The sequence below is a fragment of the Pseudorasbora parva genome, chromosome 3 (genome assembly GCF_024679245.1).
Source record: "Pseudorasbora parva isolate DD20220531a chromosome 3, ASM2467924v1, whole genome shotgun sequence".
In the NCBI taxonomy this organism is placed as follows: Eukaryota; Metazoa; Chordata; class Actinopteri; order Cypriniformes; family Gobionidae; genus Pseudorasbora; species Pseudorasbora parva.
The window spans coordinates 21,164,336-21,308,514 of record NC_090174.1 but is presented as its reverse complement, the minus strand read 5'-3'; the positions used below and the strand labels follow the sequence as shown (position 1 = coordinate 21,308,514).

Genomic DNA, 144,179 nt, shown 5'->3' with positions numbered 1-144,179 from the left:
CCCATCATGGCGGATGGCAACACCCTCCTCGACCCAGCAGTGAGCTTTCCATCCTACTTGGGTGGTATTCAAGAAAGCAGGTTACGTGACATACCTGGGTATGTTTAAGGGTAAGTAAGCGGATAACCTCAACTTTTAGTTCCAAAAACAGAAGACATGCAAGTAGCAATAGCAACTCGCTCTCTGAACATAACCTGCTCCCAAAACTCCTCCGTGAGAACTAGAAGCCGGTGTAGTGCGCATGTTCTCATGGCTCTCGGCCTCCTCCTGCTTTCCACAATAATATTAAGAAAAGGATCTATGACGTCAGGAAACAACTCTAGAAGTAACACTGTCCTTCCAAGCAATGCAAAATACCTCTGGTTTTGTTTTCTTCCAACTGCTCACTATACCATGGCATTGGACTTTTTCCTTTATCTTCTTTAAGTGTAAAGGAGCAACCGTGTCTAAAGTGCTAGAAAAGAGATACAGTAGTTGAAGTTGATGGTGTCTGTAGCAACATTGAGTTATTCTAAGCTATCTGGTATTCTGAGGAGTGGAAACAAATGAGGAAGATTATTTATAAAGCAATCTTATAAGGGGACGAGGCCTTTTTTTTTTTTTTTTGCAGTTGATGTCAATCATTTGAATATACTCCAGGGTTTCTACTGATACAAAGCCATATGCTAATCGCTGAATGTAACCCTTTAAAACAACTATAATGACTTCCGCTCTGAGAAACCCGAAAATGTGAAAAGGGTTTATTATGTTTTACCAGCATCCCTCCTTGCTCCCACCGACACCTGTCAACAATCACTCTCATCGGCAGCGCCACATTTAAGCAAGCCATCCACACTCTCACAATGGCTGGTCGCAGTTAGGAATATCTGCATGATTCATGCAATACTTGCCTGCCTTTCATACCTCTAGTGTTTCCGTTTGTTTCTTCTGTGTGTCTAAGTTCTCTTGGGGTCCTTCTGGACCCATACGGAAATGTAATATATGTCTATATATGAAAAATCAATATATGCGATATATGTGATATATAAAGTAAAAACATATATGAAACATATTAGAAATTGGAACAATTCCATATATTGACATATAAATGTATCCCATATATTATATATGTTAATGTATGTATAATGCATATTTTGACATATAGGTCTCATTTATGAAATATCCTAATATGCTCATATAGAGTAAAAACATAAATGCACATATATGCACAGCATCAGAAATTCCATATATTGACATATATCTTTAGTCCACATATTATATATGTTTAAATTATATATGTGACAAATCATTATCACTGTCAAATGTCGTAGAGTCTTAAAATCTATACTATGTATAAAACAAATGACATTTAAAATATAAAATATTTATAATGTTACTTATTGGCAGGTGAGGCAAGAGATGAAGGACTCAAGGGTGCAGAGGTTAATGGGCTTTTTATTAGACTTCAAAAATAAACAATCAAAACAATCAAACCCCTTCATGCTTGTAACTGGCTCGCCTTAGTTTTTATACAATAAAAAATCCTCAAAAAAACGGGAATTCACTTTTGCCAATAGTTTGTGTTCAAACTAACTGTAAGATTCTCAATGAGGGAGTAAAAATAAATTGTACCTATTTAACCACTGAATGAGATAACATAGTAACAATTAGCACATGGATGGAAATCCAAGACAGCATTATGAATATCAAAGCTCAACACTATAAGTAAACAAATAAACAGTAAATCAATTCCAAACCCAAAATACCAGTGATACACAAAAACAGTACCAAACAATTCAAAATGGCGTAAAGGGAAAAGGATATACAGTCTGCAATGCAAGTCTCTTATATGAGTGTTGTAGAAGTCCCAGTCCAAGCAGGCAATGAAGATATACAATCCTAAATCCTAGATTAGGCACTGGCACAATCCAACACAGGTCAGAAGTAGGTATCAGTGCACTCAAGCCCCATAACAGAGTCCTCTGCGAGCTTCTCTGCAAACTTCCAAACACTATGAATTAACATTTTTATGGTACATAAAAATGTGCATTTGAACAAGATTGTAAAGCATTAGAATGTACAATTCACTTAACTCTCAAATACAATGTGATTCCAGGCATTTTCACCCATGCTCCATTCCCATGCCTCTCCTCTATGCTACACGTAACCTTAAAACCACTTCCTCCATTTGTTGCCCTCTAGAGGACAGGATGAAAAATGTCACCCATGTACCAGAGTAACCGTTACATGCTAGAACAAAACATGAAAGTACACGCCTTGGCTAATGATGAGCACAAGCCGCATGCTAAACAAATAACCCTAAACACATGGACAAAAGAGTGAATACTGCCCAAGCAAAACTAGATGCTCACACGAGACCAAGCGAATGCTCAAACTATACACTTACAACGGGGAGAAAAACACACATGGAGCTTTTAATGGCCGAAGCCTGAACCAAAACCAAATTATGAAATGCCAAGATTCAAACACCACTATATTAATCCATATAAAATCCTATACAAGCATACTGAATGTTTGCATATATTATGTTTAAATAAACTTACATGTATAAATTTGACATATATTGTTTACATATATGGCATTAACATACAGTACCATATAAAAAAATCATCATATAAATAATTTTAATATATGTATATATAAGAATTATTCTATGGGTATTTCATACATGGTATAAACCTATATCTTCATATATCGTGAGAATGTATATATGCGCTAATAATGTATTGCCTTATATGAAACATATGACATCACTACTCGGATATAGGGACATATATGTACATATATTACATTTCTGTATGGGGAGTCTGCGGCCAAGTAAAGTGCGTGGGCCTGTACTCACCTGTGGTAAAGGATTCTTCAACTTCATCCTGCCATGAACTGCTGTTGTTTATCATCATTATTGCATTTAACCTTTCAGTTAATTTCAGTAAAACCCTATTGTTTTCTCTTTGAGGTTGTGTACCCTGACACACTGCAGAATGGCAGCACAGCTGAAAAGTGTGTTACTTTTTCTGTTTTTTTTTTTTTGGTTACACTTTATTTTGATAGTCCACTTAAACATTATACTAACTATAAGGGTGCTTTCACATCTCTAGCTCGGTTCATTTGGTCTGAACCAAGTTGAAACAAACCAAAATGCAGGCACATAACAACCACATCACTCATTGGCCATGGCGTATTTCCTAAACTGCTTTTTGATTGGTCAAAATTTACGGGTGGGAAAATGTCAACAGAATAGGAAAATCCAGCAAACTACACGACTGAGAAACGACTGAGCTGGCTGGTTTTGTCCCTGCCTGGGGACAAAATACATTTCCATAATGAAGCGCGGATGCGGCTTGAAAACACTGTTCTAATGCACTGCAAACGGCGAGCGCGCGTCGCACATCACTTCAAGTGGAGACGTGCATTAATTATTCTTAACTCTTACATGCTCATCTTCCGAAAATATTGCCAACGATCTATCAGGTTCAGAAATTTCTTTCTGTGTCTTACCCTCTCGCTTGAGGGTGTCAATGATGGCCTTCTGGACAGGGTCGGGTCGGCAGTCTTACCCATGATTGCGGTTTTGAGTAATGAACCAGGCTGGGAGTTTTTAAAAGCCTCAGGAATCTTTTGCAGGTGTTTAGAGTTAATTAGTTGATTCAGATGATTTGGTTAATAGCTCATTTTGAGAACCTGTTCATGATATGCTAATTTTTTGAGACAGGAATTTTGGGTTTTCATGAGCTGTATGCCAAAATCATCAGTATTTAAACAATAAAAGACATGAAATATTTCAGTTGGTGTGCAATGAATCTAAAATATATGAAAGTTTAATTTGTATCACTATATTATGGAAAATAAAGAACTTTATCACAATATGCTAATTTTTGAAGAAAGAAAAGTACATGTCGTTATGGTTAGGTGTTAAGGTTTGGGTTAGTAGAATGAGTTGAATTGTAGATGCCAAGTTACTTATAGTCAGTAAAATGTCTGTTGGGGGAACAAAAAAATAAAGTTTTAGTAAATATTATTCAGACAGTCTACAAATACTCTAACAGTTAGTTGACATGTAGTTGCAAAGTTGCTTATAGTTCGTAGAATGTCTAAAGTGGTCTATCAAAATGAAGTGTTACCCATTTTCTTCCAAAATAGAACCTGGGCCTAGCCTGAGGAAAAAGATAAAATAAGTTATTATTGCACCAAATTTGCAGGACTAATGAGTTTGACACTTTTAGTTCTGTTGTGCGTTTACTTTTGGGCTATGGTCTTAAACTTTTGATCAGCTGATGGACAGCCTGTTTGAGTTTAAATGCAGTTTTCAATCAATTGCCTACTCTCTATTGTTTTTATCTCTTGCTCCTGTTTCTTCTGTTGGCATTTTGAAGCAGCACTTACAACCCGGCTATGATCCACTAGTGCGAAATACATCCCTGGTCTTAAGATTTTGTTCAGGAGTGTAGTAGTAGCTGAAGTGTTAATCTAGTGCTACTTATTCCTGCATTACTTCCTGCATAGTTATCTATTAATAACGGACCATTTTTCTAAAGTGTTAGCAAAAATGTAAATCTTTGAGAATAAATGTTTAATTCTGGAGTTCAATATTTTCTTTTGTAAATAAACCTCAGATATATTGCACTGCACTGATCCACCTTCTAGTTTCTCTTTCCCCCAAAATTTTCACAAGTATTTCTGAACTTTTAAGTCCACCCTTTCCACACTATCTCTCAACTGCAGTGTCTGCTTCCTATGGGAGCATGGAAAAGGTCTTGACTGTAGTTTTTTTTTTTTTTTTTAAACCTTCATGGCCTCCACCCAGTCATAGTTCAGTGACACACTTATTAGATTCCGAGGTTTATTACTCAATCACTGTGTCAAGCAGTCTGTCGCCTATGGATACACATCTTAAGGCCTTGGATTGGGCTGGCATCTCAACAGACATGCGGTCTGATAGTGTTTGATGACTGACGACAGCTTCTCTTAGGCTTCAAAGAAAATGTGATGGCTAAAGATGTGTGACTGCTCACACAATCTATTTAAAGAAAGAACCAATCCAAATCTTTTTCATCCACCCTCACAGGAGTGAAGCATTTTCCAAGGACTCTGTAATACAGTGCATTAGGAGATAAAGGACTTCTCCACACAGCTGCTTTATGCTGACAGCTTTTTGGAAAACTTTTCTCCCACTCATTCCGTCACTCTCTCTTGCCTTCAAGCTTAAATTGATATTTCATTAAACAATGAAAAATCATGTAATTTAATTCCAATGACTTATTTATTTCTGTTCAACACAAAAAGGTGTTCAGCAAAATACTGCCCTTTTTCATTGTGAAAGTGGAAGGAGACTGGGACGGTCAAGTCTTCAGTGACAGAATTTAATCAAAGTAATTATTTGACTGAAAATCTTCTGCAGTGAAATCGAATATTATTATTGTTTCACATGCTACTTTGTGATGTAATGAACTTGAAGGTTTTACATGAGATTTAAAATCTAGAATTGACCGAAAGGAGACGTAACACACAGTTTCTGTCAATCTCATGTTAATCTCTAGTATACCTAGAGTAGTATTCACAGACAGCATGGTAAAATTTATACAATGTTTAGTTTTGATCCAAACTATCATTTCGGTTAAGATAGACATTTCAATGTTTAAAGTATCTTGGATCAGCATTGAAACTTTGATGAAAATCAATAGCACACACGGCTGGAGACAGTGACATTGAACTAACATTGGCTGTGTCTCATTTTAGAAGGCTGCATCCTCCGGAGGTCACATTCGAAGGCTGCATACGTCATAAGGCCGTCTCATTTCAAAAAAGTGAGAAGGACACTCCAAATGCGACCTTCGAATGCGTCCTTCTTTCACAGGAATTCGGAGTGTGCATGAGGTGTAGCCTTCACGGCTGTAGATAACCCACAATTCTTTGCGTCGCCGTTAACAACCGTCATTTAAAAAAAAAAATTTATATTATATGAAAAAACGTCACCACCGCCATATACATGCAAGCGTAGGTATGGTGTTTAAATGTAAGTAGTTTAAGCTTGTTTTTGTTTTTTAAGCTCTATTACCTCCAACAGATAGTTGTTGTAAATGGGATTACAACTGTTTAGTGCTTTTTTAAACGTTTAGAACAGTACATTGCTGTCAAGACAAGAAACATTTCATAGTCATTTTCAAGTTATAAATATTTTTCATTCATATAACTGGCGTGAGAGCGCAACGAGGCTGAACGTGTTGTTGGCATAGCAACGTGATACTTCCTGCCTGTGTCTCCTACAAAGGACATCTCGTTTAATTCTGACTGAGGACACTTCGCATACTGCATCCTACACAGGACGTGTCCTCCGGAGGACGCAGCCTTCAAAATTTAACGAAATGAGACACAGCTATTGATTTGTAGTTGATGAGCACAAGATCATGCAGGTGTGTATCTCTGCAGAACACTAGTGGGTGTTTCCCAATCCGTGGGGCGTTTTCAAACCACAATGGGCATTTTAATCGCTTTCCCTGATTTGCTCTAATCCACTGGGGGCTTGGTTTAGGGATGGGCCTTCATGAATTCAGCAAGTCTGTTGAAAAATGGTTAAAAAACATCTATTGTAGTTTGAAATTGGCCACTGATTGTTAAACAGCCAATTTGGTTTAGCATGTGTACTTCTCAGTAGTTTAATTGATGCTTCTTCATTAGAGAAAACACAGGTGCATCCTAGTGTGTTGAACCCCTTGACACACATGACTTGACATGACAATGCTCCATCTACTTTATTATCTCCCTGTTCCACTGAAACACAAATGATAAAAACATCTTATGTTTATTGAGAAAGTGACTGACACAGCTATTTTGTGATACTTAAAGAGATAAGCTTACATAAGGTGAATCTGCAGCTTTAAAGGGATAGTTCACTCCAAAATGAAACTGGTCATCATTTACTCAACCTGTGTGAGTGTCTTTCTTCTGCTGAATACAAAAGAAGATATTTGATAACCAGACAGTTGGCAGCCATTGAAATCCATAGTATTTTTTTTTTCCTATTATAGAAATCAATGGTAACCAACAACTTTTGTGTTCAGCAGAAGAAAGACACTCGAACAGGTTGAGTAAATGATGACCAGTTTCATTTTGGAGTGAACTATATACTAAATACTAAATATACTAAATATACTAAATACCATCATATTTATAGTACAGCAACAGCAAAAGTCATCAAAAGCCACTGCAACATCACTCTCAAAATCACAAACAGAGAATTTCTGTCAGTCTCAGATGTTTCTCCGTCGCTCGTCTCCTTTATCGCTCTGATTGGTTTTAGGTCTATCCAATTTCGCCCAGAGGGATTTGAGCAACGTCTGTTGGGGACGCCCCTTTGGAAATGATTTGTCTATGAAGCTTTGTCAGACCATAACTCGGTTACTGCTGGACATGCTCTTGCTCTCACTCTGGTTGATGTGCACACACGCTTATCCGGGAGAAGTGTCCATACAAAGAATTCCGCCCTTTATAACATATGACTTGAATCCTGAAGGAGTGTATTTGGTATAGTTACAGTAATACGTCTAATTCGTTTTTTAAAACTTTGGCCATGTGTAGAATGAGAATTTCTTTAACAGTGTAAATATGTCAGAATGCATGAAATAGCACATGCGCTTTAAATTCCAGAACATTGTGTCAACACCAGATGCGGCACAACGACACACCAAAAGAAAAAAAACCCATTATAATCAGTGATGCTGTCTACACAGGATGTGAATCCCTGACAGTAAACTGATGCCCCATTCTATTTTATGATGTACTGTACTTCAAGTGCTCACGCTACTTCTGACACGAAGAACAAAGGATTTGCAATGTTCGCTTTGTCGCATCTGGGGTAGAAGCTATAAAGCTATTAAAAGACTTGTGCCCAATTTCCCAAGCTTAAACCTATAGTTCCTAGTCCCAAAACACATGTTTGAGCTGTTATAACTGAAAGCAACACATATCTTAAAATGATAATGCCATTGTTTTGTCTCAAGATGCACGCAGTTATATTTTTTCTAAGGCATGTTTATAAAGCTACTTAATTGACCTATTTTAACTCATTTAACTTAGTCTAGGCCATGTCTGTGAAACCAGGCCTTAGTTTATGATATTGTGTTATTTTTGGAGCTTGCCAGCTTCAGTGAGCTTCAACTTCAGAATCTACTTGCATTATATTCTACTTGTCTTGACATTCTGTTAAACCTCTCGTTTTATTTTCCGTATCAGCAGCCTGTGAATGCCAGATGGAGAAACATGTCCCAACAAGTACATTAACTTCAGATCTATTTTAGATTGCAGTGGGTGTTGCAATGTTAATCTGAGCATAGACTCACTGAATGGATATTCTTTTAAGATCATTCATTTGATAAAGCATGCAATTCTTTAAATGGTTTGGAGTCAAAGTGTATCAAAACAAATTAGCTCTAATGTCCTTTTGACTCCAAACCCTTGATTTGATACTCTCAACCTGAACTTTTCAACTATTAATGCTTTTTTTCCATCCCCAAATCACTCCAAATTACTATAAATTGTACTGCTAAACAAAGACACGACTTTATATGGTATGTTTATAAGATGATAACAGATTTTTTTCTTTTCTTTTTTTTTCTTGTATATGTGTGTGATTTTTACTGCTGATTCTTTGGAACTGGTTGATGGCTAATGTCTTTTCCATAGTGGTCCTCATAGGATGGGGACCCAGACGTCACATCTGCCATTGCTGCTCTCAAGAGGCCCCTAGGGCATGGGAACCTCAGACCTCCCTGTGAACTGGGACTCTGCGCGTTCCCTCCCACTCGCACTAATTCAGCTTGTTTACTCTCTCTCTCTCTCTCTCTCTCTCTCTCTCTCTCTCCTCTCTCTCTCTCTCTCTCTCTCTCTCTCTCTCTCTCTCTCTCTCTCTCTCTCTCTCTCTCTCTCTCTCTCTCTCTCTCTCTCTCTCTCTCTCTCTCTCTCTCTCTCTCCTCTGTCTTCCTGACTTTGTCACCACATTGCTCTATGCCATTCCTACATCGCTCACTCTTTTCTCTCTCGCCATACATAGCTCTTCGTTTTCCCTCTTCTGTACTCCCTTTTCCCACCCTCTAACCCCCACGGTTGTTATTTTATAAGCATTTATTTGAGGCTGTGAAGTGAAAAATGGGCATGAGAAAAACTAGGGTTGCTGCCGGGGAGTGATGACGCTCTCGCAGGCTCCACGGTGACTACAGGTGAAAATTCATTTGTAAATTGTTTTATTTCAGTGACTAGTCTCAACACATGGGCATAGAAAACAGACATCCTGTTGAATAGAACGACTGACTTCCACTTCATGCTCTTCAATCCCCTGTCATCTCTTCCTGCATTTGACCAGGCAAATGGAAGGATCTTATAAATATACACTCAGTGCCAAAAATGAACACTCGCCAAGTAAAAAATGCAGAAAAAAAATCTAATTGAATCAGATTGTATATTCTGTTATGTTCTGGTTTCGGTTTTACTCTGTTTGCCTGAGGGTATGTTTACATGACAATGTACTAAACTGTAAAAAAAAAAAGGTTGATTTTTGTTGGTTTAACTTAAAAAAGTAAGTAACCTGGTTGCCTTAAAATTTTGAGTTTATTGAAATTAAAAATTTGAGTTGATACAATGAAGGAAATTTGTTTAATAAATAGAAACTCAAAATATTATTGTATCTGAACCATATTAAAATTTTTTGATAAATCATGAAAATAGCACTATTTGGCATGTTTCACTGCGTCATCAGAAATAAAACACACACAATTAAACAATATGCTACACTGTAAAAAAATATTGTTGGTTTTTGTTGGTTTAACTTAAGAAACTAAGTAACCTGGTTGCCTTAAAATGTTGAGGTTGAAATTAAACATTTGAGTTGATACAATGAAGGAAATTTGTTTAATAAATGGAAACTCAAAATATTATTGTATCCCAACCACATAAAAAATTTGATAAATCATGAAAATAGCACTATTTGGCATGTTTCAGCTGCGTCATCAGAAATAAAACACACAATTACACAATATGCTTACAAAATATTTTAATAATATTTTAATAAAGGTTGACGAATCGCAAAAAAATGTTCATTTTCAACTCAAAAATGTAATTTCAATTAACTCAAAATTTTAAGGCAACCAGGTAACTTTTTTTCTAAATAATGTTTTACAGTGTAAAAACAGACGACAACGTTGTCAAAATGATCCTTGTTCACATGAAACATGAAAATGAAACATGAAAATGACTAAAAAGGCTGTATTATGCATGCCAAGCCAGTAGTTGGAGATGTCGCTTTTTCAAGAAACACCCCGCGATCACGTCACCCTTTTCACAGATTCACGTTTTTGTCGTGTACATGGAGACAGTAAAGGTACAGTTTTCCGTTTGTGAAAACTTATTTAGTTTTAATTTGTGGATTAAAGTTGCTGTATGTAAGTTTTCACTTAAATAAAAACACGCTTTATGAATTGTTTGCAGATATTTAGGAAACATGTGTTTTTTAGAAAAACAATGCTACAACCAATTATTATACCTTAGAATGGGTGTTCCGTGTCTGAATGTCTTGTTTTGGTCTGTGCAATGCATGCTGCCAGTTTAGTATTTCGACACCACAGGAGTCCAGTTGGTGTAAAACAGTGTATTGCAGCAGTCATGGAAGCCAGCAAACAAACCGGGTCAGAGATCGCAGATTCTGTACACGACCTAAAAAGCCTCGGCATCCATCTAAAAATCTCTATGAACAAGAGATTATTAAAACATGGACAAATCGATTCATCAACTTACAGTGTGGCTTTCATCGTCAATTGCGCTTGCTCCTGTTGCGTGTTCTCATGTTGTTAACCCGCGTGAGCGTCGAATCTGAGGAGAAGGGGGCGATGGAAACCATTTTGAATTTGAATGGCAGTAGGTCTACCTATTTGGACCACCAATCCTACATACACCAACTTTAAATAAAGAATCTCCTTTGTTGTGCGCTTCACTATGTTACAAAGGCCAGTTTTATTTGATTAAAATCATCAATAGTTGCAATCAGTAAAAATGAATCATATTTAATATTTGCATGTTGTAAAAAAATAAATATCAAAAGAAAAATTATTGTATTGATTTATTTCCAATTTTTAATACTATCCATTTTTATGGATATTTTATGGATCAGGTGGTTCATGGTTCAGGTCCTTTATTGTCATTTTTGTCTTTTTTTGTAGCAGAGAGCTATTGGAAAAAAGGGAAAAATTGCACTGGGTAATTTAAATGTCAAATGATTGTGATTTTTAGCCCATGCATGTTACATTTTAGGCAAGTGTACGCTAAAAATAAATGTAAACTTTTAGCAGATAATCACAGGTCATCAGGCAGCTGACATCCTTGTGAAATAACATTGCAAATAAAATTAACAATGAACACATTCTTGATGCATCTTAGGTTTCAGAAACAAAGGTTAAATAGAGCAGGCAGTGGATTCCCCCACAACAAATGCCTTTAGGGTCCACTGTGCTCAAACACACCCTTGAAGACAGTAAACTGAAGCTTTTACCAGAAATGTGACCCGTCAGCTTCTGCCTATAGTTGTATTCATTACTAGTGTGTCATGCAATTTTGTATTTGTATTTCCACATTGTATTTCCCAGACATCCTTTGTAACTTCCTTTTTTGCGGATACAATCAATTGATGGAAAACATCAGTCTTAGATTTAAAATTTAAATGTCAATGCACTATAGTCAACCCACTTCCAGCTTATCATTGAAGAGAACAATATACTTATTCAGGAGCAGTTCATCCGGTGATCAACAAGCTGGAAATCAGCCTATACAGATGAGAATATCCAAAGCTCTCCAATGTAGCCTCATGCTATAAGAGTTTTAATTCATTTATTCATTAGAGTGGTATATAAAAAAATGAAGTAACCTTATTGCTGATTTTTTTTCTCCCCCTTTAACACAGTCACCCCTTCTCTGTTTATGTCACAATTACATGTGTGTCTAAATAGATCTCAAACATTTGATACTCTTTTTATCGGGCTATAGAAAGTAGTTCAACTTTAAGTGACGGCACTAAAGCCCTCAGCTAAAGTTCTGCTCACCTGTCTCTCATGTTAAAAACAACAACTGGCTGTCCCCACGACAATCTCTCAGCCTGTCAAGGCTGTTCCTCAAGGCCCTTCAAATGAGGCTGAACACATGGCCCTCCACGTACAACCGCCCTTATCTGTCAGCAAACACATTCATGGATTAGCTTGTGCTTTTATCCAAAGCTTCCACAGATGCTGTCATCTAACACAATATCCTTCCACAGCTTCTTTAACTCCACATGAACAGAAGCACGAAGACACCACAAACGGTTATTGTTCACAATTCTTTAACTAAATATGTTCAAAGGTAAATCAAAGTTATAGAAACCATCTGCGGTATGCTGTCATTTAGATTTAAAAAATAAACAAAAATCATGTGCCTAAATTACAGTCAATGTCTATGGGGCAAGACATTACAACGGAATAAATGTTACTGGCTTTTATATTGTCATTGTAGTTAAAGCTGAAGCAAATATATAAAATTGGACCCCTTAACACACTCAGTTGACTATAAGTAATGTTGCGCCTACTTACTCTCATTTGAGAAGACCGGTTGGGTTAGGTTTAGTAGAATAAGTTGACATGTATACTTGCAAAGTTAGTTATAGTCAGTAGAATGTTTATTGGGGGACCGTCACAATAAAGAATTAGATTAAGCAGACATCCATAATATTCTAATGAGAGTTAGTTGACATGTAACTGCTAAGTTATTTATAGTCAACAGAATGTTCAAAAGGGACCATTAAAATAAGTATTACCTAAAAATATTTATCTGGAAGAAAATTACTGTATTGAGTTGGTACCCACAATTAGGGTACAGTAGCCTAATGCTTAATGTACACATATATAAGCGTTTATGGTTTCAAGTGTTTACAGACTAAAATCTTTGGTGAACAGTTAAAGGTGACAGTGCCAATGAATAACTTTTTAAAGACATAAACAAAAACAAGATTGATTGTTAAAACTAGGACTGCCATAAAAAAAAAAAAAGTAAATGTGTTACATTTATTAAGTTGAACATATCTATTGAAAAAAGTAAGTGGATTAACATCACATTATATGTTATTTTACTGTAAAATACTGTCAAATGTAACAATTTACAGTAAAAGGAGATTCCCCATAAAACAACTTGATTATTATTATTATTATTATTAGTGGTATGATGTTTTGTCTGTGTATGACCCAGTGCACTGTCTATATGAGTATTGGCCATGTTTATGGACAGGCTTATTATGGCCACTAACTCTGATACATAATTTTGCTTTCTGCTTTGCCATTTCTGATTTGTTATCAGTACAGATTAAGTTAAAAAGCAGATTTTGGTAGTCTGTACCAATATGTCATCCTTTTTTACAGATATCTTAAGATAACATAAATATAATGATATTTCGCCATTTGTGAATTTTCTGTGGACTCCCCCGGCACCCCGCTGCAGTCCCCTAGGGGTCCCAAAGTTTTAAAAGTCTCAAAACTAATTTTGATATTCAGAAACATCACTGGCAATTTTAATAGAAATCTTGTTGCAGCCTAAGTCACAGAGAAAGTTCTCCGGTACATGCTTTTCTGCATGAATTTGCATTTTACAATATCTGTTCTGATGAGACCGTTTTAAACAACAAACACGGTTTTACATATAGTTTGACATTATCTCTACCACAACACACATTCACAGAGAAAACATCTCCGGGCTTCTGGATGTTTACTGTAAATAGAAAGGCTGGGTAGTTGTCATTTTCCGCTAATACCACTTAGTTCCCAGGCTCTGGAGGAATTCGGCTCAGTTGCTGAACTAGTTGAACTAAGCTGGGAAAAGAGATATCATGTTGGATAATAAACACTTTTCGCTGCCTCTAGCTGGCTTTCTTTGTTTCACAGAGAAGCCGTTTGCTGTGATGGTGTAAAGAGCAGGTGACAGGTGAGGCAAATCTGAGAGCAGTTCAGACAGACACACACACACACACACACACACACACACAGAGCTAAGTCAGCAAATATAAAGCATCTCTAACAGAAACACTTTGTTCATTGTGTTAGTGTGCAGATTCTGCTGGGAGCCGATGCAGATGCAGTTTCTCTCATCAGTCACGTCATTAAGATCATGCACACGCCGTTAATATTATGATACTCTAAATCAGATGAAATTCACACAATAGTTTTCATATATATCTTTTTCTGATACAGTGGGGTCTAAAAGTGATTGAAACTGAAGAGACTGACAATGTTATTTGTCATTCGTATTTATTGTCATTTATAATTTATCACAAATTATATTATCAGCATAAAAATCTGAGTGAAAAGTTGATTTGACAAATCATTAAGAATTTTATGTCTTACTTTGTGATTTGTTGGCTTTAATAAAAGCAGCACATGAGTTGCAGAACTCCACAGATTTGTCAAAATTTACTTTTAAAAGTTATGTTACAATTTACCTTTTTCTTACCTGGGTTGGGATGGGCTTGATTGTTTGTTTAAAAACAAAAAATCTATTTTTTAGCAAAATGTTATGGCCCTTTCAAACTAAAAGTGAAAAGAATGAAGCACCCAAACACTACATAATCGGGACGAATTCAGGCCCAATTCTTTCCTTCCGACAAGCCTACACACAGAGAAAAAGGGTGTCAAAATTGTACCTTTATGGGTACAACAGATTGTCACTGGGGCAGTACCCTTAAAAGGTACTTATAAAATGTGCATATTAGTAGAGTAAATTAGTAGAGCCCTGGAGACCTCCACTCAGGTGCGGGGGAGGTGCAGATGGGTCTGGAGGTCTCCAGGGCGGGACTAGGACCTCCGAATCCTGGGGTGGCCATGGCGGGTCCGGAGCCTTGGGCGGGCCTGAGGACAACAGGAGTACCAGACTGGTGACTACCAGTACTCGACCTGAGATCCTGGACGGGGCTCGAGTCCTGGGCTGGGCCAGGACCGTCAATGATGCTGGAGCCCCACCCCTATGCACCCCACCCACATACCTATAGCCCCCCCCCCCTTAAATTTAGGGCCTTGGCAGGGGCACCCGGCTGCTGGTAAACTGGCCCGGCCGTGGATGTTGTTGATGGGTTCGGACGAGGCACACACTCTTCTATCTCGTACAGGGAACCATTAAGAAACTAGATTGATAGTCTGTCCTGCCGGAGGCCCCACAACCGGTCTACCGCTGTCGAGGAAGCTGCGGGTGCTTTGGGAAGCCTGGGAACAATAAAGTATACCCATTGTAGTGGAGGATGTCTTGTCACATGTAGTTGTAGTCAGGCAATGAGAAGTCCAAGACATCCAAAACTAACGGGTTCGTTAATTCACAAAGACTCAGAACAGAATATACACGCTGGAGAATTAAAACTACATAACACACTTGCTACTTACAAAAACAAGAACCGACCATGAGTGAGGGGAGTGAGTTCAAACAAAAAGGTGCACTAACGATGAAGACCAGGTGCAGGGAATCCGGGGGAGAGCGGGAGAGATAATGAGGAAGTGAGTTCAGGTGTGAGACAGGGAGGATCATGGGAGAATGAGTCCGGGAACGGGAGTGACCCACCCTTTGCAGCTATAACAGCTTCAACTCTCTTGGGTAGCCTTTTCACAATGTTTAGGAGTGTGTTCATGAGAATTTTTAACCATTCTTCGTGAAGCGCATGTGTGAGGTTATACACTGATGTTGGACAAGAAGGTCTGGCTCGCAGTTTCTGCTCTAACCCATCTAACTCGTCGTGTTCTATCAGGTTGATGTCAGGACTCTGTGCAGGCCAGTCAAGTTCATCCACATCAAGCTTGTTTATCCATGTCTTTACGGACCTTGCTTTTTGCACTGATGTGCTGTTATGTTGGAACAGGAAGGGGCTATCCCCAAACTGTTCCCCCAAAGATAGGAGCATGATATTGTCCAAAATGTTTTGGTATGCTGAAGCATTAAGTGTTCCTTTCACTGGAACTAATGGGCTAGCCCAACCTCAGCAGAAAATTGGTGACTTCTGCATGCCGTGTGCCTCAGCATGCGCTGACCCTGCTCTGTGATTTTATGTGGGCCACCACTTTGTTGCTGAGTTGCTGTTGTTTCCAATTGCTTCCACTTTGTTATAGTACACCTAACAGTTGACAGTGGAATATAATAGTGAGAACATTTCACTGTACCACACTTGAATTGGACTTATTGCAAAGGTGGTAACCTATCAAAGTATCATGATTGACTTCACTGAGCTCCTGAGAGCTACCCATTCTTTCACAAATGTTTGTAGAAGCAGCTGCATGCCCATGTGCTTGATTTTATACACCTATATGGATGAAGGGTGATCAGAACACCTGAATTGAGTGATTTGGAAGGGTGTCCCAATACTTTTGGCAATATAGTGTAAATGTGTGTGTGTGTGTGTGTGTGTGTGTGTGTGTGTGTGTGTGTGTGTGTGTGTGTGTGTGTGTGTGTGTGTGTGTGTGTGTGTGTGTGTGTGTGTGTGCGTGCGTGCGTGCGTGCATGTGTGTGTGTATGTATGTGTGTGTGTGTGTATATATATATATATATATATATATATATATATATATATATATATATATATATATATATATATATATATATATATATATATATATATATATATATATATGATTATACACAATACACACAAATATATTATGTACACAAACATTTATTTTGGATCCGATTAATCAACATTAATTGATTTGACAGCAGTAAAATAAAATAAAATAGATATTTGATCACTAGAATAGATTGAAATAGTCATATGCATGACACATTATTTTAAGTATTATTTAATAAAGCCTTAAGCGTTATTTGATTTTTTTACTCCCTAGAGAACTCTTTCATGCTAGAAAGGTACTTTGTCTCTCACTCTCTCGTTTTCTTTTCTTTCTTTTTTTTTTTTGCTGCATAAAGAGTTCATTGGAGTTGAGTAAAGAATTAAAGAACCTTTTATCCTGAAGGTGCCTGTGTGTTTGGTGAGAAAGAAAATTGCAAACAGAGGCTTTTTACATGGACATTCAATAGAAGATTTTGTAAAACAGAATGATTACGCAGTATTAGTGAACGTAAATTAGCCTTTTGTCTCCGTCCACCTTTCTCACAGTCACACTCCCTCCCACATTCTTTATTAAAGATTTTCCTTTGTGGTTTCCCATCGGAATTCCTTCACCAGACTTCACAAACTCCCTGGCTGAACATGAACGGTGTCAAAAACTAAAATTGACATTGTTTGTCCAGCATCTTGATGGTCATTTGAGGAGCCTGTGAAAACGTGCACCACCATAGGAATATCTGAGAAAAGTTGCTCACGTGTGATAAGACCGAATTAGATAACAGAGACTTAAGTAAACAGAGAAGACTTCAAAGACAATTCAACAAGAACATTTCACATATGCTGTGCTTTTTTTGAACCATGACATCAGTCTTATCATCTAGTGACACAGGGCCATCTTTGATTTTGCCATAGTAAGTGATAACACTAAAGAAGGACAGAAGTGGAAGTTTCGTCATTGATTCCTCGTGGACAATGTGTTTTGGACAAAGCAGAAATGATTTATCCCATTTAGCTAGGCTAGCATAACAATCAAAATCTTCGTGATAACACCACATATTCCCTGCCCAAATCTCCCAGGAGTATCGTGACCTCAGATGTCAGCAGGGAACTACATCAACAACATTTGAATTGCAGTAACATTATACTTGCATAACAAAACTCAGGGGTTAGCAAAGTTTATAGACAACTGTGTATGTTGACGTCTGTTATTCGTTATTTATACACGGAGAGCAATAAGTCAAACTGCATAAATTACAGTGAAATCAAATTTAGCTAAAGTCAATAGGGAAAACAAGTTTAAGATAGGGCAGCTTGAATGTCACCTCTGTTATGGGGCCATGTGTCACACAGTCCCAGCAGTGGAACTCTATTTAAGCTTCATTCCCATGAATGAACTGTAGTTATTTACCCAGAGTTCCAGACTGCATGGAGCCGATGTGTTCTCTCTGATCAGTGATTCTTCATGCTCCTATGACACACAGACATCAGAGTTGCTCGCCACTTCATTCAGTTCTAAAATGATGTCGAACTTTCAACATAATGTTGAAAACTGCTTGTTTTGAGTTAAGTGAAATAATGAGGAAGGAGGGTATAATTGTGAACTGGATTCCATATTTATACCATTTATACCACTGGCTACACTTAATATGAAGTGTCTGTAAAATGGGATTTATTGGATTATTGGAGAAAACAGAAGATTATTGAAGCATTTTTTTTTTTTTTTACAAGAAAATACTGTTTTAGTCTACTTAGAAAATAAGTTTTGAGTTCATTGAAATTTAAATTTTGAGTTCATACAATAAACATTTTTTTAATATTCGGCAACCTTTATTAAAATATTAAAAGATTTTGTAAACATATTTGGTAAATGTGTGTGCTTTATTTGTGATGACGCAGTGAAACATGCCAAATAGTGCTATTTTCATGATTTATCAATTTTTTTATGTGGTTCAGATACAATAATATTTTGAGTTTCTATTTATTAAACACATTTCCCTTATTGTATCAACATTTTTTTTTATTTCAATAAACTCAAAATTTTAAGGCAACCAGGTTACTTATTTTTTAAAGTTAAACCAACAAAAACCAACACAATTTTTTTACAGTGTGGGGAAGTTCAGTGTTAATACATAGTTATAACCCAGTTATTGTAAGTGCATGTAAGAGCTGGACTGTAAAATAAATTACAATGTATTTATTATGCACATACATCATTTACATTTAAAATACCATATAATTACATGTAAGAGCATCTATACATATTCATTTTTATCTATAATTACACGGCTGACATCTTCCTTTACTTCTTAGCCAAATGTTAAACCTATACCCATACCACCAAACCTGGCCCTAATCGTACTTGTATCGCACTTCAATAGCTGCAAAAGTGTTTTGCAAGACAGTAATACAGTAAGTATTCATCTCTAATAATATACTTCCTTTTATACAGACATGATTGGAGCTGAACTGCAGGATCAGAGCTGTGCACTGTTGTATTAGACTGAGATCATTTCTACATTATAAGAAAAGTGTGTAAAAAAATATATATGGTCTAATTGTCAGACACAGATGAGGACACAGATCCTAGTGCAAAGTTTATTATCTATTATAATAAACCTAGTGCAAAGTGCAAAGTTTATTATCAGAGGTAACGGACACAGGTGATACTTAGATGGGATGGTGACACTCAGACGAAGGACGATGAAGCTGAACACGATGATGATGGTGGAGACGAAGAAGATGATGACAATGAAGACGAATATGGTTACAGGTGAGGGCTTCTTGGAAGGACAGGTAGTCGATGGTGGGATTGGTGCAAGACCAGACAGTGAGTGTGAAGGTGAGGAGTGCTTAATTAGTGTTGCTGGTGATGGTGCCCAGGTGTTCAAAATTCAGGTGATGTGAACAAGTGGGCGTGGCAGTGTCTGATGGTTGTGAGAGCGTGACAGTACCCCCTCCTCCACGGGCGGCTCCTGGCGGCTGGGACGGGCGGCGACGGGGTCTATCACGGCCCCGAGGAGTGGGTCGGTCAAGGTGGTCTTGGTGAAACTGAGTGAGAAGATTAGGGTCCAGCACATTGTTCCTGGACATCCAGCTCCACTCCTCAGGACCGTAGTCCTCCCAGTCTACCAGGTATTCCATCCGGGAACCAGTCACCGCGAGTCGAGGATGGCTCTCAGTACCCAGTAGACTGATGGGTCCTCGTCGATGGTAGGAGGAGGTGGCACGGCACCATCACCAGGATCTGTGGGTGAAGAAGGGACAGGTTCAGTGAAGGGCTTGAGCAGTGATACATGAAATTAAGGTCATATTCTATAGGTCAGAGGAAGGTGAAGGTGGTAGGTTACTTTGTTCAGCTGCCTGTCTAACGTGAATGGTCCGATATACCGGGGACTCAGCTTACGGCAGGGCAGCCGGAGACGGATGCCTCTCGTGGAAAGCCAGACCTTCTGGCCTGGCTGGTACAGCGGCATGGGTCCGCGTTTGGCGTCAGTGTGGTGCTTATGTCTCCGGACTGCCTGCTGGAGTTGCATGTGCGCTGAGTCCCAGACCCTCTCGCTCTGGTGGAACCAGTAATCCACCGCTGGGACCTCCGAGGGCTCACCCATCCAGGGGAAGAGCGGTGGTTGGTAGCCGAGGACACATTGGAATGGGGTGAGCCCTGTGGTGGACTGCTGGAGAGAATTCTGGGCATATTCGGCCCAGGGCAGACACTGGCTCCAGCTCTCCTGATTCTGGTGGCAGTATACCCTCAGGAATCTCCCGATCTCCTGGATCTTCCGTTCAGTCTGGCCATTGGTCTGAGGATGGTAACCTGATGAGAGGCTGACGGATACCCCTAGGAGACGGAAGAAGGCGGTCCAGAGATGAATTGGGAATCGGAAACGATGTCTTCCAGAAGCCCAAAATGTTGGAAGACTTGGGTGAAGAGTGCCTCTGCGGTTTCCAATAGGGTAGGCAAACCTTTGAAGGGGATGAGTTTGAAGGATTTTGAAAATTTGTTAACAATGACTAGCAGGAGGTCGATGGCGCAGTCCCATGGCCAATGGGGAGGTAGTTTGGTAGCCAACCACTTACTGAAGACATCCTGGAATGCCCGGTAAGCTGGGGGAATGGTCACGTTGACTTGAGTTTCGGGACTCTCTACTGAGGTGGACTGGACAGGTAATAATAAAGGAACTGACGATGATGATGGATCTTTTTGGCGAGGACGATGAATTCAATGATCAAAACAGTTCTCACCCCATTGCAGGATCTCTCTCGATGGGACAACGTTGACGTTGGGTGGTTAGCTTTTCGAGGGTTTGCTGACTGATGAAGCTTCTCGCTGACCTAGAGTCGGTGAGGGCTTGTGCTGCAACAGATGAGTGGGGATTACAAACGAATACTGGCGTCTTGGTAAGGTTTGCGGTTAAAGGAGGTAATTGGATGGTCTCACCTCTGGCTGAGTGGGTTGCACGGGGCAGGTCGTAATGCCATTTCCATCTCCCCCATAATACAGGCACAGATGTTGTGAGATCCTGCGTTGGCGTTCGGTGGTGGTGAGATGGTATGAGTCGATCTGCATGGGTTTAGGTGCTGGAGGTGCGACAGATGTTTGGGTGGGCGGAGGATCGGCAGCGGGTGAGGAGAGGCCACAGGCAGATAATTGTTGAGACACACGGATGGTTTTCTTGATGAGGGCCTCCTAGCCCATGGCGTCCTCGTAGACCACAATAACGTGTTTGACTTCAGCGAGGAGGCTGTGGCGAAAGGCGGTGACGAGGGCTGATTCATTCCATCCGCTCATACAGGCCAGCGTGCAGAAGCGCAATGCATAGGAACCCGTTGTCTCTCGTTTGCCTTGGCGAATAGAAAACAGTTGATCATGGACATATAATTTGGCAGTTTGTTGACCAAATACCTGTTTTAGATGAGTGCAGAAGGCGGTGGTAGAGCCGATGATGGATGCATTAGTTTTCCCATAACGACTGTGCCCACTGAAGGGCTCGGCCTGAGAGTAATGAGATGATAAACGCCACCCGGCCTCTCTCGCTGTGGAACAGATGGGAGTTTGTTTCCATATACAAGGAACATTGCAAGAGAAACCCGCTGCAATCCTCCGCTGCGCAGCTGTAGGTTGCTGGTCGGGCCATGGAACTTGGGACGCAGGCAGCTGACGAAGTAACGGGTGCCGGTGGTGGAGGTAATGACATGCTAGCTTGAGTAGCGGTGGAGGGAGTGTCATGAACCAGTGAGGACCATACAGCGTGAACCAGCATGGTGAAGTGGTCTGCGGTGCAGTCCCCGCCTGTGTCCGAAGTGCTCTGCATTTGGTCTGGTCTTCTGTCAGACACAGACGAGGACACAGTTGGATTAGTGCAAGTGCAAAGTTTATTATCAGAGGTAACGGACACAGGTGATACTTAGATGGGATGGTGACACTCAGACGAAGGACGATGAAGGTGAAGACAATGATGATGGTGGAGACGAAGAAGACGATGACAATGAAGACGAAGATGGTTTCAGGTGAGGGCTTCTTGGAAGGACAGTCGATGTTGGGATCGGTGCAGGACCAGACAGTAGCTGTTTCTCATTTCGTTAAATTTCGAAGGCTGCGTCCTCCGGAGGACACGTCCTGTGTAGGATGCAGTATACGGAGTGTCCTCAATCAGAATTAAACGAGACGTCCTTCGTAGGACACACAGGCAGGAAGTATCGAGGTTGCTATGCCAACAAGTTCAGCCTCGTTGCGCTCTCACGCCAGTTATATGAATGAAAATTATTAATAACTTGAAAATTACTATGAAATGTTTCTTGTCTTGACAGCAATGTACTGTTCTAAACGTTTAAAATGCACTAAACAGTTGTAATCCTGTTTACCAAAACTATCTGTTTGAGGTAATAGAGCTTAAAACAAAAAACAAAAAAAGCTTGAACTACTTATTTTAAACACCACACCTACACTCGCATGCATATCTGGCGGTGGTGCCGTTTTTTCATATAATATATTAAAAAAATTGACGGTTGATGTTAGGTTGTTAACGGAGACGCAAAGAATTGAAGGATACTCCTCGTGCACACTCTGAATTCCTGTGAAAGAAGGACGCATTCGAAGGTCGCTTTGGAGAGTCCTACTCACTTTTTTGAAATGAGACGGCCTTATGACGTATGCACCCTTCAAATGCGACCTCCGGAGGACGCAGCCTTCTGAAATGAGACACAGCTACTGAGTGTGAAGGTGAGGAGTGTTTAATTAGTGTTGCTGGTAATGGTGCCCAGGTGTTTAGAATTCAGGTGATGGTGAACGAGTGGGCGTGGCAGTGTCTGATGGTTGTGAGGGCGTGACACTAATGAACTAGTATGTTAATTTTCCATATTGATTTTTCACAGGTGTTTTACTATTTTTTTGAATTACGCATTGCTATGTATTGTGTTTTAGGGTTAAAGGAAATGTGCCTAAACTAAACAGAAAATTCCTAACAGAAAATTACCAGTATAACTTTTCCTTTTTTCTACATTGTGTACATTGCAAAAGTAATGTAATTATGTTTTCTTAATGTATACTATATTACTAATTTTGTTGCAAATTTGTCCTGTTTAACACTGAGAAGCTGCTTTAAAACAATCATCATTGTAAAAGCGCTATATAAAAAAAAATGATTGATTGATTAATTACCAAACAGTCAACATTTTGTTGCTATATATAATTGGAAAACTTGGCAGCTGTGGTTGTCAATAATGTTACAAGCATTACAGGATAGCATTTTGGAGACTATAGTTCATAACTGTCTGTCATTATTTTAATCAAATCTAAGTACATAAAATCTGTGTGTTTGTGTATAAACTAATGGCTCATCAAAGAAGGCCTGAAAATTGTCAAAATGGGCCTCTTCAGAAATAATGACCACTAATAATATACAAATCAGTTACTCACACAAATCCAAATTATATATTTATAAAAAGATACTTTTAAAATATAACTAAATAATATAAACTGCCTAAAAACACTACAGTTAACATAACATAAAACAAACATGTTTTTAATGTGATGGTTTTCACAGGGATCCATACTTTTTACATTTAAATTGCCTCACTGCAAATTCTCATTATTGAGTAAAACATTGAACAATGCTATGTTTTACTTCTGAAAACATTTTATAACAACATTTGAAATATTTTTTTCTATAGTATTATGTATGTACTGTTTGCTATGATAACTTACAGTTAACCAACACGTGTTTAGCTACTGTAGCATATTTTGTTGTTTGTTGCACATTTTACACTGTATTTTTCTATTGTATTAAATCTCGATTTCATTATATGATTGTAACTTGACCAAAACACAATACACATCTTCAGAAAATGACTTTGTAAAGCCTATGAGCTATTTAAAAACGGAAATAGTCTCAACAGATTTCACAGGTTATGCTAGTTGTGCATGCAATCAGGTTTTGGTGATAAGAGAAGAAAAAATCTTCTAAATCTGAGTCATGTATTGGGTTCTCAGTCAAGAAACATAGTTAAAACATAATCTTCTGAATTAGTCAGTTGGCAGGTGGAAATCTTTCATGAAGAGATTGCTATCATGCATTTACAAATCAGAAAGATAGTTCTGTTGACTTTCCATTTTGATCTTTGAATGATCAAGGAGGCATTGCTGAGAATTAAGAGAGACGGGGCGACACGGGGTCTGTACCACAAACTTTCACACAACCTCTGACAAACAAAAGGGGGAAGTACCTCTGTGTGACTGGCCCAAAGCAACTTCCTGTTTGTGATTATGTAGCCAAAAACAAAGCGTGTAAGAGAACTGTCCTGCAGTTACAGCTCTATGGTGCATTACATGCGCGCTGGGTGTCTGTCCACACGCTGTATCTCTGTACAATGCTGGGAAGCAGCTGTGGCCTCCCAAAAAACAGACAAGTCTTTAGTGCAAACAGCTGGTAAACATGTTGCAGACATCTTTGGTTGAAATGTAGTGGTTGAAACTTTGGAATTCTTCATTCTACCATTTGGTTCACTCACATCTTCCCATTTGCAATGTGAGTCTGTGTCTTAAAATGTTCTCATTCCAAACAATAAGATGCCAAATATCTATTGTGAGACGAATCCAGAGGAGCAGGATGTATAAATCAATCGCTGATTCACTAAGGAAGCTATTAGACTACAATAGAACCACAATAGGACATTGTAGCAATTTTTGGTGGGCTGTCCTCCAGCTACCCCAGGAACACTTGTATGCAGATCCCACAGACAGCCTTGAAGCTACAATGGCAGGATTTATTCAGTAAAATTGGATACGTCAGTTGGCATAAACCTGGTGTGATTGCATGCTGTACACTATTGTTTAAAAGTTTGGAGTCAGTAAGATTTTTTTTTCTTTCAGAAATTAGGCTGACACTTTCATTCACACGGCACAGTAAAGACTTTTACATTGTTTTGGAAGATTTCAATTTCAAATACATGCCGTTTATATTATTTCCTTTCTGTTTATCAAAGGAAAAAACAAACATTATTTTAAATGCTGCATTAGTGAGCAGAAGATACTTCGGTAACACTTTACAGTACGGGTGCACTAATATGCATTAATTCATGCTTATTAATAAATGCACAGATAATCATGAGTTAATATATTACTAATGGTGAACTAACCCATTTATTAATGATAACTGCATCAGCAACTAATGAAGATTCTACATGATTAAGAGATTAAGTAATCATTAAAACGTTATCAGTTAAATATTTCATCATGTATTAATTCCTTAATAACATATTATATTAACTAATAATTTAAATAACATGTTAATTACCACAATTATTAATCATTAGCTAATGATTTATAAAGGTATCATTATGTTATGACTTTACATGTTGGGGCACATGACTATTAACTAATGGATTAAGTAATATGTAATTGTGGTTATGAGTTTTGAATTAATTTTGAATTAGTTAATAGTCATGTGCCCCAACAAGTAAAGTCATAACATAATGATACCTTTATAAATCATAAATCATTAGCTAATGATTAATTAAAGCAGACAGCTAGAAGCAGAAATGCATGGCTTTGCCCCTTTGTGGTAATTAACATGTTTTTTAAATTATTATTTAATATAATATGTTATTAAAGAATCATAATGACATATTTAACTAATAACAATGTAATGATTACGTAATCTCTTAATCATGTAGAATCTTCATTAGTTGCTGATGCAGTAATCATTAATAAATGGGTTAGTTCACCATTAGTAATATATTAACTCATGATTATCTGTGCATTTATTAATAAGCATGATTTAATGCATATTAGTGCACCCATATTGTAAAGTGTTACCGATACTTCTTTGAAATCATGAAATATGTAGAGCCTAAACTGTTTATGACAGAAGTGTGTGCCTGGGAAACTTCTCATTAAATGAATAAGATTTCCATGTTTAAGCCATCAAATATTGTAAAATAATTACTTTCATGGTATACAACATATATCAATATAGGCTTTAGATTCTTTAATGTTAAGCGAAGAAGACCTAGTTACTTCTGTAACAGCATTTTTGATGTTCCTGCGATGTAAAGTATTGTAAATACTGTGAATGACGCCCTGTCTTTTGGCAGCAACAGTAGTAAAGCCTTTTGCACATCCTAAAGCTATTTACACCTCTGAACCTCTCTGAAGTGTGAGGTGATTAGTGGCATTTTGCCAACCTAGAGTGTGAACACAGCAAGAGAGACCTTCAGCTATTTTGTCCATGGTTCCCCAATCCCTCTATTGGTTTAAACCAAGGTTTCTCAATCTATTCCTCCAGGACCCCCTGCATGGCACATTATTACGCCTCAGTAATCTTACATGCAACTAACAAGCTGATGAGTTGAATCAGCAGTGCTCGAGCTGCAGTAATGGACAGAAAAACCCTGGACTAAATCAAGACCAAACACTAAATCCTTCCTAGTCTGTTTATGAGGTTTACATCAAATCATCCACGGTAGCACATCATTTACATAACATATGTCTGCTAAGCATCAAGAATAATTCGTTTATTTATGAAGATACAGAGGCATGGAAGTGAACTGTAAACTGGTCAGATATCTTTGTCTCTGTTTTCTTTATGCAGGACATTCACACTGTGTGCTTCATTTATCTTTGACCATCACTATGGTCAACTAATATTGCTTCCTCTGTGCTTAAGTTTTATAATTTAGCATTTACTACAAAAATGTTGTGAACCAAACAGTTTTGGTTACATTGACTTCCACTTTATGGAAATATGAATATCTTATTTTCACAGAATATCTTCTTTTGTGATCTGCTGAAAGAAAAGAAAAAACGTGCACTGACATAACTTAAAATTTGTCATTGCCAGTGTCTTAAGATGCACACCAGTAAGGTTTTTTTGTTTTGTTTTGTTTTGTTTTGTTTTGTTTTGTTTTGTTTTTCTTTCTAGGCCATGTTTATAAAAGTTACTTAAATGTCCTAATGTCTAATCCTACTTTAGCCTAAACCCTGTTTGTGAAACTGGGCCATTATGTATTTCATAGATTTTTTTACATGTTTATGCATAAAAAATATGACCTTAACATTACTTTTATTGTATAAAACTTGGCATATTGTCAGTTTTATGTTTTTATTAATTAGCCTAATAAATCATTGTTGCTAATAAACAGCATGAGTCCCAAAACAATTGTGGGAAACTTTGATTTTTATCTTTGATATGCCACCTATGTGCAATACTTCACACGAGAGTTTTCTTTCCACTACAATACGATAATTGCTTTGCAGTATGTTACTTCCATATTCACTTGTTTATCAATAAAGCCCCGTTGTGTGAACGAGACAGTATGTTCTCAAATGAAACCTCCACTGATCAGAAGTTCTGTAGTGGTGATATTTGTCTGTACATGTTAACAAACAATCATTATAAGCAGAATAGACAACATTTTTGGACTGCTATTGTAAGGAAAAATATGTTTTTAAGTGGCCTTTATACCACTTGAGCAGCTTGCTAGCCTCACTTCCAAATCTATTGGATTATGATGGATTATCCTGACATAAAACCTCCATAAATATCCAATTAGAGGGTCTTTAGCCATAGAAAACTATAGTAGGGCACAATGCCGACTGGAATGTTGTGGTTTGTGGGCTTCACTCGATCCTCCACAGATATGCACAGAAGTCCACAGCAGACTTTATTCACTGGAGAAACCCTACTGTTTTATTTAGCGTTACATATGAAAGACATCAACGTATTTTAATAGACTCACCTCGATAATGATGAAAAGTCACTTTTTTAATGGACTTTTGGGTTATTTAAGCTTCATGATTTCCGATTAATTTTGAAATATAAAATGGGAGTATTTAAGGTTTGCCTGAATTAGATTTAATGAGTAAAGGTATCCACACAACACAAGATAACCTGGCAGATTTCAGATTTCAGTATCAAGGCCCCGCCCACATTGCCACAGTATCTGTTAGTACACTTTAGTGCAGAACAACTAATTACAGTGCATCCAGAAAGTATTCACAGCGATTCATTTTTTTCACCTTTTGTTATGTTCCAGCCATAATGGATTAAATTAAAATGTTCTTTTCCTCAGTTCTACAAATAATACCCCATTATGACAATGCAAAATAAGTTTTTTGTAATCTTTGCAAATTTATTACAAATAAAAAAGCAACAAAAATATACATAAGTATTCACAGCCTTTGCTCAATACCGGTCTCCACGGTCTGCGGTGGGCTCAGGCACATCCTTGCATGCCAGTCGTGGATGGCTGGTCTCTGGTGGTGGAGGAGTGGGACTGGTAGCGCTGTCCCCTTCAGCGGGGCCGATGGTGAAAGGCGAGTGGTTATGTACCAGTACCCACTCCACGAATACGGCGAAGTCTTCCTTTGGACCGCCCGCTGGAACGCGTGCCTTCGACCGCTCGCTCAGCCCGGCGTAGAAGAAAACGCTAAGCGAGTGGTCTGGGAAGCGGGACAGCTGGAGGGTGTGTGCCTCCAGCGAGCGGTCTCCCTGCTCCAGGCAGAGAAGCTGGACATCGGGGAGAGCCATGGGAAGATGGGGAAACTCAAAACAAACACAAAGAAAACGCCACAAAAAAAACAACTGTTTTGGTCCGTCATTCTGTTAGTGATTGGGTGTGCAGGTCAAACAAACTCATCCAGACACACCACTTTACATGAACGACGACGGACCAACACTGAGGGGAAACTGAGAACTAAATACACAGGGCTAAATTAGGTAATTGACAGGACACAGATGATAGACATAACTCATTAGGAAGACTGAGGAGAAACTAGGTCACGGGGGCTGAACTCAAAACACAACTGAACACAAGAGACAGGGTAACCCAATTACAGCCTCAAGTCTTTTTGAGTTTGATGTTATAAGCTTGGCACACCTATTTTTGTGCAGTTTCTCCCATTCGTCTTTGCAGGACCTCTCAAGCTCCATCAGGTTGGATGGGGAGCGTCGGTGCACAGCCATTTTCAGATCTCTCTAGAGATGTTAAATCTGGTTAAATCTGACCTCTGTCTGGGCCACTCAAGGACATTCACAGAGTTGTCTTGTAGCCACTCATTTGTTTTCTTGGCTGTGTGCTTACAGTCATTGTCCTCTCTGAAGATGATCCTTTGCCCCAGTCTGAGGTCCAGTGCGCTCTGGAGCAGGTTTTCATCAAGGATATCTCTGTACATTGTTGCATTTATCTTTTCCTCAATCCTGACTAGTCTACTAGGTCCTGTCACTGAAAAACTTCCCCACAGCATGATGCTGCCACCACCATGCTTCACTGTAGGGATGGTATTGGCCAGGTGATGAGCAGTGCCTTTGTTTCATCAGAGCAGAGAATTTTGTTTCTTGTGGCCTGAGAGTCTTCCAGGTTCCTTTTTGCAAACTCCAGGCAGCCTTTTACTGAGGAGTTGCTTCTGTCATGGCCACTCTAGCATACAGGGTCTGACATCACTGTTAACTGTGGGACCTTATATAGACAGGTTTGTGCCTTTCCAAATCATGCCCAATCAAATGAATTTACCACAGGTGGACTCCAATCAAGTTGTAGAAACATCTCAAGAATGATCAGTGGAAACAGGAGCACCTGAGCTTAATTTTGAGTGCCATGGCAAAGGCTGTGAATACTTATGCACATGTGATTTTTATTTTATTTTAAATTTTTAATACATTTGCAAAGAAAAAAAAAAAAAAAAAACCTTCTTTCATGTTGTCATTCTGGTGTATTGTTTCAGAATTGAGGAAAAAAATGTTTGTTTTGGAAATATAGAAATTAAGTAAACTAAAATTACACTTATTTATAAAACAATCTGCTCAGATCATTGGGACCAGAGTGAACTTACATCGTAAATATCAAACATGTTGAATATTTACAATCAGAAACCCTGTTGTGTGGAGGGAATGTTGAGGACTAAAGCACTGATTGTCATGTGGAACAAAATGATACCCAATCAGAAAGCGAGTTGACAGAAGATGGAAGCATAATACGATTACATCTACCCATATAAAGATTATTTAAGGGTGTGTTCACACTTGGTATGTTTGGTTTGATTAAAACGAACCCTGGTGCGATTGCACTGTAAGTGCGGTTCATTTGCATAAGTGTAAATGCTGCCATCTGAACCTTGGTGTGTTCCAAACAAGTGGACCAAGACCGGAAAAGATGGATCTCGGTTCACCTCCAAATAAAGTCTTGTATGCTTCAAATGAAATATGAATAAAACACAGACCAAAAACATGTAAATTAACCAAAAAATCCCTTTTTCTTACCATAGCTGTGATGTTGCTCATCGCATGCATCAGAACCGTGTCTCCTTGCAGCTGATCTTCGTTTGTGTGTGTGATGGAGGGATTTCAGATGTGACTCCTTTACACATTTTATAAGCTCTTTGTTCTCAGCTGGTCAAAATACCATCATATAAGCTACGCACATACAACGAGCACATTTAGCCCAGCACACAGCATTGTTTTGGATGTTTGGTAGTTCTGTCGCAAAATATACAAAATAAAAGCCCACCAATCAGGTTGTAAACATAAACTATATTGCCAAACATATTGCACCCTCCAAATCATGAATTAAGGTGTTGCAATCCCTTCCATGAATCAAGCACATGGACATGCAGACGGATTCTACAAACATTTGTGAAAGAATGGGTCACTTTAAGGAGCTCAGTGAATATTCAAGCGTGGTACGTGATAGGTTGCCACCTCTGCAATACGTCCATTCATGAAATTTCCTCGCAACTAAATAGTCTACGGTCAACTGTTAGTGATATTATAACAAAGTGGAATCAATTTGGAACAACAGCCACTCAGCCATCAAGTGGTAGGCCACATTAAATCACAGAGCGGGGTCAGCATGTGCTGAGAAGTAACTAACTTTCTGCAGAGTCACAGCTATGATTAGCTCAAGAGCAGTGGGTAGAGCGCTTCATGGAATGGGTTTCCAAGGCAGAGCTGCTGTATCCAAGTGCAATGCAAAGCGTCAGATGCAGTGGTGTAAAGCACGCCGCCACTGGACCCTAGAGCAGCGGAGACATGTTCACTGGAGTGACGAATCACGCATCTCTCTCTGGCAATCTGAGGGACGAGTCTAGGTTTGGCGATTACCAGGAGAATACTTGCCTGACTGCATTGTGCTAAGTGTAAAGTTTGGTGGAGGGGGATTATTGTATGGGTATTTTTTTAGGGGTGGGGCTTGGCCCCTTAGTTCCAGTGAAAGGGACTCTTAATGCATACTAATACATTTTGGACAATTTCATGCGGCCAACTTTGTGGGAACAGTTTGGGGATGGCCTCTTCCTGTTCCAACATACCAGCACACCAGTGCACAAAGCAAGGTCCATAAAGACGAGTTTGGTGTGAAGGATCTTGACTGGCCTGCACAGGGTCCTGATCTCAACACAATAGAACACCTTTGGTATGAATTAGAGCGGAGACTGCGAGCTTGGCCTTCTCGCCAACATCAGTGCCTGAGCTCACAAATGGGCTTATGCGCAAGAATGGTCAAAAATTCACGTAAACACACTCCTAAACTTTGTGGAAAGTCTTACCATGGACCACGACTAAATGTTTGAGGGTTTTTTTGGTCCGGACCGAATTAACCAAAATATAGGTGTGGGCACACACTAAAACTGAGCTGGGTGGTGTGTATGAGTCATTTAGAAACTCTTGGAATTAAGACAAACTGCTTACTTGACAGAATGAAATACACAAATCGAAACGCAAACAAAAGTCAAACACTGCAAGCACATGCAGGTGCCAGATAGGATGTCAGTTCTCACGCTTCTGATGCCAGCTTTGAGTGTGGGAAGTGTTTTTGCATGTCCACACACAACTCCAATTATCTCCTTATCGTGAGCACCTCCTCTACAGCCTCTTAGTTTTCGCTGGCCCTCGGGTCACACTACATCTTGAGACATTTCCCGCACACCCTCACCTTACCTGAGGCCTTTTGACATACAGACACAAATACGCAAACACACACATACAAATGTTACCATAAGGACTTGAAACACAAAACTGCCTGCAGGTGCTAAAATACAGGTGCTAAGTCACACCCTTTGCTTACTAACTCTACAAATGCATTAGTCTTCTTATGCATTGTGTTAACACAATGAAAATATAAATGCTGTCATCATTTACTCACCCTCATGTCGTTCTTTCTTCTGCAGAACACAAAGAAGATGTGTACTAACCAAACAGTTTTACTTTAAATTGACTGCCATTGGCCAATGGGGACATATTTTTCTAAATGTATTTCTCAAAAAGAACATTTTTAACCATAATCTCCAGAAGATTCAATATTTAGCTGTTGTGTAAATGCTAATCAGGACAAAGGTATAGAATTTGGCTTATTCAACCCAATTTTTTAATGAGAACACATAACTATTTATGTTTTGTGGGTAAATTCATATGAATTCATACAAATAAAATCATACTGTAAACCACTGATCATTAATCATGTTTATTTTCACTGCTTTCTGTTTTAGAAATGACTCTTGGACTCCAGGGACGATGCTTTTCACTGGCACACAAACCAGTTTTTTAGCTTATATTATATATTGTAGGGCCTATAATTTTTTGGATCCAGTGGCTTCATGAAGTTGATAAAACAACTAGGCATTCTTTTTCCAATTTCAATCTCTATCCTAGTTATCATTGCTAAAGAAAGTGTGCAATCCACAAACTTTAAATCTAGGCTAGAAGTGATGATTCAGTGTTTTCTCTTAAGGAGAATGACGATTACTCACATTAAAAGGCTTCACCGCACCTTACACAATAATAATAATCAAAAAAAGTAACTTTTAAAGGCAAGCCAGAAGTAGCAATATTATACTTGAGTGGAGAAAACTGAAATCTCTAAATATGTTGATCAAAATTAGGAACAGCTAATGTATGTGCACATTCTCAAGAGCAAACAGTCAGGCAAAGCTACATTTTCCCCCATTCGTTATTGGAGCATAACTGCAAAGCATAGCATGTCCATTTTTTTCGTCGTGTCACTCCAAAGATCTGCTATATTCCTCCTGCGGTTCACAGCTATGGTGCACAGGGACTTTCCATTTGTGTTCAGGGAAAGTGAGAAAGTGACTAACCTTTCTGTGCTGTGACTCATTACTGCATGTTCTGGCGTATTGCAAAATAAAAAAAATAAAAAAAAGATAGATAGATAGCAGCAGCAGCAGCCTAATTTTGTAAGTCCACGGAGATGCAATTAAGGCCTGACTAGAGTTTTCACCTCTTAATGAAATTAAGACCTTTTCCCTTTTGTGCTTTGTTGTTATTTTCATGCTTATAATATTGGCAGTGTCAAGCAAACGTTTTGGTAACACTTTACAATAAGGGTGCACTAATATTAATTCATGCTTACATTTCGTAAATTTAACTAATAACTATTTAATGATTACTTAATCTCTTAATCATGTAGAATCTTCATTAGTTGCTGATGCAGTAATCATTAATAAATGGGTTAGTTCACCATTAGTAATACATTAACTCATGATTATCTGTGCATTAGTTAAGCATGAATTAATGCATATTAGTGCACCCTTATTGTAAAGTGTTACCAACTTTTTTTTTAGGTGCAATATTTGAACCATGTTTTTTGGAGGCATGTTTAACCTCAGCATATACAACAGCACATCCTGCATTTATTTGAAATACTTTAACTGAATCAATTAATTAAAACCTGATGTTACCGATGACATCCCTCTTTCTGCTTCTGCTTAGCAACAGTCATCTGGTTAAACATACAGGCTAACTAGAGTTAAGTACTAATACAGTAATAAATAATACATTGGGGCAGTTTTGCTCCAAGATTGCAAATGTTTGGAGCATTTTTGTCCAATAGGCTTGCATATTTTTTTGTCCCTAACATTGGCTGATTATACTGGTCTTACAACCTGATCACATGTAAATGCGTATAAATAGTAGGAGTGTGCAGTGTCGTGGAATGTATATACCCAAAAAATTATTTTGGCGTGTATATGATAAGCTGTTTTTCGCGTGCATATGATACGCACTTTATGGTGTGTGTATGACATTGGGTAGGATTAGAGTGGTGGGTTCGTACGTATAATACGCCATAAAGTGCATATCATATGCACGCGAAAAACAGCATAGCATATGCAGCCCAAATGAGTTTTGGCGAATACATTCCACAACATTGCACACGCGTACTATTTATACGCATTTTCGTGAGATCTGGCTGGGTCTTACCAGACTCTCGTACATTTCATTTGTACAGAGAGTCTGGCCACTCTCCATTGTCAAGCGTTTACTTCCGTGAAGGCGGGTACTCAGTTTGAAGTTTAAGTTTGCCATTCGCCTTTGTTTCTCGCATGGAAACCCATCAAAATAAATGTTCACTTGTGCAGGCTACCTCAGTGATAAAACCTAAAACTTGTGCATTTGGATTGTGATTTAATCACGGTGGACGGGAGAGTTTTGTGATCGGGAATGCGCTGATCACGTGGTCCGTAACATGATTGTATTCTGTAAATAAATGCTTGGTATGATAATAAATTCTGCTATAAATAACGGCCCAATTTAAATGTTTACGTGCTTTTATTTTAATTTGTTTGAGCAGTGATTAAATATATTGCTCTTGTAAATACTTGCCAGCATTTTAAAGAAATACAAGTCTGGAAATGCATCCAAATAACAGCAAAGTGCAACCGTACAGTGCTGTGCAATGGTCAAAAAGGATACAAACAATGAATTTTGAAGTGATATATTCTTGAAAACTCAGAGATGTGGATTTAGACAGCTATTACATCACTACACGTAGCAGTAGTTAACTCGGCCGGGGATTTTATGCAGGTGGGGGGAAAGGATGGCAATAAAATAACTGACTAGCCCGTGTAACTTAAATGATGGCAATTGATGATCTTCCGACCCCACAAGAAACAATTACCGTCCAAATAGGGCTTCATCCAATTCCTTCACCACTAACGGAGCAAGCTGGAAAATCGAACTTTTCCCATATTTGGGGAGGAGGGTATAACATCATGGCCACCAACAAACCCCAGCAAAGATGGTTATTGCTCCGGCTTTAAAGGAAGTGTGTAAGATTGTGGCCAAAACTGGTACTGCAATCACTTTCAAATGACAACAGAGCTGTGTATCCCCCCTCCTCCCGGATGCCGAATCACTACTGACTTTGTGATTGGTCGATAGGTGGAGGGCGGAGCTTCAGGCCAAAACACAACATGTCAACATCAACATCAGTTGAGGGCTGCAGCAACAACTTTTAAATGACAATATCCTGGTCGCACTACTGTTGTGAGTAATATAAGTATTTGAAATTAACATGATTTCTTAATGTCTAGTGACATATAATTTTATGATAAATTGAAATACATTTCTTACATTCAGTTCCTTTAACTCCTGGATATTCGGCAGTGTTGTCACAACGGAATAATGGTTTCGTTCACATCTTTCTCCACCGCCATTACTGAACTCAAAGTAGCGCATGACAGCCAGGCTATTGGCTGATAGCTTTCTGAACACAAAAGTCTGGTTCAGAACAATAAAAATGTACGTTTGAGAAAAAAATGGACAAATACCCCCCCCCCCCCAACTGCAAAGTCTGTTACTACAGAAGAGTTTCTATAGCTACTAAAAGTAATATTTTTTCCATCAATAATAGCAAACAAATAAAATTGTGTACTTTATATGGATGACAAAATCTCCCATAGTAATAATAATATTTAGTTTAATGTTAAAGAAATCAACATATATATATATATATATTTAATAAGATAAGAAATCAACATATATATATATATATATTTAACATTAAAATAAATATTATTATTACTATGGGAGATTTTGTTTGTTTGCAATTTTATTTGTTTGCTTTATTTGTTTTATTTGCTATATATATATATATATATATATATATATATATATAGCAAATAAAACAAATATAGGCTATATCTGTTATTTTTTTTAGAATTTATTTTATTTATTTATTCGGGCAGAATGTATCCCCACAGGTGCAGTGTAGGCTTTAGATAAGGAATACATAAAAAACACTCGACATTTATCTTTCAATGGTGGCTGAAACAGCACTGAGTAGCTCATTCAAATTTTGGTGCTGAGATTTTCCCGCTTACGTGTTTTGAAATCCCCAACCGAGTTTAAAGGGAGGGCGTGTTTTTCCCACTGCCATTTCAGAAAGTTTGTCAAGTAAATGAATAGCCAAGGCTACAGCTCGTGAAGTGGTGTGGCGGAAGGAGCCTCTGGATGAGAGCAGGAGAATGAAGCCTTGAATACATGATCTCATTCACACAGCTGAGACTCCACGAGCAGCACCGAAGTTCGCGAGGACAAGCCACAAGTGCCATTTTTTGGATCTATTCTTTATACTTACTTGGTTTATTTCCTTTTCTTGAACAGACCAATGTTGGATATATGTTAAGCCTGCGTGGAATCCCACAACTATCCATAAGAAGGAATGCATCTTTTCTTCGTGAAACTAATTCTTCTGATATCACTCATTACTTTGACGCAAGGTAGGCTACATTTCATTGGAAGATGCTTCATTCAAAATGTCTATGATTAGCACGATTACTAATCAATAACCTAAGTTTATTTCTGTCATTTATTGTGAAATGAAGCACCTCGTTCGAGAAAAAAGTCACTTGTTGCGCTCTAATGTCAGCACGCAGCCTCACTCATCTCAAAGCACAGAAAAAGCAGGCATGATCCATCGTTTGATATTCTGTAGACTAAAGTTTAACGTTGTTACCTTTTAACTGTCTCAAAAATTATCTGGGCTATCAAAATAAATATGCTGGACTGCTAACTTGTAACTAGTGTAACTGTGACGCATATTAATCTTTCTAGTAAACTCTGGATATTGTATTTTTCGTATCTTTCTCGTAACGATATAGACTTGAACGCATCAAAATATGTTTTTGAATATCTATCATGGCGGTTCATAAGTAGTATTCGGGACAAATATTGAACTAGCGCAGTTTGAGTGAAGTTTCAACACTTTTGCAGTTAGATGCTACCTAACGTGCATTTATGGCAAGCCGTTGTATTCATTGCAACTAGCAAAGACTAGAATAGGATGTTAGTAGCCTACTTATTTTTAAGAACCAAGTAATCTATTAGTGAGTATCCTTTTCGATTTCATTGGTAACTATTTTCTCCTTAATTAGAAGTTGCTTACAAGTAGCCTACATATTCATTATAGCCTATTAATACTTATTCCATTAATTTAGTCACTGTCTTAATCCTGTATATGACAAAAATAGTATGAGTAGGTAATTGAACCAACTACTAGAAAAAGTAGTGTATTATCTAATGGATAGTTATTAGTGAAATAAAAATGATACCAGTCACTTTTGGATTGCTTAAAAGTAAAAACAATTAACCTACTCTGATAGGCAAAAGGTACAAGTAACATAAAATTGATATTAGTTGGTTTTAAGTAATAAACTTTAAAACAGCTTGCCATAGGACATTCCCCTGAACAGCTGCAGAATGAAGAATGCTCACAGCAGTGTGCTGTCCAGTTCCTCTGTTCACAAACATCACTTTAAGGTGTTAGGAGTCACACTTTCTTTCTGGATTATACCCAGTATTTTACTCACTTTTTTGGAACCGATACAGTTTGGAACCAATATGACAATTCAGGAATATGGAATAAATATTTGATTCATTTATTTATTTACTACATACTACTTTTGGAAATATGTAATAGACTGATATGATATCAAATCATGCAACGCTCAATAGAAATGTATTACCCTGTTTCTGTGTTTTCAGGCCTGGAATGTTTGGAAAAATGTCAAAATGATGGTACATGTGAGCCTACTGCAGACGGGAGAGGGGAATGCAAGTGAGTAATTAGAACACAATTACAGAAAGTTGCTGTGTCCTTACTGACCATATTGATACCCTGGAGGAATTTAATACAATGTTTTTGAATTGCACACAACACTAATATGAGATTCCCTTTTGATCCGGTTCCAAAAATTGTTTTGAATGCCATATACAAACAATTGCATACCAGAACACATGCGATCAATTTGAATTCCAGCATTGCAAACAAAAGCAAAGTGTGCTTCTCTCCTTGAAAACATGGCCTCAGCTAATGAACGACATACACAGGCTCTGATGAAGAGAGTCTAGGGCATCGCTTCCCCCCCCCACACACACACCCCCTCCGGCTGGTCGTGAGTACGGGCCACTTCTCCAGCCCAAGTCTCGGAGACACCCAGAGCCCTAAATCTTATTTCGCTTTTCTTTTATGGAACGACAGCTGGGGTTTGCCAGAAGCCCGGCAATCATTGTTCTCCGGTCTAGATTAATTCTGTGTGACTAATCTGTTTGAGGCTTCCCAGAATGCCCAAGTCCCCTCTACCCCCCCACCCCCCCGCGTGTCCTGCCCTTGCTCGGGTGTTTTGTCGTATTTTGAATGCCCATTCACTCTCTGTGATTTACATTAGAAGGACAGATGGCAGTAGAGTGTAATTGGACTGGATGTTTTCATAATTGGCAGCATTGCACCAGTGGAAAATCATGAGCAAACAGGTTGCCTCAGTGCGCATAGCATCACATAACTCCTTTCTCTACTGCATCCAAATGTGCGCTCGCACACAAACGCGATGGTTGACTGCTATTTTCTTCTGATTGTGATTTTCTAATAGGGTTAACTTCTCTTTGGTCCCCTGTACTTTTTACTTGCATTCAGCAGTGATGTGAATGCAGGATTGGGTTGCAAGCATTTGGCCAGGGTAGCATTGTCTTTCTTCGGCTATCAATGAGTTTATCAGGGTGGCTATGCAGGAGCACACTGGCTGGGCTTATTTGAAATGGGATGTTGGCGGCTCTGTTTTTGGCCTCCCTCAGTGGACTGCGAGCACATGGAGCCGCGCTGGCGGTGGGCCACATCTTAATTCTGTCTGGCAGCCTCCCTGCCTCAGTCGGGCCACAAAGCCACCATTGTGCCCTATCATACTCAGACTCCTCTAATTAAACATGGAGATACAAACGAAGGCCGCTTTCCCGCTCAGGATGGCGCGTTACTATGGCTAGTACCTTTTATCTATTGTTCAAATGCAACTGGTGGACAGACCGCTTGGATCCTACAACATGTCTGACAAACTCTGGTAAAAAGTGAGTTTGTAGGTCAGTTTTGGCCACACTGGACCAATCAAATGGATCCATAGTGAATGCCCTAAATGCTTTGTGACATATTTTGCTCTTTTAGTAGCTGTTAGTGAAAATGTGTGGAGGTTCCCTTAAAGGGGTATAGTGACTTAACCCCAAAATAAATATTCGGTTAACATTTATTCACAATGTCGCTCCAAACCTGTAAAACTTTTCTTCTTCTTCTGTAGAACATAAAATAAGGTATTTTGGATTTTTATTACATTTTTTGTCCATAAATGAAAGAATTTCATTATTATTTGTCAAAATATTTTTTACTTTATATTATTTATTTACATGGGCCCCCCTGACACACACTTGTTTTTATTGTGACTACTTTATTAGTTCATACAGTTTTTAAAGCTACACTGTGATATTTCCCCACATCTAGCGGTGAAAAGGTATATGACCATCCAGTTTCTGTTCCTCTCAATACTCCTACTGTGGCCGATTTAGTCCAAATTTAACATGGCAATCCCCCTCTTTACATTCGCCACGGTGTCATCCAATGTTAAAACGCGAAAGGCAAAGCTTGAATTTACGGGGGGTATGTCTCTCTTTGGCTAATGTACTTTCAAGATGGAGGGGCAACATGGCGACCGGCATTCGAATCCCTCACCCGTATGTATTTTCAATGGCATATTATAAACTTACGAGAATACTTTATTACTTGAAAATAAAATTGGTAAATATACATTAATGAGCACATATATTTTTGAAAGAACTAAGTGTTTTTAGCTAAAAATAAACTAAAAAAGTTACACAGTGTAACGTTAGCTTTAATAAGTAAAAACAAATTACATATGCTGTAAAAGGTGAAAATACACAGGTTTATTTTATTTTTTAAATGGCCTAAAAATGACTTCCATTGGTTTCAGTTAGTCAGTCATATTTATTTTTTTACTGGATAAAAATTTGAGTTCATTTAAAAGAAAAGTACATATTATTACCTGACAAGAATGTTATTACAGTGCATGTATGTAATGTAACTGCTGGCACATCATTATAAATCAAGTGGTGTTCATCTAGTCTTATATTGTTTTGGAAAAACATGCTGGTTCTACTTGACATTCCATGCCAGGAATACCAAACACTCATATCTGGCACTCTGACAGGCTTGTAAAGGAGTGAGCTGTTATCTTTGACTCTTTGGCAAGGCCAGAAGTCCAACTGACAGTAATACAAACCAGCTTCCACATCTGAATTCCTTGTATGTATGAGGGACGGCAGATTCGAATCAAAAGGATTAGTGTTCGACAAGGAGATGAGAGATGCAAGACTTGAGGGAGATGAGTAAAAGTTCACATGCAGACTTCAGACCTTCCGACTGAGTCTTTGATGGGGCGGCTGTTGATTTAATATGCAAAAAGAGCTCACTGTCTTCCGATTGGGACCCCATAGAGTCACAAAGATTGAATACAGAGCTAAAGTGACTAATATAGGTGGGATACATTGTTTAACTCATCGCTAACATATTATCTAAAAATGAATCTCACAATTGAGGCTTAGTTGCATAATTGTAGTTTAGTTCTATTGTAATGGATGCAGTTTTTGTAAAAGTGTGCAAAAATCATCGACTTAGATAGACTTGGAATCGTACGGGAGTAATATGGATGGTTATAAAATATGCATTTACAATAAGGTGCTTTTGTGTATTTTTGGATAAAAGAAAAGTTCTATCCCCCCAAAAATATACTATAGATAGAAGTCAACTGTTGCTAGTACATATGAAAAATAGTTTTAGACATCCTGATCTGTTACTTTATTTTTCAACAAGATGTTTCAAGACAAGCTGCAACATTGCCAGATTTGTCATTATGGTCACTAAAGTGGGTCTGTTTCTAAATGGTTGCAAGGCAGAAGCTATATTAAAACTTTTCTATTTTAATGTATTTAGACATTTTTGTTATTAATGATGAAAACAGCTGCTTATTTTTTTTTTTTGTGTGTGTGTGTGTGTGGAAACTGTGATACATCAACATTTTGATGAATTACTGTCACTTTTGTTCAAGTTAATGTCTCCTTGCTGGACAAAAGTATACATTTTTTTATATATTAAAAAAATGTACGTTGGAAGTTGCCAAAATCGTTGTAATTTACACTCTGGGCAATGTGTGGTTTATCTAATGAATTAAGCCAGAATGGCTACTTGTTTGTGCCAGACATTTTCAATACAAGCTCTGTTTGCGTTCTAGAGATGAGTTCGTCACTGCATTTAGATACAGGAAATGGACACCAGTGCCAAAGAAAGTGAAATTGTAGTCTCGTATCACAACAGAAGATGCTGTTTCATTCTTGGCATGAGCTTTGTGGCACATCATAATTCTCGACTGACTAAAGTGGCTTGTGTTGGCAAGTTGAAATCTAATTCTTCCTCATTTCTTTCAGGAATTCACCAAACTTTGATTGTACATTCTGTTATTGCTAGATTGTGTTTGTATGTACAGCTGGCCAAGTAAAAAAAAAAAAAGCAGCAAAACACACCAGGCGTGTGTTGTTTTTGTTTGATGCTTTTGACCTGAGCCATCTGTCTACGGAACACTGCATTGCATTACAAGTGATCAGTATCAAGGTAAATAATTCACCGTGTACAATGGCTGCTACTTACAGCATAATAGCTGCTAATGCCTGTGGTTTTGCCATTCATCCCTGGAAGTGGCAGATGTTTGAACGTTTCTCACATTGTAATACTGTCAGAGGGGTTGACGAGTACATTCTAATAAATAAATCCTCTTCCTGTTAAATGTCCGGCGTCGTTCCACTCAAAATTACTGCTAGTGTCATGGAGGACATCTGAAAACATTAACCTAGTCCCTAGCCTCATAAAACCACCAGGAGCAGCACTCATTAGAAAAGTATTGGGTTTGTTAATGGCTGCTCCCTGTCCCTCACTGTCTTTCCCATAGGGTCCCTCGGTACAAGGGACAAATAAACACAGGCGTAATGAACACTAACAGATGTGGGCCTGGAGGAGCAGGTCTCCTCCAGTGATTACAGAGATAGTGCGAAGAGCCTCGGGCTATTGTTTCATAAAGAACAGACAAGACTCAAAGACTCCTCAGAGTTAAACTCCCCACTACAGGAAATTAGGGTTTAAAAGAGAGTAGATTTGGAGTTATTGTTGTATGCCTTAAGGGGACAAAACAAGCCAGGGGTGCAGCCACCTCCCTAACAAAACGAACAGGTAGGATCATCACACAAACCCATAATGCTAGCTAATTGTCTGTATAGGAATGTTCTGGGTTCATTACAATTTAAGCTCTATTAAAGGTATTTGAGGCATAATTTCGACAACCACAGTACTTTCAAATACGGTAGTTTATCAATTGTTTTCACTAAACATTACAATAGACATGCACATTTAAAGAATAGCTTACATATTGAACAAATCTGTAAAAAAGGTGCTTTTTTAAAACTGATGCAGTGCATATTTTTGAGTCATAAACAATGTTTAAACAAGTTTCGGTTGTTAAATAACTTTACAAAGTGTGTAAATTCATTTTTGGACTGTTTTTCAGACGGTACAACCAAATAGTTTGTATGTCATATTTTGCCACCTGACATGAAAAATGTACCAATGTACCCAAATTTGAAATGAGCAGTTTATACCAGACAGTATTTGAGAGACTTCTACAAACCTTTTCAATCTGCCACAAGGATCAGTTGGGGTCCTCTGGATGATGTATTAACATGTTGACTGTGACCTTGTAAATTCATAAAAAGGCCACCCGTACATTTGTGCCACCCGTACATTTGAGGATATGTCTCAAAATTGATATTAGTTATGTGAGTAATCTAATTTTTGAGAATATGTCTCAAAAATTATATTATTTTTGTAAAAAAATTGTTTTATATAGTTTTATATATTGTTTCAAATAGTTTTCTTAGTCTGTTCATTTGTTCGGACAGTTGCACCACCTGACATTTTGGAGGTTTAAGATAGCAAACATAAAATAATATGTATTCTCTAAATGTAGTAAAAATGAATTCAAACTATAGGGTTTATAGAACAAAGTGATAAATATCATGGATTTATCAAATTATTTTAAAATGACAATGCGCTTAAAGTACAGGTTAATAAATTAAATGAAAGCATCATAAAAGAATCACAAAGATTGTCTATACAAACCATATTCTATATTCCAAGTCTTCTGAAGTCATATGATATCTTTCTGTTATAAACTGACCAAAATTTGAATTGTTACTGATGATCTTCCCCTCCAGTGAGCTGTTAACATGAAAAGCTCTGCAACCGGATCTGACCGATAGAATAGTTTAGACCAGTTTTGTGAACTGGATCGTGGCTGCGTCTCTCATTTAGAGCGAGGGCAGACTTCAAGATTTTCTGTCAATAATGGATGCAGTTTTTGTAAAAGTGTGCAAAAATCATCGACTTAGATAGACTTGGAATCGTACGGGAGTAATATGGATGGTTATAAATTATGTATTTACAATAAGGTGCTTTTTTGTCCTTTTTGGATAAAAGAAATATACATTATAAAGATTAATCCTAACATTGGAGTATTCCCACCACAAAAAAATGCTTCAATTAAAAAACATTTAACCAAGAATTCATATAATGCTTTTCATTTTGTACCCTCAGGCCTTGTTTTCATCCATTTAGGGTTGTCAAAAGTACCAATACTTCAGAAGTAATACTTTTAGGTAATAATTTAATATTCTATTTTAGCAGGAGTGGATATCTCAGTGAACAGGGGCTAAACATAGCCTAAGCCATTGACAGCTTCAGTGATTAAAGAGACCACTCTTTGCTCGCTTTCTGTTACAATTTGAATAAAAGTTTGTTTCTCATGCAGCTCAGTGAGTACACAGCAAATTTCTGGATTTCCAACTATATTTAAATGTGCGACTGAATCCGAAACTGCAATGATTGACAGGAGCTGCGTTTCCATTACAGATTTGCGAAAAACTTTTGCGATATTTCTTAAATGTCGATAAAAAACTGTTGCGAAATGACAGCGTTTCCATAGCTGCAGTTATGCGACTAAAACATATTACTTTCCTCTCGCGATAGGTCAGTCCAAAATGATGGCACTTGGTAGGTTTGTATATCCCATCCATCACACTAGCCATTATTTTTATTGGAAGGAGACGTGTGTGTTATCCAAGCATTAATGGCAAGGAAAGCCCCTTAGGTTACTGAAGCGGCACGGATATGAGGTGTGTGTGTGTGTGTGTGTGTGTGTGTCAGATCTGCTTCAAGGTCTTCATGATAATGTAGCATTTCTGTGTTTAGAATCCAGTATTACTGTAATCCTATATTGTCTTTTATGAGTTTAATAAAGAACTCCATCTCGTCTTCTCTCCAAACCGAACCCGTCATCTGTAAAGAATGATCGCCTTTTAAGCGCGGCAGGTTGACGCATATAGAGAAGAGCGAAATGTTTGAATTTGCATGTTAACTCAAATGTTTTATTTTTATTTTCACCACTTTTGTTATTTTGGCTAGATATTTCGTTTGATGGGCATATGAACTGAATTTAGAAATGCTTTGGAAAAGAAAAAATTGGCATTTAATAAACAAAATAATTTTTTTTGAAATGGAGACAGCGTTTGGAGTGAGTGCATGCAAAATAATTAGTTCCCCGAGTCCACAAATAAAAATAGACAGTTTATAGTATATAATTATGTCTTGAACTCATCTGTATAGCTAAAAATGACAAGAGTATTGTAAATTGTTTCATCTCTCTTAAAGGAAGAAGGAAAAATGAGAACGTCGGCGCTTTTATCGGCCATGGGTTAAAGAAAACATAGCCTAACTACGAAACTAAATAGGCTACGTTTAGGCCTAAACATTAGCCTGTAATATTATTATTTTAATGTATATGTTGGTTATGAAAAGTGAGCAGCATGCGCAAGAATCGCAATATGTTTGAGACCTGGGGAGTCACATGATTTTGATCACTTCGAGTTTTATTTTCTAGAAAGTCTTTCTTAAAAAATATATTTTGTTTTGTATAAATTGTATTTTTATTTTGATCGATGTTTCATCATTTAATTGCCTGTTTATTAGATAAGAAGCAAACTAAGATTGTCCGGAATGGATTGACGTGCGTAACTGGCCTGTTTCCTCGGCCTTTGAGTAAGGCTGAAAATACAGGCTGGCTCTTTCTGTTTTAATACATTTCTTGAATATATGTCTTAATTACAGTATATATAGCCTGTAGTCCTTATTAGGAGAAAATATATGTCCTTTTAACTACATTATCTTGTTATTACGACACAATTGAGTGGAAAATATAATATATTGGCCCTATGTTGCAGCAATGCGTCATCGCAACAGGTGACATGCAAATGCAAAAAAAACGTTTCCATTGCAGTTTTGCGAAAATGTCCTTTTTCGAATCGCCTGAAAAACCACCTCATGAGAGCGTAAAAACTTTTTTGCGATATATGGGAGTTTTTGCGAAATTGCCGCGTTTCCATTGGGCGTATTTTCAATTCGCAATTTCAATTTGCGCAATTTGAAGGGTAATGGAAACGCGCTTAGTGATATAGCCATAGCAACTGATATGACAAAACAATCTGATACTGTATGTCAAGATTTGCATTTTGACATAGTTAATTAATTAATCATTAATTTCTGTGGTAATCACTAGAACTTACTTGTATTAAACATGATGTTCAAACAACACAATGCTGTTTTAGACATTCATTCATTGTCTTTATAGCCAATATTTACAGTGTCCTTGTTTTTTTTCCTGGAGTTCAACCATGAAAGGGCTTACAAGTTAGACTTTAACTTTTTGTTGTGAGAGACAACCCCCTTTACTTTGTGACCTTTCAATGGCAGATGGCAGATTGGAGCGCAGTGGGTGGAAACCCCCCGTGTTTCATCTGGCCGAGGGTCAGGTGTCAACAAAACATCTGCTCTGTCCTGGGCGAGCATTGCAGCACTAGTAAAACACTGTTGTCATGGGCTACCGGTGGCCACAGAATGAATCCCATCATAGTGAAGGTAGAATAACAGTATGGGGTCATTCTCTGGTCACAGAATCATATACGAACTAGGGCTGTGATTTATTTTTATGGGCTTTTTCTGTCTGAGTTGGATGGAGATTTTTTTAATCTAAAGAGCTTTTCACCTAGGTTTAAAAGACCTAGAGGATCCAGCTATTTTAATATGCATAATTGTAAACCTTATTTTCATCAAAATGCACTGATTGTGTTTTATAGGAAACACGCAAAAGAACAACTAAAAGCAAAACGAAAAATCTTGTTTATTTCCTGTTTGGGGAAGAGACTTGAGATGAGAATGTACACTTTTAATCATCACATGTTATATTTTTAGCAATCATACATCATACACAACTATATGCTGTTGATTACCAATGAAAATCATTTTGATGTGACAGTTTGTCAAAACAAACGTGAAAAGCATTCAGTGGAGGAGGGTCTATGGAGCAAGAAAATTCCTTTAAAAGTTTTTACAACTAATAAATAAGGGCAAAACAGACAAGCCTCAGTGGTTTTGTCCTCTGTAATGTATTTATCTTAGTAGGTTACTCTTTTGTGGCCTTATGTTACTTTAAGTAGCTTGATTTGCTAATGTGACAAGCATTTGCCAAGTTAAAGAGCAAACTGGCAGGGTTTCCTTCTGAGGTCTTCAGTGTACTCCCTGTAATTCCCTAATGTGTGCTTTACTAGCAGGAGCCAGCGCTGACTAAGTGCCCTATGTATTTACCCCTCCAGAAGTGGGACTGTTTGCCAGGACGGGCAGGTCTAGTAGACTTTCAAAGGTGGTGTGATTTTCCGCAGGGTGCCGTTAAGTGCGGCTGCCAGGGCTCTCCATTGAGGAGTGCTGTCAGGGATGGGGACACAGAATGGGGTGAATTTTTAATGTAAACGGTTACATTCCAGCAAGGCCACAGACTCCTCCCCTTAGGCAATGCAAAAATCGTTTAAACCAGGTTCATATTCTTTCTTTCAGAAAGCTTATGTGCCAAAGGTCTATCCATCATGGAATCTGACTAGACTTGTTTTGGGAAATTAAACTGAAGAACAAAAGAATTTGGGCTTTTAGTTAGCTAGTGACTGGTGTGTATTATGGATTGTTGTCTTCATTCCACACTACAGAAAATATTGTAAGTTTTTGATTCTAAGAAAAAGTGTATTTAACTATTAATTTTAACTATTATGTAAGGCATCAACAACTCCTTTTTGAACACCTTAAATAAGTGTGGCCATTATAAAATTATGATTTTCATCAAACATAATGATAAATGAGATGATAAAACAGAAAAAAACACCTTAGAAACTGCATAGCAACACCTTAGAAACATGGAAGTGATTTTAGCATGGCCACAACTTGCACTTTCTTTAGGCAATGAACAAATCAAGCTCCTCTACTGTATCAAGTTATTTCACGCAATAAATAATTACCAAGGTCGTTACAGGTTGTTATACTGTCCATCCCAAATATTTTGCAGATAGTTGGTTATTTTGAACTTACCAATATCAGATGATTAATGGTTATGTGATCGTAACCCTTTTTGGCAGGATCAGTATCCACTGATAAATTTGTCATTTGATAAAACACATTTTCTTTTTTTATTTTCATTTAATTTTGAGTAATATTAGGGATGCACCAATTTTGACATTCTGGTCCATACCAATAATTATTTTCTGGTTATGGATGAAAAATATGGATGAAAAAATCCACAATAATTGTAATATTCTATATTCATCAATGAATTCTGTAAAAATTTAACACTGCTCCACAAAAATCAACTCAACTGTTGTTAACATTAATAATAATCAATGTTTTTTTTGAGCACAAATCATCATATTAGAACAGGGGTGTCCAATCCTGCTCCTGGAGGCAAGCTAGAGCTAAACTCTGCTCTCCAGGAGTTTGGACACCCCTGTATTAGAATGATTTCTGAAGGGTCATGTGACACTGCAGACAGGAGGAATGATGCTGAAAATTGTCTAGTTTAACACTGAAGCTGCTTCAAAACATTCATCACTTTTAAAAGTGCTATATAAATAAAGTAAAATATAAAAATAAAACCTGCTTTTTGATGGTAATAACATTTTACAATAAATTCAATTTTAAAATAGATATAAAATAAAATTGTTATTTTTAATTAGTAATAGTATTTTACAATATTACAGTTTTTGCTGTATTTTTATTCTAATAAATGCAGCATCGGTGAGCAGAAGAGACTTTAGACTTAAAAATCTTACCAATCCCATCCAAACTTTTGAACAGTATATATATATATATATATATATATATATATATATATATATATATATATATATATATATATATATATATATATATATATAATACAAATACAGTATAATACAAATATTCTAATGTAGTGTGTTAGTGTGCAAATAAATAGATATTGACACTGGCCATTGAAGAACCCATAAAGCTTAAAAACTTTTAGAAAATTAAAGTCCAGTGCTGAGGTGTGTGACTCAATAATGACCTCATCATCCAGATATACCAGGAACTGCTGGAGATTAGAGGCGAAGGCAGGAGGTAGGGCTGGGCGATATGACGAAATATATCGTCTGGACGATAGAAAATGTCTATCGTTTTATATAAGGCTCTATCGCTTACGCCACGATAAGGCGTTTACGGCAGAATTTTATGTCAAGATGCACCTCACGCCACGGCACGCCCATGCACGCTGCAATACATAAACAACAAACATGGAGTAGTAGACGCGGTTCAGACCAGGGTAATTCTCAGAGTAATTAGCCTATGCCAGAGTGGTGGCATAAGCGCTCAAAACAAACTTCAGACACAGACGCTGCAACGGGCTTTTACGCGTGGCACACCAGCCATATATTGAAATATTTTAATGGCAGGTAGGGATTGCGAAAACAACATTTTCTTGACCGACCACCGAGCCTCATTAGCCGGTTGAAACCGGTTAACCGATTAGTTTTTAAAATATGCTGCGCTATTTGAAATAACAGCCGCGAGCCTGCTCTCTCTCTCTCACACACACACACACACAACACACACACACACACGCACTGTCCTAGCGCTGCCGCCTCCCTTCCACTCACGTCACTTTTTTTAAATCCCCCACAGCGCGAAACATGAGTCCCGCAAACGCGCCGCCGAGGAGCTTGTTTGCAATCTGAGGACAAATGGCTCCTTAGTTTCGAAATGGTTTGGGTACAAGGTGATTGCGTTGAAAATAAAGGCATTTGTCTAGCGTTAGAAGCACATTTGTAACATTGCCGCGGCTCATTTAAGAAAATGACAGCTCCGAAGAGACGCCGCTTTAGTTCGAGTTAGAGCTAACAATAATAAAGAAAGACGATCAACACCTTATGTGTTACCACTGAAATGAAGATGTAATATACATTTCCAAATGTAAGCCCATCTTAAGCGAAATGCACGCTTCATACTGTCGTCTGCCCTGGCTCTAACCTCGAGTGTTTGCCTGTTAGTGTTTACTTTTTGCAAACCTTGTGAGCGCGCAAACCCAAACGCTGTGACCTCGCGCCAAATGTTTTTATTGGTTTATTAAGTACAAACAGGCGAGTTATGAAAAATTGAGTGCGAGGGATATGTTCACGTTACACAAAAAGATTTTGAAATGAGATGGCTAACTGTAGTAGCGTTTAGTCCACTGTCTAGCCTAAGTTAGAGATCACTTTTTTTTTTCAACCGACAACTTTGATCGGTTAACATCCCTAAGCAGGTGTTAACTTTACCAACAGTCTTGCTTGAAAAAAGGTTGTAAATAAAATAAAAATGTAGTCCATACTACCTTTATTTGTTTTGTATATCATTTCAAACTGCATTTCCACATTGCAATTTTGTATAGATTATTCATAAACTGAATTAACGGAAAAATTGCTATATCGTTATGCATAATGTTATCGGGATATCAAATTAGCTATATCGGGATATGAATTTTTGGCCATATCGCCCAGCCCTAGCAGGAGGTATTGAAAGGGATACGTGGAGGATTGCAACTACAGCTCTAGCCCAGCCAAGTAGGAAGGAAGTGAGGAGGAGGCTGGAAGATTAAAAAGGGAGGCCATGATGAGAACAAGAGGAATAGAGAGGTGACCGAGGCATGGGATGGGATGGAAGGGAGGGGAAAGAAGAGGAGGTTTAACAGCTGAATGCTCACTCTGAAGGGTTAGAGGCACCCAGACTGCGGTCAGCTCCGCTCTGAATGGTGGCAGGAACAATGGGCCTTCTCATGGAGCCTGTCTGCTCTGCTCTGTGGTGGGCAAACTATTCAACTGCCTGCTGCCTCGGCCCTCTTATTCTCTTTGGGAAAGTGTGGGGGGAGTTTATGAGTAGGGAGTCGGGTGCGCTGTGACTAGCAGCTGCCGCTCCCTCATTAGCATGCGCACCTGCTCCCTCAGGCCTTTTTGGAAGGCCGACACAGGCCCTCATTGCATTATTCCAGCTCAGTACAGATCATAACTGCACACAGCGATGTGTTGTCTGGGTTAAATCAGCCTCATTTTTCTGTATTAGATCTCAAATTCTTGTTGAAAAAGTTATTAGCCTTTTTTTGTGATACAAAAGCTTGAAAGCATACCGTAACTTTGAAAACACAAATATTGAAACCCAGCTGAAAAATAACAGCAAAACCGCGCTCCAAATTAATTATGTCTAGTCTTTTGCTGTTCCTGGCTATTTAGCACCTGTAGCTCTGTTCATCTAAAAGAAGCTACAAACAAGTGGCTGAAGGTTTTTTTTAATGTCCCTGATCATTTCAGTCTGACTTTAGCCATTTATGCAACACATTCAGTGCACTATATTATGAATCTGTCATTATGCCATTATTTTTGTTTTGCCAAGATGCCATTAGGAAGGATTGGAAGTCAAACTATATTTTGTCCTTTTCAACCAAATGTCTTAAAGGGTTACTTCAGTGATTTAGCATTAAGCTTTGTGTTCAGTCTGGTGCATTTTCAGTTCATGCCTTTGGAAGCTTAACTTTCATAGGAATTCATTTGAAAAGTTGAAACAATCTATTTGCTCCGCACCGCTCCGTTTACATGAATGCTCGAGCTGAGTGCTGTGAGTGTGACCCCACCCCCCATGTACCGGTTAAAAACATGCAGAAATAGCGGCTTCTACTGGCTGAAATCTTTAGCCTCTGGGCAAAAAAATTCCTTTGATGACACAAAATTACGATATTTGCATTATCTGAGGATTTTGTCCAGAAATAAAATACATAAATCTCTCCTCTCGGGGATATGAGGGGGGAAAGCACAATCATTCGAATATACTCCCGGGTTTCTAGTGATACAAAGCCATATGCTAAATTGCTGAAGTAACCCTTTAACTCTATATTTCAGTGAACCAACAAACTAGTGACGTATGCAGGACTTCTACAATCATTTAGTCAGTCAATTTCTCATTCAGATCTGCCTCCATCCAATCAACAGCCATTGGTTTGAATAGAGTTTTTTTTTTGTTAATTATATTGATGAAAATATGGAATATGGAAGAAAAGATCTGTTGCTACTTCCATTTCATTACAACGTTAAGGGCACAGCTAGCCTAGAAATCTAGACGCACCCTAGCGGCAGCAAATCTAATCTTCTGTGAGTGTCGCCTAGCCACTCTCAATAACTTCTGAGCTGTAAAAAACAAACTCTGGTCGGGCCAATCACAAGGCGGGGTTTAACATAATGACGACAGATTTGCACTTGTATGCTACTAGTAAACACAGAAACTGGCGAATGGCGGTCTTTCGAATCAGCTTTGACCACGACTCTGGAAGACTTGGAGTTAAGCTTTTCTCTGGGAAAAGAACAAAGAACGGCGCTGAAGTCATTCTTAAAAAGGGAAGATGTGTTCAGAGTTTAGCCGACCGGATACGGTGAAAGTTTAATCTGTCAACTAGCTCTGCTTCACGCTGCTCTGGTTGGTTGTAGCTCTATCCTATCACGTGCAGAGGGAGTTTGAAAGACAACCGTTTATCCCGCCCCTCGAATGAGCCCTGTCAATGGTGAGTTTCCAGACCAAACATCTTGATGTGGGTCTGGCTTGTTAGGCTAGGGTACAGCAGCTAAAAAAAAATAAAAATAAAAATACTTTTGACCAACTTAACAAATGGACTGAAATAAAGATGCAAATGTACAACCCTTTACATATAATTGGATTTGAATTCATGGTCATTTCTGCGTGTTTCACAGGCTAAAAAACGATTCTCTTCTAAGGAACTCTTTTACGATGACAAGATAGTTTGTTGCTATGCTGGATATGTATAAGATATTTGTGTTGTTTGTGTAATATTGTGTAAAACCTAAACAAACCTCAAAAAATGTGCCAGAATGGCCATGGGACAATGAGAGGAAAGGTAGCATTGTGGGCAGCGGTGCAGTTCCCACCGTGCACTTAATGGTTTTGTCGTGCCTGGTTCTCAGTCCCCTGTGTTTTCTTTTTTTTTGGTTGAAGTTATTGGCCATCCTAATCCTGGGAGAGACACAGTAAAAACACTCACCCCACCGAGGGGGGCCCTGTTTGGATCAGAGAACAGTGCATTGGGAATTTGTTGAGATATTCCGGCTGCTCCCCCAGAGGCCAAAAACATGGCTTAGGTATTCCAGAGGCTCTGGATGGCTTTAGCTTTTTGCAAAAGGTTATTTCAGCATAGTCATGTCGAGGGAGGGCCCCTTTTGTGTCGATGAGTAAAATCGGCAAAAGATTACTTTCAAACCGACCCAGGAAAAAACTGTTATGAAGTCTGTATGGCTCTTTTACAAAGTTTTTGCTGTGCCGTCTCCGTATTCCCGAGGTCCTGATTGATGCTGTGGAGACTCTCTACTGTAGAAGAATAGCAGGTATTGAGGTGGAGGAAGACAGCTTTGAAGTCCTGATAATGTTAGCCCTGAGTTCAAAGACCCTTGTATAGACAGTGCCTTGTCTTTGGAGTGAATGAATTCAGATTCATTCAGAAAGGCTGAGGTGCTCGATTTTCTCCTAAGAGCCGTTGATGGATGGCTGACTTTCATAAATCCGTTTGAAACAGGATTAGACTTGTGAACCAGAATCCAAATCTGTGAAAGAACTTTAAGCATTCAGAATAGCACTATCATTTTCCTTTCTTATACTTTTAAAACAGCCAGATGTTTGATCTGAATTCAGTGCAGATTACAATAAAATAAATATGTGCTTCTTACACTTACTGCTAAAACTAACATCAATCGTTATTAATGATGCAATTTAAACAGTAATAATGAGCAAGCACAATTAAATATTCAACATTTTCTGATTTATATATGACAGTTCAGTGGTGCACCAAGTAAATAAAAGCCAGCAAAACTGAATTCCTTAGAGGCCCCGTTTTTGTATCACACTGTGCTTTTCCATTGTTTTTCTATATAAACATGCGCTTGATGGACACGTTTGAATGCTGCACTCTAAAAGAAGTTAAGCTTTAAAAAACACATCTCTATCCTTGTGTTTTTTTTCCATCCCACGACCCTGTGTTTCAAGTTTTTTCATGTGAAAACATATTCTGTTTGAATGGCCCCGTTACAGGGTTAATTCACCCAAAAAAGAAAATTATGTCATTAATTACTTAACCTAATGTCGTTTGACACCTGTAAGAAGTTGGCTCATCTTCGGAACACAAATGAAGATATTTTTGTTGAAATCCGATGGCTCAGAAAGGCTTTCATTGTCATTTCCTCTCTCAAGAGCTATAAAAGGCACTAAAGACGTTGTTAAAAAGTCCATCGTACTACAGTGGCTCTACAATAATTTTATGAAGCGACGAGAATAGTTTTTTTGCACACAAAAACTATTCTTGTCGTTTCATAAAATTATTGTAAAGCCACTGTAGTACGATGGACTTTTTAACAATGTCTTTAGTGCCTTTTATGAGTCTTGAGAGAGGAAATTACATGGGTGTCAATGAAAGCCTTTCTGAGCCATTGGATTTTTTGAAGATGAACAGAGGTCTTACGGGTGTCAAACGACATTAGGGTAAGTAATTATTGACAGAGTTTTCATTTTTGGGTGAACTAACCCTTTAAGCTATTTTGTGTAATAATTTTGATGTTAAAATGTTATCCCAGCTTACTATACAACAATAAGCAAGCTGTTTGTAGGTAGTCTAAAAGGATTTGCAATACAGCCCAGTTACCTAAATTTATCCAGTCACTTTATGCAGTACTAGGCTAAAGCCATTTTAAACTAATTGTTAATTAATTGTGGTTGCTTTCAACTCTGCAGGTGTCAAGATCAGTATGCTGGCTCAGCATGCCAGTTACGCAACCCTTGCTTCCACTCCCCATGCAGAAATGGCGGCGTGTGCCATTTGATTACTTCTGCTAACAAGGTGGACTTTGTCTGCAACTGCAGCCTGGGCTACACGGACCGTCTGTGCCTCACTCCCACCAATAACGTGTGCCTTAGCGCCCCGTGCCGAAACGGAGGCACGTGTGAACTCACCAGCATCTACAATTACAAGTGTAAATGCCCACCCGGCTGGTCAGGTAAGACCACAATGCAGTTTTAAATGTGGCATTTAAAAAGTATGAACTAAAATCTCAAAGCCAAACAGTTCAGAGCATTTTCTGACTTTAAAATGCTCTTATTTACTAGGTAAAAACTGCCAGCAAGCTGATCCTTGTGCCTCAAATCCTTGTGCCAACGGCGGTAAGTGTAGTCCTTTCGAATTCGACTACATCTGCCACTGCACACCATTCTTCTCAGGACAAACCTGCAAACAAGACGTCAACGAGTGCGCCCAGAGTCCCTCTCCTTGCAAGAACGGTGGTGTGTGTGAGAATGAGGTCGGCACGTATCGCTGCAACTGCCCTGCTGAGTACACCGGGAAACACTGCGAGACCCTCTATCAGCCCTGTAACCCCTCACCATGCTACCATGGGGGCACCTGCGTACAGAAGGGAGAGACGAGCTACGAGTGCTCCTGTTTGCCAGGTAGGCATCTTTCATTCTTTCATAACCATTACCATTAGTCACAAGTGTCAGCATTGAAATAATCTTGCTACAAACGCTTCACTCAAACTAGCAAAGGAACTAGTAAAGGGTCCTTTATGCCAAGTCTGAACAAATGGAATTAAGTTTGTCTTGTTTAAAACCCTGCATAAAAATCATTTTTGGATTTTGTTTTGTTTTGAATGCTATTAATAAAATAATCTAATTTCACATTTTCTCAGTGATTATATACTTTCTCTGGAATCTCTGGAAGTTTATTAAAGAAGTAAAGTACAGTAAAAATCTGGTTCAAACTGATAAAGCCATGCTTTTCACAATTTAGATTTTTAAGAAATTAACATATTAAAGACCTAGAACATTTTTGGGCCACCTGACATGCCTCTACTTTTCTTAGTTTTTCTCACCCATTCTAGCAGTTAGCATCAAGTGCCTTATATCATTTTAAACAGGAGAACCTGAAGTTTCCATCTAGCTCATTAGACTCCAGATGAAATTTTGTCTACATGTAACAATCCTTCAGGAAGTTATAGCCGTTTATTATAATATTATTCAATGCATAATGTATGTGTGTATATATATATATATATATATATATATATATATATATATATATATATATATATATATATATATATATATATATATATATATATATATATATATATATATATATATATATATATATAGTATTCTAATGTAATATATTATATTAACTGTTTTATTCTATTTATTCCTGTGATTCAAAGCTGAATTTTGAGCATCACTACTCCTGTCTTCAGTGTCACATGATCCTTCAGAAATCATTCTAAATGATGAATTGATGCTCAAGAAACATTTATGGGGGGCTCAGAGAAATAAATACATGTATTCAGCAAGGATGCATTAAATTGATCAAGTAAAAAGCAAAAGCATTATATTTCAGATAAATGCCGTTCTTTTGAACGTTCTATTCATTAAATAATCCTGAAAAAATTGTACACAACTGTTTTCAACATTGATCATAATAATAAACGTTTCTTGGGCAGCAGATCATCATATTAGAATGATTTCTGAAGGGTCATGTGACACCGAAGATTGAAGCAATGATGCTGAAAATTCAGCTTTGATCACAGAAATAAATTGCATTTTAAAATATATTCAAATAGAAAAAAAGTTATTTTAAATTGTAACAATATGTCACAATAATACTGGTTTTGCTGTATTTTGGATCAAATAAATGCAGCCTTGGTGAGGAGAAGAGACTTCTTTAAAAACAATTACAAAATCTTAATCTTTCTTGTTGTCAAACTTTTGACTGGTAAGTGCATACATAATATTTTTTTTAATCACGTTTTTAGGGTTATGGTTTCGGTTCAGTAAGTGCTTTTACAATTTTTGTGGGAATTTTTTCTGTTCAAGTGCAAGATTTGAAAGAGAACTCAATATTTGCACGCTATCCACGACACACCATAGGCTCGTTTCAGATAAATGCACACTGCACACACAAATCTTCTCTCAGCGTGCACGAGTTTGCTTTCACGTCTTGCTTTTGAGTTCAGTTTAAACACAGATAGAACATGTGCTGTGCAGTGTGATGGTGGCATAAATGACTGGTCACGTTTACAGTTGAACAAAGTTTACAAAGAGTGATCGTTTTGTCAACTTTTTTAAATGATTTCTGTTATTCTTCTTCTCAATCTCAATCTTCTCAATTTATTGCGAAGCCAGAATGTGTATCAATCAACAGAAACATACCTTCTTCTAAGTCTGTCTGTTTTATGCATTGTTATTTTCAATAAACCACATTATAGATGCATCGTCAGATATGAGATGAACTGCAAGTGCGTGTATTTTGGGGGGTGGGGAGAATGGGTTTTACAAGGAATATGAAGTGCACATAACTAGACCAAAAGTAAAACATTCCTTAATATTATTTTCCTAATTAGCAACACCATGAATTACCATGAATATATTTTGACTGTTTGAGATATTGCCTGGGTCTAATGCTTATGTAATTATGTATTTACCGGACTTCTAACATATACCCTTTCCTGGCTTAACATCTGTTTACCATGCTAACAATCCAAAGATATGATGTCTTAAATACCCAATTATGGGCTATATGGCTTGAATCTTGATTCTTTTTAATCATGATGGGGGCTTTAACTGACATTAGTTCATTATACAATGAGTTCATTAAATGACGAATCAATGGCAGCCTCTTAACTTTGATCACTCAGAGGAAATCCACTCAGCTTATTTTGACTCACGAGTGTCCTGTTGACAACATCTGTTACGGCGTCAAGAAAAATGATATCGGCCTTTTATCTGGGTCAACACTGAAGGTAGAGATTTTGGATGAGCTCAGTGAGTTTACAATAACAACGCAGTAGCTGTGTTTCCCACAACTTTGGAACATGGGATAGGCTACATTTTCCAGCATGCCCTTCTCTCAGCCATTTAAGCCCAGTCTAGTCATAGTATCTGCACTCCCACTGCAGCTCTGTTTGTGTGTGTGTGTGTGTGTGTGTGTGTGTGTGTGTGTGTGTGTGTGTGTGTGTGTGTGTGTGTGTGTGTGTGTGTGTGTGTGTGTGTGTGTGTGTGTGAATAGGCCGGCAGGAAAATATTTGCGCTTATCGTGAGGAAATGTCTGAACGACAACATCCTTATGCTGGTGTCCCTAGGTTAGAATCAGCGTTGGGAGCATGAGTATGTGTGTGTGTGTGTGTGTGTGTGTGTGTGTGTGTGTGTGTGTGTGTGTGTGTGTGCGCGCTCGTCTCTTGTCACTACTTTGGACCTGAATGGAACTTGTATCATGCCAGCCAACATAACCTAAGCCTCAGCTGTGAGGAAACATCACTAAAGTAATTTCTTCCCTTTTTTATTCCATGCATTCATGGGCTTTGAAGGAAGAACTCATATTATATAATGTGATGAGTTATGAAATATATCCTAACTGAACTTTTTGGAGTTAAATCTTAGGAAATTGTGGTTAGAGTCAGTTAGGTCGTTGGTGCCTCTAACAGAACCCCGGTACTGCCAGTCTTCTCAGAAAAGGAAGACTGTTGACCGCAACAACAGTAACGACTGCTTTCGAATGTAATAGGGAGTTTCACAACATGTTATCCCTCTGTTTATACTGGGAAACAATCGAATTTTCATGTTTGTGTTAAAGGATCTGTGCTGTGCAATCTGATATAAATATTTAGTTTTTTTGTGAGGTGACATGAATTCTGTCAGCAAACAGTTGCTCAAATATTTATCCATGTCTAGTGTATTTGAATTTGTGGGTTATGCGTTTAGTGGTGATTTTTTTCACATGTTTTGGATGGTACAGTGAACAGCAAAAATCACTCAATTTCATATGTGAAATATCGTTCGGTAAGATTTTTAATTATTATTATTTTTTTTTAAAAGAAGTCTGCATTTATTTAATAAAAAAAACAGTAATTAAAAAAACCCCCAAAACAATATTGTGAAATATTATTGCTGTTTTGGTTACACTTGATTTTCAGGTGTTCTGAATTATACATTTAGTATATTATTATAAAGTACTATAAGCACAGGGTTTGGTTTAGGGTTAGTTTCATGTAATTATGCATAATTTACTGCAACATGTAACAGGACACTGTAAAATAAAGACTTACCACTGTTAAATATTACAATGTATTTAAAAAATGTTATTTATACCTGTGATGGCTATGCTGAATTTTCAGCACATTACTCTAGCCTTCAGTGTCACGTGATCCTTCAGAAATCATTCTAATGCTTATTTGAAATATGGGCATGTTATGGGCATGCCGCTTCTGGCATTTGAAACTAGATTTGTGATGAAATGGCTTTTTTCTTTCCAGGCTTTAGTGGTCAGAACTGCGAGGAGAACATTGATGACTGTCCAGACCATCGCTGCCTTAACGGAGGGACCTGTGTGGACGGAGTGAACACCTACAATTGCCAATGCAAGCCAGAGTGGACAGGTACCAAAAGCCTACTCGAACCCTACACTTTGATTACAGTTACACACAAAGACAAATTTTTAATAACCAAGGCTAACAAGGCTTCATTGGGTAAAATCTATTTTTATTGGCTTTTGGTTGTATTTGCAGTGTATTTAACAGATATATATATTAATCTCTCAGGTCAGTTCTGCACCGAAGACGTCAACGAGTGCGATTTGATGCCCAATTCCTGCCAGAACGGTGGTACATGCTTGAACACGCAGGGTGGATACAACTGTGTGTGTGTGAACGGCTGGACGGGGGATGACTGCAGCGAGAACATCGATGACTGCGCAGATGCAGCCTGCCACACAGGAGCCACATGTCATGATCGGGTGGCCTCCTTCCTCTGTGAATGTCCTCACGGGCGCACAGGTGTGCATAGTCTTTTCACATGCAACTGAATCATGGTTTGAGGCACTCATTTATTTTATTAGAGCATTAGCTTTGCGAGAGCTTTGAGCAAAACCACTGAAGAATATTTAAAGGGATAGTTCACCTAAAAATGTAAATTCTGTCATCATTTATTCACCGTCAAATTGTTACAAACCTGTATGAATTTGTAGAGTATAGGAAACCAAACAGTTGGGGGGTCCCACTGACTTCCATAGTATGTAGAAAAAAAAACACTACATGGAAGTCTATGTACTATGTTTCGTTACTGACATTCAAAATAATTTATTTTGTGTTCAGCCGAAGAAAGAAATTTATACAGGTTTGGAACAACAAGTAAATTATGAATTTTGAATTTTAGGTGAACTATCCTTTTCAAGACCCCAATTTAGTTTAACGAACCACTTATTTTCTATTGAAACAGGAAGTTAAAGGGTTAGTTCCCCCAAAAATGAAAATTCTGTCAATAGTTACTTACCCTAATGTCGTTAGACACCCATAAGACCTTTGCTCATCTTCGGAACACAAAGGAAGATATTTTTGTTGAAATCCGATGGCTCAGAAAGGCTTTCATTGACACCAATGTAATTTCCTGTCTCAAGAGCTATAAAAGGCACTAAAGATGTCATTAAAAAGTCCATCTCACTACAGTGGCTCTACAATGATTTTATGAAGCGGTGAGAATAGTTTTTTGCACAAAAAACACCTAAATAATGACTTATATAGTGATGGGCATGACATTGGCAATCCAAATCATGAATCAATACGCTGATTCATAACGGTTCGAAACTTTGTTTTGAAATCGGCCCGTCACTTTACAAGTTATTTCAGGGGTTTTTTGTGCACAAAAACTACATAGAATGATTGAAGAGCTGTAGTGAGATGGGATTTGTAACAACGTCTTTAGTGCCTTTTATGGGCCTTGAGAGAGGAAATGACATTGGTGTCAATGAAAGCCTTTCTGAGCAATCAGATTTCAACAAAAATATGTTAATTTGTGTTACGAAGTTGACCGGAGGTCTTACGGGTGGCGAACGGCATTAGGGTAAGTAATTAATGACAGAATTTTCATTTTTGGGTGAACTAACCCTTTAAGATGGAACATATCAATTAGTTTCTTCTTTAGCTGCTAAAGTAGTCAGTCTGTACACTTGCACTTAGATGATGAAAAAGCTAATAGCCATGGACTATTTGGCACAAAACATTGTCAAAACCTGTCATGCTGCTTAAATAGGAGACATTCACTAATTGGCATTGTAATAAATTCCTCTACAAGCTAATTCTCATTGTGTCTCAATGTCTTAGGTCTGCTGTGTCACCTGGATGATGCTTGCATTAGTAACCCGTGTCAGAAAGGCTCCAACTGTGACACCAATCCAGTTAACGGCAAGGCCATCTGTACCTGTCCTCTGGGTTATGTTGGCCCAGCCTGTGACCAAGACGTTGACGAATGCGCACTGGGTAAGTAATGGCTTCTTTAAAAAATACACTTGAATAAAATGAACACAGCAACCACATAGCAATGATCCACTAATAACACCCTGGCAACCTGAATGTACAAGGGATGGAATAATGTACATTCTGTGTCTCTCTTTTAGGTGCAAACCCTTGTGAACATGCTGGAAAGTGTATAAACACAAAAGGTTCCTTCCAGTGTAAATGTCTGCAGGGATATGTGGGAGCTCGATGTGAGCTGGACATAAACGAGTGCATGTCTAACCCATGCCAGAATGATGCTACCTGTTTGGATCAAATTGGAGGCTTCCATTGCATCTGTATGCCAGGTAACCCAAAAGGCCTGCTGCATTTGGTTTAGGACACAGCCTTTATTTAAATGCTCACTATATATTACTTCATACTGGTGATGTCATAACCTCACATGACCAACCTGTTATCCAATAAATAGCATATTTTAGCTCTAACGATACTGATACCTGTCTACATAAAGCTGATCTATTCTGTTTATTATAGACAAAAGAAACACTAATAGCATCGCTAAGACAGGCTGAATTCTCTGGCTAAATCTGAAGCTTATTCCCCTATGCTAATTGGCAGGGTACGAGGGAGTCTTCTGCCAGATCAATACTGATGAGTGCGCCAGCATGCCCTGCCTCAACAATGGGAAGTGCATCGACAAGATCAACAACTACCAATGCGAGTGCCCCACAGGTGAGCATGCAGGGGTCAATCACCTCCCAGGACAGAACAGAGAGGAGAACACTAATCCCTGCCCTGAGGCAGGCTTACACAGCCAGGGCTAAAATGCTCCAAATAATCCATATGAAAGCTTCTGGAAAGTTAGAATTTTTAGACAGTTTTTGCTTGTTGATGTACAGTACTGTGCAAAAGTCTTAGGCACGTTAGTATTTTCACCCAAAAAGTTTTTAAGCCAGTTATTTTTTTATCTTTTGGTGTAGTGTGTTAGTAGGACATATCAGTTTACTGCACATTGCCAAGCATTGCTTTAGCAATTATTTGTAAACATCCAGTGAGATTTTTTATGTACAAGGAGTCTGACAATAGTATGCTCCACACAGAAATCTGATCCCACCATCATCGAGTCCATCTGGGATTACATGAAGAAACAGAAAAAAACTGAGACAGACTAAATCCTGAAGAACACATTACATGTATTTACAACCGAGTGACAACCTTCCGTTCTGTCTCTTGAAGCCAACATGGAAGTGACTTCAAATGCAATTCATCGACTGGCTGCTAGAGACAGGCTCCAAAAGGGAGTCAATTCCATATATCCCCGATGCATAAAAATATATTTAAATCCCGGTTTAAAAATTAGATTTTGATTTAGAAAATTTGCATTTCATAACAACTGTGAGTTTTTTTCTGTTAACTCATCTGTTAAAATGATATTAAGACTGCATAATTAGGGGTGTGGTCATTTGATCGACAGGTGGATGGCTGCTGTCTGTTAGTCCACCCACATCCCGCCTCTTTGGCCATTTTCGGTTATCGGTTAGAGTGACACATGTAGACTTTTAAAGGTCTAGGGTTAGAACGTTACATTTAGATATTGATATTACTGTAATAGAGTGGGCAGCAGAAAAGACCAGACACTAGTGGATAAGGCCAATTGATTTATTCATACATAAAACCGAAGCCACTAGTCAGTATGTGTGCGCTATATTACAATGCATTTTGAAGGAAATATAAAAAAGAAGAAATACAATAAACTAATGGGGAAAAAGGAACTAGGTTGGTGCCAAATTAAAGAAAATAATAAAACAAAAATAGTTCCTAAACTTGGTTCCCCAAAACCCTCTAAACTTCCTAACCAAAGAAAAATGTGAAAAGGATGCCAAGATGGCGACGACTGGCTCCACCCACTTTTGGACTTCAGAAACCTACGGGTGATGTCACGGACACTACGCCCGTATTTTTTTACAGTCTATGGAAGAAACCTACTGCAAAGCTACTTGAAATATTATGTGCAAGTACTTAGTACAAAAAAACAAAAACATTTTTAATGCAAAGGGTGGTCACTCCAAATATTGATTTGATTTAGTTAATACAAGTTAAATTAAATCTATTTATCACATTATGTTTGAAAGCATCCTCAACCATCTTGGAGACGTTGCATCTGCAGTTTTTTGGATTTAGTCTGTTTCAGTTCTTTCTGTTTCTTCATGTAATCCCAGACAGACTCCAAACTCCATGATGGTGAGATCAGATCTCTGTGTATTGCAAAAACCTGCTTATGACATTGATGGTATTCATAAGTCTGTCAGTGTAAAACATTTGGATTGTCATGCAATTAATGGAGTTGGATATAAAATTGTGAATATAAAACTGAATATATTCACAAAATAAGAACGCAGAGTATTTATGTAAACATTTTAATATTAACATTTTATATTAATTTAATTTTAAATCTAAAAATATATTTAAAATGTTTATTAAACTGAGAAATCTGTTTATTTTGAATTTAATGAATTTAGAAATTCAAAATATTTTAATGTTTTCTTTAAATTAACTATTTAATATAATTAATTACTCCATGACTACATATTCAAATGTTCTGAATGTTGTTCACTGCAGATATCTAACATTTATTATTATTATACTTTACTTTGATCCTTTGTCCAGCTCTAATGATGCAACATTAATTTAGTTGAAAATCTAAGTCTGTGAAAAAGGCTTTTCTTGCAGGAAAACAGCACATTTAGGATGGAGAGGAATTCATGCATAAATAAAAGAGGGTAGACCAGAGGTACAATATTAGGCATGATGAGGCTGTGTAACAAAAGCGGCCTACGAGGACTATAACCCTCAAGAGTGGTGTAGAGGAGTTTGGAAGACGGTTAGCTGAAGAAGTGGAAGCTAGGCCTCTTCTCTGTTTCAGATGGAAATCAGAGCTCCTTTTCAGCATGCAGCGCAGGGATCCCTTTCAGTAGTTTACACACTGAATCCATAGCAACTGCAATGAACGCTTTTTGCAATGTGGCATTTTAGCGGTTCAGAAGAAATTCCTGTTTTTTCTGAAGATGCATGAGACAGACCTTGATTACAGATGCCAGGGGGTCTCTGGGAATGGCATAAGCAAGCTAAGAATTTGTTATCAGGTTTATCACTATAATTAAACAAGATGTGTAAGTACATTTCTAAATGTAATCAGATTTATGTATGCCTTTTAACATACAATAAAGAAGCCTAAAAGAAATCCAATGGATTTACCAACCACCTTACACAGCAACAATTAGCTTTAAAAAAGTGTTATTGTTGAAGAACTTTAGTCTCAACCTGTGATATATGTCCCATAAGTCTCTGCACTGATGGATTTGTAGCCCTTAATGTGTTCAGACTGTATATTTGAACAGCAGACGTCTTTAGCGAGGGATTAAAATAACTGAGGGAGAAAGCACAAATGTTGGGGGTTCCTGAGCGGCAGGGCTGCTGAATGGCATGAGGTCAGGGGTTGCGTGAGGCTCTTTTAGTGAGACAGACTCAAAGAGGGGGGCGAGGGCTGGATGGGAGAATGCACATTGTGATGGAAAACTTCTACGGAACAAAGGAGGCAACCGGCATGGCTTGGCGTTTCACTGAATAGACAGTTCCCCTTTGTCTGGTGCCCTTGGTCAGGAGGCCTTGGAAGGTTTTTACCGCCATTTTACCCCCTTCTCCCCTTCTCACCATGATGGTTTGTTGAAAAGCAGCTTGAAAACATGAGCGAAAGAGAGAGCGGGGTAAAGCTTGCTGCCATGCATTAATGAACACTTGCTTAGTTGTATAGACGAGTGTGGAGGAATGAAGTGAGTCCAAACCAGAGGAATGATTGTAATGACTCCCTACTCTTTCCTCTTACCTCCCTCTCAGGATTCTCGGGTAGCCAATGCCAGTTTGACATCGACGAGTGCGCTAGCACCCCCTGTAAAAACGGGGCCAAGTGCATTGATGGGCCCAACATGTACACCTGCCAGTGCACCGAAGGTATGAAGACGCCATCCGCTTTTTTCAGTTTTTTAAAGTTTTTTAAAAGTCATGAAATATGTAAAATACATCATGGAAGAGTTGTATTTATGCTCTAAAATATTTATTTGGCTATTAATTGCTCTAAAAGTCAAAAAGGTAAAATTATGACCAATATGTAAACCAATATGTAGATACTAATATGTACTAAAATGTACCTCTAGGGTACTATTATGCACATTGTAGGGTTTAAAAAGGTATAAAGATGCACCTTTTTAAAAGGTACCATCCCAGTGACAGCTTTGTATCTTTTTTTTTTCTGAAAGTGTGGAAAAACTGGGAAGTTCCAGGGCCAGAATATGAGAAAACGCTGTGTTATAATAAATTTAATAAATTAATCTGTTTTCTTTTTAGGTTACACAGGGCAGCACTGTGAGACAGATGTAGATGAGTGTCTATCCAACCCATGTCACTATGGCACCTGTAAAGATGGCCTGGCATCCTTCACCTGTTCCTGCCGCGCAGGTTTCATGGGTCGTCTGTGTGAGATCAACATTAATGAGTGTCTCAGTCAGCCGTGCCAAAATGGAGGCACCTGCCAGGACCGTGAGAATGCCTACTTATGCATCTGCCCAAAAGGAACCGCAGGTGCCACTTTTTACTGCAACGGCCAGAAATGATTATATTCCTACCTGTGAAAAGCTCTTCTGGTCATTTACTTTAATTATATTGTGTTTTAACAGGTGCTAACTGCGAGGTTAACTTAGATGACTGTCAGAGCAATCCCTGTGATTATGGAAGGTGTATTGACAAGATAAATGGTTACGAGTGTGCCTGTGAACCAGGATACACAGGTGAGTGGTCTCAGATCATGTGCTTAATACACAAATACATGGCAACTGAAATATAAAAACAGTTATAACATGTTAAATTAGATTTTAATAGAATAGTTACCAGTCAATTAAAACACGTTCATTATTTACTCATTCCAGACCTGTATTCTGTTATTGATTTTTGAAACATGAAAGGTATCTTCTATAATAGTTCATAACAATAGTTATGGAACAATAGTTCATAGTGGCCATGGCCTGTCAAACTTCAGAAAGGACTATAAAATATAAAAGTCAAGTGTGAAAAACAGACTGAAATTATTTGAAATTATTCAATGATAATTATCACTTTATAACTGCAGCTCTAAAAGATTTCAACGACTCGGAGAAGCAAGCTAAAATTGCATGGTTTCTTCAGCAAATGCATTTGCTTTCTATCTTTTGATTCTGTTAACTAATGGTTAGGTTTAGTGTAGGATGATACTTTGATTTTAAACCAATAGAGCTTTAGAGAGAGAGAGAGAGAGAGAGAGAGAGAGAGAGAGAGAGAGAGAGAGAGAGAGAGAGAGAGAGAGAGAGAGAGAGAGAGTGCCCTTTTTTTTTTTTTTTTTTTTTTTTTGAGTGATTCTAAGGTTAATGTTAGTGTTGGTTTTAGTGTTGTGTAAGCAATCATCATGAGCAGTGAAATCTTTAGAATCAGGTGGGGTTTGTGCTTAACTGGGTTGAAAAAAAAACAATAAAACCACTAAAATAAGAAGCAAAAGAAAAAAAAGTCAGGGTGGCTGCCCACAGGTTTTCAGTCAATCATCGATGACTTTTTGCATGCTTAGGTTTGCTGACAACAGATTGGCTGACATGTCTTGGGAGGGCAGAGCTTTGGAGGGAGGGTGTGTGGTCTAGAGAAAGTTAGCAAATGAAAAAGTAACTTTTTTTATTATTATTTTGTTTGCTTGTACTCCCACGTGTCCCCTCTACAATTTCATAAGGAATCTAAACTGTGCTCTTATTTGCCAAGATACCAAAGAGATTTCAGTATTAACTCAAACATCAAATTCTTCCAAGACCCAATTATCTGAGCTATTAGCCACATCCAATGCATAACTCTAAACTGCACATCAACATATGTCTTATTTTTTGTCTTTTAGTAGATAAAGCTTGGACAAATACTGTTGATACTTAAATGAAACATACTCTACTAAGTCTTCTGAGCTTTGGAAAAGCCACTGTGTATGTGGTGAAAAGGCAGGCTAGGTGGTATATTGAGCCCAGGCCTTTATCAGTGTAGAAGAGATGGGAAGTCAACAAAGAGTTCAACAGGTGAGACAGGCAACAAAGCAGGGTGGGGAGAGACAGCTGGGCAGCGAGCAGACACTCGGCCTGGGCCGCGGTGTTGGCTTACAGTCTCGCCCAATCCGCCGCCTGCCGAGCAAACACGCAAGCCAGCCCGCTCCCCTATTCAGCCAGAGATATCCAGGACATCTGGGAGTTTGAAAGGAGAAAAGATTCGCAAAAGATTTGTGAAAGTCGATCTTTTAAAAGGGGGAAGTTGGCCAGTCCTTTAAAGACAAGTGACAAATGAAACCTCTGCCTTTATGCTGGGCATTGCGTTTGGTGAATAGTGGTGCTGCCTGAAGTGGAGTCTAAAAGCTGGACCTTAAGCCTTGGATTTCAAGAAAAACAAGGAATGGCCTAATGAATGCTGTTGATTCAGAAGTTATTTTGACTACCATATGACATGTGACACTAACCATTTTCATAATTCTTTTTTGTTTTGTAGGGAAAATGTGCAACATCAATATTGATGAATGTGCCATAAACCCCTGTCACAATGGTGGAACCTGTGTTGATGGAGTCAATGGCTTTACATGTCTGTGCAAAGAGGGGTATCATGACACTACCTGCCAATCACAGCTCAACGAATGCCTTAGCAACCCCTGTATCCATGGACACTGTGAAGACAAAGTCAATGGGTATGTATTATTTTTTAAGAAGTTAATACTTCAGCAAGGATATATTAAACTGATCAAAAGTGAGACTTTAATAATTGAATTAATATAATATAAAACATAATCTAATTCTAATAATCCATGAACTTTGCTGCCATAACATGGGTGCAGCGGTGCAGTGATATTGCACGGTGCCTGAAAATAGGCTAACTTCCGTCAACATAAACAATTTGGCAACTTGCTTTGCACAGAGAGCATGCTGGGAAATAAATTCCTATTTTCAGGCCCTGCGTAATATCAATATCAAAGCAGCAAAGTTCCTGGATTTCTACACAGGAATGAGAGAATAGTCCCTAGCCATATCAGTCTAGGAGATCACAACTTTTCATTTTCCGTTGGTCATAGTACACAACTATACACATCAAATGTAAATAGGAAAACGTTATTTTGTACTTATTGAGCAGTAGGCTAGATGGAGCCGTTTACCTTCAGTCTTTGTGCTAAGATAGACTAGATACGAGATATGGCACGCACGGAGATGAGAATGGTATGTTTAGACTTATCTAACTCTGGGGTTTGTCCCCAAAATTCGGCGTGTTCCTTTAAAACATTTTACTGACCCCAAACTTTTGATAGGTAGTGTATATCAGATTGAATAAACAGACATAGAAGCAGCTAAATTTTTTACAAATCATAGGTTTTTATTAAACCCACTAAACAATGTCTCACAATCTTGCCTGAAAAACATAGCCATACCAGTTTAAGATGATCAAGATTGCCTACTGGGTCAAACAGCCTAAGCTAACCAGACGGTTTTGGAGTGGATTTTGCACTTTCCAGTTGGTTAGTCTGAGAGACCAGCTTGCTAGCTAGTTAAACCAGCTGCAAACTATCTTGGCCAGGCTGTGAGACTTAGTTTAAACCAGTTAAGACTAACAAACCATCTCAACTCAGTTTAAGATGAGATGTTTTGTTCAGCATTTCCATAAGCTGGTCTAGATCAGCCTTATGACCAGCCAGGAACATGTACTATAAAATGACTTTAAGCTGGCTTTAACTGCTAGATTGTAAAAAAAAAAAAAAAAAATCCCTTTAGCCAAATGTATCCATCAGATCTTGTTTCTTATAGATATAACTGTATATGTGACTCTGGATGGAGTGGTGTTAACTGTGACATCAATAACAACGAGTGTGAGTCCAACCCCTGTATGAATGGAGGCACCTGTAAGGACATGACCAGCGGCTACGTCTGCACATGCCGTGCCGGCTTCAGTGGTTAGTATCATTCAGTCTGCTAATGCACTGTAACTATGTGAAAATGCCGTTTGAAACTCACTGCGTCTTTCTAACATTTGATTATAGGTCCCAACTGCCAAACTAACATCAATGAATGTGCCTCCAACCCTTGCTTGAATCAAGGAACCTGTATTGATGATGTGGCCGGATATAAATGCAACTGTTTGCTGCCTTACACTGGTATGAGTTTAGCTTTATTCATGACAATTTTACTAGTATGTAGCTGTGATTGTTTAGCTAATAAAATCAGGGTTTCCCAAACGGTGTTTTGCAAAGTTGATGAAAAGCTAATAATTTATTAAGTTCATTAATATTTAACTAATAATAAATTACGTTTTAATTATAAAAATAATAAAAAATAATAATAATTTAAATAAAAAAAAGATAAAAGTCTCAAAAAGATAAAAGCATAGATATAAAAAAAATACCTTTTTAGTTTACCTGTATGTCACAGGTTAACCCACATCAGGGAATGTGAATATGTTGTTTAATTTAAATATGACGTGAATATAAATATTTCACGTCAAAATACCCGGTTTATAGTTTTTTTCTAAAAGTACTGACAGATATAAGAAAAAAAAAGTTCCTGGTTGTTATATATTTAAATAGATATTACCCCTTTAAACCCCATGATATCTTGACAACGAGCTTTTTTTAAATGTATTAATTTATTTCCTTTTGAAACAGGAAGTTGGGGTGGGCTATTGCTTCTAAACAGCCAATACCCTTTAGTTTAAGACACAGCTGTAAACAATGTTTCGCTAGTGAGAAGGGGACATTTTATTCTAGAAGCATTTTATTAAACACAATTTGAGATTAACCTGCGTGTGCAGGTGCGTGTGCAGCGTATCCATTTTCTTGAAGATAATTTTTGTGTGTGTTAGTTTTACCAAACTTAAACCACTTTAAATCATGTGTAGTTTGTAGCTTGTGAAGATACAATTTCAATGTCAGGAACAAGTGACCCCTTCCATCAATCTAGTCCCTGTGTGTTGACAATGGCCTTTTAAAGAGCCCTGCAAGTATCACTGTTGACAATACAGGAAAATGTGATTTCAGCAGACGATACATTCTTTCCTCTCACTGTGTTATTTGACAAAACAGATAATGATGTTCTGCCTCTGGAACAGAAATTATATTAATTCCCAGTGACTTTCTTTTTTGGAAAAATCCACACATCATATCAAGAATAACAAGAATCTGTTCGTACCAGGGTGGGAACAGTAGCCTGTCATGTTTCCTGTTTGCCCTACTTCCTCTCTCACAGAAACGCAAATGGCCAGACAATGGCAGGAAAACCTGCTGGCTTCCTGCAGGGTCCGGCCGTCGTGGAAACAGATAGGCCAAATGTGCTTTGCTTTGCTAGAACTGACAAGCTAATCTCCAACAGAGAAAAAGAGGAGTCGAGACAACCTGTGCTGAAACATAGTGTCACCTTCTATATTTAGGCCTCCTTAAAGGAAGAACGTCTCCTCTTTAAAAGACAAATTTGTGCATAGAAGGTTTTTTAATGCTTTGTATTTTGTATTTTATCTTCCAGGTGAGAACTGTGAGACCCTGTTGGCCCCGTGCAGCCCTAAACCTTGTAAGAATGGAGGTGTATGTAAGGAGTCTGAAGACTACGAGAACTTCTCTTGTGTGTGCCCTGAGGGATGGCAAGGTAGAAACTTCACAAACCTAATAGGAAATTCTTTCCTAGCATTAATATTATGCATAACTATATTCATATTTTGTGCTCTCCCTCTTGTAGGCCAAACGTGTGAGGCGGACATTAACGAATGCGTCAAAAACCCTTGTCGAAATGACGCCGTCTGTCAAAACTCCATTGGCAGCTACAAATGCAGTTGCAAATCGGGCTACACTGGCCGCAACTGTGAGACGGACATTGACGACTGCAAGCCCAGTAAGTGTCCTGTTTCATCCTTATTTCGATTTAGTGCAGGGGTGTCAAGCTCAGATTCCTGAAGGGTCACTGCTCCAACCCTAATTAAACACAACTGAACCAGCTAATCAAGGTCTTCAGGATTACTAGAAACAAAAGGGTGCGTCTCAATCAGCTCCCTAGTTCAGTAGTCATGGCACTGATCAGGACATACATCAATGGGCTGACTCCCTGATTACTGAACTAGGGAGCTGATTAAGACACACCCAAAGCCACTGGAAGGCAAACCTACAACCTTTAGTCAAAAAGCGTAATGGCTGGAACACAGGAAAGGAGACCAGAGGCAATTTTTTTTAAATGGATGTCAATGGATATGAGGCCTCACTATACTAAATAAACTGCTTTTGTGAGGAAATAGCTTATCATTTAATGAATCGACTGCCTGTCGATTAATCTTCAACATGTTTCATTATATGTATATTATTTTATTTTTTTATAAGAGAAGACAGAGAAGGGAATGTAGGACTCGTTTACGGCATTGCCATAATATTTACTAGTAATATTGAGTGATATTGTATATTGTCTAAGACAGTAAAATTTCTAAAAATTTCTTTACCAGTTATGATTAGATTTGAACTGTAATCACTATTATAAGTGCATGTATGCATATGATGCTGATAATATGCATTTTTATGAATAAAGAGAAAATAAATAATTTAATTATAAATATTGTTATATTGTGTGTTGTTTAATGAAAAAAAAGTGTTGTTTCTATCGCTGCCAGATTTATGACTGCTGTGTGCCTGATGATAATAGAACACTTTTTAATGAATATAGGTAAAATAAATACATATTATGTTTTAGTGTAATCTTAAATGTAGTTTTATGGGCCCTGCAGTGACTAGTAATTTGCTCTTTTTTCCACATATTTATATATTAAAGTACATTCTACAAATAATGCAGTCCTACTGTACGTTTACTAGCGCTTTAACACCAAATATAGAACATTTATTCACTAGACAAACACTAATCCACAAGAAACTGATTAACGTAAACTGTAAGTGCCTGTCATAAAATGTTTTGTGGCGGGCACTAGACATGTGCCGATTTTCGGTAATGCGATATATCATGATAATGAATATGCACAATATTGTTATCGTGGGCACTTCAAAATATCGTAAATAATAATTTATTAACAATTATTACATTTTTTATAATGCGCTCAAGAATACTTTGCCCATTAACCGTATAAATGCTCAACACCGCTGTATTCTGCATCAAAGGGATGCACGCTCAGATGTAAATGAGAAGCACATGAATGAGTGAGGGAGACGCGCTAATGAAGTGCCACTCAATGACAGCAGAGGGCGCTGATGAACTGCAGAATGCAGCCATTACCCCGGAAACCCGCAAACAAATCAACCGCGCTAGTGAGGTTTTTAAAATAGCCCTTCGTTTTTTGTTATCTGTAATTTTTTTTTTTTTTTTGTAATCACGATGTCATTGGCCTGACCAGAGTTTGGTTTTTACAGCTCAGAAGTGTATTGAGAGTTGCTAGACGACACTCACGGCAGATTAGATTTGCTGCCTCTAGGTTGCATCTAGATATTTAGGCTACAGGAGCGGAGTTTAACACATGAACTAGTGTATCTTGTCTTGATGTCTTAATTCGTCCTTTTCCTCTAGACCCTTGCAGTAATGGTGGCTTCTGCAAAGACGCGGTGAATGCCTTCACCTGCACCTGCCTACCAGGGTTCCGGGGCAGCAGATGTGAGGAGGACATTAATGAATGTGATAGTAACCCGTGTAAAAACGGTGCGAACTGCACTGATTGTGTGAACAGTTACACATGTACCTGTCCACCTGGATTCAGTGGGATTCACTGTGAGAACAACACACCTGACTGTACTGAGAGGTAACAACTGCACTCTTATTTGTGGCATTTGTAGAAGTTGTCAAGTGCAAATAATGATATTTGCTAACAAGTCACTGTTTGGGCTATAACAGACAATTGTTACAACCTACCAAAAGGCAACAGGTCAAAGCCATCTCCACTCTCTTAGAAACATATTAAGCAATAGTAGACACACACCAATGAACAATATAAAATTCAAATCCCATACACCATTTCTGCACAGCAATATAGGTGTCTATGAGATGTCTTGGGCAAACTCACAAATCAAGAACTGGCTGAAAAACTTGGGAGACACTACAAGAGAACCCAGAAAAATCACATGTAGAACCTTATTAGCACTTAACTAATAACAAACTAAAACATACAGTATGTTTTTTATCATACTTAACACTGAAACTAAAACCTCAATGTTTTATACAAAATGCATAATAAATATACTAAATTCGTTGGAGAGAAGCAGAATTTCCCTAAATATATTGTAGACTGCAAACATGGCAGAATACCTGACCACTGTGACCAACACAACATATATCACATATGGAAAATACTTTCAAATACTTATTAATACATCTTTTTTATTTTTATTTTTTATTTTTTAAAGAAATTTTGTTTTATTCAGCAAGGACATTAAATTGATCAAATGTGACAGGAAATACATTTATAATGTTTCAAAATCTTTTTTCACAGATATATTAAGCAGCAACACTATTTTCAATATTGATAATACTAAGATTTTTTTATTGAGCACCAACTCAGCATATTACAATGATTTATAAAGTATCATGTGACACTGAAGACTGGAGTAATGATGCTAAAAATTCAGCTGTCATCACAGAAATAAATTACATTTTCAAATATATTAAAATAAAAAACAGTTATTTTAAATTGTAATAATATTTCACAATATTACTGGCTTTGCTGTCTTTTTGATCAAATAAGAAGACACTACTTTTAATTAAAATCTAATGGACCCCAAACTTTTGAATGATAGTGTACATTGAACTGTCATTCTGACATGTAAAGAAAATTCAATATTATGCCTCTATAAATGGCTATCATGAAACCACTGATCTCAGCTCAGCTCTAGCACTACTTCTTCCTCTGTTGTCCATTAGCACCCCCTCTGGTGAACAAATGACAATGCAATCAGATCAGCGTTGCAGGCCATTATAAATTACCTGTAAAAACTAAATGATTATAATTAAGGTAGTAAATATGACTGATAATCATGTTTTTTTTTCAGCTCTTGTTTTAATGGTGGCACATGTGTAGATGGCATCAACAGCTTCACTTGCCTATGCCCATCGGGGTTCACTGGTAACTACTGCCAGCATGACATCAACGAGTGTGACTCCAGACCCTGCATGAATGGAGGCACCTGTCAGGACAGCTATGGCACATACAAATGCACCTGCCCTCAGGGATACCATGGCCTCAACTGCCAGGTAACAAATCACATCTATGAACAGAGTTTATGTTAATAGCAAGGGTTTATGATGTCACCAACCCGGAAAAGAAGCTCGTTGTTGTCCAAACCGGCCGATTTTGTAGGCAATTAACTGCCATAACTTTAAAGACAATATCTCCGTTTACATTGAACTTTCAGCGCTGTAACTTTGCAGATACTGTTTATGCTCAAGCAGCAACATTACACACTAACTAAAGTTAAAAAAGTGAAATCGCATGCAGCCACCTTTTAAACAAAAGGTGTCTATGTAAAATGAATATATGTTAGTATAACTTTAAAAATGGCTGAACGTTGCTCAAATTAAATGAACATGTATTTTACACAATATTCTATAAAAAAATTAAATATATATATATATATATATATATATATATATATATATATATATATATATATATATATATATATATATATATATATATATATATATATATATATACTTGTTTTAAGTAGTCAATGACAGTAACTGAAAAAATGATGAAATTATATATTAACACTTTTATATCTGTAACACAAATTTGTTAAGATAAGTTAACTTGTAACTAATGACTAACAACTTGTCTAATCCATCTAGTTAGCTAGTTAACAAAGCTAGGTTGATTCATTGTATCTGTTAACATGAATAAATGCACTGTGAACTAACATGAACATAAACATTTTTATTAAATAACATTAACAAAGGTTTATAAATGCTGTAAAAATATATTGCTCATGTTAGTTCATGCATTAATGAGACCTTATTGTAAAGTGTTACTTATCTATCCTAAATTTATATCAGAACTTGCAGATGTTTCAATAAAAAATAAAATAAATAAATAAATAAAACCACACTGTATGAATTCTTGTCTCGCAGGAGCTGGTTAACTGGTGTAAGCCGTCTCCCTGTAAGAATGGAGGTATCTGTAGACAGAGCGGCACTAGGTACAGCTGCCAGTGTCAGACAGGCTGGACTGGTTTATACTGCGATGTCCCCAGCGTTTCTTGCGAGGTGGCCGCCAAACAGCAAGGTAGGTTTGTTTGTATAAAATAAAATATCTTTGCCACTTACCACGCATTTTGGCGAGGCTGTTCATTTAACCAATCTGCTGTGATGCTTCTCCCACTTTTAGGTGTAGAGGTTATGCGGCTGTGCCGTAACTCTGGCCAGTGTCTGGATGCTGGAAACACACACTACTGTCACTGTCAGGCCGGATACACAGGCAGCTACTGTGAGGAGCAGGTGGATGAATGCATTCCCAATCCCTGCCAGAACGGAGCAACCTGCACCGACTACCTGGGTGGCTATTCCTGCGAAGTAAGTAAAGAAAATCTGTTGGTTAGGGAGAGGAATGACTAGAAGAAGATACTTTATGTTTATGCCTGCTAAATCTCCCTTCTTTGTAAAAGAATTGCTTGTTTGGCAAAGAAGGAAGAAATCGCCAAGTAAACAGAAACAGGCTTGTTTTATGTTTGCCATTAATTCGCCTCGCTCTTTCTCTGGTTTCTTGAAGTGCGTGCCAGGTTATCATGGAGTGAACTGCTCTGATGAGATCAATGAGTGTCTGTCTCAGCCCTGCCAGAACGGGGGCACATGCATCGACCTGATCAATACCTACAAATGCTCCTGTCCCCGGGGAACACAAGGTCGGGTATCACTTCCTCTGTTTTGCTCTTTTTGCCCATTCCACACTTCATTAATTAGGTCTTAACTGTTATTAGCAGGCTTAGATGTTTCTATTTGATTGATGTAGTCATGCTTAATTACATCTCATAGATGGAGTTTCATTTCATAAAATGGACAGAAACTTTCAAACAGTGTTATATTACCCAGTTAACTGTCCTTTCTTATTGTCTGTAGCTCTGTAATTTTAAGACATCATAGGAACACTCAAATCAAGAGAAGCATCCATATATCTTAATTTCTTTATTTTTTGGTACGAAACTATGAACATATTTTTAAAAATATATTTAATTTTCCATCATATTACAAATAGACAAATTTCTCCTATACTTAGTTAAAATTTTCTAAATTCAAGTTTATGTAAAGTTTTACAATTTAAAGTTTTTTATGCTTAGAGTATCACATTGTTAACTTAACAACATGCTAACATCCAACTCAACATATAACTCTAGGGTTAATCACAGCATTACAAACTTAAAGTCCTCATGAAATCAAAATCGGTCTTATTTACTTTGTTAGCACATATTACAGGTCTTAGGGTGAACAATTACGCCCGTTTCACACATACTCCGTCTGCAGTGCGTGTGCGGTGCGTGTTGCGTTGCGTGTGCGTTGCAGGAGCCCCATGCCCTGTTGTGCTTTCACATATGCTGCGTTTGCAGTCCGCAACTGATCCGCTGTTGCACACCACAAACACAGCATTTATTCATTATTTTTTATTTAAAATCCAAAAGTTTTTACTGAACATGCCTCGTCAGAATTCCAATTCTCTTTGTTTACTCTTTAATAGAAGTCAGGTTACGTTGGCTACTACATTTAAACAATTTATTAAATTCATTTATTCATATTTATATACTTTAGATTTAGCTTACACAAGTGGCAAAACATTTAAACATAGTTTATAGCCTTAAATCAAAAACATTTTAAATTAGAAACTTACAATGGTCTATTCAAAAACAGCCGACTCTCGTCTTTTCTTTCGTTTTAACACCCTTTTAAAAGAAATCCTGCCGGTCAAAAAGAACTTTTCACCTCCAAGAAAGTACGAGTGCTATCCATTATGGCACATTTTTTTACCTAAATGCCAGGTAAGGTGTCGTTTTGTTGCTTTACTTGAGAAAAAAAGCCATGTCTTGACTTTGAAACAAGTATATTTTAAATTATATGCATCTGTGGTGAAATTACTAGATTTTCGCTTCAGTGCATGTTTATTTTAATGCGAACAATGTTCTATCACTTTAATGCAGCAACGCAGCGCAGCAAAAAATAGACTCGGTACGAAAACGATCCGTGCACTGCTGCAGACGCAACGCACCTGGAACGGACTGACGGACAGCATCCGCGTGCAGTGTGAAAGCTGTCACCCGTTAACATGGGTACTGAAAAAAATACGCACCGCACACGCACTGCAGACGGAGTATGTGTGAAACGGGCGTTAGTCTGTGCAAGTTAAACAGAAAAAAATAGTTTGCTGTGGTAATCTTTAATCAAAATCTGAAAATGTACTTCCGGTCTGGAAACGGCATTCCTTCTCAGATGATGTCAGTTTGACGGCTTGCAGTTTAAAATGCATAACCAATACCCTCTACCGTTCATCTGCTATGAGTTCAAGATAGAGAGGAGCGCTGAGGTAAAGCGCCCTGCCCTCTATTCAATATTCCGTTTCACTTGGAAATACGTCACTGCACTGAAGAAAACTCACTTGCTACTTCCGATTAAGTGGGAATTTAAGTAAAAAAGTATTTGAAAAATCGGACAAAACCACAAAGATACAAGACGGTGTACATAACAGCTTTAATGAGGGAACGAACTACAATCCCATGAAGCATTGTGAATGACAATCAAAACAAAAATGATGAATAATTATAGACCTGTAGTTTTAAAGATGTTGATATATCTGTTGAGAAAATGAATTGGATTTGGACTTCCAGATCCTGACGTTTGCACTGTTTCTATCTATCTAATCAGTCAGTAATGACTATTATGCTGCCTTAGAGGACAGCTGACTATTTAGGCAGTATACAGAAAGGCAGCTTATTAGGTTTTGGAACAGAGTCTATATTTACATGTCTGGTAAAGTGTGTAAGAACAGCTTTTATTACACCTTTCCCCGCCGCTCCTCTCTCAGGTGTGCACTGCGAGATCAACATTGACGACTGCACACCCTTCACTGACCCCATCACCCATGAGCCCAAATGCTTTAACAAGGGCCGCTGTGTGGACCGTGTGGGTGGGTACCACTGCATCTGCCTGGCCGGATATGTGGGGGAACGCTGTGAGGGGGACGTCAATGAATGCTTGTCCAACCCTTGTGACCCCCGTGGCACGCACAGCTGCATTCAGCTCACAAACAACTACCGCTGCGAGTGTCGCACAGGATACACAGGTACAGCACATGCTACTGTGGACCATTTCTTCTTTGATTTAGAGAGTAGTGCTACACTCTGACATTGGTGTAAAACTGTGTAATAACCTTGTTTGTGTATCCCTACAGGCCAACGCTGTGACAAAGTGTTTGACGGCTGTAAGGGGAAACCTTGTCATAATGGAGGCACCTGCGCTGTGGCTAGCAACACTCCTCATGGCTTCATCTGCAAATGTCCACCGGTTGGTCACATTCACTGATACATTTAGCCACTTTGACTTCTTTGCAACATTCAATATTGTTCTTACCACTTTTGCCTTATTATTTCATATCCACTAAAGAGGATATTAACTAATTGTGCAGATCCTATACACACAATTTTTATAGATGTGGCATAAAATAAAATAAAATAATGCACTACATGGAGCAATGAACTTTCTCATTTGCGTTTCCATTTTAGTCACAAGGTCGCAGATTTATTCTATTGTTCTAAAGTAATTTCCATGCTTACATGGAATATAAAAAATATAAAACGAAGGAGAAGCCTAAAAAAAGGGGCGTAAAAAAAGTCGGGCCGTCAGGCTCGGACATAAATGCAATAAAGTGTGTTGCCAAAAACGGTTGTCATTTCTATTTTGAGGCAGCAGCGGTGTTGTCGGCAACTGCTGAATGTAACTAAAAAAGTAACTTGTAATCTAACTTAGTTACTTTTAAAATCAAGTAATCTGTAAAGTAACTAAGTTACTTTTTAAAGGAGTAATCAGTAATCAGATTACTTTTTCAAAGTAACTGTGGCAACACTGAGGTGCAGACCACATATCCCAAGATTCTGAGATCAAACTTGGCGTCGTCAAACTACACCTTTGTTTTGAATAGGCGCCCTCTAGCAGACGAAAAAATATGTGCAGCTTTAATTTAAATTGAGCAAGGATGCATTATATATATATTAGGGCTGGGACAAAAAATACGTTGACGCAAAATATGCACGTCGATTCGTCAGACTCAAAATAAAGATGGTGGCGCCGGAGAGTAGTAGCAACCATAGATATACATAATAAAGTATATTATGTAATTAAGTATATTATTTATTATGTATATCTATGGTAGCAACACGAGTGGCTCCTCAGACTTTCAGAAGTGCAAGGCTTGCGGGTTGGCGCGCGGCGCGCACGGAGCACAGGTGGCATGCACGCGTTTTGTTGTCACTGCTACATAAACAAATTTCTGCACACAGGAAGACAGATGTTTAAATTAAGTTACGGTACCGACATCCAGTTATGGTGTCCCGCCTTTGTTTTACTGTCTATTAAAGTCTGCCGTGTTTAAGTTACGGTGTAGCCTGTGTACTGTCATACATGTTTTCATAATGCAGAATATTCACTCAGCGCGCTGTCAGGCAGTTTGGGGCTGCCCACTGCACGAGTGTGTGCACTCGAATGCCGTGACAATCAGTAGTAACAGTTCGCAATTATATCCATATATCCTACCTTTTCTTGTAAACCCGATAAAATCCATGGCAATGAACGTCATCGGGGATGTTTAATCCACAAGCATTCTGAGAATTATTCCTACTTGTCGTTCACATCAATCTAAAAGTTGTCCTTTTAGGCTATAGGCGATTTTCATTCAAAGATGTAAAAGTAATTAAGCTATGTAGCCTATTGTATCATTTTTTTTACTAGATAAAAACATTAAAAACATATTGCAATAAATAATTACTCTGTTTAGCCTATGAATGGGCAATCCGATCCAGTCAGCGCTGTCATTAGAGTGTGATAGCCAAACTTAACCCTTGATTGACCAGCGGCACTATTTGCTATTTATCTTATTTTTATATTATATTATATATTTTTATTTTTATTTTTTTATTTATCTCCAATCCCATGCATTTTTACATGATTTGTTATTTGTTCTATTTTTTATATCTTTGCATTATATATGCAAATGTTTACTCATTAGAAATAATCTTATCTAGTTCATATAATTCAGTGTCACCTATCAACCTGTAAGTTTTGCTGCAAACCAATGAAGATACTCTTTACAAGACGTATTGTGTCTTTAATAATAATAAGATGGCTATAATTAATTGTAAATCATCCAAAATAAATGCCATGATCATTAGATTTCATACAGGTGTTACTATATTGATTTTGTAAATGGTGATCAGCAACCAAATATTGATAATATGGAAGTTACTGCCTTTGCCTTGGCATGACTCCACATTTTTTGCAGACAATACAAAGGCAGAGTGCCGTAACTTCAAAATAGTGTGTGTGTGTGTGTGTGTGTGTGTGTGTGTGTGTGTGTGTGTGTGTGTGTGTGTGTGTGTGTGTGTGTGTGTGTGTGTGTGTGTGTGTGTGTGTGTGTGTGTGTGTGTGTGTGTGTGTGTGTGTGTGTGTGTGTGACCTGGTAATCCCTACGTTATGGGGACAAAATGTCCCCACAAAGATGGCAATATCCTTGTCCAAATTCTTGTCCTTGTGGGGACATTTTTAGGTCCCCATGAGGAAAACATCTTATAAATCACACAGAAGGAGTTTTTTTGAGAAAGTAAAAATGCAGAATGTTTCCTGTGATGAGTAGGTTTAGGGGCAGGGGCAGTGTAGGGGGATAGGATGTACAGTTTGTACAGTATGAAATCCATTACGCCTATGGAAAGTCCCCATAAAACATGGAAACACGACATGTGTGTGTGTGTGTGTGTGTGTGTGTGTGTGTGTGTGCGTGCACTTTGTTATGATTTTATTGAATGCATTGTTCTTGTAGAGTCTTTTACTTTGGATTTTTAAGAGCAATAAACATATTGCAATGTTAAGGAATTAGTTTTTTTCATTCAGATAATTAAATCAACATGTATAAATTGCTATTAGGCAATTAATGGGAAGATAATCGATAATCGAATCGAATCGTAACCGAATCGGACAGGAAAAATTAATCGGTAGATTAATCGATGCATCGAAAAAAATAATCGCTAGATTAATCGTTTAAAAAATAATCGTTTATCCCAGCCCTAATATATATATATATACTAAAGCCTTTCAGTCTTTCTATTAATCAAATAATCCAGATTAATTTTATTATAGTACCTATTTTCAACAAATTTTTTTTAACTGGTTTCAACATTTATTAATAATAATAAATGTTTCTCGAATACTAAATCAGCATATTAAAATGTTATGGGATCATGTGACACTGAAGAGTAATGATGCTGAAAATTATACTTTAAAATGTAAGAATATTCCACAATATTACAGTTTTTACTGTATTTTTGATTAAATAAATCCAGCATTAACATTAAAAAAGTCTTACAGAGTCCAAATATTTGAATGGTACTATAGCCTGGATATTACTATAGCTTTGCGAAAAAAATTCACTAAGCTTTTTGCAACTTGTGTATATCTCATTTAGGGTTTTACAGGCTCAACCTGCGAGTACGACGCTCATGCTTGTGGGAGCCTCCACTGCAAAAATGCCGGTACATGTGTTTCTGGTCACAAGAGCCCCAAATGTCTGTGCACCCCTGCCTTCACTGGTCCTGAGTGCCAATACCCCACTGATGGTCACTGCACCACCAATCCCTGCTACAACGGCGGCACGTGCGAGTACATCTCAGAGGCCCCATACTACCAATGCGTCTGTCCTACTGGCTTCAATGGCCTCTTCTGCCACATCTTGGACTACAGCTTCCCAGGTGGCTCTGGTCGAGACATCACACCTGCTCCAGGAGTGACGACGAGCTGCGAGATAGCGGAGTGCGAAAACAAGAAAGGCAACAAGATCTGTGACAGCACATGTAATAATCATGCCTGCGACTGGGATGGAGGGGACTGCTCACTGAACTTCAATGACCCGTGGAAGAACTGTTCAGCTGCGCTGCAGTGCTGGCGCTATTTTAATAACGGGAAGTGTGATGAACAATGTCACAACGCTGGATGCCTCTATGATGGATTTGACTGCCAAAGACTGGAGGGCCAGTGCAAGTGAGTGCTATCTGAGAATTTGCCGTTAACTATTTTTACACAAGTTTCAGTGTAAGATATGGAAACCCGTTTCCGAGTTAAAGCGACTTTTATCTCAATATTCTGACTTTTTTTCTCTCACAATTGCGAGTTATAAAGTCAGAATTCTGAGATATAAAAACTTAAGTGCGTGATATAAAGTAAGAATTCTGACTGAGAAATTAAATCAGAATTCTGACTTTATATCACGCAATTGCGAGTTTATATCTCAGAATTCGGACTTTATAACTCGCAATTGTGGGATTTCCAGGATTTTAAATTTCCGAGCCCGGAGCCCTCCCCGGACAGCACGCCAAATATGCATAATCTTTACTCTATTTAATTGATGCAAATTTCTATTAAATATTTTTTCTTCATGAATGATTTTTAAAATCCAGTCTTAGCCAGTGTTTTAAAAAAAATGTTATTTAAAATTCTAAAAATTGTCCTTTATGATAAAATAATGTTGGAGCCAATAACCTCCCAAGCATTGGTTGGTTTGACTTTGGTTTGAGTCCCGGTTCGGGGTCCTTTTTTTTTTAAATCTCTGTTTTCCAGCTTGAGTGCCATTTCTAAACTCCTCTCTCCTCTCTCATAGTCCACTCTACGACCAGTATTGCAAAGACCACTATGCAGATGGCCACTGTGACCAGGGCTGCAATAATGCAGAGTGCGAATGGGACGGGCTAGACTGTGCCAACAATATACCCGAGAAGTTAGCTGCTGGACTCCTGGTTGTGGTGGTCCACATTATGCCCGACCAGCTCCGAAACAACTCCTTTGGATTTCTGCGGGAACTCAGCAGAGTGCTCCACACCAACGTCGTTTTCCGGCGCGACAGAAATGGAGAGGAAATGATCTACCCGTATTATGGCAACGAGCAGGAGCTGAGGAAACACAACATCAAACGATCACTAGATGGCTGGAACGATGTTTCTAGCAACGTCATGAGCTCAGTAAAAAGCAGTATTTACAATATAGTAGTGGAAGGAGGGAGAAAACGTAGAGAACTGGACGAGATGCAGATCAAAGGGTGCGTATGTTACAACTGAGTCCTCATCTTCTTTAAAAGTACATTTGAATAAAACTCATGCTTTTGATTTCCATCAGATCGGTGGTATACTTGGAGATAGACAACCGCCAGTGCTACCAGCAAACCTCAGAGTGCTTCCAAAATGCCAACGATGTGGCAGCTTTCCTCGGAGCCCTGGCTTCCAGCGGCAATCTGAATATGCCTTACGTCATCGAGGCCGTCACAAGTGAGTGTTTGGCACGAGTATTGTCGTGTGCCTCACGTCTTCCCATAATGCCCTTAATCAAGACTAGGCCTCCCATCTTACTGCATGTATTCAGTAGCAACCCCCCTCCCCAACCTTTAACCCCACCGCCTCCTACCGCGGATTATAGGGATCACTTTGAAGTTTGTGCGTTTCTTCCTTATAACAATGAAGCAAATGTTCTTTGTGCATTAGACAGACTAAACAATCAATGCGGCAGTCTGAGGGCAGATCCACTGGCTTCAGGCACCGAAAATAGCTAATTGATGCAAATCATGTCAACTCATTTGGCCCAACAAGGCATTCTTACATACATGCATATAATCCATACATGGTATGAATCTAAAATGATGGGGGGCTGCTGCTACCTTAACCGTGTTGAATGTACCAGGACTTAATGCATCTCCAAGGGTTTAGGTGAGAGGAGTTTATCATTTCAAAATCGTTAGTGGAGAGAGCTTGAAAAAAGAGAGGAGAAAAATTGATCGGGAGTGTGCTAGAAGTTGGGAGTCTTTGTTATCTCGAAAATCCTAATAAATCCTTCGTCTTTACAGCTTAAAGTGTGCGCGGTAATTTGAAGTTCATTAATCCCTCCCTTTTTTTCCCTTAAAGAAGAACGGGTAAAGTTGTCTCCTGGTACCCTGGGCTGAGAAAGGGGAGAGGAGGTGTTCTTTCTTTTCTCTTTTTTCTGTCCTCCTCCTTTTCTTATTTGCCAGCTCTTTCTTTTTGATGAGAAGCGGTTAGCAATTCTGATTACCACGAACGCGTGCCTCACCCTAGTTTGTCCGTCCATCTCCAGTAATTTGCGCCTCACCGTTGCGTGAGGAACATATTGTTGTCCCTTCTGCGGGTTTGACATGTCAACTGTGCTTCCTGTGGCAGGTAAGATTGATGGACCGTCGCCCATAGAGCTCTATCCGGTCTACGTGGTTCTGGCAGGACTGGCGCTGCTGGCCTTTGTCGCCGTGGGAATGGTCGCTTCCCGCAAACGCCGCCGTGAACATGGTCAGCTCTGGTTTCCGGAGGGCTTCAAGACCAGCGAGCCCAGCAAGAAGAAGAGGAGGGAGCCAGTCGGTGAAGACTCTGTTGGTCTGAGGTGAGTTCTCTGCGTCATCTTTTCAGATGTCAAGTTTGAAGTGATGAATTATGATGGAGGAAAACTTCTTAATTTGATGATTTATTGAGTTTAATTGAATTGACTATTTTTTGTAAGGAAGTTGAGGCTGATAGTCAGTGATGGCTTTAGCACAGTGTTAGAGCACAGTCTTTAAAGTAGTTTTGCTGAGATGTAGTAAAGTTATTTCAGCATGTTTAATGGGTTATTTTTCTGATAACAGGCCACTTAAGAACTGTTCAGACATTTCATTAATGGATGACAACCAGAATGAATGGGGAGAGGAGGAACCATCAGACATCAAACGCTTTAGGGTGAGCATAAAAGAAAACAGAATGCTTTTTCAAATCATCAAATTTACATAGAGGTGAATTAAAAAAAGTTCAAATGAATCTTACTTTTACAATTAATATTCTTGCTTTAATTAATACAATTAATTAAAGGATCTTTTTCAGTTTGTTAATGTCTCATTCTGCTCTTTTAGTCTGAGGAGCAGGCGATTCTTGATTTAGATGATCAGCCAGATCACCGGCAGTGGACGCAGCAGCACTTGGATGCAGCCGATCTGCGCATCCCATCCATCGCTCCCACACCACCTCAGGGCGAGATAGAGAGCGACTGCATGGACGTTAATGCCCGAGGACCAGGTTAGGCATTGTTGTATGATTTTTTTTTCTTCAAATAATCCCCCCCCCCCCCCCCCATCTAATACTGATTTAGTTTTTTATTGGGTATTGCTGATTTTAAAATAACAAGAGAATAGTAATTATAATGTGAATTTAATTAAAATTCATTATATATATATATATATATATATATATATATATATATATATATATATATATATATATATATATAAATTAGTTATTAAATTGTTCATTCAAATTTAAATACAATTTTTAAAGTGCTTTACTTTTATAAAATTATTTTTATAAAAAAAATATTATTATTATATTATGTATATCTATAATAATATACACACACGCACGCACGCACACACACACTCTGAGTACCAAAACAGAGTATCAAATCAGCATATTAGAAGGATTTCTGAAGGATCATGTGACTGAACAGAACAGAGCGTCACAGAAATAAATTATATTTTAAAGTATAATAAAATAGAAAACCGTTCATTTAAATTGTTATAATATTTAATATTATATAATATTACTGTTATTCTGTATTTGTGATGAAATAAATATAGGCTTGATGAGCATTGAAATATACTAGTTTCAAAAACATTAAAAATAGTAATGTTTCCAAACTTCCGACCGGTACTAATATATACATGTAAATACGCATATATATATATATATATATATATATATATATATATATATATATATATATATATATATATATATATATATATATATATATATATATATATATATATATGTGTGTGTATGCATATTTACATGTGTAATGTTGCCTCATTGATCAGATAATTTAGTAGCTAACTAGTACATTTTTGCAGATTTTTACCACCACATATCTATGCAGGGAAATCATTTTACATATTTAGCTAACACAGATATGGAGATTTTTTATGAGATTCTGTATAAAAGGCATTCTTTGCTTATAGATTACACCTGTTCCTCAGTTTGCACGTAGTGTGTGCGCTCTGTCGAGTGTTGGGTTGAGGAACTGAATTGAGCTCTAAGTAGGAGTTAATGCTCAAGGCCCTGTGGGAAAAGGAATCCACTTCAAAGGCTCTGACTGAAAGCTGTACACCCTGGGGACTGAGCACATTTTTACTAGTCTTAACGATTCATCCTGTGATATTCTGCTTACATGTGTTTTGTTAATTAAAACTATGAAATGATCTTCTCTTTCTATAAGCACCAATATACCCCTGACAACACGTTAAGATAGTCAAAGGCAACAATCTTTTAGTATCTCTTTGCGAGCTGTTTTTCCTTTTTTCCTCTTTGTGTGGATTGATGTTTTTAAATCGACTAAATCAGGCCTGATTTGGGAATAGCTATTCTTTTGAAGCTGAGAAGCCCCTGTCGAAGTCAGCAAAAGAAAGCAGCTTCTCAGAGGTGATAATACTCAGTTTTACCAGCGGTTGAAATTTCAAAGTGTGGCCCGCATCCCCGAGCTTTACCAAACCTCCACGCTTGATTACAATCCGTTATCGAAGCGATCTGGGGTGATTGAGAAAGGCAGCGCATCAAATCCAACTTCGATTTGTTTGTTTCTTTGCCGTTGCTTTGGTCCATCACTTTAAGGAAAACATTTCTTTAGATTGCCATTAGCCTCAAAAGAGTCTAAGCGTCCTACTCAAAGGAATGATTTTGGTCCTTTAATGGAGTTTCATTTGTCTCAGGGTTTTCTCTTTAAACTTTTCATGGGGGGAGTCTAAAAAGAAAAAAAATATAAAGAATCAGCTACTGTACATGAATAAATGTAAAGGTATCAGACCGTCACTCTCTTTTTCCTCTCTAGATGGCTTTACTCCTCTCATGATCGCATCCTGTAGTGGAGGAGGGCTAGAAACAGGGAACAGCGAGGAAGAGGAAGATGCTTCAGCAAACGTCATCAATGACTTCATCTACCAAGGTGCCAACCTTCACAACCAGACAGACCGCACGGGTGAGACGGCTCTACACTTAGCTGCCCGCTACGCCCGCTCAGATGCTGCCAAAAGGCTCCTAGAGGCCAGTGCAGATGCCAACATCCAGGACAATATGGGGCGGACTCCATTACATGCTGCTGTGGCTGCAGATGCACAAGGTGTCTTCCAGGTATGTGAACCAGGACTACATAAGGAAACACAGGATAAATTAAGGAGGTTTATTATTCTATATTTCCATCGACTGGTGACTATCTCGGTTTTCCTAAGCATGTTAACCTTTGTCCCTAATGCAGATTTTGATACGAAACCGTGCCACAGACTTAGATGCCCGCATGCATGATGGCACCACACCTCTGATACTGGCAGCAAGACTGGCAGTTGAAGGCATGGTGGAGGAACTCATCAACTGCCATGCTGATGTCAATGCCATTGATGATTTTGGTATGAATATTACATTGCCTCACTTAAATCATTCACTTGTATGTGGCATACACTACCAGTCAGAAGTTTGGAAATGCTTTTTATTTATGCTTCTTATCTTGAAAATCTTTACAGATTATCTAAAGGTTAATTTTAAAATGGCTGAAAAAAGTTTTTCTGGCAAAGACAATTTGTGGTAATGAATTTATAAATAAATGCACACTAAAATATTAATATACTAATAATATTAAATGTGCATTATTATTATTATTATCATTATTATTATTATTATTATTATTATTATTATTATTATTATTATTATTATTATTATTATTATTTTTATTATTATTATTATTATTATTATTTCTTAATGTATTAATCAGAAAATAGCCCAGGTAAAAAAGTGTACAGCAAAGGTGGCGGCACCTCACGAAGACATAGACATAAGATAAGATATACCATTTAAAACTATGAGTCATTAAAAAAAAATTATACATCCTTTTTGGCTGCATTAAATTGATCAAAAGTGACTGTAAAGTAATTTATAGTTCAAAACATTCAAATATTTCAAATTCATGAGTTCATGGGTCCATCATGGGTTCCACATTTTTTTTATTAAAGCATTACTGTTTTCAACATTGATATTAATAAGAAATGTTTATTGAGAACAAAATCAGCATATTAGAATGATTTCTGAAAGATCATCCGACACTGAAGACTGAAGAGGTGTAATGATGCAGAAAATAAATGACATGTTACACATGTTAAATAAATTTAAATAAAAAAGAAATTTGTATTAATATTTAACAATATTACTGTTTTTACTGATCAAATAAATGCATGGTTTTTGTTTTGTTTAATATTTTTGATGATTTTAATCAATTATTTTAATTAAAAAATTAAAATTAATTACTTTAGTTATCATCTTTTTCCACATTTAAGAATAATGGTTGAATCCAAACATTTGACTGTTAATGTATGTACAATGTATGCAAGATAAATGTCAGATTTATTACTATTGTATATTATTTTTCTCAGTGAATGTAACTGAGCACATGCTGAAGCAATTTCTATTTGTGCTACAGGTAAATCTGCTCTTCACTGGGCAGCAGCTGTGAACAATGTAGACGCGGCGATGGTGTTGCTTAAGAACGGAGCAAATAAAGATATGCAGAACAATAAGGTAAGCAGCACTTGCTTTTTTATTTTTAAATCACAAATAATGTTTTGTGTTAGTTTAGACATTCACATTACAGTACAAAACCATTGTGCTTTTGGCTTACCAATTATTTCCCCATGTTCAGGAGGAGACGCCTCTATTCTTGGCAGCAAGAGAAGGAAGTTATGAGACTGCTAAAGTTCTGCTCGAGCATTTTGCTAACCGAGAGATCACCGACCATATGGATCGGCTCCCGCGGGATATTGCTCAGGACAGAATGCATCACGACATCGTACGGCTCATCGACGAATACAACCTGGTCCGCAGCCCTCCCATGCACAGCGCCCCCCTCTGCACCACCCTCTCCCCACCTCTCTGCTCTCCCAATGCCTTCATGGGCAGCATGAAGCCATCCGTACAAAGTAAGAAGCCCCGCAAGCCCAGCGCAAAAGGCATTGGTTGCAAGGATGGCAAAGATATGAAAGTCAAGAAGAAGAAGGCACAGGATGGAAAGGGGAATTTGCTAGACAGTTCGGCCGTACTCTCGCCGGTGGATTCCTTGGAGTCGCCCCACGGGTACATATCTGATGTCGCCTCCCCGCCCCTAATGACATCACCCTTCCAGCAGTCGCCCTCCATGTCGCTTAATCACTTACAAGGCATCTCAGATACCCACATGGGCATCAACCATCTGGGCATGGGCAACAAGCAGGACCTGGCCCACATACAGTTCGATCCGTTACCCCCACGTCTCACCCATCTGCCAGTGGCCGGGTCTAACGGCTCAAACGTCATGAACGGCCAATGCGAATGGCTTGGACGGATGCACGGTAGTATGGGTCCGCAAAATCAATTCGGAGCCATGAGGAACGCCTCGGGTCAGGGCAGCCTTCACCAAGCCGGCCTGATAACGTCTCTCCACAATGGCCGCCCCACGCCCCTGTCACAGATGATGAACTATCAAAGCCTGCAGAACACGCACCTCACCACGCAGTCGCATCTTATGCAGCAGATGCAGCAGAACATGCAACAGAGACCGCAGCAGACGGGCGTCCAGCTGCAGCACCAGAGCTCGAATCCACCCATCAGCGTGAGCCAGAACTTCATCACCAGTGAGCTGGGTGGCCCGGAGCTCCAGCAGAGCGCAGGGAACAGCATGCCCATTCACACGATTTTGCCCCAGGATACCCAGTTGCTGAACCCGTCCTCTCTGGGCCCCAGCATGGCAGGCACGCAGTTCCTGACGCCACCTTCCCAGCACAGTTACTCAGCCGCCATGGAAGCCAACACTCCCAGCCACCAACTCCAAGTGCCTGACCACCCTTTCCTCACGCCGTCTCCAGGTTCACCGGACCAGTGGTCCAGCTCTTCACCCCATTCCAACATGTCTGACTGGTCAGAGGGCATTTCCAGTCCTCCCACCAGCATGCAGTCGCAAATCGGACACATACCAGAGCAATTCAAATAGAACAATAAATTAAAGGCACACTCCATAACTCTTACTGAGGGGTCATCAAAATGTCTCTTGTACTAACCTTTTTTTATTTTATTTATTGATATTTTGTTATTTATACTTTTTTTCACCATTTATTTTAAAATTTGGGCTAAAGAAATTATCTTGAAGAAGTAAAATTTTTATAATGCTTTTGATCGCATTACACTGTACTCAAATGTACACACTGGGTATTTATTGGTATTAAATATGCCTGTTTTTTTTGTTGGTTTTTTTCTTCATTTGGTCTAACTTTTTATTTTTTTAAACGGTTGATTTACCTATATTGTATAAATTTGTAAAAATGCAAAGTTCTTGTACGGACATTTTAGGGAGCACGATTTTATACAACAAACTTCAGTGTTAAAGTCGATATGTTGTCTGAAAAAAGCTGCTTTTCCGTTATTAGAAAATGAATGATTGATGTCGCGTTATGATGTCTGACTTTTGTTTCAGTTAGGTTCACATTTGTGTGCGTGTTACAGGTTTATACTACAAATAAGTAGTGGTTTTATAATTGAACATTTGTATAGTTCAAAGTGATTTTGCTCTTCCGTTCTCTTTCTTTCTCCCTTTCTTGTATATTAAATGCCTGCAAAAAGCAGATTTCTTAATGTCCACTGTGAATGTGGATGTGAAAGTGAGGATCTGAGCTACTTACAGGAAATACTTGATATTGACTTGTATGAAACAGGTGCCATTATCAAGTCCTCTGTATCTTTCCTCCAAATCTGTAGAACTGGTCACGTGGCCAAAAGTGTCTGGGGTTTTATGGAGGTGTTTCAAATTGAACTTCTCTTTACTGTACTTCCAGTTTTGTATCTTCGTTTGAGCCTATGGCTAATGTAAATAGATAAATTGTATGCGTTTGTCATGTAAACAGGATTTTGTTTCAGAAATCTTAAGTGTGCCATGGAAATTTGAAATATTTTAATGCTACGTAGTTTTCTATCATACGCAGAACGTATATTTTTTCTCTCAGTATCACTGGGGTAGAGACAAATATATTAAATGTATAGACACAAATGACTAGAGGATACGCCATATAAAATAACACAATTAGATGATTTATTACTAACTATTGAACACCAATAGTTTTTCCACAAAAACAAGTTAAAGGGTCCCCGTAGCGGGCTGTTGTCAGATATCCTCTTTAAGCCATCAGATTTGAACAGCACTGAGTATACAGTAGCCTACAATATCTGTAAATGTTACCTATCTCCAAACGTGTAGTTTACATGCGGAGTATTTTCTGTCAATTCTATTGTCTGTACAAGTTTCTTTGAAATAATAAAAGATACATATGTGTATTCGGATTTTAGTCTCCATTGTTGTATTAAATGTCTTTCTTCTCTAACACTTTCTTTTAAAGCTAAGCTTAAAGTGTATTTCTACAACACTTTAGCTTGATTTACAGCAAAGGTTAAAGCCCTTACAGACAGCAACTCAAAACAGATAACGAAGCTAACATTGCAATACAAAGCTGTGCTTGAATATCAAAGAAAAATATTATAAATATTATTTAAGGCATAAATAATGCTAATCGTTTTATTGAATTGGCCTGCAGCGCCATCTGCTGCTGAGTGTGATGTATGCTGGTAGTTACCACACACTGAGGACAAATGCATGCACTGCAGTTAAAATACTTGAGCTAAAGCGGGGTTGTTGATGTCAACCAGCCTTCAGCAGTGGTCTACTTTAAATATGTACTTATTTTGTGAGGCTCTTTGGGGAAAAAAAATGTTACATTTACATATAATTTTTTCTGCACTGAATTATTCCAAATCCTTCTAATGAGGGATCACACAGACCTTGAAGTTGGGGAATATACAAGCTTGTTGTGATGTCACAAGAATAAACATTAAGATTTAAAAAATAAGCAGAATACTAATTAATTGACACTGATGGTAATTAAATTGGCTTGAAAAACGTACATATTTTTACTACTTTCTACTTTTCTACTTGAGGCTAAATTTTCTAAATGCAACTCCTAGACATTGCAAGCTACATCCACCAAACTCAGCCTAGACCTTCAGACTCTTCTGACTTATCTTGTCACACTGACCCGATTTAGGCTTTTCCTAAAAATGCTGGTCAAAACTCGAAAAAATCCTTTCAGGCAAGACTTTCATTGACGGAATATTGAAATGAGCCTATGCTGTTCAAACTCTAACAGTCAAAATTCCAATTTGGAGAGGCTCATTAGACTCCATTTGCTGCCATTCTATGTACTATTTCTAAACCACTAGACTATACTGAAACCCCCTATCTATCTATCTATCTATCTATCTATCTATCTATCTATCTATCTATCTATCTATCTATCTATCTATCTATCTATCTATCTATCTATCTATCTATCTATCTATCTATCTATCTATCTATCTATCTATCTATCTATCTATCTATCTATCTATCTATCTATCTATCTATCTATCTATCTATCTATCTATCTAACTGTCTGTCTGTCTGTCTGTCTGTCTGTCTGTCTGTCTGTCTGTCTGTCTGTCTGTCTGTCTGTCTGTCTATCTATCTATCTATCTATCTATGCAACCACAAAGAACATCCTAGAAGCCACCTAGCAACCCATAACACTCCAGGAACTACACAGCAACCCCTCTCATACCCTAGCAACTACCCCAAGTACCATAGCAAACACACAGAGTACCTTTGCAACACCCTAGCTACCACCCAGAGTACCTTGCAACTGCATAGCAACACACTAAAAACCACCCAGAATCCCTGAGCAACCATGTAGCAACACCTTAGCACCCAGACCAAGTACCTTAGCAACCACATAGCAACACCCTAGCAACCACCCCAGATTACCTTAGTAACCGCATAGCAACACCCTTGCATACACACTATACCTATACGTATCTGTCTTTTAAAATTACTAAACTAAAACTTAAACTACTTCAAATTTAAAACCTTCAAACTTTAAAGCTACTTCCAACTTTCAGACTAGGGTCTTTCAATCCAACTTAAAGTTTGTCAAAAACTTACTGATGATGTTTCTAAATAACCATCCTCAATATTCTTGAGACTTGAGGCAACTCTTCACAATAGGCTGCTAGAAGTTCATTAGGCCTAATTGTTTTTCTGACCAGCATATACTTAAAGTCGGCATGAAACAGAATTTGTGGCAGTCTTTTCTACCCTATTGTGACGTATATTTGAGTGAAACAGCATCTCATGTATAATAAATCCTGCATTATTCCTATTTAAAAATTCAAATATTGATTTCATGGTGACTTTAACAACGTCTGCCTTTCAATTCAGGCTCTTCAACCTTTTTGATTCCCGCCAGTGTTCCCCAATACACTGAACTCTGAAGTGCAGCATCAAACCTCAGTGATGCATTACACATGGGACAAGTGTTGTAACACGCTGCTCATTTCAAATAAAATGAAAATTACTTTAAATACCAAATTTTGGGGCTCAGCTAATGAATAACATAAAATTAACACAAAAACCAACAACAAATAAATATGTAATAGAAACTGATTAGACACAACCCAGGTGATTTATACAACGTTACATAACTCTTTTACATAATCGCTAATGTAGGCATCAAAAGCAAATATCAAATGTCAAAGCATTTCTTATTATCAATGTTGAAAATGGTTATGCTGCTAAATTTTATTGGGCATGGAAATTGTTAAATTTGTACGAAATATTTGATAAATATTTTTGTAATAATGTAAAAGTCTTTACTTATTTTAATCAATTGACTGCACTCTTGTTGAATAAAAGCATTGATTTCTTAACAAATAATATTTTGAATGGTATCTGTATTTACAGTATACTGCCCATGCTTTCAAAAGTATTCTAATGTAATTAACTGATGCATTTTCACTGTTTTGGTTTTGTCAGATGCTCTTGTTAGGACACTCTTGTTATTTTTCCCCCCCATATGACAACCACTAGATTACGTACAAATTAGGGGATTACTGAATTTCAATTATATCACACAAAATGTGATCTAGATTACTCATTTTAGGTCATGTATTCTGACTGAATAGCATAATCTTGTACCATATTGGTATAAAATAATCAATACTAAAATATTTGTATATATACTGAGCATACTGTCATGTGCTTTCATTTGTGGTATATAATCTCTCTCATAATGTCCTGCATATCCTATACAGTTATAATCCAATGATTTCAGTTGATGCTCACAAATGCGAGGATTTCAGATGATGCCAATTTTGGATTGATGAGCATGAGAAGTGGTAAATGCTGCCTGAAGTGTTCTTTGTGTGTTAACCAAGCATATATAAGGACCGTCTGCAGGTTTCGTATGAAATCATGCAAAATAAGGTGTTTCAGAAAGCTGCAAAGTCTGCAAAATGCAAACATTTTTCTGAACTTATTTCTAATAATTGCCATAAACCTCAAGTTCTCTTTGCTACTATCAACTCTGTTTTAAATCCCTCTGTGCATCCCATCTTAGAGCCCTCTACTGCTCTCTGTGACATTTTTGCAAAGTTATTTGTTGATAAGATCACAATTTTACGATCTCAATTGTCCAACTCAGTGTATACACATGATGTTCCATTATGTTCATCCATCTGGTCTGAGTTTGAGTTGATTGATCTGAACACATGTAATGAAATTGTTGGTCACTTAAAACCCACTATCTGTCCACAGGATGTTATTCCACCTTCTTTCCTTAGGCAAATTATGGACACAGTTGGACTGTTACTTTTAATTAACAAATGCCTGTCAACGGGTTCCTTCCCTAGCAGTCTGAAAGTTGCTGTGGTGACGCCATATCTTAAAAAAACTAATCTCGATCCTTCCACTCTTTCTAACTATCGTCCTATTTCTAATCTACCTTTTATTTCAAAGATCCTGGAGAGAGTTCTACTGATTCAACTACAATCATACTTATCCGCAAATTCTCTCCATGAAACATTTCAATCTGGTTTTAAAGCTCTACACAGTACTGAATCTGCTCTTTTAAGAGTGTCAAGTGATATTTTCACTGAAACTGACTCTGGGAAATCAATGGCCTTAGTCTTACTAGATTTGAGTTCTGCATTTGACTTAGTTGACCATGAGGTCCTGTTGCGACGTCTGGAGACATCTTTGGGTTTTCGAGGCGTTGTTTTGCAGTGGTTCCGCTCTTATCTGAACAATAGATGTTTTAGTGTCTGTATTGGTCATCAATCCTCCACTAGTGTACCTCTGAACTGCGGAGTCCCACAGGGATCAATCCTCGGCCCCATATTGTTTATTCTGTATCTGTTACTGCTGGCTTCCATCTTTAATAAATATGATGTATCCTTCCATTTGTATGCTGACGATACTCAGATTTATTTTCCTTTAAAACATAATGATAAAAATGGTCTACAACCCTTGTTTGCCTGTTTTAGTGATCTTAAACTTTGGCTTTCAAGTAACTTTCTAAACCTAAACGAAAATAAAACCGAAATAATTATCTTTGGGCCTAAGGATAACTGTGTGTTTGATGCTGAGCGTGGTTCTCTCGCACCGTATGAAACCAAATGCGCAAGAAATCTGGGCTTTCTGTTTGACCACAACTTAAAATTTGAGAAGCAGATCAGTGCTGTTGTAAAATCATGCTTTTTTTAGCTCCGCCAAATCTCTAAAGTGAAACCATTTTTAACTAAGAGCAATCTTCAAATAGTGACTCACGCATTCGTAACATCACGACTAGACTACTGTAATTCACTTTACCTTGGTCTATCTCAGTCTTCTCTCTCTCGCCTACAATAAGTGCAAAATGCAGCAGCTAGACTCCTCACTGGGACACGCAAGTATGAGTCGATCACCCCTATTTTAATCAAACTTCATTGGCTACCTCAATACCTAACTGATCTGCTCTGTCCATACACTCCTTCTCGTACTTTGAGATCCAGCGATCACTGTCTTCTCATCGTACCTAGATCCAGGCTTAAAAAACGAGGTGACCGTGCTTTTGCGACTGCAGGCCCAAAACTTTGGAACAGTCTGCCTCTCTATATCAGACTGGCTCCTTCAGTTTCCATCTTTAAATCTTCTTTAAAGACTTTTTTGTTTTCTCTTGCTTTTGATGCTCATTGACTCTTATATGATTAATGCTTTTTATTTTTATTTTTGTTTTATTTTTTCAGTTGTTTCTTTTGTCCTGTACTGCTCTGCATTTTATTCTCTGCTATGTACAGCACTTTGGTCAGCCTTGGTTGTTTTTAAATGTGCTTTATAAATAAATATTGTATTGTATTGTATATAACATATTAGCTGTGTTTTACTGCCATATGAACGTTACTTTAACACACTTATCTCTGATTGATAACGAAATGCTTCCTAAATTGTAACATTGAAACAAGCATTTTCTGGAATGCTGCTTTGAAACAATATCTGTTGCGAAAAGCGCTGTACAAATAAACTTGAATTGAATTAGTGCCATAATGAGCTGTCGATACCTGCACAAACTGTAAATAAATATTAAGTATTAAGCAATTATCTAAATGCTTTCAGTTCTGTCTTGCCTACACAATTTGGACAATAATACAAATTTCAGGCTGATTGATTTTCCTTTTGTGTTAATGACAATCTTGTTATTAGTAAAAAGTAAAAAGCCTCTTCCCACCACATCTGGTCTTTCTTTGGGAATCTCAGCCATCAGTGTAATAAATCCTGTGTCAATGAGAAAACATTGATTGATTTCTGAGGACAGGACCCACAACCAGAGAACCCCAAAAGATTTTTGGGGATGGTTAATGTTTCCAGCTGAACAACTCTGAATGGGTGTAATGGCCACTCCCTGGTTTAAGGATGATGAACATGTGCAGGACTCTCCTCACTCAACCAGAGGCATGAAATCCATGCAAGCTAAATTATTATAAATTAAGTATATGTATAAAACAATAAAACAACCATTAGCAAAGTAACATTAGGCATAAATCCCCTTACTGAGTACACTCTTAAAAATAAACATCACAAATTTGTTTTCATAGCAATGCAATATATTTCCGTAATCTTTCAGTGAAGTTTTGTGCATAACATTTTAATAACCTAAAGAACCCTTTTCCACGATACATTTATTTCCCAGAAAGGTTATATAGATGTGTTACATGTATGTCTGTCCTGTGTGTGTTAGTTTAGCTTGTGTTTCTCCCCTGTTCAGTTAATTAGTCATCTCTACCCCCTGTGCCTTGTCATTCACCTGCACCTTGTTATCCTCAGTTATCCAGTGTATTTAATTCCTCAGTTTGCCCTCAGTGTTTGTCGGTACTCGTTCATGTGTAGCTGTGTTTCGTGGTTTCCCTGAGTTTATCATTAAAATACATGTTTCTTGCTCTCCTTGGTCTACGTGACCTTATCTACGATTACAGTTTGTAACAAGATGTTAAGTGTTCTTCATGTAACCATAAATGTCAATACGTTTTTATTTTAAGAGTATAGCTGGAATCTGTGCGTCATTGTAAACTATATGGCAATGCTACTTCAATTTATTCACCATCATTTAGTGAACTCCATGTCAAGATTTGGGCGTAAGCCAGAAGTTTAGGCCTTAGTTTATTTAGGACATTTAACCCTCTGGTCCTCTTCGTTTTAGGGTCACACTTGTCCTCCTCCCAGTCAAAAGTGACCGAAGTCTTAAAATGTAACTTTTTTTCCCCGCTAGGAAAACCAATGAAATTTATTTTAGTTCAATAATATTTTTTGATTATTATTTAGAATTTTGAGGATATTTTGAGATAATATGCAATATTTATAAACTTTTTATTAGCTTTTTTTCCCCATAGAAAATAATACACAATTTTATTTATTTATTTTTTTTTTTTACTTATTTTTCAATTAAAACAGTATTCCATGTTAAAATAGAGACAAGGCATTCAAAAAAAAAAAGCAATTGAAGGTAGTTATTGCCCTCTGGTGGCAGTAAAAAAAGAAAACCTGATGTAATGCCCTGTTATGATCACTATAGGTTCCTATATAACTATATAAAGTGGCTTATACGTTCTTTATTGTTTTTTTTATTTAATTTTTTTAGATAAATACTTATTTTTTATTACAATTTTGATTTATTCTTAGACATTCTTAGACTACTTTTTGTTAAGGTTTCGATTTTTTTTTTTTATGTTGATTTGAATGTCAGTTTTTGCATTAATTTTACTACATTCAAACCTGAGCACAGAGGAAAACATTTTGAACATATAACATCAACATTCAATAAAAATGTAACAAAAATGAACAGGTAGGCCTATGTTTTATCACTGCATAACTGATCTGATTTTAACCTCTTATTTGAGACTTTTGGCTCAATTTTACCAGATTAAAAACAGCCATACCAGTTAATTTGTATGTGTATATTATTGTGGTTTGTGTGTGTGTCTCTGAGTGTGTTTACATGTGTGTGTTTGAGTGATTGAGTGGGTCAGTGGAAATGTACTGAATGCCAATGGAGGAATTTACTTTCTGAAGCCTTTCTCAAGCTTTCAACAAAAAAATCTTAATTTGTGTTCCGAATATGAACGAAGGTGTTACAGGTGTCCAACGACATGAGGGTGAGTAATTCATGAAATAATTTTCATTGGGTGAACTAACCCTTTAAGTCTTGTCTGTGAAATGTCTTGGTTATGTAACCCTCGTTCCCTGAAGAAGGGACCGGATAGGCCACATCTGGGACAGACAAATAGGAATCTTGTTAGAGAGGCCAATCTACTTTGAGTGTAACAAAACAAGCCAATACACATTGACATGCAATATTTCCATCAGCTACTCTGCCTCGTAGTGATAATGAGCAGCAGGTGCAATGCATCTCTACCCACAGGGAGTCATGTGGAGATTTACATAATGGACTAACCCCTTAGGCCAAACTACATATGGAATGACTCTGGGGTCACTCCAGCCACATCATATGCCCCATGATGACCGAGTCCAGTTCCATACAGAGAAAAGAGATCCTCTGCATGGGGGAGAGTTTGCTCTTTTCCCAGTTTTCCCCAAGCACCCGGCTAGCTGAGGTGACTGAGCACCATATCCCTGTGTTTGCACAACTTGCCTCGAGACTGTGCAAGCATCGGATAGCTGAGGATGTGAATGCCATGTTATCTCAGGGGAACAAGGGCCCCTTCCACAACATGAAGGGGACAGGGACAGCCCATAAGGGAAGACTTGGTACAAGGACTTTGTGTTTGTGTCTCAAACACAAAGTGCAAGAATGGCCTGTGTCGAGGGAGGATCAAGACATGTTGATTGCTGCAAACCAATCCTGGGGACGCATGCATTCAAAGATGACTTTCTGCATAAGCATTTTGAATGGTAAGCTGTGAAGGGCCCAGTTCAACACCCTCAGGTTCAAGATTGGTTGTAACCCACCGCTTTTCTTGGGTACAATGAAGTAGGGGCTGTAGAACCCTGTCCCGTTAGGCTGGAGCAACCGGCTCGATTTCTGCTCAAAAGACATGGGCATCGACAGATTGACAGAAGTGAACGGCCTTTGAACTTGGTGGAACTGAATCACAGAGCCAAGCCTGATGGTCCGAATGAGCCAGCAAGATGGGCTGGGGAGCGCTAGCCATGCAGGCTCCCAGAGACTGTGCAAGCAGAATCAAAGGGACCACAGTCATACCGGTAGTAGGGCAGGGAGGTGAAATGCAAGGACCCTGTTTGGGGGGGTATGGGGGGTGGAGACAAAAACAGATGGGGGGGGGGGGGGGGGGGGCAGATGGCTGGTACACATCTTTGAGAGTTCTGTGCTTTCACTGCATGGAAAGGCAAAAGGGGTGTGGGTTACTAGGGGGTTGGTTCCTCGAAGGAGAAGACATCACCACAATCCTCCAGCACAATCATTCGAATATACTCCAGGGTTTCTACTGATACAAAGCCATATGCTAATCGCTGAAGTAACCCTTTAACACCCAGACATGTGAGGCAATGATCGTGACCATCTGCTAGCGATAGGTAACGACTGCATCCAGAAACACACGGTTGGAATGTCATATTTAAAAATACACAAAACACACCCATTTGATGCTCTTTTGGGGAACTTATTCTTTTAGGGAACCAGGGGATGGATTTTTTTTGGTTTTAATCTAAACACCTTGCATCAGTTCAGTCAAACCAGAATGAAGTTACATAATTCATTCCACAATGACCACACCTCTGTGTCTGCGGCATGTTTTTACATAGCATATATAATTTGGGAAAAGATTTATGTCTTCACATTAATAAAAAAAAGTCAAAGGCAGCGTTGTGTAGTGTTGGTTGTTTCCTTGCCTGTAAGACTCAGGGCAAGGCAGAACAGGGAGTTGAATGTTTGCTCAATTAAAGTCTTTTCAAGATGAATCAGTGTTGAGGTGTGACTTTCTAAATGAAGATCACTCCAGATAAAAAAAATAAAAATACTGTACACACACACACACGCACACACACACACACACAGAGAGAGAGAGAGAGAGAGAGAGAGAGAGAGAGAGAGAGAGAGAGAGAGAGAGAGAGAGAGAGAGAGAGAGACAGACAGACAGACAGACAGACAGACAGACAGACAGACAGACAGACAGACAGACAGACAGACAGACAGACAGACAGACAGACAGACAGACAGACAGATAGATAGATAGATAGATAGATAGATAGATAGATAGATAGATAGATAGATAGATAGATAGATAGATAGATAGATAGATAGATAGATAGATAGATAGATAGATAGATAGATAGATAGATAGATAATACAAATGCTATTTAAAATAAAAATAGTAATAGCCTGCGTTTTTCTTTATAAAAGCGTATTGCTTGTATATTCTCTCACGGGCACTTATAATAACATGAAAAATTAAGAGACATACAAAATAAACAATTACAGAATTTTTTATAAGTGTTTTATTTTGATATTTTTTATTTTTTTAAATATTTTTCTTTCAATTTAAATGTAAGAATGTAATAATTATTCAACTTTCATAAATGTAGGACCTCCCTAAATATCTTATGCACAAAGCCAAGTTTTAGCCTGACATAGGCTATGTTTATTGCACTTCACGTTATTGAGGAGAATACTTTTTTCCTTTTCTTTTTTATATCAATATGCTTCGAGATTATTATATTCAAATCAATGTAATAAATGAGTCTTAAAATGTGTCAAATAATTAGATTAGCTATATTAGGTAAAATGTAATATATTTTACCCTACTAACTTCCATTATTGGTATGAATTACAGTTTATCAACCCAGCACTCTGACCAGTTTATAAATTTGTTTAGGCTATTGCACTTGAAAGACTGCACAAAAATTAAAACAAAACTGCATTCATGTTCTTTATGGACAAAATGGCAACTCTTGTGCCTTTGTATATTCCTATAACTTCAAAAATTCACTAGGCATTTGCAAATAATAAATTATTAATTGGCTATCGCAACCTACAGACACTGACAGGACAGAGATGCATATCATAATCATATTAATCTGCACTAGTTTCGTGCCATTTCGCGTGTGTAGGCTATATGGCGGCTAGTGCCCATTTAAACTTGACTTTACAAAAAAAAAAAAAAAAAAAAAAAAAAGATGAGAGAGAGAAAGACAGAAATAACCGTAAAATAATTAAGAAAGATTACAATCCGTTCAGCTCACTTCCATAAGACCTTGTCCTATTTTAGCTCTTTTAAACCCAGTTTTAACATAATATTACATTTGTGTGCTTAATAACAATATCTACACAACTCTTACCCACAACAGCCCTCGTGAATAATTAGTATTTTAAACCGTATTTATACTATTTGTTGCTGTTATTTTGAAGTGTGTTAGTAATGAAGGCTGTACACACTCACAGGGGTTTGTCATTCATCCACCGACACTCGTATCTGTTCGGACTAAACGTGGCCTCATGATTCCCACCGGCGACTTTTACCCTTTTCTTTCATTTCTCACCCACAGATTTGTCACAGTGGATTGTTGATAGTACATTATATGGAAGGTACGTTGCTGTGAAGGTGATTGTTTTCATTACTAATTGCTGACAAAGGGGCGAGTTAGCAAGTTGCTAACGTTAGTCCTATCTTATTAAGCAGCATTAGCTGTTAGCCGCTGGTAACTGCTTCAGTCAAAACATGCAAACCAGTTTACGGTCAGGACAGATGGTTATATCTACCTCTCCGTGTGAGTGTTTGAACATTTAGTGAATTATGTTGGTGATTATTAGCTACCTGGGCGAGGGCTAGCTAGTTACTTTGCATATAAACTAATCACAGAGAAGCTTATCTTGTTTTGTCATGATCCAGGCGGCTAACTAACGTTAAGTTTGTTTTGATCAGTAAGTTAACGTTAGGTTTTTGTAACAAATGTGCATGTATTTTATGTCTGGGATTAATGTTATTACACATTTGAGAGGATGGTGTTGTAATAGCTCTTGTGCTAGCTAGCTTACGCTAAATAACTGATTTACTGCTCTAAAGCTCCTGACACATTTACATGCAGTTAAAGAAACGCTACATGCCCTAATGTGAGCTGTTAAGGTTTTTTGAAAGTGCTTTTGTTTGTTTGTTTGCAGACGGTGGTCGCAGGATGGACGCGGAGCTGGGTGCTGACAGCGCCCGCAGAAAGATGGAGGCGGCGGGCGAGGCGCTGGAGATCGTGCCGCTGGAGATGTATGATTCAGCCCGTGCCAAAATAGCAGCTAATCTGCGATGGCTGTTCGCCAAAGCCTTCGGTATCGGTGAGTTGATTTAACTGTGTTTATGAATGAAAACAGAACTAAGTGCAAGACTTGTTTATTTATTAACAGCCTCTGTGATATGTATTGAAAGACAGTTGGAAAAGGTGAGCTGCTCCCCTTTACTGTGATAACGTTACCACCTGACACCAACACTCCTTGATACTGGGTAATGTAATGATTATGATAACAAAAAACCTCCCATATTCATAGGCGTTGTCGTGGTACACATTTTCATACTACTTGAACACAATACGATGGTCTTTACATACTACATAAAATAATTTAATGCTGTACCACAGCAAAATCACCCAGTGGCAGAAACATTGGATCGCATTGGTATCAGATGATAATACTGTGGTACTTTTATGGATGCTGCTGAAATTCATGTACCTGAGTATATTTACATAGTACTCCAAGCCAAGGTATTTCCAAGAATTCATGGTACATCTTAAAAACCATAATAGCAGCATGGTATTTTTATTTATTTATTTATATACGATAACAGTGTTCAGCATCTTTTGAAATGCACAAGCAAGTTATTTAATTCCAGACTTCCAGTTATTTTGCTGCTATAAGTTAATAACTAGAAGAATTACAAAGTGCACTAAAAGCTACAAACCAGTGTGTCTATGGTTATGAGAGTTGTACAAAAACAAATACCAGTTTGCAATATCAAGCAGCATAACGGACTGTTTTTAGATAGGTAAAATAATTGAAAGCAAATGACCCCAGAAACCTTGTATGCTCAGGTGCAGCACATTAAAAATAAGTTGGATATATCAAGGCTATTGTTTTTTTTTTTTGTGTGTGTGTGTGTGGAAATGTATATACCATGGCAGTGCAGGCTATAGGTAGCCTGACAAGCCAGACCCACATCAAGATGTTTGGTCTGGAAACTCACCATAGACAGGGCTCAATCCGAGGGGCGGGATAAACGGTTGTTATCTTTCGCGTTAGGATAGCGCTACCACCAACCAGAGCAACGAAGGTGAAACAGAGCTTGTTGATAGATTAAACATTCACCGTATCCGGTCGGCTAAACTCCGAACACATCTTCCCTTTTTGAGAATGACTTCAGTGCCGTTCTTTTCTCAGAGAAAAGCTTAACTCCAAGTCTTCCGGAATAGCAGTCAAAGCTGATTCGAAAGACCGCCGCCGTTCGCCAGTTTCTGTGTTTACTAGAAACACGCAAACGCAACTCGGCCGTCGTCATTATGGCCCCGCCCGCCGACTCTATACACGATGTGATTGGCCCGTCCAGGGTGAAGGGAATACAGCTCAGAAGGGTATTGAGAGTTCCTAGACGACACTTGCGGGCAGATTAAATTTGCTGCCGCTAGGGTGCGTCTAGATTTCTAGGCTAGGCTATAGGCCTACTAACTGTAGAAAAAAACGAGCAATTATTGAATACAAGTAAACAGTCAATAGTAAAAACAAAAGAAAGCGAAGCAATCACAGTGAACATCTGCATTGGTGCAGTCACTGACCCATGTATAGATGAAACAGCTTCACAAACAGTATTTTTTTTATTTGCACACAGTATAATTATTTCTGTTACAATGATTCAAAGTATCACAGAAAGTGCTGGGATAAAAGTTGGGAACACTGATGTCTAGCCAGGTCTTACAAGACTATCGTACATTGCATTTGTACAGAGAGTCTAGGCACTCTCCATTCACATCCCGAACTCTGTGGGGAGGAGGGTCACAACATCATGGTCACCAACAAAACTCAGCAAAGATTGTTCTTGCCCCAGCTTTAAATTCTGGATATCCGGCAGCGTTGCCACTGCGGACCGAATGGCTTCGTTCGCACTTTTTTCGCCATCATTACTGAACTAAAACTAGCGCACAACATCAACGTCATCGATTTCAGCCACTCCCTCTGTTCGCTGATTGCACTGGTTACATTTTGGGTGTAGAAAACCAGCAAATATACCGCAAACCCAGACAACGTACTGAAGTGCATAGAAGGGGGAGCCAGGCTAACTGATGTCTACAGCAGCGATACAAATGGAGTAAATCACCTTTTAAAAGCAAACCTTTGACACTTCAAATAAAGTTGACCAATTAAATTGTTACACCAGTAGGTGGTGACTGTTAAATGTATTTGTCATTTGAATCATTCATTCAAACGGTTAGTTCACAATGCTAATTCATCCAGTAATGAAACATGTAAAGTCTTAATGAGCATACTTAAATCTCAAACTGATTTTAAAAATTATAATAATAATTTTTAAATAGACTTAAACATCAGCAATCAACTTTTTGTCTAAACCTCTAGTAAATATTGTTTAGTAAATGTTTAGTTGTCCATTCAGAATCGTGGAAGAATCATTATCTCTATTTAAAAAAATAAAATGAAAAAAATAGAGATTCTCAATATATCTAGAATCTTGCAACTTGTATATGGCCTTCAAAGGGTTTGGCTTGAAGGGCAGTGGTATTTGACAATCAGGATCAAAAGCATTTGTCCCATCTGCAGTGCTTGCACAATTGAAATGTTGTGGATGAACAGGAAGGGTTTTCCTAATGCCGCCGACTCCCTGTCAGCAGATATAGAGCGCAGGCTGTATGTAGGGCACCAAGAGTTTTGAATTTTATGTGTGTTATCTATATTAAGTTTGAAAAAAAGTCAAGCTTTCAGACATCTGTTAAATGAATAATTCCCCCCAAATTTAGATTGATTTACTCACCCTTGATCCAGAATTTTTCTCTTCTGTGGAACACAAATTAAGCAGAATGTCCAGGCTGCCTTTTTGCATGTAAAAGTGAATATGAAAGAAGCTGTCAAGTTTTGAAAACGTGGTTGAAAAGAATCACGAGTATCACAAAAGCTGTCCAGTGCACTGCATTGCAAAACTTCTGAAGCAATATAATCGCTTTCAATAGACTCAATTTATGGTTTGTAAAGACAATAATAGTCATTGTCATTAAACCTGGTGTAGATGCAATGCATCTTGATGCACATTTTATTCATGAAAAAGTGTGCATAAAGAACAAATATATACGTTAGTACTGTATAAAATGCAAATCACTTGTGATCATGCCCTCTTTGATAAATGAGGCATTATTATTAATTTTTGTAGTCAGTTAGGGTTAACCGTATGAGTACCTGCATATGGAAAAAGCAATGACCAGCAGACATATTTGCTCCAGCTATATTTTTAGCCTCTGCTCTAGTATCAGTAACTAATGACTGTTACATATGAGCACTGCGGTGTGTGGACAAATGTGATCAAACTTCTAATGGGGTGGACTTTTTTCACTTTTTGTTCAAAAGACATATATTTATTTAGTTCATTTGTTGGACGGACTATTTCTTCATGGTGGTACCAGGAGAGTTGCACACAAGAGTCTTGACTCTTGAGCATATGGCTCTTATTAGATCATCTAAGAAGATTGGCACAGTGGAAAGGGATCCCATTGGCGAATGTACTGAAGCATGCTTTGATATGTAGCCTGTACCCCCTCTAATAAAAAAGGAACCCCAGTCTGCCATCATCGGTGGCTGAAACAGAAAATTGGTGTGTTAGACTCCTGGGCTCGTTTTAAAGCTGAAGAAACCGTCTCTCTGCCTTTGAATGTTTAATTATCTGAGCTGTCTTTGCAGGGTGTGTCAGTTGCCATAATAGTGATGGGTAATAATGATATGGCTGTCAGTTATTATGTTAATATGAGAGTTACTCAGAGGGTCAGATATGTGCTTGTCTGTGGTTTGAGGTTCAAATACAGTTTATTATCCCACCATTATTGTGGAGTTCTTTGCCCCCCACCCTGGCTTCTCTGTTATTCAGGATATTCCCTTCAGTAAAGCTGTGGTTAAAGTGGAGTTGGTTCAGCCCAGTAATTGGCCTAAATGGAGATGAAGGCCATGTGCGTCTTTACTGTCAGAAGTGGCCCAGATTTGGGGGTTTCTTTTCATTCTGATAATTACCTCTTTGAATGTCTTGTTCAGTTTCTTTCCTAGATTTAAAAAAAACAACAACAACAACAACAAAAAAAAAAAAACTTTGAATACTGCAGATAAATACAAATGCTTGCAATTGGGGCCCTTATTTAAGGCTGTCGTCTTCTCTTCCTCTGCTCCTTGCACTTTGGTGTAGAAAATGTTTGAAATTTTAAATAATTTTAATTTATTTTATGTATGTTGTATGTATGTTCACATAGACACACAACCAGTTAATTGTTACTGTTGCATATGAGCACTGCAGCTAGGCATAAGGGGTTTACTAATGGTCAGTAATTTTTAAATGAATGTTACAGGACCTTGGGTAGACTCTTACACTATACATTCATAAAAACGTTTTAACATTTCTTAAGTGTTAGTATGTATCACTGTGCACATTAATGCAAAGATCATTCTCCATCTTCTGCTATATTATGCATGTTATAAATGGGTTGTATTAAAACACAAGACATGCTAACTGTTGCAGTCTTTAAACAGCCCATGAATGTGGCAGACGGACTGGTTTGGAACAAAGCAGACAGCTCCACGTGGTTCATCAGAGGGGGCAGGTGTGTGTGCATAAATGCATGATGGCTGACTGGACCCAGTGCTTTCACATTTAATGATATGGCTCTCCAGAGGGATACCAGTGCAGAGGGCGTGGAAGAGTTTTTGGTTGGTGTGGATGAAGCAATGGCTGCCCTGTCTAAATGTTTGGCCTTTAATGCTTGTGTTTGAGCCTCATTGTTGGAGCCGTACCCCAGCTGCCGCACCACATCTGTGTCTGCACAGGAGATCGCGTGATGAGAGTAGGGCCCTATGACTTGCTTTTCACACTATCATGCTATTGTCTAGCACATAGTGCCGTAGATGGCAACAAAGCAAGGGGTTCGCTGGCAGATGGCTTCTGCTAGAAACATATGAACTGTAGTGACAATAACAGTCCAGAGTATTTCATCAGTATTTTAATTAGTTTATTTCCTAATTTATTGTTTTCTCTTCCTGTCAGATCACATCCCAGAGGACCTGCAAGACCCTTTCTACACAGATCAGTATGACCAGGAACACATGAAGCCCCCGGTGATCCGGTTACTGCTGTCCTGTGAGCTGTACTGCCGCGTGTGCGCCCTCATTCTCAAAGGAGACCAGGTTGCCTCTCTTCAGTCCCACCAGTCAGTCATCCAGGCCTTGTCTCGCAAAGGCATCTATGTCATGGAGGCCGATGACACCCCTGTCACAGACTCAGATCTTACCTGCCAGCCAATCAAAATGGTGCGTTGCATTCAAAATGTATTAGGTACTTTTGTATCTTTGGATGCGTTTTAAATATATATTGAATAATAAATATAATTTATTATATATTTAAAATGTTTGCAGCATAATACAATTTTAAGCATAAATAAAATAGCATAAATAAAATAATGCAGCATAGAGAAATTTTTTGCAGTATTGTGTATATATATATATATATATATATATATATATATATATATATATATATGTATATATATATATATATATATATATATATATATGTACATTTATAAATGTTTGTATATAACATTATATTCATTAATATATATAAAATATATACATATTTAAATAAAATATAGTGGTGTTTGCCCATCTGTGTTTGCTGGGAGAAATGCTGCTTGTTTAGAATGTGCAATGACAAGAGGAGTGACACAAACAGTTAAAGGTTCTCAGAAAGTTAGTTCTGGACCTCAAATCTTATTGGTGTTGGTGTATATATACCTGGTCGATCCCTAAAAATGATACAGTTTGAGTCACAGATCAGAATCTTTCAGATCAGCAAAAAACAAACAATAAATATAACTCTTTGCACGATGTGATTTTAGCTCGCAAGCCAACGGAGAGTTGCTAGATCACCCTGGCTGCAAATTCGATTTGCTGCTGCTAGGGTGCATCTAGATTTCTAGGCTATGTTTCTGTGAGTGCGCAGTGCAATTTCCTCCATCTGTGTGTGCATGTGTGCAAAACTCACCGCCAGGTTGTTTGATTTAGTTTTGGTACACTGCTGTTAGTCAAAAGAGCCCTACCCCCAAATTTCTGATATTGTGCTGCCAAAATATGGCAGGGGTCCCGTATGGACCTCTGCACTCAGCCCCAGCTCAAGAGAGCCCAGCCCCAGCTTTCCATGGTATTCTGCTGCCAATATATGGCTGGATAATATTACTTGGGGTTTGGTAGGGTGTTTTAGGTGGTTGCTAAGATCTTCTGGGTGGTTTATATGAAGTGTATACAGCCCCAAGTTAAAAGCCCATAGAAAAGACCTAGATCACCGTTTTGATTTATAGTTCTTATAAAGAAGTAATCGCATGATTTGAAGTGTTATTTGCATCCACACACTAGCATTTTGTCTGGATGAAGGAACGATAATCATGATGGTTGCCTTGGCAAGCACTAATTACAGTCCCGAACCAGACAAAGAAAAAGCAAATGTGATATGGAAACTGGTTTGTAGCGATCTTCCTGGTGTAGATATCTCTGCACTGACAGGAGATAGCTGCTATTGTTGGCATATCCAGTGTGTTTTTCCCTTCATGTCCAACCACTACAATCGACTGTCCAAACAATTAGTGCGATCAGTGCTTAAAGCTAAAGTAGCACATAGTGGAGTGGATTTCATTGATTCACAGCTGTATTTGTTTTTTTTTTTAGACAGTGATGTGCTTTTTCCAGTCAAGGGCAATCACTGATGTTGGTGAATCAGCATTGTACAGTCAACCGTGCTTTTATCACTTCAAATTCAAATCTTTGTGGTTGAGCCCACACCCTATACATAGCCTAATACAGTCTGATCCACACAAACCTGTTAGACTGAACAGAATGGCTTTGTGAGGTGTGTACTGTGTCTGTACAGCTCGATGACTTTAAGAGGTATAGCTGTCATTGGTTTGCTTCGAGCCGGTGTTATAGCATCAGTGCTACATACGTGGCATCAAGTTGTTAGAGTGTAGTACCATCACTTGTAAAAGTCACAACAGGGATTTACAAACTTCTTGACATTTGTGCTTTTTTTAATCTGGTTTCATTTACTAATGCACCATGCGGATGATTTGTGTATAAGAAAAAAACATGTTTACTATTCTATTTAGTTGACACCTGGCATAAATACTTCTCTTTTGAAGTCCCAGAGCAGCCTCTTCATGCTCTGCTACATCTCATGACATGAATGTTTAGTGGATTCTTGCCTGATCACTAAATCCTGTTGAGTAACTTGACACATTGGCAACGATGCACTAATACTACATTTCTCAGCTGATACGATAGCTGATTATTCAGAATGATGTGGAAAAAAATCTCTTTCAAATAATGCTGCAAACTATACAGATAAACCTCTCATTTGGTACACTATAATATTGGGTGCAATTAACAAAAGAGGTATCGTTTACATCTCAGTTTCACACATGAGGTCGTTTTTATAAGTCCTTCTTCATGGCAAATGTATTCAAACATGCATATATAAAATAAACAGTAAATTAGCTCTTCTAGTGTAGTTATAGCTAACTTAACAAACTGTGAACATTGGATAAGTTTCCTGAGGTAAATGCAACGTTTAGTGACATTGTTCACAAGCCGTTTTTTTGATGTCTTTTTGTAGTTGAAACACTTATTGAATGATTAAATGAGCCCTATTTCGGTAAGTTGTACTGTGTCTTTAAACATAGCTTCTGATGTTCATGCATGTTTTTTCGAGCAATAACTTTAATTTTAAAGTGAAAAAGCCTCCACTTAGTGCTGCCGTTTGAACTGAGACGCTGCAGCGATCCGTCATGTCACATTTAAGAGCGCAAAACAGAATTTATTGTTTGAATTTTGTGATAAAGTAACAAAGCACAGCTATTTGCCATTTATTGGATGAGAAACGCTACAAATAATATTTAGTGCAGACCTGGCAACCCTGGTATTCATAGGGTCAAATAGAGCTTGCTTTTATGCATAGACAGTAAAAGAAATGGACAGAGCGATCCCATAGACTTCAATGTTGGAAAATGAAGTCAGTTAGAGGCACTCACTTCCTGATGACTGTTCTGCGCAGGCTCGCAGACTGAACTTGACGACGTAGATGTGACGTAAGCAACCTGTCTGACAGCTGTAGGTCTTCTAGTAGTTGTGGAAAGGGAAATCTGTATCACGTTGTTTAAAGGGGGGGTGAAACACTCAGTTTCAGTCAATCTCATGTCAATCTTGAGTACCTATAGAGTAGTATTGCATCCTTCATATCTCCGAAAAGTCTTTAGTTTTATTATATTTATAAAAGAAATATAGGCTGTACCGAGTCTTTCCGGAAAAAACAGAGCGCCTGGAGGCGTATCGTGTGGGCGGAGCTAAAGAATGACGAATGCGCAAAGCGGTGACGTCCTCAAGCGTGGAGAAACCCATGCTATCGATTTCAGCTAATAGATATGATCCAGAATCTAATTCGGAGGCTGAAATAGAAACAGCAACAGCAGGACGTCCGTCTCTGTGGTATGTACTGTATTTAGTGGCCTGTCAACATTTGTGTCTCTTAACTCGCAGTTTATGAGGACATGATTCGGTTTATGGACTATTGTATGCGACTAACGTAAACCTTAGCAGTAGGAAGCAAAACGGTTTTGCACGTCAGACTACAGTCCCTGACAAAAGTCTTGTCGCTTGTGTACAAATTGACCTAAAGTGCCGCTGAAATATATTTCTAATCAAGATTTTTTTTACAAGAAATGGCTCATTTTAATCCCACCAGCTTTTGTTATAATGTTTCAGTGAAAAACTAAACTTTCAAAAAGTATTCTAATATTCACAGCTTGGTAAAGCCCATTGAGTCAATTTTTGCAAAGACATAAGTGTTGTCACCTTGTCATATGAGCTTCACCTGTGACTAATAATGGATCAATTAGGTCTCAAGTGTGTATAAAAAGAACCCCAGTACGCTAGACCTTCACATCAACTGCAACTAGACCTCTGCAAACATGCCTAAGATTCACCCTGAGACTAAAGTTTTGATCATCAAGAGGCTGAAGACCAGATCCACTGCTGATGTGGCAGACACCTTCAATGTGTCTCAGCGTCAAGTTCAGAGAATAAAAAAAAGATTTGAAGAGACTGTAGACGTTTTTGACTAGCCCAGGTCAGGCAGACCCCGCAAGACAACTGCTCGAGAGGACCGTTTGTTGGCTCGAAAATCCAAGGCCAGCCCATTTTCCACTGCTGCAGAGCTCCAAGAGAACTGGTCACCTGAAGTCCCTGTGTCAACCAGAACAGTTTGTCGGATTCTGTCTCGAAATGGCCTCCATGGTCGAATCAGTGCCCAGAAGCCAGCACTAAACAAAAGACAATTGAAAAACCGTGTGGCATTTGCCAAGGCCCACAGCCTGCTAAAAGGATGGACGCAGGAAAAGTGGCAGAAGGTGGATTTTTCAGATGAATCTTCTGTTGAATTACACCACAGTCGCCGAAAATATTGCAGGAGACCTACTGGAGCCAGAATGGATCCGAGATTCACCCAGAAAACAGTGAAGTTTGGTGGCGGAAAAATCATAGTCTGGGGTTACATCCAGTATGGGGGTGTGCGAGAGATCTGCAGGGTGGAAGGCAACATCAGTAGTCTAAAATACCAAGAAATCTAAGCTACCTCTTATTCCCAACCATAAAAGAGGCCAAATTCTGCAGCAGGACGGTGCTCCATCGCATACTTCCATCTCCACATCAAAGTTCCTCAAGGCGAAGAAGATCAAGATTCTCCAGGATTGGCCAGCCCAGTCACCAGACATGAACATCATTGAGCATATGTGGGGTAGGATGAAAGAGGATGCATGGAAGACGAAACCAAAGAATATTGATGAACTCTGGGAGGCATGCAAGACTGCTTTCTTAGCTATTCCTGATGACTTCATCAATAAATTGTAAGAATCCTTGCCAAACCGCATGGATGCAGTCCTTCAAGCTCATGGAAGTCATACAAGATATTAAATTTGGATCTCACAGCACCACAACTTAATTTGCTGACATATTTTTGTATTTGCAGTAAATTTGTTCAATTTCTGTATAGGCGACAACTTTTGTCTTGCCAAAATTTGACCTTTCTGTCTTGTTTAAATGATAAATATTTTTTCTATAATAATTATTTATTTCAGTGCATTAAACATCATTTGGGAGGGTTTTAGTTTTTCATATGAGCTATTTCTAACACCAATGAATGAATTAAAAGTCAGGTTAATATCAGGTATTTCTAGAAAATAGATAAGCGACAAGACTTTTGTCAGGGACTGTAGTGTAACGTTAACTTATATATAGAACAACAATGGAGTCCGTTAGCGCATTTGAATGACGAAGCACGCGATCGTGTCGTTTACTGATGTTTACTCACGCGAAGATAAGCAACAGCATAGACATTTGAAGCAGTTTTACTCACCGGCTGCTTCCAAAGCAGGACCAAACCTTTATCGCTGGGACCGCTCTGTCAAAAACACACTTCTTGGAGTGTGGAGATCCACTTTGCGATGCGACTGAAGCGATGTTGTGAAGCTTCCCGTCATTTCTGCGTTCAAATCGGTTCAAATGCAGCGCTGCCTTCCCGGAATGCTGTGCTGAAGCGTTGAAGTCGCTTAATGTCAAAGTGGAGGAATGAAGTGGAGCGCTGCGCAGACTATAACCGACATAAGTGTTCACGGACGACTGGATCTGCAGCTTGAGAGCAGTGTTTATGGACGTGCATTTCCTCTCTCGCTCTAGTCACGCGCGCACGCACCCTACCGGGAGAAGGGCCCATACGGCCCATACAAGGACCTTCCGCTCTTATTAACGTCAAGTCGAGCCATACTCAAAAAAAACTCTCCGAAACTTGTGAGAAACCGGAAGGAGTATTTTTAACAATTTCGATCAAACGTCCAGCATTAGTTTTTGAAACTTTGTCTATGTTTAGGATGGGAATCCAAGTCTTTAACAGTGTAAAAAGCTCAGTATGCATGAAACAGCATTTCACCCCCCCCCCCCCCCCCCCGCTTTAAATGTTTTTGGCTCACTATCGGCTTTTCCTCATTCTTCTCCCTTGACTTTATCGGACTTTGTTTCCACGTCCCCCCCCACTGTCTCATAGACAGTAAAAGATTGCTTCTGTCTCCATGTCTTTACGGTAATTTCTCAACTGTGCGACAGAGTCGCGTTGGTTATGACGCAATCGTTAGCCTATTTTTACAAAAACAGCTTCTGCGGGGCGATAGTGTAAGATACAAGGTAATGGAGCCTTTAATGCATTGTCGTGTTTCTTTAGAAATAAACAATGGACAAATGGAGTCTTTAAACGCCTCAGATGTAAAGTGATTCACTGTCAAAGTGACCTGCTAACAGCAGGTGATAGCTTGGTTAGCAATGGCCGCCCCTATGGGTGGAACGCTTTCCGAGTGCTAGATTACCCCCTTGCTTTCATGTTTTTTTTTACTGTTAATGTGTTTACTGTCACGTTAACTTGCCTTAAATTCAACACAGGAGATTTTCTTCACACGGTATGAGTTGCAATCGGACAACAGTTTTTCCGTACCCTTTTAATTAACAGGATATAATCGGCCCTGATCATAGCCCTGATCATGATATCGATTATTGGTATCGGTGAATCCCTATTGGAATGGAATACTATTGTCTTGCTTACTTCACTGTACTTTGCCATTCAAAGTTTCAGTAAGTTTTTATTTTAAAGAAATTGATACTTTTATTCTTTATGGAATGCATTAAATTCAAAAGGGACAGTAAAGACTATTACATTTTTACAAAATTATATTTCAACTTAACTATTTATCAAAGAACCCTGAAAAAAAAAATCATGGTTTCCATAAAAATAAGCAGCTCAACTGTTTTCAACTTGGATAAATGTTTCTTGAGCAGCAAATAAATGCAATACATTTTTGATCAAATAAATGCAGCATTGGTGAGCTTAAGAGACTTCTTTCAAACACATTTTATACAATCTTACAGACTCCAGACTTGTAAACAGACTTGGTATGTTTTAATGATTGCAGTTCTTTGCTTTTTTTAATTGGTGTATCTTAACTCTTGGTTGTCTGATGAAATAATGAGATTTAAAAGAAATCTTGTATGATTTAGTCAGTTTTACAGTATTTCATTGTGGTACACTGTGTGCTCTGGTTATACGGCACATATTGGAAAATGTAGTTGGTCATCTTGGTATTTCATGCAAATTGCATACTGTGCATAGAACTGCAGAGATGTTAGAAGTAGTGTGATAGAGTGCTTTTCTGGTTTAGTACAACCTTTATCTGAGTCCAAAGCCCATCACACTCCAATCTTCTGATTTAGACTTGTCAGCCCTCAGCCGTCTGAAATGAGTATCTGAGAAAAAGACTCGCTGACACTATTGGCTTGAGTCATGGGTCAGTCTGCTGAGATTGCCCTGACGTGTGCTGTGAGCCCGTATGAACAAGTCAGTGTTTAACTGCTATTAGAGTTGCCATGGTAACTGGATGGGCTTTTTTCATAGTCTCAAACTAAGACTGAATGTTCAAGTGCTTGGTGTATTTTGTAATATGTTATTCAAATCACGAGGGAGTGTACAATAGTGTAGCAGTATGAGGAATGTTACATATTTACGTTTCGTGACAAATGCGAAATCGAAATATTATGTTACCTACTTCATCTTGATGGCACTTTACTTTTGGCAGATTATTTGGCCTCTATTTTTGTTAGCAAGAGCAGTATGACCTTCTTTGGGCTAAATAAGAAATAATATCCACAAAGCTTTTTTCACTTTTTTTTTTCTTAGTCTGAGGAAAAGCAGCACCCTTAAAGGGGGCCATTAAAAACATAAATGTGAACTGGCAGTGTGTGTACACAACCATCTTATAATGGTAAAAATCCACAGTTTAAAAAAATATTAATTCTCATAAATCATAAGCAGTGTCTCGTAATAAGCCTTTTGCAGTTTCTATGCAATGTGACGTCACATTGCACAGGCCCCGCCCACAACTGTTGAATGACTCTGATTAGCATAGACAGAGCATTTAACAGCGTACAAAAAATTTAAATAAACTTAATTTTTGATGTTTTTGCCTTTTACATTTGACAGTTTAAGCGCAATAAGACGTGACAGAGAACTTGGTTTAATACTCAAGGGACACTAACAGCCAGCTTTATATGCGCATGTTTTGGATGTGTGTGCTCAGAAAACCATGCATCAGAAGTTTAGACTGATGGCTTTAAAACTATGGGGGTAATATTGTTGCATTATTCCAAACAAATATATTGTTATCCACAAATAAATGTAAAGCGATTCACAAAAATTAAATAATTTCACAAATCAATAGAATGAGATCCACAAATATATGCGGGAGTTTCACAAAAGTAAATTAGATTCACAAATAAATACAATGATATTTGTGAGTAACAAAAAAATCCACACATGCCAAAAACACAGAACTCTGCCTTGCATAAGTTGCATTCATTTGTGAATTGCTTCCTGTGCATTTGTTGATGGCTTCCTCTTCATTTGTGGATCTCATCTTGCGCATTTGTGGATTGCAGCACAGCACGTGGATTTTGAAACATTTCTAGCGTCTAGACTCAAGATAATCCACAAATACGTAGACTCCAGAAACGTAGAAACGTGCTACGATTGGTCAGCACGATATGGCCGTGATCTGATTGGCTTAAGTAGACGGTGGGTGGATATTCACATATATTTGGGAATCTCATTCTATTGATTTGTGAAATTATTTATTTAGAATATAAACCTTTATGATGATGAAGAACTGCAATGTTACGCTAGTGTGACCACAAGATGGTCATAAAAACCAAACCGATGTTTTAGTTTTTGGCAGAGTATCCAAGGCACGAGATGTAAGAGACTTTGCCCTCCTCCTGGAAAGTGGGGTAGGAAGCAGCAGCTCATTTGCATTTAAAGGAGACACACACAATACAGCTAATTTTTCTCAAACCCAAAATTTGGCATTTTCAAAATGATATAATAAAGGATCTGTTAGTAATTTTGATCTGAAACTTCACAGACACACTCTGGGGACACCTAAGACTTCTATTACATCTTGTAAAAAGGGGCATAATAGGGGACCTTTAACAATTTTGTCGGTTAATGTTTAATGATTGGTTAACAAACTTTGTGTGTCGGTTTTGGAAAGCTTTTTTTTAATGAATGTTCCTAATAGTTCTACATTTACACATGTTCTTTATGCTGTCATGAAATGTATGGTGAAAACAGTTTTTTATAAAGTCAGTTGACAAAATGTAGTTAATTCTTGTTTCTTATGCTGCATGAAAGAGCAGTAGTGAGACACTTCTTTCTCCCCTGTTTTGTGGCACAGAGTTCTCACATCCCCATGATTGATGCTTTGATGATGTCCTACACTGTCGAGATGATCAGCATTGAGAAGGTTGTGACCTGCGTGAAGCGTTTCTCCACGTTCAGTGCCTCCAAGGAGCTCCCCTTTGACCTTGAGGATGCTATGGTCTTCTGGATTAACAAGGTGTGTTTTTTTTTTTTTTTTTTTTGATGGGTGTGACCCTTAGCCCTTAGTCAAGTAATGGAACTATCTTTTATATATGATATTAACTTGTTTTTTAACTAAACACAGTTTAAATGGTGAAGGTTACGGTTGAATAGATATATTGTGTGTTACATGTACTACTAGCGCACCTGCATTTGTCTAGTCCCGTAGGTGGCTTTTCAACGCTTGGCTAGATCATGTCCATTCATGCTAGCATGGGGACCTCTGCCAGCACTTTTAAAAGAAGGGTGTAAAAACTTCAGCTGTTTATTATGAATTCTTTTGTATGTATCATAGTAATCCCTTCTTTGTGCTGCAGGTGAACCTAAAAATGAGGGAGTTTACAGAGAAGGAGCACAAATCAAAGCAGCATCTGCTGGAATCTCCAAGTCATCAGAAGGTACTAGACATCCCAGTAGAAGTGTTTCACTCATACATTGAAAAACTTTAATTCTCAGGTGCTGTTTAAACCTGGTTTTAACATCTGTCTTGAGGAATCCATTCACAAGTGAACATCGTTAAAGACAAGTGTTAACAGGGTTGTACGTGTCTAGAAAACATTAATCAAACTGCATTGGAGGAAATGTGAGGGAGAAAAGTGTTGTTTTCTTTGGTTTGGTTTTGTAAATTAATTACAGTTTGTTTTTCCCCCATATGATGCAGCCCTATTTTCTGATATCAAATGTTCACTCACTCGAGATGTGTTTGAGACACAATCAACTGACCACTTGTTCGGATCAATGCAACGGTTGTTTAATACCAGGTGTAAACAGGACATAAGGTGTAAACGGAAATGTTTTCTATTCAGACTCCTCTGAATAGATAATACTAACGTAACAACTATAGCCTTGTGGAAATGATCTAATATTTTCAGTGGCATCACTCCTTCTGTTTCTCCTCTAACCTCATAGCAGGGTCACATCTGTCTGCTCTTTTCTTCCCTGACTTTACATCCTCTCTGCTCCTCTTCCCCTCTCTTTCCCTCTAACCTCCTCCCTTGCTACTGGGATAGTCTCCCTCAAAATGGTATTGGAAACTAGTACCTGTAAGTTGGCTGTGAGTGCTTCCTCTCCACTGCACGCGTAGTATGTGTCAGTCCCGACGTACACCATCACCACTCAAGCCACGCTTTTATCTAATCAGTGCACACTGGGAGACGCTGCTTTCCAGTGGCTTACGCTGTAATCACGCAAAATGATCTGCCTTTCACCCTTTGAGCACATGCGGTTATGAGCTAACACATGCCGCTAAGCGTACTTGTACGTGTGTGTGTGTGTGTGTGTGTGTTTGAAAGAGAGAGAGTCTGTGTGTGTTAGTCTCTAACTTCAGCTTTCGTCTTCTCCTCTTTTGCAGTCATTTCCATCTTTATTTGCCTATTTCTTGTTCTGTCTGTCTCTCGGGTGTGTCTGTCCTTTAGCCTGATCTTATGTTTGTATCTGCCCATTGCATGCTGGATCTTGTGGGGGTTTCAGTAATAGCACAGAGATCCTCCATGTCTCCATTCTTCTGCCTTTAGATCTGTCTAGCTTTCACTGTGTCCTGTCTGAAACCTAGACTTGGTGTCAGGGCTATATACATTTGAATATATTTACAAGAATATGACTGGCTGCTGTGATTTAATGTGTAGATGCTTTTGTGTAGTGGTCGACTAATATATTGCTCTAGTTAATATATAGGCCGGTGTTTGGCTTTTTAAAAATTATTATTTGCATTGGCTGATGTATTTTTTTTCCTGTGTGGTTATTAAAGGGATAGTTCACCCCAAAATTAAAATGTTCCCATAATTTACTCTCCCTCAAGCCATGATAGGTGTATATGACATTCTTCTTTCAGGTGAATACAATCGGAATTATATTTTTAAAAGTCCTGGTTAATCCAAGCTTTATAATGGCATTGAATGGGAGCCCAAAATTTGAAGCCGAAAAAGTGCATCCATCCATTATAAAAGTAATCCACATGGCTTCCGGGGTAATCCAAATGAAGGCCTTCTGAAGTGAATCAGTATGTTTGTGTAAGAAAAATATTCATATTTAAAACTTATACTATGTTATATAATACTATATACTAAAACGTTTACTATAAAATAAAATATCTAGCTTCTGGCAGACTGTCTTCTGTATTCACTTTTTTACGAAGAAAGTGTAACGCCTCACGCAGTTCAAAACGCTTGCGCAATGTCTGACGTCATCGTCACATTTTTTTTTTCTTAAGTACCGAGGCTAGATATTTTACTTTAACATACTAAAGATGGATATTTTTCTTACAAAAACCCATACACGACAAAACCCCACTTCGCTTCAGAAGGCCTTTATTAACCCCCTGGAGCCGTGTGTATTACTTTCATAATAAACTGGTGAACTTTTTTTAGCTCAAAATTTTGGGCTGCCATTACAGGTGCTGGTCATATAATTAGAATATCATCAAAAAGTTGGTTTATTTCATTAATTCATTTCAAAAAGTGGAACCTGTATATTATATTAATTCATTACACACAGACTGATATATTTCAAAAGTTTATTTCTTTTAATTTTAATGATTATAACTGACAACTAAGGAAAATTCCAAATTCAGTATCTCAGAAAATGAGAATATTACTTATGACTAGGGCTGGGCGCTAAAACGCTAAAACGATAACGATAATTATCACAATATAATTTTCCTCGATAAAATGATAAAACTTCCTGGTGTACGGCTGTGTATATGACAGCAGATGACATGGCACCACAAACCATCACTGACTGTAGAAAATTAACACTGGACCTCAAGCAATGTGGATTGCATTCCTCTTCCTCTAGACTCTAGGACCCTGTTTTCTTTTTTTAACAGTTCGATAAATTCTCGATATAATATTTATGCGCTATGCGTAATTCTGCGCATGCGTTTTGCAGACTGGGTTTCTGGGTGCTGCACGCGCTATTGTTTACAGTCACAGTGGCTGACAGGATTGGAGTAAAGTGGAGCAATAAAAATGAGCAATAGTGAAGAAAACTCAGCGCTCACCACCAGCTCAAAGGACACAGATATCACTGACAAGTTAGTTTACTCAACTTCAGTGGTTTGGAGATATTTTGGCAATCCCAGAGCGACATGCGTGGGCTGCTTATCATAGGTTCACCACACGGAATTTAGTTATTAAATGATCGCGCTTCGTCGAAGTTCTTCCATTTAACATTGAGCCCAACACAGCGGTAAATCTACATTAACTACATTCACGCACAGCAGGCTTATCACCTTGTTAGTTGTAGTGGGTGACTTGCAAGCTAACGTTACCAAACTATAATCACTAAAACATCGGACTTGTACATCGCTATCATAATTTTTTGTCTTTGGTGATGTATTAATGACTCCGCATCGCCTGTATCAAAAGAGAAATAATTTAATCTGATGTTTAAAATGAATAAAATAGACTAGACAGCCCTTACTGGAGATCCACAAATACTGAACTTTGCTCTCTCCCTCCTCTCCCGACCGGCCCACTGTCGGTGAGGTGTGTGTGTCGGTGAGGTGCGTGCGTGCGTGCGTGCGTGCGTGCGTGTGTGTGAGAGAGAGAGTGACGCACAGTGGACCAATCCACTGTGAGGCAAGAGAGGAGGGATTCAAAATGTTTCTTAACTTAAAACGCTTTTTTTTTGCTGCCCATTTGCATTTTTAGTGTTTTACGACTTACACAATTAAGTAATGATATTATTGATATACAGTGTAGAGTAAAAAAAAAATGCTTACCACAATTGATATTTTAATAAATAAATCTACCTTAGTTTTAATAAATTGTTTACCTGTTTGGGAAGTGTTTGTCATGTTTTGACAATAAAGCATAGTTTAAAACCACAGTTAACTGTCTGTTTTCTATATCTTTCACTCAGGAGCAAAAATATGCCTTTAAACATTAAAGAAATAAAGATTTTACATTTATCGTGATATTTATCGATATCGACTGATATGGAAAATCATATCGTGATAATTTTTTTGGCCCATATCGCCCAGCCCTACTTATGACCAAAACAAAGAAAGGACATTTGGAAATCTTGGCCAAATGAAAAGTATGAACATGAGAACATTGAGCACTCAATACTTAGTTGGGGCTCCTTTTGCCTGAATTACTGCAGCAATGAGGCGTGGCATGGAGTCGATCAGTCGGTGGCACTGCTCAGGTGTAATAAAAGCCCAGGTTGCTTTGATAGTGGCGGTTAAGGTGAGGCGAGTTTGCTGGCGAATTAAAAACAGGGATACCATGGTCCTTAAACCAGGTACTGGTTGCTTTGGCACTGTGCAGGTACCAAGTCCTGTTGGAAAATTAAATTTGCATCTCCATAAAGTTAGTCAGCGGCAGGAAGCATGAAGTGCTCTAAAACTTCCTGGTGTACGGCTGTGTATATGACAGCAGATGACATGGCACCACAAACCATCACTGACTGTAGAAAATTAACACGGGACCTCAAGCAATGTGGATTGCATACCTCTCCTCTCTTCCTCTAGACTCTGGGACCCTGATTTCCTTTTTGTCTTTAGGCGACACCCTTCTGACGCTGTCTGTTGTTCAAGAGTGGCTTGACACAAGAAATGCGACAGCTGAAACTTGCATACGTGTGTGTGTAGTGGTTCTTGAAGCACTGACTCCAGCTACAGTCCACTCTTTGTACAGTTTTGTTTCACAATCCTCTCCAGGGTGCGGTTATCCCTCTTGCTTGTACACTTTTTTTCTACTACATCTTTTCCTTCCCTTCGCCCCTCTATTAATTTGCTTGGACAGAGCTCTGTGAACAGCCAGCCTCTATTGCAGCCAGCCACTATTGCCATTGCAATAGAGGCTGGATGTTCAGAGAGCTCTGTCCAAGCAAATTAATAGATTTGTGTCTTGCCCTCCTTGTGCAAGATGTCAATGGTTGTCAATGCGTAGCTTACAGAAGTAGACTGATAACAATTTAAAGGCCTTTGGAGGTGTTTTGAGTTGATTTGCTGATTAGGGTATGGCACCAGGTGTCTTCAATATTGAACCTTTTCATAAAATTCGAATTTTCTGAGATACTGAATTTGGGATTTTCCTTAGTTCTCAGTTATAATCATCAACATTAAAAGAAATAAACATTTGAAATATATCAGTATGTGTGTAATGAATGAATATAATATAGAAGTTTCACTTTTTGAATGGAATTCGTTAAATAAATAAACTTTTTGATGATATTTTGATTCTACTTATATGACCAGCACCTGTATAATGCTTGGATTAGTTAGGGCGTTTAAAAACCCCCAAAAAACTCAGAATGTATCCATCTGAAAGAAGAATGCCATATACACCTAGGATGGCTTGAGGTTGAGTAAATTAAAATAATGGGTGAACCCCATTTTTGGGTGAAATATCCTTTTAAGAGTCAGAGAAGAGGGACTTTTATTTTGATAGCACTGAGAATCCCAGTACCTGGCGTGCCTGTCTGCATGAATTTACTACCTTTGTTTAACAGATCTGTCTAATATAAATCTAAATGCTATAATACTTTTTTCTTGTATACATGTACCTCTATGCATGAGTGTCGTACAATGTGGTGATATGCATATAGGCTTTAAATCGATCATGTGCTTCCCTGCTCTCGAGCCTGGAGACCCACCGCTCTGCACATTTTGTATCTGACACACTTAGTTCAGTTCATGAGCTCTTTTCTATCAAGCTGACGATCCCATAATGCATCAGCTGTATTAAATAAAGAAGAACTACAAAATTTACTGAGCGGTGGTCCCCAGGACTGGAATTGAGAGCCACTGCTCTAAGATATTGACAATGGCCAGCAAACAGTCCACACCAGTCGACCACTACATTTGCGGATTGATTGTATTTTTTGTTCTTGTTTTTTTTTTTTTTTAATCAACTCAACAGCATATCTATGTTTCATGCTCTCATGAATCATATCATAATAGTTGTTCTTGAGTTAAGTTTGTTGTGATAAACTACATTGTGGCCAGTCACTGTTCTGCTGTATTGTTGCATAAAGGAGCAGTTTACCCCAAAATTAAAAGCGCCACAATCTATTAACCAAACCCCTTATAGTATTGCTTTATCAATGAAACACAAAATTAGTAGTTGAGAAGAATGTCCAAGCTGTCTTTGCCACACAACAAAAGTGAATAAGAATTAGGCCTGGACTTGGTATGTTAGAGCTATAGTGAAGCAGAAGATTTTGTTTTAGTGGAAGAAGTTACTTTTTTGTCATCTTTTGGCTGCGCTACGGGATCCAGTAGCGGTAGCTTTGGGAATGACCTCACAGGGCAGTGAAGCACTCTGGGAATTGTTGTCTTTCATCCCGTCTTTTATCAGTCTAGAAGGCACCAAATTCAAAAATAATTTTACATTTCTGCTACATTAATGACCCAGTTTGAATACAGATTCATCTTCCCAGCTCTGAAGTACCCCTTTAACTTTAATGTGAGCTGCGATTTAATTACTTAAAATAAAAAAAATAAAGTTGATTGACAGCTATTTATTTATGTCTATTTATTTATTTATTTATTGTTCTTGGAGTCCCTATTCACTCATATTTTGGAGAGGAGCAGCTTTGGCATTCTTCTAAACATTATTTTTGTCTCTCTTGAAAAAAAAAAAAAAACATATACCAAAGGTTACTTTGTGGAATAAAAACTGTTGTTGTATGTGATTTTGACAGTTTTGCTTCCTGTCATGTCACCTGTAGGTACGGTATCGGCGGGATCATGCCTCGGGTAGACAGCTGCCCTACTTCCCCCTGCTGGAGGACCTGATCAGGGACGTGTGTGACGGTGCTGCACTGCTGACTGTGGTCCATTTCTACTGCCCAGACCTGATGAAGCTTGATGGTAGAGTGAAATAACTCTAGGGATACTAGACTAGTTAACTAGTCTAAAGGTATTTTAGACTGTGTGCAATGTTTTCACTGCAAGTAGCACCAAACCTAATCAGGTTTCCCAAACACTCCTACTGCCTCCTCCACCCCGCCTCCTACTCCCTCCTAAACAGCTTATTATAAGTAGACCACCCTCTAGAGTTACGCCATTGGTCGAGCCAGTTGTTGTTATGTCAGGCAGCTTAAACATGTTTTGATGGGGCCACAGAGCTAAGGTTTTTGGAAAATCATTATGCGCTTAGTTATTTACTATGTTTAGTTGAGAAAGGAGGAAGTATTTAAACACTTCACCTTTAAGCCTGGTGCTGCTCTTCATTTTCATCCTCTAAATCTTGACATTACATAATAGGCAGAAAATCTGTTTTGAAATGTAAGTTTATTGACCCTCTAGACAAAATAATAATGATAATAACAGTAGAATAATCTAAAAATAAAGTAATATTTTCATGGCTCACAGTATGACCGTATATTACAAGGGAGGGAAAAATTCCTGTATGTTATTCAGAGGCCCAAGTTGAGCAAAATAATGCTATTTGTTGCAATTGCTGATATGTATATTGCCAAATATCAGTATAGCAGACTACTTACAATGTAAATACATTTTCACTCTATAGCTCCCAATAATGTCTTAGTAAGGATGATAATTAAATGCTTAGGTTTGAGCTCTGTAGTTTTAATTATAGGTGCAAAAAGACAGATGTACCCACAACCTGAAAAAAATCACATTTTTAGAATTATCCAAAAATGCATTTTACTTGCTATAAAGGTAAAAGCTATCAATCAGACGACCGAAGGCATGTAGTAGATTGTGTACAACACAATTTTGAATGATTATTTTTCAGCGATGCCTTTATTGTTGATTTAGTTGATTGTTGAATTTAGAGGCCTTAGAAAGTTGCATATCAAAAATGATACCGTTGGTATCTTAAAGTTTGTCTTTGTTAGTTTGCTTTCTCATAATGTTAATTGACTGTACTTTTATTCCTTTTGTGCTGTACCTCGCATTGCATCTCGTTTTAAGTAACAATTCTCTGAAATGTTCTTTTTGATGATACTTTGACTCGCAAGCAAATATTGACTTCTTTTGGGTTTAGCCCTTGGTTGAGCATTCATGAATGTCACAGCCTGCATACCTCAGGATTATAGCTTTTTTGCTAAGTTTGTGTTTTATCTGCAGATATCTGCTTGAAAGAGGTGACCTCAATAGCAGACAGCCTTTATAATATCCAGCTGCTGAAAGAGTTTGCCAATGAGTACCTTAACAAAAGCTTCTATTTGACTTTAGAAGACATGTTGTATGCACCTCCTGTGCTCAAGGTAAGTTATTCAGTTATGTATAATGCATCTCATCATTAACAGGATGTTTCATTTCCTTATGGACCTGTTCTTGATTCTCTCGCTGTTCGTTTTATTCTGCAGCACAACGTCATGGTATTTATAGCGGAGCTGTTCTGGTGGTTTGAGATTGTCAAGCCCGAGTTTGTCCAGCCGAGAGATTTTCAGGAATTTAAAGATGGTGAAGAGAGTTTTTTGCTGTACAGTTGTCATATTATTGTGCAGTGCTTAAAAGGGATAGTTCACCCAAAAATGAAAATTAGCCCATGATTTACTCACCCTCAAGCCATCCTAGGTGTATATGACATTCTTCTTTCAGACGAATACAATCAGAGTTAAAATAAAGGTGTCATGAACTGTTTTTTTTGTGTTTTTTTTCATACTGTTGTTTGAGGTCAGCTAATGATGTTCGTGTGGTTTTTACATTCAAAAACATTATAATGAATAAGTAATAGGCTATTTTCTACACTGGTTTTGAGGCTCTCTCCTGAGCGCTCGGTTTTGATCGGCGTGCCGAACTAAAGACTTCGGCTCCCCTGGCAGTTCACGTGAAGGAGCGATTGTTTTGAAAGCAGCAACGGTAGTGATTCTCTCACAGGGCTCACATAACATCTTTATCGTACACACACAAATATTCATCTCTTATCCCCCCACGATTGATTGCAATATAATTTTTTATTAATTTGGCCTGCCCTATCGGTGGATATAAGTGCGAACCACACACACACACACACACGCTCGCACTCATTCTTCAAATATGAAATCAAATGAGTGAACAACGTAGATCAAGAAATGAATATTATTTCACTATTTATGATTCACCGGCCTGCCGACGTGCTTACGTTTTGGTAGCCCGTCTGGAAAACACATAGCCCCAGGATGTTGGGCTTTGCGAGCCCTGGCCTATAACGTTACATGTCCGAGTCTGATCCCGAATCGCAATGAAGCAACAAATAAAGTATTCTCCAGCCTGCGACAGCGCGTTAAGGTATGTTCTGTTAGACGCGTACAGATAATCAAAACGATCTATAACGATGCAATACTATCACATATTAAAACACTTTTTACTCACATAAGTGTGCTGCACCATTCTTCTCCGATCCAATATAGAATGCACAGCAATGTGATTTAATCACTATGTCTGCAAATCCAGTATCAACCTGTGTTTTATTTACAAACGATTCCAGAGTGAAATGAAGCAAACAAGCAGCAGCACAATATCTTGCTATCTTCAGCATGTTTATTGCGATCCGTTTAGCTCCACGAGTCGGTGGGCGGGGCTACAGAAGCATGCGTCTTTATCTGTTGAGGCGGCGTTTCCCCATTCAATTACGTCGTTAATCGATATGTATTTTAGAGCTCTCCATTTCTGGGCCTGGTGTCAATAAAAGCTTTTCTTTGACTAAAAAGGCAGTTTTCAGCTGCGAAACTTACAGGATATTCTTATATCACAATGAACTTGTATATATCAAAGGCTTAAGGGAAAGTTGATTTCTCAATTCATCACCCCTTTAAATAAAAGCCCTGGCTAATCCAAGCTTTATAATGGCAGTGAATGGCAGCCCAACATCTGAAGCCCCAAAAAGTGCACCCATCCATTATAAAAGTAATCCATACGTCTCCAGGGAGTTAATAAAGGCCTTCTGAAGTGAATGGTTAAAGGGTGAGTAAATAATGGGGTAATTTTCATTTTTGGGTGCACTATCCCTTTAAAGTTGTTGATTTTGTGTTTTCTATTTTTTTTTTAAATCCAATAAATATTACATGAAGCCTCAACCAATGTCCTGAAATACTATTGTACTAACAATATGACTTAATATTATCATTGTAGCAAGAGCAATGACTCAGCCCAAGTGTGCCAGGCCAACTGTGCCCATCTCCAATGCCACCAAACGGAGCTTCCTGGTGTCTCCCGGTGTGGTTGATCCAGCTCTTCCTGTCCAGAGCAGCCCGGAAGTTTGTAACAGGTACTTCCTGCACCCTGAAGAATCTGAGCCTCTGTAAGTGCTTTATGTTTTTGTCTCTGGTCCATGTGTAAAATCATGCATTGTGGTAGTTGTGGGTGTAAATGTCAGTGATCTGGTCGAACACTAAAATATAATTAAAAATAGATTTTAATTAATATTCCCTTCTCGCTAAACTAAAACAGTTTCTTCCAGGCAGTCCCCTACTACTTCGGTTACCAGAATAGAAAAACACCATGCACCAACCCTTGAGTTGTTTATGAAATTAGTAAATGATACAAATATTTCACATTTTAGTAGGCCACCTCTTAGGGGGTTTCATTTTTATACAGTAACTAAAAACAGCAAAAACATTATGTATTGAAGTTTTAGCTAACCGTGTCAGGGGGATGCTTTACTTTTCTAGATACCATTACTTTTATTTTTCTGTCATGTTCTTCAGAAAAAAAAGAAAAAAAATCAAGTTAACCTTGAGATTCTTTTATGTTGTAATTAGGAATGGGTCCAACACCCTACTAGTCAATTAGTGAGGTCAAGGTTAGATTTAGATATTTTTTGTTGGTTTGTGTTTTAATTAACTTGCTGACAAAGTTTAATATGTAGCTGCATACCCTTTAAAGCACAAGCATATTGCATGATGTGAGCAATACAAGACGGATAAATAAAAATTGTGGGCTCTGTAACCTCTGTGGGCTTCAATATTCCTGTGGGAAATGTTGCTTGTAATTCAGAAGTGTGTAGACATTCATGCATGCACTTTAGAGAGAACTTTGCTTGCACGATTATGATTCATACAATACTCATAACGTCTTGCCTTGTCATGTTATGCCTGTGTTTTTTCAGCATGCTGAGACAGTATGAAAATGAATTTTAATAAGTTCACTATGCTTCCTTTTATTTAACAGGCAAAGTTAAATTACAAGCTACTTGGACATAAAAGGCATTTTAATGTCATGCTAGTGCTAATAATATTGCTCTGTAATTGTTGTATTCAACCTGTTTTAGATTAAGTTATTCATTTAAAGGTCCTAAGCAGACCAGTGCTGCTTGTCTATATTTGTCCATCCACATGGAAAATGTTTAATGTCAGTTACGATTAGATTTTGGCTGGATAGACCTCTGGGGGCCTGGAGATATTTCGTCCTAATTTTTTTGTGCTGGTGGTTTGCCAACTGTTCTCTGCTTGCTGTTTCAGTAATAAGGGGAGTTCCAGCTTCAGCCCCTCCCATCCACTTTTGCCACTGAGACAAAGACAAAAGAAGGCTCAGCCAGGAGAGGAAAGCACAGGTATGGCATCAATCTTCCACTGCCATTTAAAGAAATACTATGGGCTCAATTTCCCACCAATTGAATTGAAGTCAAGCATAAAAAAATGATAAGCATGAATCACAATTTTAAAAACACATGTGAAAATATAACGCACAAAACTGAAAAATCAATGCAGAATCAAACAATGCGGTCATAGAAATACAAATAATAAGCGCGAGTCAAACATTTAAACAAGTTTAAAATTATATTGCTCAACTGAATTATGAATTCAAAATTATCTGATTTGCACACAAAATCATGTTTTCTGCTCTTATTTTCATGTTTTGTTTGTCTGAGCTCTTTTCTCCTTTGCTCTTGTTTCCACATTCTGCACTTCTGCAACTCCAAATGTTGCAGTACAATGTTTCATGTAAATCAGGGGCGGGTCTTAGCATCACCATTTGTCCACTAGTTCTAGATTGACAGCTCATCCCGTAGCCAATCAATGGAAGAGGGAAGTTGACGTCACAGACTCGTCTCGTGCCGCTCCGTTCAGCCAGCCGCTGTTGACTTCAGCTACGAGTATAACGCACTCTCTATCACTGTATCGGCAAGAAATTATTTTGTATGATAGACGTTTTAGGGGGGTTCTCACAATTAAGTCAAAAGCAGTCAAATGAACATGAAGCTTTTATTCAGTTTTCAGCAACATATCCGCGTCAAAGACGATAGTCAAAAATTCTACCATATTGCCACCACCCACTTTGGCTTAAAGAAAGTCAAATTGGTTTTAATCCCATGATGATCCCTTACCCATTATTTTTATGACCGTTAAGCAGTGGTGGAAGAAGTACACAAATCAAGTACGGATTTCGTAAGAGTATGAATTCTTTACCTTTAAGAATTATACATATAAGGTATTGTAATAATTTTTCTTGCTAATTCACATATGAAATATGTGGGGGGTAGACCTAGATCCATCAGTTCAGCACAGAAATTTTAGCGGTTGTGTTAGAGTGTGACTTAGAATCAGGTAATCAAATTCTCCGACTTGTGCTTTTCTTATTAGCCTGTCGAAATCGCTCCAATTCTTTGACGCAAGATAGTCACACCAGAGGATCTGTGGCTTGGTCAGATAAACGGCAGAGGTACAACACTATTGATAAATATAAATACATAAATCTTTTAAGACATTACATTACATTGATTTTATTTTTAGATTGCTAATTCTTGTCTTATCATAATAATCAGGCCACTGTCTCAGCTGAATCGGTATGTTCTCCACTCTGCCATGGACAGCGATGCAGACTTGGCCTCGGGCGACAGTGTTAGTCTGACTTGCTCTATCAGTGAGGACAGCCTGGCTTCCACTGTCACACCAAAGCACCAGAGCCATCCAGGTCACGGCAGTGTTAAACGGGTCAATGGCCATGGTCTACTGGGCAACGTTAACATGGATGAGGAGGATGAGCTAGTATCCATCGCCAGGGCTGATTCAACTAAAAATGACACCACCCTGTTAAACTCTGAGGATGCAGAACAAGAGAATGCTTCTCCTGGTGCTAAAGCAGGCATTTGGGGAAGAGAGGAGGAAGCATCCTCAGATTCCCGAACAGCCAGTTTCTTCCTGGAACCTTTGATGCCTGCGGTTCTCAGGCCAGCCAAAGAGAAGTCTATAAGCCTGAATAAGGACGAGGAGTCAGGAGAAGGACGGCATCGAGGGTCAGCACGAAGAGTGGCAGGAGCAGAAAGCGCTTCATCTTCCAGACGGAGACCTCCGCACACCCTTAACCGGACCTTTACCCCCAACACCAGCTCTGAGTTTGAGACAACTATTGAGCATAAATCCAGTGAACTTATACCTCCAGCCCCTGGGCAAACGCAAGCTTTCAAACCACTAGCGACAAGTAGCGTTGAGCAGTCTTCTACTGAGCAGTTATCTGGGTTTTACCTTCATTCATCTGTGCCTGAGGACAAGAGGCCTGTCCAAGCATGGGACATCCATCCAGGGTCTGATATTGAGACTGTGGAGACTATTGAGGAGCAAGATGCAGAGCTCACTAAAGAGCTCCATCCAGACAAGAAACAGTTCTATGAGGAGGACGAAGAGTCGGCCAAACTGCGAGAGGACATGAATGTAAAGGAACATGAGGATAAGGATGGTGGGAGCAGGTGCTCTAGCCCTGGCCTGCAGTCCCAAGTCAGCAGTGTGGCTAGCGGCAGCTTGCGTATGACCAGTTTTGCAGAACGAAAGATGCAGAGGTTTGGTAGCAACCAAGACATCCGGTCCAGCACAAGCAGCTCACAACGCACAACACCTGATGGCTCAGAGAGTTGCCCTCTTCCTCTGACCTCCTGGAGGATGAAAAGAGACCAGAGTCCCATACCACAGAACAAAGATGGTACCAACATGCTGGCCTCTGAACTTGTTCAGCTTCACATGCAACTTGAAGAAAAGAGACGTGCAATTGAATCCCAAAAGAAGAAGATGGAGGTCTTGACGGCAAGACAAAGGCTTAAGCTTGGGAAAGCAGCCTTCCTTCACATAGTAAAAAAAGGGAAGAGTGACACTCTCCCACAGCCTACAAAGTCGGACTACTATTTGAGAGAAGGCCAAAAACTCAATCAAGAGAAAGAGAAGTCATCAAAAGATGATACCTGTGTTGCTCCTCTGAGAGATGGGCCGAGAGAGGCTGAAGAGCCAGAGAAGGCATCTCTTGAGTGGGCAGGTGGGGGAACTGTATCCCCTAGTGCCTTAGATATGGATGAAGAGATAGATCTTAATGAATGCAATCGCTCCATTGAGTTGCTGAATGAGGCAATAGGAAGCATTCAGCAGAAAATGATGCAACTTTCCCTCCAACAGGAAGTGCTCATGAAGCAGAATCTCCAGTCTCCAACAGGTGCTGCTCCACCACCTAGCAGTGACCAAAGTAATGTATCTGAACCCAGGATCAGAGCTTCTATACATTTTGTTGAACCAAGTGGTAGCCCTGTGATGCGAAAGCCGCCCAAACTAAGTTCAACACGGTCTCGTTCCAAACCTTCAGAGCTGTTGCTTAAGGAGCACAGCAAAGGGCAGAAGAGCTCTACGCCTACACCAACTGACAGCCCCTCTGCCAGGCTCATTCAAGGGGCCAGGTCTCCTAAAGCAGAGTCTGAGGACATTGTGCAAAGCTCTGCAAGATCTGACTCATTCAACAAAGACAAAGGGAATCCAAAAAGCACTACATTCCACCTTAATGATGAAGCTAACTTGAGGATGGTCTCAAGGGAACCAAGCTCTGTTGCTCTTGGTGTCACTTTCGAAGAATCTATGACCAGTACTTTACGGGACACTGAGGCTACATTTGATGATAGGTCAGCAAGGGATGATTTCTCCTTAGAGGACATTTCAAGAGGAAAAGCCAATCTTATTGAAGTAGACTTGTCTGATTTGGCTGGCAACCCAGATGAAGAAAGCACTAATGTATTGGATGTCACCACTGATGGAAGTGATGGGGAAAAGAAGTCTGGAATGGGCTTCTTTTTCAAGGTAAAGTCAGTGCAGTGGGCATACATTAAAACAGTATTTATCTGTATTTATTTATTTATTTTATATACTGCTTACTTTTTATTTGTGGTATACACTAACCCAAAAAGAAAACCTGTTTCAGAAAATATAAACATCTAAACATTTTTTTAAATAAATGTCTGCAGGATGAACAAAAAGCAGAGGATGAATTGGCCAAAAAGCGAGCAGCGTTTCTGCTGAAACAACAGAAGAAGGCAGAGGAGACACGGCTCCGTAAGCAGCAGATAGAGGCTGAAAGTGAGCTCAAAAGAGATGAAGCCAGGTATTGACAACCCCTGAAGTGCAGTCCTCCAGGAATATAAAAATGGTAAAGAGAAGCTCTGCATTTTATTATGGAGTTTGTATGTTTAAAGCCTCTCTTCTCTTCCAATTCCAGGAGGAAAGCTGAAGAGGAAAGAATCAGAAAAGAGGAGGAGAAGGCCAGGAGAGAGTTGATAAAGCAGGAATATCTTCGCAGGAAACAGCAAGAGCTGTGTGAGGAGCAAGAACAACCTCAACCCAAACCCAAACCCAAGGCCAAAAAACAAAGGCCGAAGTCTGTGCTAAAAGAAGAACCCTCAACTATGCTTTCCAAGTGCCCTGCTGCCAGTAAGTGTTAAATCATGCTTTCTGGCATTGCATTATTGCCAAGCTTTAAACATTTGATGGCACTTAAACTGAAGTAATGAAACTGTACGTCCCTCACCAGATGAGAATCTCATCAGTGCCCAGTCTGGTTCTAGTCTATCACTGGCTTCTGTGGCCACCACTGAACCAGACAGTGTCAACTCAGGAGGGGCGGGATCTCAACGGTAAGTCCTTCCCACTGTCCTACAGGGTGTGTGCAGCTTGCATTTTATTAATTTGTTTCAGAATCAATTGAATGTGTTCAGACTGTGACCTCCAGAGCACTTTAATGTTGCTGTTTGTTCTTTCCATGAACAGAGGGGAATCAGTAGAGTCATTTCCAGGCCTCAGTCGCAACTCCAGTCGGACCACAGAGAGAGACTGGGACAACGGTTCCACCGCGTCTTCCATTACATCAACATCCATGGCAGAATACACCGGTGAGTTTTTCATTTTCCATTCTGTAGGAAACAAGTGGTGTATATTTGTGTTGATGCTCAATAGTTGTGGGTACCACATGCTGGTCTGGTGTACTCAATTATTTATATTGCTTTAGATTCCTCTGCACTGGGATAGAGTTAAAAATGGCAGCATGCTGATGTAATCTCGACCATGCATTAGCCAATATGTTTGTCTTTGTTCTTGAGTACATAATCGCACAGATTTTTTTTTTGGTGGATTAATTTGGCCTGAGGTGTTTCACTTATTTGCCATTAAATTGACAAGTAATACATTTTAAAGAGCAAATACATGCTTTTTTTGTCTATCATTGTTTGTTGACTACAGCTAAAGTTTGTATGTGCACAATTAAAAGTTTTATATTTGTCCTCCATAATTTTAAATTGCTTTACAGGATAGTTCCAGTGTATTAACTCTTTCCCTGGCAGCGTAAAAACAAACAAACAAAACAAGATACCAGCCACCGGCAGTGTTTTTGACCATTTTAATTAGGGCTGTGTATTGCCAAGAATCTGGCGGTACGATACGTATCACGATACAGGGGTTAAGATACTTTATATTGCGATTATTGTAAGACAAAAAATATATTTTTTTTTTAGAAAGATTGATTTAAAAGAATAAAGAACACAACCATATGCATAAAACGTGACAAGTAACTGTTTTATTTAATATAGTATCATATCACTATTTTGTGCAATCTAAGTAAAGGGAAATAATAAAGTGACTGCAGGATTCTTTGTGTACATGTTTTAAAGGTTCACAGTATAGCAGTTTTTCTTATCTAAACTATTTAGCAACAGAAAGTGCATCGATCATTCGCTCCATGACTGAATGACTGTTTGATTTATATTTAATACTGTAAAGCTGTTTTCTTTAACACAGTCTATTGTATAAAGGGCTATTTCAAGTAGGCTACTGTTCTGCAGAGCTGGTGCAGCCATATCCACATCACTATGATCAGATGCTTTCGTTCGGCTGCCAGCACTGTCAGTTTTGGAGTGTGTTTATCTTGTTACTGAGAGGAAAATGTGCTATATTGTATCGAAACGCTTCTTAGCAGTGTGGATGACAACGGGATGTTAAGCAAGCTCTCTGATTCAGTGTTTCCCGAGTACTGGATTTTAACTTGGCCTATTTTGCAAACAAAATGACTTGTCGATTTCCTTAGTGGCTTCTTTGTAGCTGAAGCCAAAATGAGTCCACACTTCAGCTCTGTTAACCGCGGGAGCGGAATAATTCTATCGTCTTGTGAGGTTTGCTATTGCTCATACACACACACACACATTCACCTTGCGCTTCTCCTGCTCCGCGCGTCAGATACGTTCTGAGATAACAGTCCCATCTAACGGTTGGGTTGTATACAGTCTGTGGTTTCTTTCCACAGATCAATCCATTGGTAAACCCAGTAATGGAAATATGTTACAAAAACAAGCTGAAATGCCATTAAATGTATTGGGCATGACCCTGAACTTCATTCGAACACAAAGCCACGAATCTAGGATGTAAATAAATAAATATATAAATATCCATACAGTATCGCCAAACAAAATATCGCGATACAATCCAAGTTATGCAACTATATATATATAAATAAAATTAATTCATTAGGTCTTATTTAATTCCATTCCATGTATCGATACTGAAATATATGAAACGATACGATACTTAGTTTCTACAGAATCGATACCAGCTGCGCTCTCCTCTGCTCTCCGACCAACAGCGAGTTGACACACACCGGCATATTCTCACTCAGCCCGGTTAACCTCTGAACACGGTCAACGCGCATTCTGCTGGACTTTTCCTCATGACAGCGTGTTAGTGCTAGTGTGTGATCGGTCTGAATTTCGCACGGATTGCACATAATTCTTCTAATTCTCGCATATTTCGCGCTCACATCTGAAGCGCGCGCACACTATAATAAAGCAACCTCTGACATACAAGTGCAAACATTTTCTTCTTTTTCCAGCTTATTATTGGTCAAATACACTCAAAAAAATTCTCAGTGCACATCTTGAAGAGTATTAACGTAAACATTCATAAACATTAACAGGAAGAGTGTTCCATTTGTGCATTAGGTCTTAAAGGGACAGCAGTTATTCAAACTACAAAAAGACAAACAATCACTCTGCTCCTGACTGATCAAATTGTGTAACTTTAATGGTTTCATCTCTAGGCTATTTCATTTTTTTAGAAAGAACATTATCCAATGTTGTTTTAAATTTAATTACTTGGCATTTTTTTAAATTCAGATTCGTACCTGAATGTTAGACCTACCTGAAAAAATATAGCTGTCTATTTCATTTGTATCTTTTATTCTATTGTATTTATTTGTGCTATTGTTTGTAATCTGTTTATTTGTTCTTATTTTATTACTGTTTACTTGTCTTTTTAAATTCACTTTATCTTTCAAAATCAAGCTTCCTTGTGCTCTGTGTAAGCTATTGCAACACAATTACCCCGTTGTAAAAAAAATACATTGAGTTAGCAAATATTTGAGATAATTTTAATAGTAGTGGATCAATGTTTATATATGAGCTTAAAAGCTTTATCGTTTAAAGTGATCTCTTCAGATTTTTTTTTTGATTGCCTAGACTTTCAATAGATGGACAAAAAAATGTATATATTAAAAATATCTATTTTACAGTATATGCAGTGTTCCCCCCCACACCCCCCATCCCCTGTGGTATCGAAAATAGCATTGAATATTGTTGTGACATGTTTTGACACCCCTCAAAGAATCGGAATCAAGAATAGAAAAAAAAAAATGAAATTGATAGTAAGAATCAGAATCGTTCAAATCAAAATGATGCCTAACCCTAACCCTAAGAAACATGCTGGCCACGTGAATTTTTTGTGAAAAAATAAAACACAGAATAATAAGTGCTCTCATATTATTCAATAATTTTTTTTACCGTGGTATCGATTTAGTATCGGTATCGAGGTATTTTAGTCTGGTATCGTATGAAGTATAAGTCAAAAGTATGAAGTCATAATTTTGGTATCGTGACAACACTACTATAAACTATAATACTGATCTGCCAACATTGTCGCTATATGATAAATTAAAATAAGCTGATAACATCACTGTTTTCTCCAGTACGACTGTACAGCCAAATCAAATTTTGTTGCAATATTGCCCTGTTTAACACCGTGAAGCAGCTCTGAAACAATCGTCATTGTAAAAGCACTATATAAATAAAGTAGATTGATTGATTGATTGATTGACTGATCTGCTTGCGTACGATCGCTACTCATTCAGAAGATGCGTAATAGCGCCCCCCTAGCATCTAACAGTGAAAACACAGAAACCTGAAAAATTCTGTTTGCCATGGAAAGAGTTAAAAATCATTGCTAAAATGCTTAAGTTCATGTCAGTTATTTGGGAATTGCTCAAAATGGCGTAGTTACATTATCATTGATGCATTTTATCTTCACATTCACCACAGATAACCTTTGAAGCTGTAAGTTAAGAGATTGTTTAGAAGGAGAATAGAGAGGTTTGGGGCATTTGTTGGCTGTCAGAGTGTGATGGATGAGGTAGTTTAGCTTTTAATTATGGCGACTGAGAAGCAACTGTACGCATCAATGAGCGCTGTATAGGGTTCAGACAGGGACACCAACAAAACAAGGGACAAGTGACAAAACACAAGTTTTGAAGAGAAAAAAAAGTTTTTGGCCTAACCAGCCATGACGAGACATTTTATCGGTCATTTGTTTTCTACTTGGTAGCCCCGTCCACAGTGGAATTCCATTGGTCCAGAATCTGGATCTACATAAGTTGTATTATAAACATAAAAAATGTTCTGTGTAGTTGATTTTTCTCGTATCATAAAGCTTTTTTGGTTACATTTACAATCAAGTTGTATTAGTTAACATTAGTTAATGCATTGGTTAACATGAACTAACCATGAACAACATCTCAGCATGTGTTTGAGTTAATAAGTGTTATATTGAAGTTATTATATATATTTTTTAAATATTTCGTCACTGTAGGACCCAAGCTTTTCAAGGAGCCGAGCGCAAAGTCCAACAAGCCGATAATCCACAATGCCATCTCTCATTGCTGCTTAGCTGGAAAAGTAAATGAACCGCAGAAGAACTCCATTCTTGAGGTGTGTGACCAGTTTGCAGGTTCATGGCATGCAAGTAGTATTCTGTGATGTTGCCATTAAACTTTGATAGTGAACTAGAATAATTGAATTGCCTCCTTTTTGACCTGTAGGAGCTGGAGAAGTGTGAATCCAACCACTTGATGATTCTCTTCCGGGACAGTGGCTGCCAGTTCAGAGCCCTTTACTCCTACTTCCCCGACACAGAGGAGATCCAAAAGCTCACCGGCACAGGGCCCAAGAGCATCACTAAGAAGATGATCGACAAAATATATAAGTACAGTTCGGACCGCAAGCAGTTCACTGTAATCCCCGCCAAGACTGTGTCCGTTAGTGTTGACGCGCTGACTATCCATAACCACCTGTGGCAAGCCAAAAGACCAGCAGGGCCAAAAAAGAGCGGAAAGTGAATCAAGATGGTCTGCACTTTTGCATTGAGGCCAGTAATCACTTAACCGCTTCCGTCAGCCTTATGATGGAAGAGGCTCGCTGGACAAACAAACAGGCATGAGTCAACATGCAAATCATTTGAATGTGTTTTGGGTTGAAGTAGTCCTTTATCCCCCAATCCTGTGGTCTTTTTACCCGATTCATTTTTTTGCTACTTGAAGTATTTATTAGTTTGGCACTGAATAGCTTGTTTAAACGAATTGCTTCCTCCATGATTGTTTTTTATTTGTTTCCCTCTTTTTTGCAAGGGATATGCGTTTTCCTTTTACCATCTTCAGAACATGTCTGCTGCCTGTGAGGATTGCCGGAACTCGAATTTGTGTAAAAAACAAACATAGCTGACTTGCCCATCAAGCAAACATGCTGCTCTTTTGTTGTCGCTGGGACAATCCCAGGTCTGCGTACTTTTGGCCTTCATGCGTTGTGGTACTATGTCTGTTTATTCAGCGCTTTAAAAAAGCAGCTCAGCTGTAGCCTTTTTTTTTTTTTAACTCGATGGTCCTTTCGATAGGGAATCAAACAGACCTTGATATGTGTCAGATGCAGTTCTCTTCTCTTCTGTTCTACTCTGTAGCGGCCTCTCCTCTGGACAGTCTTTACTATGGTGCACTTATGATCATGTTTTAGTGCTTTTATTATCATGCAATGTAACCATGTTGATGTTGGCACTGGAGCTTTTTTCTCATGCGAAGAGCAGCATGCTCTGTTATGAAGAGTGTCGCTGTAAACGATTTGAATGACAGTATTTAATATATTCATAATCGGTTACTTCCTTTGCAGTCGCTGTCTAATTATTTACTAAGGTTGAAAACATTCCGGAGCGAAAAGTGTCAACACTGCCGACATCCTTGTGTCTAGATGTTCGAGAACACTCACAGAAGCCTCGTGTTTGGTGTCAAGATCAATTGAGTGTTGCACATGCACTTTATACATTTTTTTTTTTTTGCTTATGAAGGTGTATAGCTGGGGTAGAATTTCAAAGGGCTTACTAAACCATTTTTTGCTTCTAAAGCTAAGTTGAAGGTACTCTTTTATACACTGAGAAACATCTAAGTGAGAAACACTAACAGCGAAAAGAGCACACTGACAGACCCCTAATGACTCTTAAACTACTGTTTCCAAATAATAGGTGTTAGACTTGTCTATAAGTCGCTGCTTTGTTTAATTTTTAATTGCAGTTTTGTATATTATGTGTTTTTATATCTTAACTAAAAGATTGTATTGATGTTGATCACCTGTTTTTTCTTTTCTTTTTTTAAACACTACTCATTCTTGACCATTTTGCTTCCTTTATCACACTATTATTTATTTTAAATAAGACTTTGAGAATTAATAAATATTTCAAGTCAATACATTCATTCTCATTTTTGAATCATTCTCATTTTTTCTTCCTTTAATTGTTGACATTCTCATCTTCCACTTTATTTTTTAACACCTTTTACATTATGCAGTACATGAGCTTTGCCCCATAGTTTGAATATTAATATCAAGTGTTGAACACTACAAATTTGGATGATTTTTCATGTAATTTTTTGTCAGTTGGTAAACTTTTATATCAATACGTTGGTTTTCATTGGGTGACTGTAAGGAAAGTTGGTAGTTTAATTACTAGGGGTCTCGTGATGGGCGTCCCAACTTCTGCCAACTGGAACACCACAGGCCGTGCTTCATCGACAAGCACTGTATCCTTGACAGTCCACTGATGACACTTATTTGTGTCCTGGCAACTGGCAGTTTATCCTCAGCGGGGGGCTTTACAGGTCAGGCATTCGGTGGATGGATGGTCATTAGACAGGAACTCTGAGGACAGTTTTTTTGTGCTATTTTTCAGTATGCACGGTGAGTATTATTGCACTTCACTTGGATGTTGGACTCAAAATCAACCAAATTGTGATATAAACGGATGTTTCTTTTCTTCTTCCTAGCTCTCTTTATTTTTGCGGCGTTCCAGTGTGTACATCAGGCATGGTTTCAGTCCTGTATGCCAACACAGACAGACTATTTGTGCAAGGAGATCCCAAAAGGTAGGATTGTCTGATGCCACTTGATGTTCATACTTTTTTTTTTTTTTTTGCAGTTACACTTTTAAATATTTTGATTGTTCCCTTTTAGACATTCTGTTGACTAGTGACTTTGCATCTACATGTGAGCAGCAATTGACTAATAATACTCAACTAATACTCAGAGTTAGCTGACATCAAATTCAAGGCACTGATGTTTGCCTACAGATCAACCACCTCTAAACCTAAACACATTACTTCAAACCAACTTGCCCTCCAGAAGCTTGTGTTCTGCAAGTGAGCAGTGCCTTGTTGTGCCATTCCAAAGAGGCACAAAATCACCAGGGATGAACCCTTATTGTTCCAAGCTGGTGGAACGACCTGCCTGTCTCGACCCGAGCTGCTGAGCCTTTAGCTATAAACTCTTGACCCATTAATACTAACACTTCTATATCTATTTATTTGTTTTAGTAGAAAAACTTGACATGTTGAAAACTTGAACACTTCTAGTCAATAGGATGTCTGTTGGGGTACCATTAAAATAGTGTTAGCAGATATTAAACCTTTAACGGATTCATGTTTCTCCAATCATTATTACACTCTACTTGTTGCAATATAAAACTCCTATAAAATGTATATAACATTAGAGTAACAGTTATTGAAGAATAAAAAAAGCTTCTTTTTTATTTTGGAGCTTGGAAGGGTTCAGTTTGAGCAGATGTTTTATACCATCATCTCTATTTTGATTGCTGACAGTCACATTCACCATGAAGTGACAGACTCGCTAATATTTCATTGTGTTCAGTGTTTGCTCTGCAGTAAATCACTGGGCTTCAAGTTTTGCTGTTGATGCTTCCTATTTTTTAGTTTTTTGCCTACGGTAACTGAGTGAAACATCACTTCATCATTGTGTATCAGACATTGCTATCTTGTGGAATATAGATGATCTGCACTTATTCGGTCGTAAAAGATTCAATTGTGTAGAAAAAAACATACTTGCACTGTTACACACCTCGGGGCATTAGCAACCCTGTACAATTTTGACAAAAAAATGAATGGGAGAACAGGATTCATTATTACTTTTTTCTTTCTATATTGTTGAAAATAAATTGATTGAGGAATACTAAGAAGGTTGTCTAACCTTTTAAAAATGAATGAGGAGGTGGTACTTACTTATAGTAAAGTAGGTCCGATAAGTGTCTAATACAAGGTTTTCAAAGTTGTAAGTAAAGATTATTGGAGGACTTTTTTTAAAGAAAATGCTTTGTCTTTCTACTTCAAAGATGTCATATTTGATTGAATTTTACTCGACATTTAACAGTAATTATTTGTGAAATGACCAATAGTAAGCTCCAGAAACATCTTCTGAAGCCATACTACAGCTTTATGACTAAAAGTGGTTATTTACTGGGAATCCTGCTTGAGCCCATTTACTTTCACTATTTGGAAAAGTGCAGTATGGACATTCCTCTCAACATTTCTGCGTTCCAAAGAAGACTTTCATACAGGTTTCAAAAAATGTGCTGATGTGTTTTAGATGAACAATCCCTTTAACAGGAGTTTCAAATTAACACAATTTTATGTCTTTTTTCTTCTTCTAGATTATCCTGCTGGCTTGACCTCTGTGATTATCTTTGTGAATGGTTTGGGAAATATCAACTTGTCCATGTTTAACAGCACAAATCTGACCTCTGTGAACATCCTGACTATGGCACTTCAAGATGTCACAGCAATAGGACCGCAAACCTTTGAAAAGTTTCAAAACCTCAAAACTCTCAATTTGCACGGCAATTTTCTTTCCCAGGTCTCGTCAGACTGGTTTAGCCATCACGATTCACTTGAGACACTCGTACTATCAAAAAATCAAATCACTACACTGGATCTCAATTCTTTTGATGGGCTGTCAAACCTGCGTGTGCTAAATTTGTCTCAGAACCAGATTCACACTATAACCCAGAGTAGTTTTCTCAGTCTTAGTAAACTGAGGCGGTTAGACCTGTCCAACAATAAACTGACATATTTGAGTCCGGATTTGTTTCTTCCACTTAATGGCACAATGATCCGTTTGGATGGAAATCCCTGGAACTGCTCCTGCTCTGTAAGGAACTTTGTCAAATACCTGAAAGGTATACATTCATTTCCATCTCATACTTTATCTAATGCTGCTGAAATATCCAATAACATTTTAATAAGCAAAGGAAACAGTATTTTCACCTAATTTAATTCAAAATAACTGTTTTGAATTGTAATATTTTACATTAGTGTTTTTACTGTTTATTAATCAAATAAATCCCTGTAATTTTTGCTACTTCATTTTAATGTATTTTTCATAAAAAATATATGCCGTCTTGGTGAACAGAGGCTTTTCAAAAATAGAAAAATCTTAGGCCCTGTTTACATGTGTTTTAGTCAATCGGATCACAAGTAGACAACGCTAAATACAAAAGGTCTAAAACTTTTTGACCTTGTCCATTTTTGACCACTTCCAGAGGTAGTCAAACGCATACGATCAGATTGCTTTTGTAGTGTAGACGCTTATGTGGTCGAATTTGTATGAACAGCCGCAAAAGACTGCCTACTGACTTAATAAGCAAAAATTATGGGAAGCACGCTAGCCATATGGGATTTAAACTTTGTCGGCTGGAGACCCAAGTTTGGTTTGAAGACAAAAATCGAAGCACAATGTTCTCTTACCATTCCTGATTTCTTACATGCACTCACCAGGTTCGGCGCGATTTTGCGGCAACTGTCAGAGCAGAAACGAAAGTAACTCTCCGTATGTTTTCCAGTTTAAATGAAAGTTGTGCAAGCTTATTTTGTCCATTAGATTGAAAGATCTGAAAAAACACTTTAGCCATTTCCAACTTTCCTCAGAAGACTAGGAACTTTAGGGTGGTTCTATGTGTGTTTTAACCACAGAGACCAGGGTCGAAATGAAGTTCAGAGTAAAAATGTCCCTGCTCAGTTGGTAGTACATTTTCAAAGTCCAGGAACTTTTGGGGATCTGACTTGGGCAGCATTTTGATTAGTTGACTCCACGCAGCATTTTATTTTAACCACCATTTTTAAAAGTCTGTTTCGGTGTGTGCAGTAAGAGTCGTTTGCTTTTCAAATCAACAATGGAGTTATTTTTAAAATCAATAATGAAAAATGCGGCCGATAGACCAACGACGAGGTTCAGGATTTATTAAGCTTATTTGCAGAAGCTGAAATTCAAACTGGAAAGTCGAGCACGGTCCTACATCACCGGACTAATTTTCCTAATCTTCACGGTAATTAATTAGACCACGATGGAACCGCAGACAGCAACAGGTCTGGGAGAAAAAAAAAAGTCCTAGGACAAATTTGTTCTGGGTAATTTTGGTTGAAACAGGGCTATACATAGACCCTCCCCTCAAAGAAGTCAGGACAGAACTGATAGAAAGTGGGCAAAAGAAACAGCAGGTGTAAACAGGTATGTGTCTCCCTCGTCTACTTGTGATTCGATCGACTAAACGTTATCCTAATACCAGATGTAAACAGGGCCTTACAGACTCCTGACTGTACATGAATAGTGTTTAGTTAAAAGTCCCATGGCATGACATTTTAATTTTATGAGGTTTTTCCACATTAATACAACATAGTTTCCCTAGCCTAAATATTGTAAACCGAGTTCTGGTTGTCTTTCTCTCCCTTTGAGAAAATGAGAGCCTAGAGGAGCTGATCTTGAATTCTCCTGTTATGACGTCATACCAGGAAAGGTTTCCTCCCCTTCCTCTGCTTTGCCCGTCCAGAGAATTAGTAGAGAATGGATTCAGTTGATCAGTTGCGATGTCAAACAAAATCAACTCGGGCTCTCTACAACTCGGTACAATAACACTTTCTCAGCTCTTGGTCTCTCTCTCAACGGGCAGTGCTGCAGCTGCTCGCGCCTGACTAAACCACGCCCCCCTCCGCCACATAATTTCATTTCAAATGCAAAGATGTCAGCCAATCACAACAGTGGGTGTTTTCACTAAAGACTCGCAGCAGACACGCCCCTTGAAACAGAGCATTTATGCCAGAGGGCTA

The 144,179-nt window shown here is 38.3% G+C and overlaps 3 protein-coding genes across 7 annotated transcripts in view; all 3 read left to right on the top strand.

Moving 5' to 3' along the window:
* The first annotated feature begins 36,290 nt into the window (after positions 1 to 36,290).
* On the top strand, positions 36,291 to 91,699 carry notch1b (notch receptor 1b). The gene is made up of 34 exons (XM_067438084.1): positions 36,291 to 36,599; positions 37,864 to 37,936; positions 54,458 to 54,720; positions 54,830 to 55,168; positions 59,020 to 59,142; positions 59,305 to 59,538; positions 60,862 to 61,017; positions 61,155 to 61,340; positions 61,612 to 61,725; positions 64,888 to 65,001; positions 65,395 to 65,628; positions 65,724 to 65,834; positions 67,588 to 67,780; positions 68,886 to 69,031; positions 69,119 to 69,232; positions 70,593 to 70,712; positions 70,803 to 70,955; positions 72,621 to 72,849; positions 74,093 to 74,294; positions 75,171 to 75,324; positions 75,427 to 75,611; positions 75,808 to 75,940; positions 78,106 to 78,363; positions 78,472 to 78,584; positions 81,751 to 82,322; positions 82,939 to 83,373; positions 83,451 to 83,599; positions 84,500 to 84,713; positions 84,955 to 85,045; positions 85,216 to 85,378; positions 87,183 to 87,481; positions 87,606 to 87,753; positions 88,818 to 88,915; positions 89,037 to 91,699. The coding sequence occupies exons 1-34, from the start codon at positions 36,542 to 36,544 to the stop codon at positions 90,357 to 90,359; spliced, it is 7,497 nt and encodes a 2,498-aa protein (XP_067294185.1). The 5' UTR covers positions 36,291 to 36,541; the 3' UTR covers positions 90,360 to 91,699.
* A 10,453-nt stretch (positions 91,700 to 102,152) lies between these two features.
* On the top strand, positions 102,153 to 138,902 carry camsap1b (calmodulin regulated spectrin-associated protein 1b). Of its 3 annotated transcripts, none has more exons than XM_067438088.1 (19): positions 102,153 to 102,315; positions 102,889 to 103,053; positions 108,011 to 108,273; positions 117,333 to 117,494; positions 117,835 to 117,915; positions 118,528 to 118,560; positions 124,196 to 124,337; positions 125,562 to 125,701; positions 125,804 to 125,900; positions 127,551 to 127,686; positions 128,879 to 128,970; positions 130,001 to 130,079; positions 130,183 to 132,466; positions 132,631 to 132,767; positions 132,882 to 133,093; positions 133,194 to 133,296; positions 133,430 to 133,551; positions 137,564 to 137,682; positions 137,793 to 138,902. In XM_067438088.1, exons 1-19 carry the CDS (start codon positions 102,309 to 102,311, stop codon positions 138,087 to 138,089), a joined length of 4,671 nt encoding a protein of 1,556 aa, XP_067294189.1. In that variant the 5' UTR covers positions 102,153 to 102,308; the 3' UTR covers positions 138,090 to 138,902. The 3 variants fall into 3 exon arrangements, with proteins under 3 accessions (XP_067294189.1, XP_067294187.1, XP_067294188.1); XM_067438086.1 differs by having other exon boundaries at positions 127,551 to 127,719; XM_067438087.1 differs by lacking the exon at positions 118,528 to 118,560 and having other exon boundaries at positions 127,551 to 127,719.
* A 697-nt stretch (positions 138,903 to 139,599) lies between these two features.
* The window catches only part of LOC137070716 (uncharacterized), a 7,319-nt gene continuing 2,739 nt past the window's right edge, over positions 139,600 to 144,179 (top strand). For 2 of the 3 annotated variants that reach the window (XM_067438105.1, XM_067438103.1), the window contains exons 1-2: positions 139,600 to 140,153; positions 141,731 to 142,255. In XM_067438105.1, coding sequence (XP_067294206.1) covers positions 140,033 to 140,153; positions 141,731 to 142,255 — 646 coding nt within the window. In that variant the 5' untranslated portion in view covers positions 139,600 to 140,032. The remainder of the gene's footprint in view (positions 140,154 to 141,730; positions 142,256 to 144,179) is intronic. The other variant, XM_067438104.1, reaches the window with a different exon arrangement.

What these genes read in the sequence shown, in the direction of transcription:
- notch1b (XM_067438084.1), top strand. Translation starts at nt 36,542, where the DNA reads ATGCATCTTTTCTTCGTGAAACTAATTCTTCTGATATCACTCATTACT. An exon ending in ACCATGGCCTCAACTGCCAG is followed by an intron (nt 74,295 to 75,170) that starts GTAACAAATCAC and finishes CTTGTCTCGCAG; the next exon opens with GAGCTGGTTAACTGGTGTAA. An exon ending in CTGTCCCCGGGGAACACAAG is followed by an intron (nt 75,941 to 78,105) that starts GTCGGGTATCAC and finishes CTCCTCTCTCAG; the next exon opens with GTGTGCACTGCGAGATCAAC.
- camsap1b (XM_067438086.1), top strand. An exon ending in AGACCTGATGAAGCTTGATG is followed by an intron (nt 124,338 to 125,561) that starts GTAGAGTGAAAT and finishes TTTTATCTGCAG; the next exon opens with ATATCTGCTTGAAAGAGGTG. An exon ending in TGGTCAGATAAACGGCAGAG is followed by an intron (nt 130,080 to 130,182) that starts GTACAACACTAT and finishes CATAATAATCAG; the next exon opens with GCCACTGTCTCAGCTGAATC.